At 39.7% G+C, this 144,179-nt stretch overlaps 1 protein-coding gene across 2 annotated transcripts; it reads left to right on the top strand.

Moving 5' to 3' along the window:
* The first annotated feature begins 38,178 nt into the window (after positions 1-38,178).
* LOC126183711 (F-box only protein 30-like) lies at positions 38,179-119,611 on the top strand. Of its 2 annotated transcripts, none has more exons than XM_049925898.1 (8): positions 38,179-38,468; positions 46,354-46,772; positions 55,817-56,005; positions 56,463-56,549; positions 67,601-68,225; positions 77,518-77,653; positions 92,329-92,429; positions 114,712-119,611. In XM_049925898.1, exons 2-8 carry the CDS (start codon positions 46,391-46,393, stop codon positions 114,719-114,721), a joined length of 1,530 nt encoding a protein of 509 aa, XP_049781855.1. In that variant the 5' UTR covers positions 38,179-38,468; positions 46,354-46,390; the 3' UTR covers positions 114,722-119,611. The 2 variants fall into 2 exon arrangements, with proteins under 2 accessions (XP_049781855.1, XP_049781854.1); XM_049925897.1 differs by having other exon boundaries at positions 113,895-119,611.
* Positions 119,612-144,179: the final 24,568 nt, after the last annotated feature.

Raw genomic sequence — 144,179 nt, 5'->3', positions numbered from 1 at the left:
ACGAGGGGTGCAAGTGCTGCACTGAGATGGAGGGACTAGCACAAGAGTGGAATTTGTGGTCGGCCGCATGAAACCAGTCACAAGACTGATGAACCAAACAAAAATATATATGAAATGAAAATATAGGATATGGGCTTGACATGCTTTTGTAGCGGTCACCACAATACTTCTAAGTATAAATGGGGTCTAATTTGTTGAAGTTGGCGACTAGATCAATTTGTGTGTTGTCCCAACCCTATAATAGTTTATCTTCATCTGCACTCAAGAAATATTACATGTAAGCTGTCATTCAGCAACGATCATTAATGCATATTCCTGGAATCGATAGACCACTTTTATTTAATCCGCATGACATGAGATTTTGTATAAGTGTAATTGTTTCCTGGGATCCAGCTATACATTTTATAATACAAACACTAAATCCCATCTGTATGCAGAAATGCCGAAACAGACATGGAATTGATCACAAAAATTATAAGAAAGATGAAGTGAGAAGAAACAATAGAATCTGAAAATTATCCTGAAAACAAAAACCACATATATTTTTGCACCTTAAAGGGACAAAGAAGATAACATACAGCGGGCCAATAAGAGAAACTGTCTATAACATCTACCAACCTTGCGTTGCTAATTTAAGTAACTTAGAGTAGTATGGAGAGCTTCATCAAACCTGTCTCTGGAATGAAGACCACAACAACATTAAGTATAACATTCATAAAAATGTATGTAAGTGAAAAACACAGAGCAAATTGTATACATTTTTAAAGACATGAAAACACCTACGGCTAGTTTCCCATTCTGCAAACCACTGTGAAGTGTGTAGCAAAGGATACTTCCTATTGTATCAGTTATTTGTGCTTCTTCCCCTTCCATTCAAGAATGAAATGCGAGAAGAAAAACTGTTTAAAAGGCACTGTGTGCTCTCTAATTAATCTTGTCTTCGGGATCCCTACAGGAGCCATATGTATAAGGTTGTAGTATATTCGTTGATTTGTAGTTTAAAGCTAGTGGTAGAAACTTTGTAAGTAGGCTTTCTCCGGATAGTTTGTCTGCCAGTTCAGTTCAGTTTTGTTTTGTCAGCATATCTTCCAAAAGTGGTTCAAATGGCTCTGAGCACTATGGGACTTAACTTCTCAGGTCATCAGTCCCCTAGAACTTAGAACTACGTAAACCTAAGTAACCTAAGGACATCACACACATCCATGCCGGAGGCAGGATTCGAAACTGCGACCGTAGCGGTCGCGCGGTTCCAGACTGTAGCGCCTAGAACCGCTCGGCCACTCCGGCCGGCGCATATCTTCCACGGGTTACACAAATATGTGGCAATTCGTGCCGTCTTTATCTGTATATATTCCACATCCCTTGTTAGTCTGTTTGAAACGGGTCCCACACACTTGAACAGTATTCTAGGATGTGTCTCACGACGTTTTATGAGCAGTCTACTTTGTGGACAAATTGCATTCGCTTAGTATTCTGTCTGCCACCCTCTTTACCTACTACTTAGTCGAAGCGATCATTCCAGTTCATATTCCTACAATTTGTTACACGCAGTTATTTGTAGGAGGTAACCGTCTCCAATTGTGAGTTATTGATATTTCAATCTTCATAAATTACATTTTTCGTTTTGTGAAGTGCAAAATTGTACATTTCTGAGCACGTTCCCAATCTTTGCACCACTTTGAAATCTTAAGAAGACTAGATCGAATATTTGTGCAGCTTCTTCCAGACGGTATTTCGTAATAAATAACCGCAGCATCCGCGAAAATTCTGAGGTCACTATTAATACTGGCTGCAATATTATTAATATACAATATGAACAGCAAGCGCCTCACCGCACTGGGGCACACCTGAAGTTACATCTACATTTGTCAATGATTCTCCATCCAAGATAACATGCTGCATCCGCCCTGCCATGTAAGCTTCAATACGCCATTTGATACTCCACACGATTGTACTTTCGATGATAAGTGTGGATATGGTACCGAGTCAAGTGTTTTTCAGAAAGCATGAAATACTGCATCTACTTGACTGAATGATCCATGGCTTTCAGAACGTCATGTGAGAAAAATGCCAGTTGGGTTTCATACGACCGACGTTTTTGGAATCCATGTTTGTTGGCTTTTGGAGGTCATTCTGTTCGAGATAACTCATTATGTTTCAGGTCGGAATATGTACTAAGATCCTACAACAAATGGATGTTAAGGATACTGAACGGTAGATTTGTGGATCACTTCTGCTACTCGTCTTGTAGACATGTGTGACCTGTGATTTCTTATGAGTAAAATACGGGCTAACTCAGCCGAAAAATCGTATAGAATGTGATAGGGACTCCGTCTGGTCCTGGAGCTTTGCTCAACTACAACGATTTCACTTGATTCTCAACACCACGGTTTGAGAAGTAAACTGGGGCAATACCCTTGGATTTTCCTTTGTAAAGGAACATTTGCAAACTGAGTTAAGCGTTACCGCTTTTGCATTGCTACCTTCAATTTCAGTTCCACGAGTGTTTCTTTTGGTGTCGCTAGCAGCGTTTTCATATGACACGAATTTTTTCGATTTTGTCAGAGATCCTTCGATAATATTCTGCTACAGTAGCCACTGAATGCTTCACCAATTGCTCTCTTGACAGCTACACGCGTTTCTTTCAACATCTCCCTATTTATAGCCCTATGCTTTGTTTTACACCTACTATCCAGTAGTCTCCATTTCCTTAGAAGTTCTTTATAGTGACTGTAAACCATGGAGGTCCCTCCCATCATGAACTGTTCTTCTAGATATATATCAAGCAAGTGCGTGGTCAACTATTACTGTAAGGCTGAGCCACAGTTTTTCTATATGTTCCTCTTCAGGACTAAATGTTGCAAGTTTCTTACTGAGATACGAAACTAATGATTCTTTATCAATTTTATTGAACATGTAAATCCTCCTACTTATTTTAGTTGCCCTTTATAATTATGTTTTGGCAATCCGTGTTGTTACAACTGCCTCGTTGTCACTGATTTGGACATCCTCAAAGAGATCAGGTCTGTTTTCTGCTACTCGATTCGATATGTTTCTTCTAGGTATTTCTTAGAGAAGGCATTTCGTAACGTTTCACAGGACGTCTTGTTGTTACTATCACTTACAAGCATTTAATTTTCCCAATCCAGTGTTGGACGCTTTAAGTCTCGTCCGATGACGACAGTATTCTTTTGCGTCAAACCTAGGACATGTTATCATAGTTTTTTTCGGTCTCACCCAGAACAAATTTTTGATTGTACTTAGTTGTTTAACAGTTTACTGAAACATTAAAGCAGGTCGCTGTGGCCGAGCGGTTCTAGGCGCTTCAGTCCGGAACCGCGCGACTGCTACGGTCGCAGGTTCGAATCCTGCCTCGGGCATGGTTATGTGTGATGTCCTTAGGTTAGTTAGGTTTAACTAGTTCTAAGTTCTAGGGGACTGATGGCCTCAGATGTTAAGTCCCATAGTGCTCAGAGCCATTTTTTGAAACATTAAATTTTATTTATTCGCTTATATCCTTCATGAGTTCTTTAACAAGTGGTTTATTTGTTCTACTGACATCATAAAATTTACAACAAGAAAATTCTGAACTAATTTTAACATTTAGTAAGTGTTTAACGGTAGATGTTGAAAGTCTCCCTTTCTACACACGAAATATTCCCCTTAATTACAAAAGAATAAAAATTAAAAATATCTCTCCCAGTTGGAGCAATGTACCAGACAAAGACATCGCAAACTCAACGATTACAGAAATACTGTGACTTGAAATGTGTTTAAAAAGAAAACGTTAAAAATTGCTTTCCACATCTCTTCAACAGTATCTGGTACTTTTCCAGAACATGAACCACAACCTATAAAAAAAATGGTTCAAATGGCTCTGAGCACTATGGGACTTAACTTCTGAGGTCATCAGTCCCCTAGAACTTAGAACTACTTAAACCTAACTAACTTAAGGACTTCACACACACCATGCCCGAGGCAGGATTCGAACCTGCGACCGTAGCGGTCGCGCGGTTCCAGACTGTAGCGCCTAGAACCGCTCGGCCACAACCTATCCTTTGTCAACAATGCACACTCATCAAATAGGCCATTTGTATTTATATGATCTTTTATAATTTCTTCACGATACATACTGGTATTTAGCCAGGAAGATACAAATAAACAGTAGTAGTGCTACATTGTGTCGAACTTAGTACGAGGGTTGGAAGTTAAATAGTGGCAGCTATTTATTCACAACCGATACAAAAGAGTTACATGTTTGCTGCTGTTCCTGTCCTTCAAAGTAGTCACCAGCGTTGTGTAGAACCCGTTGCCTGCGATGTGGAAGGCGTAGTATACCATTAGCAGAGCCTGTTCTGTTGATGGTGCGAATGGAGCGGTCTACTGCCTGTCGAATCTCTGGAACAGTTCTGAAGCGAATGCCACTGAGTGGTTCATTCATCTTCGGAATCAAACCAAAGTCACAAAGATTTAAGTCTGGGAAGTATGGTGGATGGTACAGTACGTCCCAGTGCCATCGACCGAACAGAACAGCCACAGCTTGCGCTGTATGCGCCCGCGCATTGTCGTGCAAAATGATGCGTGGGTTGTGCAGAAAGTCTCGCCGCTTCTTTCGCAAAGCTGGTGGCAGATGATGTTCCAAAAACGAACAGTAATACTGTGCATAGACGGTCTGCCGTGGAGGAACGTAATGCGTTAGGATAACACCATCGCAGTCGTACACGAGAATCACCATTACTTTCACCATATTGGGGTCTGACGCACTTTCGACTTTCGCGGCCACCCATAATGACGCCATTCGTTGGATTTTAGTTTTGGCTCGTACGATGTGGCCCATGTCTCATCCAGTGTTACGATACAGCGTAAGAAAGCGTCTCCTTCGCGCTCATAGCGCTCCAAATGCGTCTGAGCAACGTCGTAACGCATCCATTTCTACATTTCCGTCAATTGATGCGGAACCCATCGTGATGCAATTTTTCTCATGCCCAGGCGTTCCTTCAGGAGGCGAAGCACAGTCGAATGCGTTAATCCGGTTTCGTAGGCGAGCTCACGAGTCGTATGGCGTCGATCACTGTCCACTAACGCGGCAACAGCGTGCACTTCTTCTTCAGAGACGCCAGGACGACCTGCCAGATGCATGTTTGCCTCAGTCTGCCGACCTTCGTTGAAGGCTTTTACCCAACGTGCCGCTGTTCTGTACGGCAATGCCGATTCCCCGCGCGCCTCTTGAAGACATTGATGGCACTGTCGTGCTGTACGACCTCTGGCACATTCAATCTTGTTCCAACTCCATTGTTCGCGTTTCGAATACATAGTGACACCGTTACGTTAGACCGCTCGCTGACAAGTGACTGTGTTTCCCTCGATTGTGCGCACGCCGGTGACGTGGGACGGGAGAGTCCATTTGCTCTGAGGTAAGGCAGGTATGACAACAACGTGTGCTATCAGCGACAATAGTAGATTCCACTGTATAGTGTCTCCACAGCAGTATGGCCACTATTTTAAGTTCCAACCTATGTATAAGAAATGCATTGTTCTGCAAAGGCCAGACTTAACAGCGCTGAACGAAGAAGTAATCAGAAATTGGCAAACAGACTGAATTTCCTGTTGTGAGCGAGAAACGGGGCATAAAACACAACTACTGATGATGCCTTATTTCAATAAAACAAACCACGTTCGGTAACCAAAAACCGCGTTTTTTGTAGATGGAGTGAAAATGACTTGAATAACTATAAAGCAACTACGGATGACTAGATGAAAAACCGTGGCGTAAGCGGTAGCCACGCCTTTCCATCTACATAAGCGCTCGCCCTGAAACGTCCCCTTATTTGAACAATTATACACGACTGTGCTTAAACTGACACACAATATTTTTTAGCGCAACGCAATCTGACTTTCAGAAATTCCTACAAAGGAATGGCCCTAACTAACATTAACCTGTACCTTTCACAAATCACTTACCTCACCAAAAATCTTCGTTACTCGAACTACTGCAATGCAGCGAGCGCCACTACTGCCAGCTAAATAAAAGATTCAAACTACGGAAGTCACTAACTACTGATAGGGATAGTTAGCAAATGAAAGATTTTAATAGAGAACAAACAATGTATTTACCTTAATAGTCATAATATATATAGCAGTTCATAATATCCAGTATAACAAATTTCAAAACTCCGCCATCTCTCTCCCCACATCCACCACTGCTGGCGGCTCACCTCCAACTGCGCAACGCTACGCGCTGTTCACATCCAGCTGCCGCTGCCAAACACTACACTGGCAGACAACAATGCAAACTGGCCACAGACTACACACAGCACAGCCAGTGATTTTCGTACCGAGCGCTACGTAAGGTTGCCGATAAGAAAACATAAACAGCCTACTTACAGCCCCAAGGAAGAATGTGAGACGCACAGCTGTAAGAGAAAATTTAAGAAACGCAATGCCGAACGCATAAATCTCAAATTAAAAATAACCGTACCAGTTATATAATTCTCTGCCTCAGACTTTTTGTAACCCCGGAAAGTGCTAAAAAGCGAGTACTGTCTGGGCAAATGTTGGACTTGTGGTAAGCCAGACCCTACAGCTATTTCCCTAAGGGGTACCAGTATTCACCGTAACTTTTAACTGTGAACGATTAGTAGACCGCTAACTTTTTCCGTTTGCTTCCTCTTGACACGGGGCACTGTAGAAGATTTTCTAACTACAAGCACATGTTGTCCATCAACATCCTCGCTTTCGAGAACCTCTGCATGCTGACAGTCACACTACATATGGTTATACAGCAATTTCCGTAATTTTCAGAAGAATGGGATTTATTAATGAAAAATACAGTGATTTTAAATTAATTTTATTTTTATGAATTGAGTCATAACCTCTTCCAAAGTTTTTCATTACTATAGTTCATTTTGTAACTCACTTTACATGATGTTTTACATCATTTTGTTTTCAGGTCACTTTATTGATAATTTTCATGGTATTTTAGGTCATAAAAATCCGAGCAAGTTGTTTTTTATATTCGTAAACTAAATGAATTCTCAGTAGGAGCAACTGCCCCCCCCCCCTCAAAAATGGTTCAAATGGCTCTGAGCACTATGGGACTTAACTTCTGAGGTCATCAGTCCCCTAGAACTTAAAACTACTTAAACCTAACTAACCTAAGGACATCACACACATCCATGCCCGAGGCAGGATTCGAACCTGTGACCGTAGCGGTCGCGCGGTTCCAGACTGTAGCGCCTAGAACCGCTCGGTCACCCCGACCGGCTGTCCCCCCCCTCCCTTCCCCCCCCCCCCCAAATCCCGCCGTCACCATCCCATGCGGGCGTCTGTGGCTTCTGGCCTCTCTGTAAGGAACTCTATCGCCAGATAGAGATCCACCAAAATCAATACTTATCAGAGCCAGCTCGCTATGTTTGATCAGGGAGATAATGTCAAATACATCGTAAATCACATCGTCTAAGTGAGTGAAATTTCCTTTCAGTATTCATTAGGTAAATTCTCGAGGCACTGACTTTCCTTGTGGAGTGATGACTGCTATTTTATCAATAATATAGAAAGAGAATCTGTCGGATAAGAATATAGCAGCCTTCCAGACAGTAAGAAAATCATGGCAGGAGTTGGTAAACTCAGTAAATCATTTCACACTGTCTGCAAAAGTATGAAAGTTAGCGAGAAGAATTCGTTTAAAGGAAGCCTCAACAGTGGCCGTACTGGATACTGATAGTCTCACAACCGCTTCAGGGACGGATCCAACAAAGGGGGCTGGGGTCATGGGAGTCCCAGGTCATGACCCCCACAAATAATTGTTTTATTAGAAACGTTTATATTTTTACGTACTTATAAATTTGTAGATTTCATCGGTCACTTTCGCAGAATAAAGTAGCATTACAACTAAGAGTCTCTGATATGCCAAAGAATTCTATAAATTACATCTACGTTTAACAGTATATTTTTCACCTGCTTCCACGTTTACAGGTTGACTGTACCTGCCGTCAGCATCAAATCCGTCACAGTTCGTGAGTCCACAGGTAGAGATGACAAACGACAGAAAGTTGAGAGAGGTAAGAACGAAATAGACAGATCGTCCACAAAGACTATATTATTGTTATTATTATTACACTGTTCAGTCACATTAATGTGAGTACATGTCAAAAGCCAGAATAACCGTTTTTTGCAAACATATGTCACTGAAAGACAAGCAGGAAGAGAGTCATTAAGGTTCTGAAAGGTACCGGCAGGAATGTGGAGCTATGCCGACTCCAGTGCTGCTCTAGTTTCTCCGTTGAGAATTCATGGCGCGAACAGTCCGATCGAGGTTGTCCCACAGATTCTCGATTGAGTTTAAATCCGGGGAGTTTAGTGGCCAGGGGAGTACGGTAAACTCATTCTAGTTCTCTTCAAACCACGCACGTATCACTGCGTGGTGTGTGACACGCTGCATTGTCTGCTGGAAGATGCCATCGTGCAGAGGAGACCAGAAATCTACTCTGTAGCAATCAGCATGAGTTTCGAAAAAGACGATCGTCAGAAACCCAGCTCGCACTATTCGTCCACGAGACAGAGGGCCATAGACACGGGTTCCCAGGTAGATGCCGTATTTCTTGACTTCCGCAAGGCGTTTGATACAGTTCCCCTGGTCTAGCGGTTCTAGGCGCTCAGTCCGGAACCGCGCGACTGCTACGGTCGCAGGTTCGAATCCTGCCTCGGGCATGGATGTGTGTGATGTCCTTAGGTTAGTTAGGTTTAAGTAGTTCTAAGTTCTAGGCGACTGATGACCTCAGATGTTAAGTCCCATAGTGCTCAAAGCCACAGTTCCCCACAGTCGTTTAATGAACAAAGTAAGAGCATATGAACTATCAGACCAATTGTGTGATTTGATTGAAGAGTTCCTAGATAACAGAACGCAGCATGTCATTCCCAATGGAGAAAAGTCTTCCGAAGTAAGAGTGATTTCATGTGTGCCGCAGGGGAGTGTCGTAGGACCGTTGCTATTCACAATATATATAAATGACCTTGTGGATAACATCGGAAGTTCACTGAGGCTTTTTGCGGATGATGCTGTAATATATCGAGAGGTTGTAACAATGGAAAATTGTACTGCAATGCAGGAGGATCTGCAACGAATTGACGCATGGTGCAGGGAATGGCAATTGAATCTCAGCGTAGACAAGTGTGATGTGCTGCGAATACGTAAAAAGAAAGATCCTTTATCATTTAGCTACAATATAACACGTCAGCAACTGGAAGCAGTTAATTCCATAAATTATCTGGCAGTAGGCATTAGGAGTGATTTAAAATGGAATGAGAATATAAAATTAATCGACGGTAAAGCAGACTGAGGTTCATTGGAAGAATCCTAAGGAAATGCAGTCCGAAAACAAAGGAAGTACGTTACAGTACACTTGTTCGCCCACTGCTTGAATACTGCTCACCGGTGTGGGATCTGTACCAGATAGGGTTGATAGAAGAGATAGAGAAAATCCAACGGAGAGCAGCGCGCTTCGTTACAGGATCATTTAGTAATCGCGAAAGCGTTCCGAAGATGACAGATAAACTCCAGTGGAATACTCTGCAAGAGAGACGCTCAGTAGCTCGGTACGGGCTTTTGTTGAAGTTTCGAGAACATAAAAAATGGCTCTCAGCACTATGGGACTTAACTTCTGAGGTCATCACTCTCCTAGAACTTAGAACTACTTAAACCTAACTAACCTAAGGACATCACACACATCCATGCCCGAGGCAGGATTCGAACCTGCGATCGTAGCGGTCGTGCGGTTCCAGACTGTAGCGCCTAGAACCGCTCGGCCACTCTGGCCGGCTCGAGAACATACCTTCACCGAGGAGTCAAGCAGTATATTGCTCCCTCCTAAGTATATCTCGCGAAGAGACCATGAGGACAAAATCAGAGAGATTAGAGCCCACACAGAGGCATACCGACAATCTTTCATTCCACGAACAATACGAGACTGGAATAGAAGGGAGAACTGATAGAGGTACTCAAGGTGCCCTCCGCCACACACCGTCAGGTGGAGAATCTGCATGTAAGGGTGGATTTGGTCCCAAGGATAGATGCATCCTTATGTTGATCCACGGTGCTTCCAGAATGACGAAATTAACCAGGGAACGCCACCGAAACATACACCAGACCATAACGCTGCCTCCTGCGGCATGGACCCTTCGGACGATTGTTGCAGTGTGCTTGCTTTTGTAAGTTTAACGCAGTACACGCCAACGGCAGTCCGGTGGAGCATAAACCGTGATTCATCTGAAAATCCCAGCTGTTGCTACTCAGTGGACGCCCACTTGCAGTACTGGTGTGCAAATTCCATCCGCCGTCGCCGGTGAGCAGCAGGCAGCATTCGTGCAGGAATCAGGCGCCTGCTGCAACATTCGCTGAACGGTCGTTGAGGAGACACTGCCGGTAGCCCCGTGGTTCATCTCAACTGCTGCACGTCTATTCAGCCGTACACCTCTACACAGCCCTCGTTCACCCCTGTCACCTGTGACCCGTGGTCCACCACATTTACCTCAGTGCCGGTTTCCGATAGCGCCAGTTTGCCATGCAAACTTATCCGCTTCGAATATGCTTTAATCCTTGGCCCAAAAGCCAGTGACCACGCCCTTCTGAACGCCAGATACATCGCTCCGTTTCGCATTACGACAACGATTACATTTTTTCTTCGCGTCTCATCCCCGTCTCTCCTGACACGATGAATATACCCTCCACTTCTAGTGTTGCCACCTGCCATCTGGGAGCGGTTATTGCATGTTGACGTTGAACATAGGCAGTGGTCACATTAATGTGACTGTATCTTGTACATTGAAACATTTTATGTATTTTATTGCAACTAAACAGTTATATTAAAACAATTTATTGTTATTATTATTAAAATTGAATGTTGCTGTGGCACGATCAAAGTGGTGACGACTGCGAGTTTTATTTGTGTAGGGGAGACAGTAACAAACTGTGACCTTTCCCCGCCCCCCCCTCCCCCCCAGAACGGAACTCTGGATCCACACTTTCTACGTCTACATCTACATACATATCCCGCAAGCCACATTATGGTGCGTGGCGGAGGATACCCTGTACCACTACTACTCATTTCGTTTCCTGTTCCATTTGCAAACAGCGTGAAGGAAAAACGACTATCTATATGCCTCCGTATGTGTCCTAATCTCTCTGATCTTGTCTTCATGGTCCTTACGCGAAATGTACGTTTGTAGCAGTAAAACCGTTCTGCAGTCAGCCTCAAATGACGGTTCTCTAAATTTTCTTAACAATGCTTCGTTGCCTTCTCTCCAGTGATTCTCATTTGAGATCCCGAAGCATCTCCGTAATACGTGTGCGTTGTTCGTACCCACCGATAACAAATCTAGCAGCACGCCTCTGAATTGCTTCGATGTCTTCCTTTAATACGTTTGGTGCGGATCCCAAACACTCGAACAGTACTCGACAATGGGTCGCACTAGTGTCCCGTATGCGGTCTCCTTTATAGATGAACCACACTTTCCTAACATTCCCCCAATGAACCAAAGTCGACCATTCGCCTCCCCTACTACATTTCTATATACCCTTTCCGTTTCATACTGCTTTGCAACTTTACGCTTAGATATTTAATCGAAGTGACTGCGTCAAGCAGCACACTACAAATGCAGTACTCGAACATTATGCATTTCTTTTTCCTACTTATCTGTTACATTTAGAGCTAGCTGCCATTCATCACACCAACTAGAAATACTGTCTAAATCATGTTGTATCCTGCTACAATCACTCAACGATGACACCTTCCCAAATGGCACAGCATCATTAGCAACCAGCCGCAGGCTGCGGCTTACCGTGTCCGTCAGATCATTTAGGTATATAGAAAATAACAGCAGTCCTGTCACATTTCCCTGGGGCACTCCTAACGATATCCTTGTCTCTGATGAACACTCGCCGTCGAGTACAACATAACTGATTCAGTTATTTAAGAAATCTTCGAGCCACTCACATACCTGGGAACATATTCCGTACGCTTGTACCTACGTCAATAGTCAGCACTGTGGCTCCATGACAAGTGCTTTACGGAAATCTAGGAATATGGACTCCGCCAATTGCACTTCATACACGGTTCGCGGGATCTCATGTGAGAAAAGGGCAAGCTGACTCGCAATAAGTGCAAGCCAAATAGGGTAACAATGCTGTAGAGAACTCTTTGTAAAACCAAATTGGGCTTTCATTGGGACCTGGCGGCTAATTTACTTTCAATATTTTCAGTTGTTTCTCTACACCATGGTTGCTTATTACTAGTCATCCACACGGGAGTCTGTGCGATGGTCAAACGCCGGTATGTTTGTACGATTCTCCTGCGTGAACGATTTCTTGAATGCTTCTGCTGCCATACCAGACTGGTCAACGAGTGACTGGATAGAAGCCTTAGACCCACTTAGCAATTTTACTTAGAGCCATAATTTTCTCGGGTTCTCGACAGTAAGGTATGACGGTGATACTTGTTGTAAGCTTCACACATCGATCTTTTTACAGACATATGAAGTTCTATTAACTATTGCCTGTCGTCATTGGCGCGTTCTCTTTTGAAGCGAAAGTGCAACAGCCTTTGCTTCCTCAGAGTTTTGCGGATTTCGTTCTTAAGCCACGGTGGTTCATTTAATCCAGTACTCGGCACATACTTCTCTAGAGTATTATTTATAAGCCGGTTAAACTTTAACTATAATTGCTCTACGTCCATCGTACTGGAACTAAATGATGTCAGTTCATTGTATAAGTGGGATTCTAACAACTGTCTATCTGCTCTTTGTAGCACAAATACTCTCTTAGCCGTCTTGACTGATTTATCAAGTTTAATAACCAAAGTCGCTATGATGGCATCATGATCACTAATCCCCGTCCGTATACTGACGCCGTCGATTAGATCAGATCTGTTTTCGTAGCTGCAAGGTCTAAAATATTTCCACTGATTGTTGACTGTCGAACTAGCTGCTCAAGACAGTTTTCGGAAAACGTCTTCAAAAGAACTTCTCAAGACTGTCTGTCTGTAACCCCTACATATCGAATCCGTAGTCTATATTCGGTAAATTAAAGTCGTCTCCCACGAACGTTTCATGATCTGGGTATTTCCGCAGTACTGAGTGTAGACTTTCTTTGAATGACCCTAGAACTGCAACAGCGGAATCGGATGGCCGGTAAAAACATCCAACAATTAACTTGATTTCACCTAGACCTGTTATACGCGACAAGTTAACTTCACTGTCACATTCAAATTCGACCTCAGTAGAGACAATATTTTCGTCAACTTTAATGAACACCCCCTCCTAAGGCATTTAATCTGTCCTTCCGATATACATTCAATGAATCGCTAAATATGTCAGAGATTTCTATTTTGTGTTTCTGCCAGCTCTCGTTTCCGATAACAGTTTGAGTGTGAGAATTTTCCTGGAGGGCTGTAAATTCGGGCACTTCGTTACGAATACTTCCACAATTTACTGATAAAATTTTGACAGTAAAAGTGCCTTTACTCTAAGCGCAGTCTGATTTCGCTATCTGCGAGTCGTTGGTGAGTGTTCATCAGATAACCTCAACCTATCGCCTAACCCCCCCCCCCCCCCCATTCAAAACAAAAGCAACATCCGAATAGCTGCTTCTTTGTGTATTGCATCCCTGACCTGTTAAGGGGAGTCCTACAATTCCGCATCCGATAACTCAGGTCCTGAAATCTGCTTCTAAGACCGTCACAGAGTCGACGAAGCCATTGGCTGAGACCCTCCACACGGCTCCAAACCATAGGACACCGATCAACTCTGGAAACAATGCTGAAAATTACGAGCTCTGCGTGCACCCCTTGCACGGCGTTAGCCACCTCCGCCAGCCGTCCGTTTGAACTGAGGATGGCCTCAGAACCCAAGCGACAGGCTTCGTTGGTACCACAACTTGCTGACGACTGCACCCTGCAAGCTCGATAATCAAACAGGGCCTCCTCCACATCTGGGATGAGGCCCACCGGCAGATATGCCGAGTGCACACCGGCTTCTTTTCCGGCCTTGAGCGCTATCTGCGTAAGTGGCTCCACAACGCGCCAAATGTTGGAGATCGCGGTAAACAACTTCCCCTATTAAGCTGCACGGACACCGCTGAACACACTTACAGGGTGAATTGGCCAGGTCAGATGGCCAGCCTGCACACTGGCCCTCCGCCTCAAGCGATGCGAACACGTTGCCACCCGCCACTCATCCTCCTATGAGGGCGGATGCACTGCGTCGGGTACAGTACTAGGTGCCTCTGCAGCAGAGGCTGTGTGCGAAACAAGCGATACCTGAGGCGTTTCATGGAACGTGCCAGAAGAATGTTGATTGGTGTAAAACAGTTTAGGTGCAAATATGATCTTGAAAGATTGATCTGATCGGCTGTTCATTTGATCAACCAATTAGAGTGAAGTCTTTCTCGCGCTCTATCAAGTAGTACGTGCGCTGTCAGCAACAGCATTGAGGCAGTCGTAGTCTCGCTGTCGGACGCGCAGGTCATGTTGAATTGTCCGAAAAAGTTACATGTAAAATGAAGAAGGTACTGTTATTTCGAGTTCAGTTTATATCGCCATGAAAGTAGATTATTTACAGACAGATTGTGAACATTTGAGCTTTGTGAAAGAATTAGTTGGAGAGATAAACGCGTGTGAATCTCGGCCTTTGTGAAGAATTCTGCATGGCATATTTCGTTATCGTTTACGGAATAGTTGGTGAGAAACATTTTTTAAAGAAACCCACTGAAAAGGACCGCATGTAAAACTCATTTTGTAGCTGAGTGTAAACTGTAAAAGTCGCGTAACAATCCGGGTTGAACCTTGGTACATATCTGGCTGTCTTGCGTGTATACTATTGTAGATGGTATGAGCTGTGAGATGAGGACAGTGATATTAGCTGTTAGTTCTAAATGCTGGCTGATGGCACCTAAGCAAAATATAGAACTGTTTGCCGGATTTTGACATTTTTCTAAGAGAGAAACTGTAGCTCTCCACCCGAAAATTTTTATAAGATATTTACATGACATTTAGCTACAGAGTTAATGCGGACTGTGCTAACGTAAGTACTGACGATGCTTTTCTGCAACGCTGGTTTTAACATCGTCATAACAGTATTTACGTTACAGAGAAGCGGGTTGATGACCAGACGCCGTACTGAGGTAGGTGGAACTTTTGTGGTTGACAGTACGACGAAAGAAGCAGTAAGCAGTTACGCGAATTTTAACCAAGCAATTCCGCACGTTGTGTTGCGGCACTTCTGCGCGCTAGCGGGGGCCCTACACGATATTAGGTAGGTGCACCAGTTTCTTTGGTTCTGCAATGGATATCTACATCAATACAAAATAGCTTTTGTCTAAATTGTTTTGTGCAAATTATTTCTTAAAAAAGAAAGAGATAATTAAAAATGGATGGTCAACACTAGAACTACCGAAAGGCCAATAAATTTACTAGATATTTTCAAGGTAGCATTTATCTCGAATGTGAATGGTTAGCTGGCAGCGGTGACCTAAATACGGGGTTTTGCTTGTATTGCTTTTTTTTATGCTAGTGGGGAAAACTGGGAACATTAGTTTAGGAAATTTAATGAAGTCAGTTATCGAGCATGGACAGTCTTTTAATCGTCTAAGATCGCCTCTAGCTATAGCTACTTTTAGGGAAAATTGAATAGCAACTGCGTTTGAGGACCAGCTTCAAAACAAAATATCTCTACGCAATCAAAATGGAAACCGCAACAGGGAAATCCTTAAAAGGCATATTAATGCAGTGTGTTTTCTGGGAAAATAAGAGTTGGCCTTTCGATGACACCATTAAACAACAGATTCTATTAATCACAGAAATTATGTGGAATACTTTAAGTAAATTGCAGAGTATCATCCTTGTTTGACAGAGCACATAGAGAGCTCTATTGTGTTTGAAGAAATTTCTGATAGGATTCAACATTATCTAATGCAAGCCATAGGTTCGACCGTTTTATCTGCAATAAAGCAGGAAATTGTAGATGTTCGTTTAGCAGCCATCATAGTTGACGAAATCTCAGATGTGGCAAATAAAGCACAATTTTCTGTTGCCCTGCGTTATGTACATGAAGGAAAGATAAATAATAGGTTCTTGGGGTTATGTGATGTAAATAGTGACACACATGTCCAGGCTGTTGCATAAGTATCCGGCACTTCGTACCAAAATTCGGATGTAACGAGAAACTAATTGCACAAACGTTTGACTGGACAGTGACTATTGCGGGAAATCTGAATGAGGCCCAAGAATCAATCAAAGTCAGTTATCCTGCAGCCATATTTTTCACATGTACTAAACTTCATTTCGTCTCAAAACACCTGCCAAACACTGGAGTCTAAAATACTTACTAATTCGGTTGAAGGACTTGCAGTTTTTTCGGTATCTTCTGAAGGTATTGTTTTTCTCTTGAACAGATTCGACAAAAAATTTACCTTCATTGATAAGCTGTACAACGTCCTCCTGAACCAAGGAAGTGATATTTTGTACTGTGAATATAAAATCCAAGAAACTCGCCGCATATCAACTACACTCTTATACAAGGAAAACGACGCACGACGAAGGATTCATGCAAATTGGCTAAAAAACGATACCCATACAGGTTTTGACACAAAATGTACAACTGTGAACTTTAGAGGCCAATGGATGAATGTGTGAAGCTGCAGCGCAGTTTCTCTGCGCTACTGGCAAGGATGGTAAACGGGAGATATGTCGATATGAAGGCATAACCTCTTTGCGAATTTTATTACTTGTACTCCATAGGACGGTACCTACACCTCGCAGACAGATGCGTGAACAGCACACGCAGAAGTCACCATTTGAGGGAAGTCGTGTAGTTGGGCTCGAATATGCTGGTTGGAGTTATCGGCAAATCGCTCGACATTTGAATAGGAGCGATGCCACTATTCGACTTGTTGGTAGTAACGGATGAACCACGACCGAACACAGCATCAAGAACGAAGCAGTCGACTAGAGACGACTTGACGTGAGGATCAGAGAAGAGCTCAGAGCCCCAGGTTCATCATTATCACTGATCCGACGTGCAAATGGTACTTTAGTGGGCACAAGGACTATTAACAGGCGGCTCACGGAAAGGAGGCTGAGCTCACGGCACCCTTTGCACTGACTACCATTGACCTCTGTACACCTGCAAGCCCGTTTGCAGTGGTGTCGGGCATAGTCGGCCTGTAATCTCATTGAATGGACTAGTATTGTCTTCAATGATGAGTCCCACTTCGAACTGAGCCCTGATGACCAGCGAAGACGTGTATGCAGATGTCCCAGTCAGCAGTGGGATGCCGACCAAAATGCCACAAGATGGCCACCGAGTGAGATCATAGGTATTTTCTTCGTCCGCTAAAATAACTTATTTAAGATGAAATAGTGTCAAGTTTAAATTTTCTTTGTTTTGTATACTTGCTGTAGTGTCCGTTCTTGTCGCACAACTGAATATTAGCGTCCCAGCAAAGCTTGTTCTTGAGAAAACTTGTTCTTTAGCTGAAGTCCCGATAATCTCGACATGACCTCAAACTTTGCATGACATAAACACAAAAGATTCTATTCAAGTTTTCTTGAGAGTGCAAAATTCGTTTAAAAAAGACAGCAACTAGTTTCATCAGTGTCTATCGTCGCAATAAAGGTGTAATTAAACGTCTCTAAGTCGTATTTAACTAACACATTTCATATTGTTTACTAGTTAGATACACGCGATCTAGGCCTAAATTTTCCGAGTTATAAACGTTTAAAAACGTGACCAAACACGCCTGATAACGTAAATTCTCTAAAAGCAAAGTAATTACAAATTCATTCTTCTGTCATTGTGTCTCTAAATAATTACAAAAACAACAACCACCGCACATAAGACCTTTGTGTCGTTTTTTGCTTACACACAGCCAATATCGCGTCCTTGACAAATTTAAAACATTCTTTAAACTTAATTATTGTTTAGAAACTGACCATGAGTGAGAAATGTGGGAGCTGTTATAGGGTAGTGAGTAGAGGGATTTGTTGCCAATCTTGTACGAAATATTTTCACTGGTGAGGAGGGGGGGCGGGAGGGGATGCAGTGGGGAGAATGTTGGGAGAACAGAAGAGGCTCTCTCCTGGAACTGCAGAATATGCAGTAGGAACAGTTTGATTGGGGAACAGGAAAGGATAATCTGTGCCCTTCAGGCACTGTTAGAGGAAGCAAGGAAGGAATTGATAAGGATCAAGGGACATAGGGGGGAGGAGTGTGGCTGGGAACTGGCAGCTGGTAGGAGGATAGGAGGAAAGGGAACGCGATCTGACAGTTTTATCGTCAACACCAAAAACAGGTATCTACCACTGCCAGAGTTAAGTGGAGCAGAGCCTCACGTAGATCAAGGAGCAGGAAATGTACAGCACACTTCAACCAAGGCCAAGAAGCCTAGGAATGTGCAAAGTGTTAGGAAGGAGAAAGTGCTGCTGCTAGGTAGTATTCATGGGCGCGTGTAGGCCCTAAGTTACAGGAAAGTTTAGCGGCAGCGTACTAGGCCACCAGTATCTTCACGACAAATGCAGGGCTAAGTCATGTGAAGGAGGACCTAGAGTCTTTATGTAAGGACTTTACAAAAGAGGACCATGTAGTGATAATGGGGGGGGGGGGACAGTTTGGACAGGGAGGGGGAATATGACATAGGTGGTGACCTGGACAAGATAGCTTCCCTGACTCATGGCACCAATGTACACTTGGTTGAGCTGTTCCAATGTCATGATCGACCACACCTTGATGGAGCTGTGAGACGAATCAGTGTGGGGTTAGGGATGGCTCTATGAACAGCTTACTTTGCTCATGTTTCTCTGGTGCCCGTCAGGACTATCAACAGATGGAGTTTCACAAGGCATGGCCTACACCTAAACAGGACTGGGAAGGGAAGATTGATACAGCTGATTCATGAAAGTATGGGGGGGGTGGATCTCGGTCCACACATGGTCAAATAACTGTTGTCTTAGGTAGGAAAAGTAGGTCTTTTTTAGGATAAATCCAGACAACAGGTTCCCCTGCCTAAAGAGTATCTCAAGCAGTTTAAAAAAATACTGAAACAATCACATCAAATACCACTCATACCAGATGTCACAAAGAAAAACAAACCATTGGAAAGAGTAATGTGGGGCATTTCACACACTTAACAATCGTCCATCAAAACATGCAATCAATGAAAAATAAAATACAACTATTAGAAGTTGAGCTCCAATCTTTGAACTGCACAGTAGTTTGTATTACTGAGCACTGGCGTAGAGACACAGAAACCCAACATCTAGTATTATCACTGTATGATAGGGCAAACTCTTACTGCAGAACGACTTCGAGGGGTGGAGGATCATACATTTATATCAGATAAGGAACACAGTTCAAATTAAGACATGACCTTAGTACAGTAAGTGAAGACAAACACCTTGAAATATCAGCTATTGAATTAACAGGGCTTGATATCACCAAGAAATTAATCATTATGTATATGTATAGATCTCCCAGTGGCAGTGTGGAAACTTTTTTCAATAAATTAACAGAAGTCCTAGATAAAGTCTCAAGTACAAAGGTAAACGTAATTCTGTGTGGGGACATTAACATCAACACTAATATCAGAAATGAATCCAGCAGCACCTTCATAAACATCCTTCAAAGTTTTAGCATGTCCCTGTTGGTCAATAGTGCAACAAGGGTTACTACAATGACTGCGTCAGTAATTGACCATGTGGCCTCAAATATGGACAGGGAAAAATGTGATGTAGCTGTAAAAGATCTCAGGCTATCAGACCATCTCCGTCAAATAACAACAGTAAAATCAGGCATCAAATCATTCCCTAAACTACAAGCCTACAAACGACATATATCAGAAATCAAAATAAAAGATTTTTCAAAAGGACTAGAAAAACAAAGCTGGGATGAAGTGAATAAGGAAACCAATGTGAATATGAAATTCTCTAAGTTCTCCACATTGTTTAAATTGAACTTTGAAAAGGCTTCAAATGGTACAAATGGCTCTGAGCACTATGGAACTTAACATCTGAGGTTATGAGTCCCCTAGAACTTAGAACTACTTAAACCTAACTAACCTAAGGACATCACACACATCCATGCCCGAGGCAGGATTCTAACCTGCGACTGTAGCAGCGCCTGGCGTTTGAAAAGGGATTTCCAAAAGTATGTATGCATGTCTGTATCAACATCTCACAAAAACAGATCGTTAACAGCAGGTATTAAGAAGTCCTCCCAAACACTTAAACATCTCAGTTCCATGAAAAAGAATCGCAGTGATCCAGAACTCTTAAATTTCTATCATAGATACAAAAAGATCGATAGGAAGGTGCTGATTGCTGCAAAAAAGTTATTTAATGACAAAATTATATATAATGCAGAGAATAAAAGCAAAGCAGTCTGGGATGTTATCAAAAAGGAAATGGGGAGAGACAAACAAACGCAGAGTAACATACTACTAAGGATAAGGTAATAAATGATCTACAACACTTAGCAAACCATGTAAATGAGCATTTTTCAACTATTGAAGAGACGTTACATCAAAAATTCCCCTAAACAAATATAATACCTGTAAAAAATGTTGCACTAAATACAATGATGTTACTTCCAACCACAGAGAATGAAGTCAATAAAACTGTTCAAAAACTAAAAAATAAAAAGTCAGTAGGCTTAGATGAAGTACCAATTTGTGTACCGAAACAATGCATTGGGATTTTACAAGGCCCCTTAACAAATGTAATAAATGAATCCTTCACATTAGGGACATTTCCAGAGCAGCTAAAACAGGCAAGAGTTGTACCTTTGCTTAAGAAAGGTAATGCAGAAGACATAGAAAATTACCGCCCCATTTCCCTGCCATCAGCATTCTCAAAAATAATAGAAGCAATTATGAAAGACAGATTAATGAATTATCTGAATAAATACAATCTTTTAAGCGAATCACAGTTTGGTTTTCGAAGTGGCAAAAATACAGAGTCAGCCATAGTGGAATTCACAAAAGTTGTACCTGATGCTCTTGATAAAGATGAGTATGTCACAGGCATATTTTTATTTCTTTCTAAGGCGTTTGATACAGTGAACCACAAGATTCTATTAAATAAATTAGAAGTATTAGGAATGAGAGGGGTAGCTAATGACTGGTTTCGATCATATCTAGCAGAGAGGGTGCAAAAAGTAGAGATTACACATACTTCAAATAGATCTAAATACTTAGTAAAACACTTATCAGAAGCAAAATACATTAATATACGGGTTCTGCAAGGTAGCATATTAGGGCCAATACTATTCCTGATATACATCAATGACTTTCCCAGTAGTGTTACTCATCGGGAAAAAATTCTCTTCTCTGATGTCAGAAATATTATAGCTGCTGAGGAAACAAGAGAACTTCTTGCCAAGAAAGCAAATGAAACACTCAAGGAAGTTTACAATTGGTCAATAAGCAATAAAGTGACATTGAACATAAAGAAAACTAATGCCATTAATTTCAGTTTAAGAGGAAAAATGACAATGTTAAATTAAATGTAGATGTCACCTCTATAGACTGTGTAACAAATACAAAATTTCTAGGAATCTACATCTACATGACTACACTGCAATTCACATTTAAGTGCTTGGCAGAGCGTTCATCGAACCACAATCATACTATCTCTCTACCATTCCACTCCCGAACAGCGCGCGGGAAAAACGAACACCAAAACCTTTCTGTTCGAACTCTGATTTCTCTTATTTTATTTTGATGATCAATCCTACCTATGTAGGTTGGGCTCAACAAAATATTTTCGCATTCGGAAGAGAAAGTTGGTGACTGAAATTTCGTAAGTAGATCTCGCCGCGACGAAAAACGTCTTTGCTTTAATGACTTCCATCCCAACTCGCGTATCATATCTGCCACACTCACTCCCCTATTACGTGATAATACAAAACGAGCTGCCCTTTTCTGCACCCTTTCGATGTCCTCCGTCAATCCCACCTGGTAAGGATCCCACACCGCGCAGAAATATTCTAACAGAGGACGAACGAGTGTAGTGTAAGCTGTCTCTTTAGTGGACTTGTTGCATCTTCTAAGTGTCCTGCCAATGAAACGCAACATTTGGCTCGCCTTCCCCACAATATTATCTATGTGGTCATTCCAAATGAAGTTGTTCGTAATTTTAACACCCAGGTACTTAGCTGAATTGACAGCCTTGAGAATTGTACTATTTATCGAGTAATCGAATTCCAACGGATTTCTTTTGGAACCCATGTGGATCACCTCACACTTTTCGTTATTTAGCGTCAACTGCCACCTGCCACACCATACAGCAATCTTTTCTAAATCGCTTTGCAACTGATACTGGTCTTCGGATGACCTTACTAGGCTGTAAATTACAGCATCATCTGCGAACAACCTAAGAGAACTGCTCAGATTGTCACCCAGGTCATTTATATAGATCAGGAACAGCAGAGGTCCCAGGACGCTTCCCTGGGGAACACCTGATATCACTTCAGTTTTACTCCATGATTTGCCGTCTATTACTACGAACTGCGACCTTCCTGACAGGAAATCACGAATGCAGTCGCACAACTGAGACGATATCCCATAGGCCCTCAGCTTGATTAGAAGTCGCTTGTGAGGAACGGTGTCAAAAGCTTTCCGGAAATCCAGAAACACGGAATCAACCTGAAATCCCCTGTCGATAGCGGCCATTACTTCGTGCGAATAAAGAGCTAGCTGCGTTGCACAAGGACGATGTTTTCTGAAACCATGCTGATTACGTATCAATAGATCGTTCCCTTCGAGGTTTTGTTTGTTTGAATACAGTATATGCTCCAAAACCCTACTGCAAACCGACGTCAATGATATAGGTCTGTAGTTCGATGGATTACTCCTACTACCCTTCCTAAACACTGGTGCGACCTGCGCAATTTTCCAATCTGTAGGTACAGATCTGTCGGTGAGCGAGCGGTTGTATATGATTGCTAAGTAGGGAGCTATTGTATCTGCGTAATCTGAAAGGAACCTAATCGGTATACAATCTGGACCTGAAGACTTGCCCGTATCAAGCGATCTGAGTTGTTTCGCAACCCCTAAGGTATCTACTTCTAAGAAACTCATGCTAGCAGCTGTTCGCGTTTCAAGTTCTGGAATATTCTATTCGTCTTCCCTGGTGAAGGAATTTCGGAAAACTGCGTTCAATAACTCCGCTTTAGCGGCACAGTCGTCGGTAACAGTACCATCGGCACTGCGCAGCCAAGGTATTGACTGCGTCTTGCCGCTTGTGTACTTTACATACGACCAGAATTTCTTGGGATTTTCTACCAAATTTCGAGACAATGTTTCGTTGTGGAAACAGAGGCATCTCGCATTGAAGTCCGTGCCAAATTTCACGCGTCTAAATTTTAGCCAATCTTCGGGATTTCGCGTTCTTCTGAACTTCGCATGCTTTTTCCGTTGCCTCTGCAACAGCGTTCAGACCTGTTTTGTGTACCATGGGGGATCAGTTCCATCTCTTACCAATTTATGAGCTATGAATCTCTCAATTGCTGTTGCTACTATATCTTTGAATTTGAGCCACATCTCATCTACATTTGCATAGTCAGTTCGGAAGGAATGGAGATTGTCTCTTAGGAAGGCTTCTAGTGACACTTTATCCTCTTTTTTAAATAAAATTAGTTTGCGTTTGTTTCTGGTGGATTTGGAAGAAACAGTATTGAGCCTAGCTACAACGACCTTGTGATCACTAATCCCTGTATCAGTCATGATGCTCTCTATTAGCTCTGGATTGTTTGTGGCTAAGAGGTCAAGTGTGTTTTCGCAACCATTTACAATTCGCGTGGGTTCGTGGACTAACTGCTCGAAATAATTTTCGGAGAAAGCATTCAGGACAATCTCGGAAGATGTTTTCTGCCTACCACCGGTTTTGAACAAGTATTTTTGCCAACATTTCGAGAGAAGGTTGAAGTCCATACCAACTATAACCGTATGAGTGGGGTATTTATTTGTTACGAGACTCAGATTTTCTCTGAACTGTTCAGCAACTATATCATCGGAGTCTGGGGGTCGGTAGAAGGAGCCAATTAGTAACTTAGTTCGGCTGTTAAGTATAACGTCCACCCAAACCAATTCGCACGGAGTATCTATTTCAACTTCACTACAAGATAAACCACTACTGACAGACACAAACACTCCACCACCAATTCTGCCTAATCTATCTTTCCTGAACACCGTCTGAGACTTCGTAAAAATTTCTGCAGAACTTATTTCAGGCTTTAGCCAGCTTTCTGTACCTATAACGATTTCAGCTTCTGTGCTTTTTGTTAGCTCTTGAAGCTCAGGGACTTTCCCAGCACAACTACAACAATTTATAACTATAATTCCGACTGTTCCTTGATCCAAGCACGTCCTGTATTTGCCATGCACCCTTTGAGATTGCAGCCCACGCCGTACTTTCCCGAGGCCTTCTAACCTAAAAAACCTCCCAGTCCACGCCACACAGCCTGCGCTACCCGTGTAGCCGCGAATGAATATTGATTCTCAGTTGAAGTGGTGTGAACACACAGAGGTGCTTGGAAACATGTCATCAGCATGTGATGCACTTAGAATCCTATCATCAGTGTGTATTATGCAGTGTCTTTTAGTTACATATTATTCATATGTACACTCAATTCTTAGCTATGGCATTCTTTTTTGGGGAACAAACGAGCAAAATATGAACACAATTTTCAAACTCCAGAAAAGAGCCATAAGAACAATAACCAAAAATACTAGTCAAGCTCATTGTAAAGATCTGTTCAACACACTGGGGATTTTAACTGTTCCATGTGAATACATTTACCAGTCAGTTGTACACATCAAAAATAACATTCGTAATTACTGCACAAACAGTTATGTCCATGACCATACAACAAAAGATAGAGTCAACTTACATTTACCAAGAAAAAATAAACATAAAACTCAAAACGGCACTTTTTTCCAAGGAATAAAACTGTACATTAAATTACCGAAAGAGATTAAAGAAATTGCAGAAATAGACTTATTTAAAAAGGCAGCTAAGAAGTACCTGTTGTGCAATACATTTTATACATTGAAGGATTACTTAGGTAAAACAGAGTAGGGGTTTGATAAAAAATGTTATACAAATAAATAATAAAAATAATGATTATAAAACATTCAACATTCCACACAAAACCTTCACTTTATGGCCGGCCGAAGTGGCCGAGCGGTTCTAGGCGCTACAGTCTGGAACCGCGCGACCGCTACAGTCGCAGGTTCGAATCCTGCCTCGGACATGGATGTGTGTGATGTTCTTAGGTTAGTTAGGTTTACGTAGTTCTAAGTTCTAGGGGACTGATGACCTCAGATGTTAAGTCCCATAGTGCTCAGAGCCATTTTTGAGCCTTCACTTTATGTTTTTTCCCTTCTTTCTTCTCTTCCGGAAACACTCTCCCTTCAAGCTATACATGATAGCACAATACTAACACCTCTTCCTGTATTCTGAGCTCAACATCTCACTCATTATGGAGGGATGCTGACTCAGTTTTTCAGGTTGGCAAATGGGAAGCTGTAGTACAGAAAATGGTCCGGAGATCACCAGTATGTGTGTTTGTGTGTGTAGTGAGTGAAGTGCTATGAAACAATGTGTGTGTAGTGTGTGCACTGACTGGTAGTGAGATATGAGTGAACAGTGTTGCATTACACTATTTAATAATTTATTTGTAAAAAAAGTATTGTATACGAGGAGTAAAACACAATGATTGTCTCTAACTAGAAGTCTGTAAATACATGTGTAAACGAATTAGCTTATTTTAAATTGGTCTAAACTTGTAAATACTTTGACATGTCCTATATCCTTGTAAAAATAGATCTACAGATGAATAAAGCTACTACTACTACTACAACCGGACTGTCGCCTGCCATATAGAGATGGGTAGTTCGCGAACTAACGGGTCCAAAGGAAAGGTTCACCAAGATGAACGAAAGGACCGAGGAACGAATTCCAAGGAACGATCGGTTCATAGTTCACTTCGGTCGCGGCGGTCTACTTATAGTTCCTGGGAACGAGGAACGATCGGTTCATAGTTCACTTCGGTCGTGGCGGTCTACTTATAGTTCCCGGGAACGAGGAACGATCGGGCCATAGTTCACTAGTTCACTTAGGTCGCGGCGGTCAATTCGGCAGTTCTCGTTCCAGCCTCGGTCGCGTGCTCGTCTCAGTCTCGGTGTCCCTCGGCCGCAGTCGTCGTTCTTCGCATGACCACCTGTCTCAGTTCCACTGCCGACTGCTCCTACTTAGTTCAGTATCCAGTTGTTCGTTTCGTTCACTGGGCTCGCCTATTTTACATGTGTTCCAAACTGTTCTTGCGCTTGGTTCTGGCTATTCAGCGTCACGGCCGGTAATCAAAAAGTATTTTATAGTTACGTAAATTACATAAAAATTACGTTGTATGTAATAGGTACGTCTTTTCAGGTAACAAAAGGGCATATCAGCTCACTTTATTATATCGATTAACAGCAGAAGACGTACTTATAACACGGCAAGTTTTTTTTTTTTGTTATTCATATATGTTTTGGTTTCATCGACTTGATTTAGCAACTAACTTTCAATAATTCGCTTAATTTTTAGTGTAAGAAAATTAATGTAAAACGATTTTCGTGTATCTTTCATATACAAAACATTACATTTAGGAAGGTTCTAATTATCTTTAAGTTTGGTTGTTTCCAATTTGCATTACCTGCTAGTTTGGTTTCTTGGAAAAAAAAAAAAAAAGAAAAGTGGGTTATGGGCCATTTTGACTCAGTAGGAAAAGCGGTGCCTCTCCATTTGAAAAGACATAGATTGCCATAAAATCGTATTTACTTATTATCTCAAAAACATTTGTACAGAAGGAGCTTTCAAACCAAAAACTTTGTCACTGTGAACTTATTATTATTATTATTATTGCTGCATTAACTTTAATAATGCAACATAAAAACTTAATTTTTACTAAGCGTGTGAGGCAAGTATGAGAAAACCACATTTTATTTCATGCTTCCATAAAGTCTCTATTTCCCCTACGAACTCAGAGACAACGTGAAGTATATATAGTGTGTAAATGATCATTGTTTACAACGTAGCATAGCTATGTAGTGGAAGTCGAAACGAAGAATTTTATATAAGACAATTGTGGTCTATTAAGTCGGGAAACAGTCACCAACAGCTTTACACGACTACATGAGCTATAGCCCAAGTGCGTCGCGAGAGATTTTCATGTTCTCTTCTCCAGCTCTGTACACATCGTCATCGATTGTTTCGCAATTGCTGCTTGCATTTGCTTGTTATTTCTTCACTGCCTAATTATTACGTGTTTGTCTGTTTGTTGTATCTGCTCGTAACGGGCAACACATCGTCCGTAATTGACGAGCAGTCTGTACTCGGGGCAGGTTTTCCGTGCGCCACCCTGTATTATTTCCCTGCGATCAGCCACACAAGGTTACGCTTGGCTAAACGAGAGATTCTGCAGAATCACAGAAATTACTTCTAAAAGTGTGTAAGAATTCTGTAATGAATAAAAACTCTATACTCCAGAGAGGGGCAAGTGCCCCCTCTTGGTGCCCTTCATCCTTCAGTCACTTACACTACTAGTTTTCAGTTTTTCATAAGAACCATATACCAAGCACAAATGAACGGTGAACGAGTAAAAATGAACGGTTCCCAAAAAAGAACGATCAGCAGTGAACTAGTTTCCAAGGATGAACGAGTTTACCCATCTCTACTGCCATAAGGCCCAACAACCAGGAGTGATGGTCTTGGGTGCCACTTCATTTCACAGCAGGACGCTTTTGGTTGTCATCCATGGTATTCTTGCAGCACATGGGTGTACATCGGCGATATTCTACAGCCTGTTTTGTTACTCTTTATGACAAGCCATCCTGGACTTATATTTCAGAAAGGTAATACCTGTCCGCACATTGCTAGAGTTCCTGCTGCTGGTCTTCATGCTTGCCAAACTCTACCTTGGCCAGCAAGGTCGCCGGATCTCTCCCCAATCGAAAACGTGCGGAGCATTATGGTTGTGGCCCTCCAAACGATTTCGCGATTTTGACAGTCTAATGCACCAGTTGGTCAGAATTTGTCACGATATCCGTCGGGATGACATCCAACAACTCTCTTGATCAATGCCAACGGAATAACTGTTTGCATAAGGGCCAGAGGTGGACCAATGCGTTATTCACTAGCTCAATTTGTGAAGCTCTTTCTCTTGAATAAATCATCCAATTTTTCTAAAACTGTAATCATTTGTTTGACTGTAGATGCACATCACCTGAACTTTTTTTTTTTTTTTAGAGTGAATAGACACATCTGTCACGCAGTGTCTGATAACATTGATACCCACCTGGATTTAAAATTTCAAGATCATTCTAAACTGAAATTTTTAAATTTACTATCACATGAAAACTATGGACAATACTGTAACTAGTTCCCCGAAAGCAGCTTCCAGAGTCCCTTAGATGCCAATGGAAAGTTCTTCGATGCTATTTGATTGAAAAATAAGATGGCTATAGTGTCCATTACTGAAGAATTTAGAAACAAAACCATGAGTGAACTTGCAAAACTGCTGTGCGCTAACACAGGTCCAAACAAAAGTTTTCAGCAGTTTAATATGTTAGTGTCATTGTTATATACGTTTCCTGAGAGTTCATTTTTAGTAAAAGAGTCATTTTCAGCTGCGAAGAGAATCAAAAGCTACTCTCGAAATTCTACTGGAGAAGAGAGAGTCTCATCTTTCAACTGAAACTGGTGTACTAGGAGGACTAAGAAAGAAGGAAAGAACATTTCTTTGAGGAGGTTTGCTTCCCAGAAGAGAAAACAGAATTTCATTCCGTTGATGTTGCAGAGGTGCTCCAGATAGAGATTAAAGCCAGACACTAGTTATTTTCTATAAAAGTATGCTTATCGTAATTTAAATTGACATTAAGTCTAACTACACTGATGAAAAAAATGCAACACCAAGAAGGAGTTGTGCGACAGAAACGAAAGTTGATAGGCGTATTTCTACACGTGAAAGATGATGTCTATTCAAATGTCACTCCAGTCACATAGCAGTGGCATCAGTAGAACCATTATGAGGATGCAAATCACGTTTGCTTTAAATACACTTTGTAACGGTCGTGAGTGTCAGTTACCTATGGGATCAGATGTGGTGAGTTGTTGTTAGTCAGGAATGCCTTTAAGGCGACGAAGACGCCATTATCAACACCTCACTGAGTTTGAACGAGGTCGTGTAATAGGGCTACCAGAAACTGGATGTTTTTACGTGATTGCTGGCACCGGTGGCCACGAGAATATATTGTCACAAGAAGACCTGGCTCCAGACTGCCATGTGGCACTACCGAGAGGGAAGACCACTGTGTTCGGCATATGGCTCTGGCTCATTGTATTGCATCTACAGCAGCAAGTTCAGTAGCGGTTGGCACCACAATGACACAACGAACTGTTACAATATATCTCAACGGAAGGGGGGGGGGGGGGGAGGGTCACAGATGGCAACTGCAGTGGGACATTAAGGGGCTCCGGAAAGGCTCAAAATCATGAAAAGTTCAATTTTTACTTTTTTGCGTTTTCTGAATCTGCAGACTATTACCTTTTAATAGATATATAATTTATTCAATTCCGAAGACTACAACTATTTTTAAATTTTTTTTGAAATGTGTTCTACATGGGCGTGATCCACTGTGGCGCTATTATTAACATCCATGTTCATCAGGTACATTTTAGTGATGTGAGATAAAGTATGTGTTGTGGCTAACCTGTGATGGTTCAATATATATCGCTGGTGTGATTGTCGATTGTTTCATGTTTATTTACTCTGTCGTTATCTCGAAAATATTCGTAATTAATTCTGTTTCTCGAATCTCTGTTTTGTTGAAGTATAATAATGAGTAAAAGTAAAGTTATTAGAAATCCTCTGAAGGATTTTAAGAAAAGGAGAAATGTTGTAAAGCCAAAGGTACGTGTTATTACTGTAAATAATAACATTCTAACATGGTATGAGCGATGCTTGCTTTAGACAAGGAACGCCTTCGGGCTGCAGACAGGGCTGTAAAGAGTCTAGAAATACAAGCAAGAGTAAACAGGAGGAGGAACAAGAGGAAGCTGGAGGAGGAGTTTGCAGAGGATGAAGATAATCCATCCTATGGACCTGGAATGCACTAAAAAGTCAATCCAATCTTTGTCGCTCGATTCCCAAAACTTTTATTTTCTCATACTAATTACATGTTTTCTAAGGATCTTCCAAACATATTTGTTTCAAACTTTCAGTAAATGTTACACAGTACCTTCTGCATAATTTAACACAGCCTTTTTCCAAAAAACTGTATATTTTTGAATATATAAATAAAAAATTGCAAAAAAAGTTGTGAATTTTCATTACAATTGAAAAAAAATCATCTTTAATAACTGAACTAAAATTTTGTAAAATCCCTGTGTTAAGTTGTAGCCCATATTCCAATAAATAATCTGTAAAAAGTTCAACTTCCTACCTCAAATACTTTGTGAGGAAAGATGTAATTTATAAGCGTTATTTTAACATTGCAAGTATAGGGCGTTCCAGAACCCCTTAAGCAGAATCAGTGGCGACGACCGAAAATGTGTACTGGACCGGGATTCGAACCCGGTACACATTTCCGATCGTCGCCGCTGATTCCGCTTAATGTCTCCCTGCATCTGATAGCAGTGACCCCTCCCGCCCCTTCCATTGACATACAGTGTTTCACAGCTGCGGGATCTGTGTGATGTCTCTTCTTTCGAAGGAACAGACACCTCGCCTTCATAGAGCTGTTACAAATCTGTTATGTGAAGGCCAGCCGCAAGTCAGACACCCTGTAGCATACATTCCACTGACCCCAAACTACCGCCATTAGCGACTTTAGTGGTGTCAAGCGACAGTTCATTGGAGGGCTGGGTGTTTTGTGATGGTTCTGCCTTGGTGTCAGTGGTGGCTGTGTGTTGATAGACGAGCCTACAACCAACCTGTCTGCCTACTAGACATTGCACCTACACCTGGAGCAATGGTCTGTGGTGCGATTTCGTATGACAGCAGGAGACTCTCATGGTTATCCCAGGCTCTGACAGCAAATTTGTACGGCAATTTGGTGATTCCATCTATTGTGCTGCCATTCACTAACAGCATTCCAGAGGGTGTTTTCCAATAGGATAACACTCAATCATATACCATTGTTGTAAGCGAACATGTTCGACCGAGTATCGACATGTTGCCTTGACCTGCTCAATTACCAGATCTGTCTCCAATCCAGCAGATATGGGATATCATTGGATGACTACTTCAGTGTCACCAACAAACACCATCAACCACCCCTGTGTTGGCTGACCAAATCAAATGGCGTGGAACTCCATCCCACAAACTGCCGTCTGCTACCTGTGCAACACAATTCATGCACATTTGCTTGCATGCATTCAACATTCTGGCAGTTACACTGGTTATTAATCTTAATCACTTACATATATTACCTAGACAAATGTATTACCGAAATTCCATTCTCAACATTAATTATTTTTTGTTGTCAGCATTATTTCTGTCAGCATATTTCAGTATCTATTCTTTCAGTTTAAACTGTTACCAGATGTAATTTAAATTTTTAATATTCATTCTTTTAAGTTAAAATATTACCTTTAGTGAGTGTTATGGAGATGAGCTTAGCCCTTGATTTACTATTGTTTACTTCAAATTGTAATAGTAGCACAATTAACTAATTAATAATATAACTATGAAACAAATGGGGGTTATAATGTCTATGAAACAGTCTTACTTCTTTAGTGCTATCCGACTTTGACTCTGTTTAACTGCGTGAATAATACCCCCATTACTGTTTGTGTCAATTTTGAATAATAATTTCTGTCAATAAAGCTCTTATCCTCAATAAGTGGTTTGCTACCTGCAGAAATGATAGTAAACTTAATTATGGTATGTAACGAAATCACAAATTAATTATTAAAAACAGGATGAGCAATGTTACTAATCTAAGACATTACAACCCCAATCAAATTAACTTCTTAAACTAACTACCCTATCATTGGCACAATGGAAATTCTATTCCTTACCATGCCCCTTTCTCTAACTTACGTTGGTTGATACTGGCCACACAAGCTGTTGTTCTACTGAAGCTCCATCTAGATGGACACAGAATCAGAGAGCTCAAGCAAAGAGCTAGTGGAACATATACTCATTTACAATTATAGGGCCCTACTTTGCCATCTGTTTGCGTTAATATCACCGTAGTTCAGTGTAAAGATCACGACGGTCGTCCCAGCCACCGGCGTGATGTCTTTATCCTGTGAAATCTGGACTTCATCTAAAAACGTGGACGTGATTTCCGTCCAAAAAACTCCTGACCGTAAGTTGCTCAGCTGCAGAGTCCATCACGAGTCGATACACAATCCCCTTGCACAAATGACAGGAATAATTGGCAGAATCAAGTGCGTGGCAGCATTCGAGTGCTACAAGTGAGCACAAACATGTTTTCTCTTCTCAGAGCAACATATGATACTGCTTTTGTGGATATGTATGCACTAACTCTGAACAATTGGAGAGGGATCACTGGTCGCAATGCCAGCAATATCTCCAAACCTATATCTAGCCCTCCACTCGCCGACCAGCACCACGCCAGACGGCCGAGTCCTCTCTAAGTCTCTACCTCTTGTTGCCGCCAAACTTTCCACTTCCTCTCACATGTATCCCTGCGCGTTTTCGGCCAATCAGAACTTTGAAATTTCGCGCGGTTCTCCCACCTTTCACAGGCGCGCCGTATTTGTGTCCTGTTCCAACGGCTGTATTGGCGCAATGGCGACAAGCAGTCTCTCTCTCTGTCTCGCATGTACGCTTTCTCTCTCTCTCTCTCTCTCTTTCCTTCCACCTATGTGGTCTCAAGCTCCCCCTACGGGTACTGGTGACACTCTGCCGCCAAAGCAGCTGTCGTGTGAAGCTCCAGTCAGCCGCCGGCCACCTCGCCAGCCAGCTCTTTCCTGTGTCTGTCCAAATCACCTTCCTAGTGATAATATGCGTAGTTCTCAAAATCTTACATACCAGTATGAACCTTGGTTTTGCTGTTAGTATTATTCTGCCTAACTGCTATACCTGTCCACATGGTATTTGTCATTTACTTTCTGAATCAATCTCATGTAAGGTGCTGAAATCTGTCACCCTACATAACATACCTCTTAGAAAACAAATTCCAACTTGTATCTTTCCAATAGTATAGACCGATCAAGCTCGAAATTTCCTTTTTTTTACTCACCTCCGTTGTTCCAATCTGCCACATTCATCCAGATTTGCATGGAGACTACCTCAAAAAGATTCTACATTAAAAAATTTAAACTGTTGTCATCAATTACTTGTCTACTGCTCACCTCTTGATAGAACTTCTTGTTCTGTGACTCATCATGGATACACGTATATCCAGATGACCCAGTGAGCAATAAAGTGTTAAAATATTTAAAACAGATCAGACTAACAGTAAACAGTGTAGCTGTCTGTCTGTACTGCAATGGTAGTCCTCCACCTACTTTTTGAGGCCTCATTCATCTCTCACATACTTCAGTTATCCTTCCCACACATTCACTTATCTTAACACAGGAACTTAATTATGCATGACTACTTATTACCTGTGGCCATCCACCATTAAATTTCTTATTTTCATATGAAATGTGACTCAAAATTTAAATGTGCACAATTATTAATCTTAAATAAAATGCAAAGATGAGGCATGACCCATTACTAGTATTACAATTTCGTTATCTACTGTTTCTTTAAAGATTATTTAGATATGAAAATAATGACAAAACGAGAGAAGCAGCAGTATCATGACTTATCTCTATGTTCAATTCTTGTGACCCACACATTTACTGTTAATTTCAAAGACATGAAACCTTACAAGTGAACTAGCAGTATCACTTGAGTTAACTTAAAACAATGATTCTAAGGTGATCTACAAACGTTTCTGCAGTTGTATTAAGTTGTCAAACAAGCAACATCACAAACTTGTCAATTTTAACAACTTTACATGGCATTTTCTTACATGATGTGCATTTACGTTTATTGAACGATTGAAAAGGTATAATTTCGATTGAAACAGCACCAGCAAACATCATAAAAACAGAGCATATACGCACTACAAGTGTTATCCACAAGAATATGTACTCTTTCTGGCCAACATTTAACTCTAACATCTTTATCAAAACATTAAAATAAAAAAAATAGTTCACATGAGCTGAACAGAGCATAAAACAGAAGTATAAGGAAACATCAAAATACAGACAACAGGCTGCACAACATTTGAAATTATGAAAATGGTAACATGTAAAACAAAACAAAAATCTGTGATGAGACATTAAGAAATTATGTGAAAATGTTACCATGTAAAACAAAATATGTTTGACAAGACATTACAAATACTAACTTGTGTGAAAACGTGAATGAAATCGTACAAAAATTAAGGCTTGAATCCATTCTGAAAGAAGTTAAATAGCAATTTGTACCTTAAAAATCTTTGCTAAAATTGGACTTCCCAAATGTAAATGACACTTCTCCAAAACATGTATAAAAACATTATGGTAACACATCTGGAAATAACCTCCCAAAATGTCAAAATTGATAGTGAAATTCTCCAATGGAAACATGTGTCCAAACTTTATAACAGAGTAATGGCAACTAGTGCCCAAAATAAAACAAACTTGTGGAAACATATAATTAGAATTGTAAACTTACATACGGAAATTACCCCGTAACATCAAAATTAATCACGAAATTCTGCACTGGCAACTTGTGTCCAAACTTTGTGAAAGCTTGACTGATAAGTTTGCAGATAATCGTGTACTGGACTGACATTTGGTCCTACAAACTCGAAAGAGAAATGTATAGTTGTGAGAGGAGCTCACTAATGAGGTCTTTTAGTCATTCAGGGGAGTTTACTGGTACTGTCTGTCGTAGGTGTGTGTGGTGACTGAACCGCCGTCTCTATTGCCCATGTAAAATACCGTGAGCCACCACCCTGTGCCAATTGTTGGGCACTGATGAAGATCTGAGCCACCCAGCTGAGCTGTGCGCCATGTGAAAAGCTCTCGCTTTGAATGTGGCTATCTCTACTAAGCTAAGGGGAATCCTCAAAGCACCCACTGTTCTTTCCACTGCGGTTTTACTGTACAAACTACCACAGAAATCTAAGTTTTCAGCTCCAATACATTCAAGTATGTGAAGGGGTTGAATTAAGTATGAATGACAAATAAATTTATAAAAGTGACTTGAGAATCTGTAAGTTAAAAACCAAATTGATTAACTTTGTAAAAAATGTCTTGAAAATAGATTTTTCTACTAACAAATTTTACATCGTCTAAGTATTATATGTTATCTTACCCCTCAAGAAAGTACATTTAGTAAAAGTATGAAACAAAACAAGGTGAGGATCCTCCATTCTGTCACATTCATACGTACATGTTAATGTGTTAGTGTTAAATACCATGCAAGTCATGCACACAAACTACTAGTTAGTCCTGTTCCAAGAAAAATGTTATCTTCCTTTGAGAACACTCTTGCTGTCGAATGTACAGCTACTCCATTGGTCAGAACAGTTCTCTCCACTGCTTTCTCTGCTTACACAAACTGCACTGTTATGTAGTTTTTCCCGTGAAATGAATTTTTTTTAAACATTAGTTGACAAATTGCTGATGGACTACATACATACAGAAATGCCCCGGAATCTACTTCTGTTGAGCTACCTTACACCAGGTCTTGGCAGTGAAGGTACCATTTGTAATAATAAATAAATGTCTGCCAATGACACCATCGCCACGTGTAACATACAGGGGTTATAATGTCTATGAAACATCCTTACTTCTTTAGTGCTATCCGATTTTGGCTCTGTTTAACTGCGTGAATAATACCCCCATTACTGTTTGTATCAATTTTGAATAATAATTTCTGTTAATAAAACTATTATTCTCAATACGTGGTTTGCTACCTACCGAAATGATAATAAATTTAATTATGGTATGTAACGAAATCACAAATTCATTAATTAAAAACAGGATGAGCAATGTTACTAACCTAAGACATTACAACCCCAATCAAATTAACTTCTTAAACTAACTACCCTACCATTGGTACAACTCTATTCCTTATTGCGCCCCTTCCCCTAACTTACATTGTTTGATACTGGTCACACAAGTCGTTTTTCATCTGAAGCTCCACCTAAATGGACACAGAATCAGACAGCTCAAGCAAAGAGTTGGTGGAACATGTACTCATTTACAATTAAAGGGACCTACTTTGCCAGCTGTTTGCGCTAATATCACGATAATTCAGTGTGACTATCACAACGGTCGTCCCAGTCACCGGCGTGACTTTATCTAAAAACGTGGACGTGATTTCCACCCAAAAAACTCCTGACCGTAAGTTGCTCAACTGCAGAGTTCGTCACGAGTCGATACACAATCTACTTGCATAAATGCCAGGTGTAATTGGTAGACTCAAGTGCGCGGCAGCAAGGGAACACTTAATGTTGCATTCTAACGCTACAAGTGAGCACAAATACGTTTTCTCTTCTCAGAGCAACAGATGATACTGCTTTTGTGGATATGTACGCACCACTAACTCTGAACAGTTGGAGAGGGATCACGAGTTGCAATGCCAGCAATATCTCCAAACCTAACTATGTTTTGCCCTCCACTCATCGACCAGACTCTCCTTGTCTGCGCAGCACCGCACCAGACACCAGAGTCCTCAGTACCTCTTGTTGCCGCCAAACTTTCTAGCACCTCTCACATCTATCCCTGCACATTTTCGACCAATCAGGACTCAGAAATTTCGCGCAGTTCTCCCAGCTTTCACAGGCGTTGTATTGCCGTAACGGCGAGAAGCAGTCTCTCTCTCTCTGTCTCGCATGTACGCTCTCTCTCTCTTATTCCACCTGTGTGGTCTCAGGCTCGCTCGGCGCCCCATACAGTCACTGGTGACACTCTGCCGCCAAAGCAGCTACTGTGTGAAGCTCTGGCCAGCCACCGGCCACCTCGCTTGTTCCACAGCTCAAAACAGCTCTTTCCTGTGTCCATCCAAACCACGTTCCCAATGATAATATGCAATGTTCTCAAAATCTTATGTACCAGTATGAACCTCGGGTTTGCTATTAGTATTATTTCTGCCTAATGGCTCTACCTGTCCACGTGGTATTTGTCATTTACTTTCCGAATCAGTCTCATGTAAGGTGCTGAAATCTGCCACCTTACAATTATAATTATATTATAATTAATAATATAACTATAATATTCAGTGCTTCAGTTGTCTGAATTGTCACGGCACACCACTGTGAGTATTTTGATAAATACAGGTTTCATTAATTATCGTTAAGTTTTATTCGCAACATACTTTTTAAAGACCTAAGGATGTGTAAGGAGGATCGTGAACTTGAAAATATGAATACGACATTATTTTATTGCGAAAAGTCACATTTACTACGGACACTTAAAAATTTTGGTTTATGTTTAAGCGAAAAATTCAAATCAGTTACCGAATCTGGTATAAGAAATCAGTAAAAATAAACCTTCTGTTCGAAATTTTAAAATGTAAAGTACGTGACCAGATTACAGTATTTTAAAAGGATAGGTATGATTCACTCAAACTAAGTTGACACTCAGAGGAATGGCTGATGGGAGCGACCGCAAAAAGGCATTTCCCATTGACACGGTCGCTCCCATCTGCCACAGCACCGAGTGTTAACTTAGTTCGTGCGAATGGTTAAGTAGGCTCTCCCTCAACCTGGTATTACGAAGGTTAATTGAGACTTTTCTCATGGATGTATAATATGTTAAAAGACGTTTGAATTACTTTCTTTGATGAAATAATAACGAACTTGTCATGATAAATGTTTAACACAATGAAGTGTACTTGATAATTATTTGGCTGTTGTAGCCATGCATCATCAAGCAGAAATTAGTTTACAGCACTTATTTATATTGATCAGATTGCTGCACTGGCGATACTTAGAGGTCGGGTTTTAGGTGGGTTGGTTCCAGCCACCAACGCTTTTTATCTCCCGCCAAGGCTAAGAAAGAGCAAGGAGGTTAAGCATTTGGCATGTCTTGCAATATCTTTGCCGATAAGCAGTGTTGCATGAGGTGTGTTGTACAATAGAGAGAGCGAATGATTGAGTGTTATGTTTGTGTATTGCGTTATTTAAGCATGAAAATTTTCATATAAACAGATGTTGTGAGGCTAACTTTCAATCATGCTCGCCACGATACTGTTTGATAAGGTTAGGTGGAAGTGTCAAAACGAACTGTCAATGTGTTCTCAAGAGCAGCAGTTGCGGCCGAAGCCGCTCGTGTACAAAAAAAGTCTGAAGTATCACCATTGGTCGAAAGAATAACGTCTTCAGAATATGAAATAAACCAAAGGGCATATATTTTGCAAATACTGTAAGTATTTTTACTTGACCGCTAAACAGTTGATGATTTTTTTATTAAATTCAAAGGTAGTTGTCAGAAGTCATAACGTAAACTGGCAGTTTAGTGACAAAAATGAAAGTTGTGTAAGTCCACCCTCCTCCTCATGTAGGATATGCTTAAATGTATGAGAACGACATTATTGCAAAAATTGGATTATGATGTTTTGTTTTGGACCCGGAGCAATTGGTAATGTGTTTAGACAATTTTTTAAAACATGTCTGTAAACCTTGTTGTACATTAACTCATTTTATGTTCTATGATACCATATGTGCATCTGCATATCAGCCAAAGATCGAAGGAAATCGTGTAATACGATATTTTAATGAAAATCACAATGTGCGTTACTGGTCTCGGGAGCTCACTCAATAGATGCAGTATTATTTGTCATTATTTTGGTTGGAAAGATTTTAATATATTGTATACCATTGATGGTTTTAGATTACTTGATAATATTGAAGCATCTTGTCATTATGTAATGCTGTTTTGACAGCTAAGTGAGTAACACAGAGAATTTATAGAAGGAAGTGTTGAGAATTAACATGTAATAGAAATGTTATGGTTATGAAACCAAGGCATGGAGCATGGCATAGTACTCAACATGGATTTATGCTTTTAGCAGTAGAAAAGTCTACTAAAGCAGTGCAGTAAATAACATATTTTAATGTTTCATGTGGGGCATGGATTCTTATAGTGTTGAATCTGAAGTAAAATATATGCTGTTGTGTGATAGTTTGCTTGGTTCAGTAATTTAAACAGCAGTGATACATACATTGGGTTCAATTATGAGATAATAACATCATAATACTTGTAACAACCAAATGCTGCTGTTATTTTTACTGATAACAATAAAAATGGGATTTCTTGCAATTATGTATAATGATGATATAATTATACTGATTGAGTCAAAGACTTGAGTTTTTGTGGTATTATTTTGTTAGCTGATTTGAGGGTAGCTGAATATTACATTTGTAACTTTTGAACAGGTACATAGATCAAATGAGGACCTCATGATGATCTTTCAGACTTGTTTTATTTTGTAGAGTGCAGGCACCTTATTTACTTCTGCTTAGCATTGAAAGGAGATTTTAAGAAAAAGAGACATCTCATATCTACCAGCAGTAGTTTCCAGACACATTACTGTGTCAGTACTACATATCTTCTTTGATCCATGACACTATCATCGTGGTGGGCATGTCAGTAGTTTGGATGACTGATGAAGTGGAACAGTTGTCAGTCACCAGTCTGCGGGGCATTTACCACATTCAGTTGTATTAATCTCACTTATGTATGCCTGACTATCTGTGTTAACATGTGTTGATACGTGTAGGTATTATGCGAGAACAAATTGTCAACTTGTAACACTTCTAGCTCCTTTTGTTTGCTACAAGACATGAACGGTCAGCCCACCATTTGTGTACTATCAGGGGCATGGACAGTCAACCCACCAAGCCAAACTTATGGAGGGAGTCTTCCTGATCAACCCTTGTATAAAACAAACATATGGTCATTAGAAGGTCAGCATTGTATCAACATTGGCATCTTGTTGTTATGAGAGATTTAAGCTACTTGGAAAATATTTTTCCTCCACAAAATCAGAAATTGTTGGAAATACTATTAGCTTTCTTGAAAACTAAAAAATGTTGCAAAATTTAACCTATAGACTAACACCATTCAAACAGCAAAATTACTGCACAGAACATTCAGCTTCTGTAAGGATGTTGTGTCATGCTGTGACATTATTAACCTAGACATGAGAGTCACAGGAAGATTATGCAGATACTGGTGTCACAGAAATAAAAAATAATAAAAAAATATGATAAAAGTGAAAGGTACATTGGAGAAAAGAGTAGTACTCATTTAAACATTCAGCTCACATGCTTTGCCAGAGTCCAGATGGGCTTACACTCCAACACTTTTCGTGACAAAGCCTGTGATGTGTTTCAGATGTCAGAGATAAAGACAGACTATTGTTGCATGTAAATGTGGTTGGACCTGCAATAGGTGTGGACCAGCAGCACACAAAACAAAGTTATCCTCTAAATTTCTAGTCTCTGTCTTCCTTAGCCTTTATTGCGTTATACAGTACCTTCTGTATTTATGATTTAGCAAAATTATTTTACTTTAACTTTATGGCGAGATGGCCATCTGTCACAACAGTCATTGGTTAACTTAATGGATGGAAGTCGTGTACACCATCTACCTGTGAGTTATGTAAACTTTTGTTGTGTGTGTTATTGTATTTTAACAGTTTGTGTATAGTATTCCCTGAGTTAGAGCTTTGCTACTAGCCCAGCATTTGCCTACATGAGAGGCAATGCTACCTATGAAGAGCACGCTGGCTCCCGGTGTTGAGACTCTCTCTCTCCTGCCTGTCTTGCAAGCTAGTGTGCTGTGTGCTAATCTTTACAGACTGGCCAACAATATTTATTTACACTGACATCCATTAATTGCAAGGTAGATAACCCTATATTGAACAGAGTATGTTTTTGGGAGCAGAAAATTCAGGGATTGAAGTAATCAGGCAGGTTCTTTCTGGCAAAGAATTGTTCAAATAAAATTAACTTAGACTTCTTTCACACAGTACTAAAGAAGCAGAAGGAAAACAAATGCAGCCAATTAAAAGGCTCAATATTACTGAATGTAGCTTGTACTACAGTAAAAGCAACTATTTAAATGTTGATGCGTACAACAGTGAATTGAAATATAGTTGCATCTGTCCGCATGAGCTCAGGGAAGCATATGAGATTGCCACTTATTTAGTGTAACGTTGCTCTGTAGTCAGAGACAGTCAGTTTAAAGCCTGAAGGATCTGTTGTGAACCTAGCAGTCTCTTTGGCTCAGTGGACCTGTGATTAACTGAAGACAGTAGAAAATAGTCAAGGCAATAGTTTAATTTCTATAAATTATTCCACTCTGCCCACCGTAGGTAGCTTGGGCAAAGGCACCCAGGTGTGTGGTGAAAGGGGTTACGCGCTCTGCATCCCCCACTTCCCCTCCCCCCCCCCCCCCCCCACCCCCCGGGCTCTTAGAGGAAAGAAAAAAAATAGTGTAATCATAGGGGAAAGAAAAAATAGTGTAATCACATGTTTTTCGTTCAAGAAAATGGTTTAAAAGTCAGTATTAAGTAGATTTTTAATGGGGTTGGAACTGAAACTTTTTTATGCGTACTTACAAGTCGCCATTCATCTTCCAAAATATTTACAATACTCCATAACCTACCCCCTCCCGCAACCCTACCTCCGTCTAGTCCCCCCACCTCCCCCTACCAACTGTCATATGGGTGCCCTTGGTCTAGGATGACTCAGTTTAACATTGCATGTGGCCTGTAGCACAGATAAATAATTAATGGGACCTATATTATGCAGTATATACTCATATTTTGTTTTAAAAATAATTGAACTGTATAAAATGTCAACCACTCTTTTCTGCTGATAGAATGTCATGTTTTCCGAAATTGTGTTCCTGCTCTTATGCATATAATGTTCTCAAAAACATGTAAAAACAATAGTATTATGGAAATTAACCTGTAGCCATCTAAATGGTGTATCTCTCATTTTATGGTATGATATGGTTTCACTAAGGAGTAGTTTTTAATCTGCCTGGCATCTGACCAAATCTGAGGGGGAAAGACTACAGGTGACAGTGCAGCACTAACATGTGGTGTGCTGCTCTTCATATGCATACTTGATATTTCATTCCATCCATTTTAGTCCCAATTTTTGAATTATTTAATAATAATTCTATAAAAAATTTCTGGTTTGTAAATGGCATTATGTTGTAAAATGATTTACTAAAGTGTCAGGTACTGCTGGAAGTGGCCTTGATCAGGACAGATAATACTACTGGGGCAGTACAACTTGAGCATTAATACACAGTTTTCACTCCTGCCCATATATAACCATAAAAGGAATGTAAATAAATTTTATCATATCATATGATTGATTGTTGGGGATTAAGAGAAACACCTATAAATTGATTTAATAATAGTTTGTTTCTAGTCTGTTTCCTGTAGCTGCATGTGATATAACTATCCCAAGACAACTCCTTGTAAATATCTGCATAATAGCCTGTAAAGATAATAGCCCTAAGTATGCACCCTGTGTGTGTGTGTGTGTGTGTGTGTGAGAGAGAGAGAGAGAGCCGGTAATTGAACCGGGGAACCCTTGCTTAGGAAGCGAGAACGCTACCATGAGACCACAAGCTGCGGACGACTGTTGAATAACATCACCTATTGCATCCCCCCATGAACCATGGACCTTGCCATTGGTGGGGAGGCTTGCGTGCCTCAACGATACAGATAGCCGTACCATAGGTGCAACCACAACGGAGGGGTATCTGTTGAGAGGCCGGACAAACGTGTGGTTCCTGAATAGGGGCAGCAGCCTTTTCAGTAGTTGCAGGGGCAACAGTCTAGATGATTGACTGATCTGGCCTTGTAACGCTAACCAAAACGGCCTTGCTGTGCTGGTACTGCGAACGGCTGAAAGCAAGGGGAAACTACAGCCATAATTTTTCCCGAGGGCATGCAGCTTTACTGTATGGTTAAATGATGATGGTGTCCTCTGGGGTAGAATATTCCGGAGGTAAAATAGTCCCCCATTTGGATCTCCGGGCAGGGACTACTCAGGAGGACATCATTATCAAGAGAAAGAAAAGTGGCGTTCTACGGATCAGAGTGTGGAATGTCAGATCCCTTAATCGGGCAAGTAGGTTAGAAAGTTTAAAAAGGGAAATGGATAGGTTAAAGTTAGATATAGTGGGAATCAGTGAAGTTCGGTGGCAGGAGGAACAAGACTTCTGATCAGGTGAATACAGGGTTATAAATACAAAATCAAATAGGGGTAATGCAGGAGTTGGTTTAATAATGAATAAAAAAAAATAGGAGTGCTGGTAAGCTACTACAAACAGCATAGTGAATGTATTATAGTGGCCAAGATAGTCACGAAGCCCACGCCTACTACAGTAGTACAAGTTTATGTGCCAACTAGCTCAGCAGATGACGAAGAAATTGAAGAAATGTATGATGAGATAAAAGAAATTATTCAGGTAATGAAGGGAGATAAAAATTTAATGCTCATGGGTGACTGGAATTTGAGAGTAGGAAAAGGGAGAGAAGGAAACATAGTAGGTGAATATGGATTGGGGGTAAGAAATGAAAGAGGAAGCTGTCTGGTAGAATTTTGCACAGAGCATAACTTAATCATAGCTAACACTTGGTTCAAGAATCATAAAAGAAGGTTGTATACATGGAAGAACCCTGGAGATACTGAAAGGTATCAGATAGATTATATAATGGTAAGACAGAGATTTAGGAACCAGGTTTTAAATTGTAAGACATTTCCAGGGGCAGATGTGGACTCTGACCACAATCTATTGGTTATGAACTGTAGATTAAAACTGAAGAAATTGCAAAAAGGTGGGAATTTAAGGAGATGGGGCCTGGATAAACTGAACAAACCAAAGGTTGTACAGAGTTTCAGGGAGAGCATAAGGGAACAATTGACAGGAATGGGGGAAAGAATTACAGTAGAAGAAGAATATGTAGCTCTGAGGGATGAAGTAGTGAAGGCAGTAGAGAATCAAGTAGGTAAAAAGACGAGGGCTAGTAGAAATCCTTGGGTAACAGAAGAAATATTGAATTTAATTGATGAAAGGAGAAAATATAAAAATGCAGTAAATGAAGCGGGCAAAAAGGAATACAAAAGTCTCAAAAATGAGATCGACAGGAAGTGCAAAACTGCTAAGCAGGCATGGCTAGAAGACAAATGTAAGGATGTAGAGGCTTATCCCACTAGGGGTAAGATAGATACTGTCTACGGGAAAATTAAAGAGACCTTTGGAGAAAAGAGAACCACTTGTATGAATATCAAGAGCTCAGATGGAAACCCAGTTCTAATCAAAGAAGGGAAACCAGAAAGATGGAAGGAGTATATAGAGGGTCTATACAAGGGCGGTGTACTTGAGGACAATATTATGGAAATGGAAGAGGATGTAGATGAAGATGAAATGGGAGATACAATACTGCGTGAATAGTTTGACAGAGCACTGAAAGACCTGAGTCGAAGCAAGGCCCCGGGACTAGACAACATTCCATTAGAACTACTGACGGCCTTTAGAGAGCCAGTCCTGACAAAACTCTACCATCTGGTGAGCAAGATGTATGAGACAGGCGAAATATCCTCAGACTTCAAGAAGAATATAATAATTCCAATCCCAAAGAAAGCAGGTGTTGACAGATGTGAAAATTACCAAACTATCAGTTTAATAAGTCACAGCTGCAAAATACTAACACGAATTATTTACAGACGAATAGAAAAACTGGTAGAAGCTGACCTCGGGGAAGATCAGTTTGGATTCTGTAGATATGTTGGAACATGTGAGGCAATACTGACCTTATGACTTATCTTAGAAGAAAGATTAAGGAAAGGCAATCCTATGTTTCTAGCATTTGTAGACTTAGAGAAAGCTTTTGACAATGTTGACTGGAACACTCTCTTTCAAATTCTAAAGGTGGCAGGAGTAAAATACAGGGAGCGAAAGGCTATTTACAATTTGTACAGAAACCAGATGGCAGTTATAAGAGTCGATGGGCATGAAAGGGAAGCAGTGGTTGGGAAGGGAGTGTGACAGGGTTGTAGCCTCTCCCCGATGTTATTCAATCTGTATATTGAGCAAGCAGTAAAGGAAACGAAAGAAATTCGGATTAGGCATTAAAATACAGGGAGAAGAAATAAAAACTTTGAGGTTCATCGATGACATTGTAATTCTATCAGAGACAGCAAAGGACTTAGAAGAGCAGTTGAACGGAATGGACAGTGTCTTGAAATGAGGATATAAGATGAACATCAACAAAAGCAAAACGAGGATAATGGAATGTAGTCGAATTAAGTCGGGTGATGCTGAGGGAATTAGATTAGGAAATGAGACACGTAAAGTAGTAAAGGAGTTTTGCTGTTTGGGGAGCAAAATAACTGATGTTGGTCGAAGTAGAGAGGATATAAAATGTAGACTGGCACTGGCAAGGAAAGTGTTTCTGAAGAAGAGAAATTTGTTAACATCGAATATAGATTTAAGTGTCAGGAAGTCGTTTCTGAAAGTATTTGTATGGAGTGTAGCCATGTATGGAAGTGAAACATGGACAGTAAATAGTTTGGACAAGAAGAGAATAGAAGTTTTCGAAATGTGGTGCTACAGAAGAATGTTGAAGGTTAATTGGGTAGATCATGTAACTAATGAGGAGGTATCGAGTAGGATTGGGGAGAAGAGAAGTTCGTGGCACAACTTGACTAGAAGAAGGGATCGGTTGGTAGGACATCTTCTGAAGCATCAAGGGATCACAAATTTAGCATTGGAGGGCAGCGTGGAGGGTAAAAATCGTAGAGGGAGACCAAGAGATGAATACACTAAGCAGATTCAGGAGGATATAGGTTGCAGTAGGTACTGGGAGATGAAGGAGCTTCCACAGGATAGAGTAGCGTGGAGAGCTGCATCAAACCAGTCTCAGGACAGAAGACCACAACAACAACAACAACATTGCACTAGATTAAACAGCATCATATTTTTACGATAAAAGACACATTGTGTTACAGAAAGAGTAGGCAGTCATTTAGAGTAGGCAGTCATTTAGAGTAGGCAGTCATTTAGAGTAGGCAGTCATTTAGAGTAGGCAGTCATTTAGAGTAAAAATCTAATGCTGAATCAGATGTTGTAACATTGGCTGTTGGCTGAGGACAAGTTTTATTAATCTCTTGTTTCATATAATTTATTGTTTGTGTTGATGTGACAGTCTGCCTACAAATAATTACTAAGTAAAATATACTATACTTATATTCGCTTTACTTTTCCATTGTTCCAGGTATTTTAAGAAATATTTTGAACACAAGACACAAAAGATGCATCCAGAGTGTAAAAAGTTAGGTCTTCCACTTGATGAGGATCACAGTCATTGTCAGAACTGCATTAAAGTTAAAGAATGCATAGCAAAAGGACTGAGAACTGAGAAATGTGGTATTATTGACTGCCCAAATGATTGTGGATTTATGTTCCACAAGTGCAAAATGTCAGAACATTTACTATTGTGTCTGAATTTAAGAGTTCCTTGCATTAATTCCGGAAATGGCTGCCCATTTACCATGCCTCGCAAAGAGAGAGGAAAACACTTGGAGACTTGCCCTGCCAGTGTCGTCGTGTGTACAGTGGAATGGAACCGTTGGCCAACATGCAAGATGAAAGGACCACATTTGCCCCGACAATCACATAAATCAGGACAACTAGGTAAAGTAGTTTTCCGTTATTTTTATGTCTTATGTGCTGTGAAAACTACATGTTTTATGTGAAATGGTTATACTTATGAGTGATGATGTTAATTATAACTTCACCCTTATGAAAAATGTTCACATGTTTAGTGCATATCTGACACTATTAACCCAAAAGTCCAGCAGTTAAAATTGATAAATTCACCTTTGTGTCAACTACGGTCTAACAGAGAGGTTTATTTCTTCTTACGTGGAAGAAAGAGATGTATCATTTTTACATGAAAAATGGCTTAGATAACGTCTCTCACATGAATTCCTTTACTTTTTCATTAGGTTATCCTAAGCAAGTGTTCTATTAGTTAAATATAAACTTAAACTAATTTACTGTGAGCTTCTGTTGGGAATTTATCGTTGGTCTTAGCCGGTCAGATGAAAGGATACAGTACCAGTTAGAATTGCTTGATCATATAATATTCATTGTCACAAATATTCGGCTATTTTTTCCAGAGTATGTCATGATTTCAGAGGTGGTCGTTAGATTGGGACCTAATAGTTCTGCTTAGACAAAATACCAGGTAACTTCATTTATATAGCAAAGGAAATTACGAACTACCATTGCCATTGGCTACCCACATACAACTCAATATTCACCGAGTTCACTTTGTCTGATTCATCGTCAGTTACCAACTGCAGCAAACGTTCGAGCACTTTGGCTCACCATAAATGAACTTTTACCTAAATTTGCTGTTGAGTTTAGTATGTACAGTAAGAAGCCATTTTCTGTTGTTATGTTGCATACTAATCTTGAAACTTAAGAAATGATTATTATGTATATAATGTAGGCATCAATGCAACAACTCACCAAATAGGGAAGTGTTGAGTCATAGACAGGCACACAAAAAGGAATGAAAACTTCACTAGCTTCTGGACAAATGCTTTTTTGAGCTAGATTTCACATGCATATGCATGTAGACACCCATACAGTTACATTGTGCCAACTGACTACACAATCTTTGGACAGCATTTAGGCAGATAGAGTAGGATGAGTGATTGTGCTGTGTGGAGTGGGTGAGGGGAGAAAAGAGCCATGAAGAGGGAGGGAGGGCTAGAGTGGTGTGGCTGATTGCTTGGAGAGAGGTGGCAGGTGTGCAAGATAGGACTGTCAGAGGAAGAGGTAGCAGGTGCATGAATGAGGAATGTGACACATGGGCACTGGAGTGAGCGAGTTCATGCAGTGCACAATGATGGTAACAGAGGGGGGTGTTCTGGGACTGGGTGACAGAACAGAAGAAAGGGAGACTTGGTTAGGGTTTGGGTGCAGAAGGTTAGCGGAGATTGAGGCCTTAATATCCGCTGAACCCCTGCACCCACACCCTCTACCCACCAGTAAAAGGAAGCAAGGAAGATTTGGTTTAACATCCCATTGACATTGAGGTCATTAGATATGGAGAACTAGTTTGGATTGTGTCAAGGATGGGGAAGAAAACTGGCCATGCCCTTTCAAAGGAAACACCCCGACATTTGCCTGGAGCAATTTAGGGATATCACAGAAAACCGAAATCTGGATGGCCGGATGCAGGTTTGAACCGTTGTCCTCCTGAAAATGAGTCCAGTGTGCTAACCACTGCGCCACCTCACTTAGTATATCCAACAGCTGCCCTTTCTTTGTCCTTATACCCTCTCCCAATCCAGACCACCATGTCACAGTCATCGTTCATAAACTCATTGGTGGCGGTGCCCGTGTGTCACATTTTGTCCCATGAACTTCCTGCCTCTCCTTCCTGCATTTCTATCTCACACCTCTGCTGCCTCCCTCCAAGCTGTCAACCACCCTGTCCCAAATCTCCTTCCCATTCTCCGCCCCTTTTCTCCCCTCATCCACACCACCTGACACAACCCCTCACCCAGTTCACCTGCCGAACTGCAATAGCAGTGTTGTGTTTTCAGGCGGCACAGTGTTGCTGTACATATATGAGTGTGCTAATGTGTTCATGCAAAAGCTATCAAAGTTGTAATGTTTTTTGTGGTCCTGTCAGCACCTCAATTCTTTCAATATTGGTGAGTTTTTATCTTCACTCCTAAATTATTTATGTTCTGCCAAAGTTTTCCACACCATAGAAATTATTATTAGTACTTTTGATTGCCAGTATCTCTGAGGAATTAGAAACTTGCTTGATAGCAGCTGTTACAACTGTCAAAAATATCCATCTCCTATCACTGTAATGTACCAACAAAAAATAATACACTGAGTAGCAAATTCTAAGTTCTTGGCTTTGTGTGTTGATAATAACTGAAACTGGAAAAAAAAATTGTAGCAGACTTGCTAAAATTTTCAGGTTGAACTGCTTTCACCATAAGAATATTTAACAACTTTGGGAATATTCGAAATGGATAACTTAACATATTTTAATTCTCTGATGTCTGACAGGATAATATTGTCGGGTAACTGTTCATGTAGGCAAAAAATATTTATTGCACGGAACAATGTTATTAAAATTGTGTGGGTTCTTGTAAGCATCTGTTAAACACTTGGGAATATTAAACACAGCCTCACAGTAGATTTATTCATTCATTCATGAACTGTGTTCTCAAAAATCATATGTAATTTGAGAGTAATGCAGATTTTGACAAATACAATTGTAGAGGGAAAATTTATCTGCACTTTCTGCTAGTGAATTTGACTTTGGCACAGAAAGCAGTGAAATTCACAGCTATAAAACTCTTTATTAGTCTAACCATGGAAATAGGATGTCTGACAGACAGAAGAAGTGTTTCTAAATGAACATTAAGGTGGTTTTGCATGACAGCCCCTTCTTTACCATGGAGGAATTTTTGAATAGATGTAAGTAGTCAATTACAAACCAATAAATGGCCAGCATGTAGCCCATATATAGAACAGCATTTACACAAAATTCAGAGATTATTGCACTTGGGAGTAGAAACAGTAGATACATAGGTAACTGCTAAAGAATTTAAATGTAACATTTTTCCCAAGAAGATAATTTGACAGAAAATAGAGGGAATAAAAAATAAGATAAAGAAAACAGTGGAAATGCACACTGTGGCTGGGGGTGGGGAGGAGGGGAGGGAGGATGCAAGGAACAGGAAATAATTGAACAAGAATGTGAGAAAGGTGCACAGATGCATCTGAAAGGTTGTCAATAAAAATATGTTGGCGAGAAAAGGTATAATTTGTACAGCTGCGAAAATTTGGTAGTCAAAAGAAAGAGCAGACTAATCTAGCTGAATCAGATGAAGAAAGAACCATACAGGTTTTTGACCTCATATTGTAGTATGTATGTTATGCAAAAATTGCATGTTGCTAGAAATGATAATTAATGCATCTCAAACAGTGTCTGCATATTACCTGTTGGTGGCACATGAAGATTTGTGCGCACTGCCACTCAAACCTAGTTTTCCCGTTTTTCACAAGTGGTCACCTTAACTATTTCAGCTATCCTTGCATGCTTTCAGGACTGACCCAAACTTCCATATGTCATACTTTTTATGACCCTATCGTTCACAACTTTACTTGGATTCCTATCACAGGGTTTCAAGGAAACAAATGTATTCAACGTTAGTATTGCAATTGTCATTTTGCCTATTGAGCACATCATATGGAAGCTGGTGTTAGTGCTGGAAGTGTGCTTGGATAGACAAAGTGGTTGAGGTGATTGCTTGCAGCAACCAGGAAATCTGGGTTTGAGTCCTGGTCTGCCACAAACTTTAATGTGTCACCAGTAGGTAGTATCTTCATCAGGCCCGGATCTAGGGGGGTTTCAAACCGAGTATCTTTCTCAGGTGGCAATTTCAGGGGGGTGCCAAATTCATATTCTTGAAGAAAAAAAACCTTGTTTCACAAAGCACCTAGCATTTAGTGCCCATTGGTCTATCGATTATTCATATGATTTTGAAACACATCCCTATTGATTTTTGAACACATTCTAAGTTGATTTCTGAATGAATTATGAGTTGATTTTTGAATGTGTGCATAGTGCACGTGAAGTCTTGGGCAGGGGAATCCCCATTGCATCAAGAAATAAACAAAACTTTCCCACAGACAAAATGGGATGGGGCTATACGAGCTGAGCCAGGTGAATGCCAATTGCTGTTTGTTTATGTAGTTGACTGGGTGTGCGAATGATAAACATTGTTGTAATTATTAGCAAAATCCATAGGTTCAGACCACCAGAATGGAAATAAATGATTAACAGGAGTAACAGGTAAGAAAGATTACATGTTATCTTCTTGGCTTATCCAAGAAAATGAAATTTTGGTAGAAAATTCTTGACAGATTGCTACACTACTAAGAGCAAGTTTTACAGTCCCTGGTTAGCAGCCACTTAAGTTCTATTCTCAGAATAGTGTGGAAAATGCATTGTACAAACACATAATAACACCTAACTGGAGAATAGACATGGGATAACTGAACTGATAATTCCGGCAGTGTTAGAGAAGTTAACCAGAGAATAAGTTTTGACAATGGCAGAAATAGTTACAGAATTAGTGATGACAAAATTGTTTGTTAGAATGAGGAATGAGAAGAAATGGGGACATCTCACAAATTATATAGAACAACATGATGGCTCCAGATTCATACAAAAATTTTGTTCCATTAGTACTTTTCAGTTTCATGCTTGAGAAACTGGAGTGTATGAATGAAATGTGAAACTGTTCCTTAAATAAAACCTTTTGCTTGCAATAGGCATAATAGACATTTGATATTGGTATTTCATGTGTTATATTCTGTTGTGTTATTTACATAAAAGAAGTAGATAAAAATGACCATTTGTGCCAAAACAGTCTCACTTATTTGGCATGTGTTACAGTTGCTACAATATTAGAAAGCCTATTTTGTTTTATCTCGCAGACAATGACAAAATAGATGTAATCAAATCGAGAAACCACAACACTCTTGGGTACTATTCGTATTGACAGCGTTTTCAGTGTTAGATGATGACATTTTGGTTTTTCTTGTAGTAAAACGTTTGATGAACTTTGATGAGGTAATTGATTCTTTTGCAGAAAGGAAAGCATGATGTAAAGTTGTAGCAAGATTAGAGAGAAAAAAATGCTGGGACCTAAGGATTGAAGAAATGTGTACTGTCTTGCTTGTCTCTTGTCTTTACAGGTTTTATGTTTCCTATATTTAATTTTACATCACACAAAAGAGAAAATTATTAGGTAATAGGCGATAAAGAGTGCAAATTTTCTGAAGAGTTGTTATTCTCACGGCCACAAACAATCCCACCTTGTATTAATTGTCAATTTTTTTTTTTAGGGAAGGTAGGATGTCAAACCGACCAACTGAAAGTAGGAGAGGCACCACAGTGCATTTCAATTTCCACTGCCCTGAATAGATGTTTAATGGCTTCCGTTACAAAATATAAATGTATGAATTCCACAGAGTGAAATACAGTGATGTGCGATAGAAGAATGCTGTGTGAAGATGTGTGGAACTGCTCTTTGCCACACTTAAGACCTAATAACACATCCTACATTTCCTCGAACATATATGTTTTGTACATCAAACTCTTCAGAAAGATATGCACTAGAAGATAAACATATATTTGAAAAATTGAATTTTGACGTCCTATCTCAAACACTGGTGTGTGTGGGTGTGTGTGTGTGTGTGTGTGTGTGTGTGTGTGTGAGGGAGTATAGAAGGGGGCAACACTATCAAGATTTTGCCCCAGTTCGGATATACTGTAGATCCGGGGCTGATCTTTATACCTGCTGAAGCTAATGTCAAAAAGATTCTGCAATTGTGAAAAAAACTTCATAAATTAACTACTGCTGCAAGACCATCACCAATGTCTGTTTCTTCACACACTATTAAAAATCATACTGTATTTGGGCCAATGAATTGTCACCCAGTTCCTCACTTCCTTTTTCTACTAATACATGTTTTTGACAGTTGGGTTGTGGGTTATGTAGCTGTTATTGAATGTAAATAATTCATTTTCCTCATGAACTTCCTGTCCCACCCATCCTATAAACAGTAGTGCTCAAAATATATGCACCTGTAATTGGGTTTATAATAGCTGCATTCTATTCACACTTCTATTTTCTGGTGCACCACTGCTGTTGCTACTGCAAAATTCTCCACAACCTACCTTCTTACGTGCACACAGCTGTATCAGTGTCATTGCTGCCAATTGCCCTGTCATCTTCTTCTGTGTCAATTTCACCATTAATGCTGTACTATTATCATAATGATTCTGACATGAATCCTCCACAATGACTGCTTTCTCAGCAATGGAGAGTGCATGCTTTTGAAATTTTCTAGTGGATTAAAACTGTGTGCTGGATTGAGACTCGAACCCAGTATCTTGCCTGTTGTGAACAGCGCTTTTCTTAACTGAGCTGTCGGGGCATAGCTCACAACCTCTCCTAGCTACTTCACTTCTGCCAGTGCATCTCTCCTACATTTCAAACTTTGTAGAGGCTCTCCTGCACACTTTGCTGGACTATCACTTATGGAAGAAAGGATATTGATGAGAAATGGCGTAGACACAGTATAGGGTCTTGTTTCCGAAATTAAAATTTCACTCTGCAGTGTAGTGCGCACAGCTCTGGAACTTCTTGACATACTAAAACTCTATACTGGAGTGCCATTTGAACCCATAAGGGTGATTGCCAGAAATACCTCACTATATCAGTCAGTAAGAGCACTCCCATCACAAGGTGGCATTCCGGGTCTCTGTTTGACACAATTTTAATCTGCAATTACTACTGTTGGCTTGTAAGTTGATGATAATTTGTGCTATCATTGTGTAAGTTGTACATTCCACTAAAATATAATCTTTTTCTTATTGATAATTATGACTGCAACATAAAACCCACTTCACTTTACCTACTGTGCAAAACATTGCCTCATCCAGTCTGAATGTTACATTCATATTTTGTAAATAGTCTTTAACTGTAACCAATATCTGCTTCAGTGTATTTAAATTTTAGGATTAAAGAGGTAATTAAATAATTCAGTGCCCATGTGTGGTTATAATAGCATCAATTTTAAATGTTTCAAGTATTTTCATGTTACTTTTAACAAGAATTTACAACTTTCTTTGAAAACCGATATATTTCCTCTTTCCAAAAATTACAATGTAAGTGGAGTAATTGAGATGTTATGGTGTGTAACAGATGGTGGGTACATGAAGAGTTGTGCACAGATGCAAAGAAAGCTGGAATACTTTGCAGTAATATGAGCATGCTCTTTGCCTCACATCCAAACCATAAGATTTAGCTGCTGGCTACTCAGAAAACTGGGAATCCTAGAACCTGTTCCCTGTGCAAACACTGTTTTACGTATGCAGCTTTTGTGAACAATTTATGTATGCTGAGAACTAGCTATATTACTTGTTAATGTAATTAAAATGGAAGTGGTAGCTTTATGTGACTGAAACGTTAAACAGCCTTACTATGTGTAAACTAGTGTGAAAGTCAATACCAACTGTTCTGTATGCAGCCAGAAGTGCACATTCCAGAATGACACAATTTGTTGGTTTGTCACTGTCCTCGCTATTGCAAATTGTGCTAATACCCACCTTCTTATGTGCACACAACTGAATTTGGTGGGTGGTTTAGGGTTAAAAAATCTTTTGAGCCATTCCTCAGTTCTGATAGTTCATTTTGTTGTTGTAATCACAAGTGTTTGTCCCAGGCTGCAATAATAATGCATTTGACACACACCCGTTATTGCCACCAGCAGGCACAATAGTCACTTGCTTTTGCTAGAACTTTGGTGGTGAGGTTCTGTATCATACTTCCAGTTAGACTGAGCATTATGCCTTGGACCATGGTATTATGCCCATAGAACAAATATCAGCAGTAACTCTTGTTATGAAGTTTATAATCTTGCCTACATATAAAAGTTCCTCTTATAGTGAATGGTTCATACAGTATTACACCTTTTCTTTGTGTAATTCTTCAATTTCCTTAAATAATTTCCAAATATCTGCTTTCTTCTTTCATCATAATTCACTGTTCATTTTATGAAAACCGTTATTGTCATTCAGGCTGCTGCCACTTAATGGAATTTTGTGTGTGTGTGTGTGTGTGTGTGTGTGTGTGTTTGTGATTTGAGCTCCTTCTATCACTGTTTCTTATTCAGTTTTTAAATGATGTAGCTTCCTTGTCACTCCAGTGGCATCTAAAATGAGTTCAAGATTTTTACACATACAGCCATAGTGTCTGCCACATATAGTTAAAAGTTTCTAAAATTGGTAGGCTTTTTTTGATCATGAACTTAAATAAATTGTATTTTCATGGCTACGACTATGCATAATTTTCCTAGCACCTGTCATTCTACAAATGAAGTCAATCAGCATATGTGATGAATACAGAGAGATTATAAGTCAGAGCCTGTTTATTACACTGCCATGCTCATGTTGATGTATGACTTTTGTTGAAACTCACTGACTTTGTATGAATTGTAGGGTAGAAAGAGTCTTTTGATGTCACAGGCTGTGACTAAACTTTGAGAAAGACCATAGAAGATTGAGGTAACAATGCAATATCTTGAAGAAAGTGAATTTCTTGTCTGGATGATGAGCATTAGTTGATATGAGAGAAAAGTATTATTGCATCCTGATGGCAATTCATAATGTATGTACTTAACATTTGTGGCCTGAAGTGTAAATTTGTTGCTAAGATGTTAACAGGATATGGAAGGAATAGGCAAAAGGGATAAGACATTTTCTAAGTGGATCTCAATAGTGTTGGATCCATATGCCATGGAGATTCAGGTACAGAATAGAATTTTAATTTGGAAGTACTGTGAACTGATAAGTTGAGATAGTATTTGATGTTGGTGCATTTCATGCATAGCAAAATTTCTGTATGGTCTCTAGTTATCTATCTTGGGGAAGGTTCAGTGACTTTCAGAACTGTTTGGTTTTCATTTGCATAAAGATATGAAACTACTGTTGTGGATTATCTGACAGTTGACATAACTGGAATAACAGTCAGAGTCTGAAGATTTAAAAAAAAAAAAGTTTTAAAATTGCAGAAGTGTTAGTTTCAAGACATTTATTTTATTTATTTTCTGGCATTTTTCAGATGCCGATTTAGCCCAAAGTGATGAGCGAGCCTTAGTAAAGTCATTTGAAAATCCCATGTGGAAAAGACAGTACCGACACTGTTGTAATAATTTCTTCCCAGCCATTCCTGTATCAAAGGAGAAGGATGGTATTGAGCTCGTTTTCAATGACACACAAGATGGACTTTCTTCACAGGAGAGCTCTCCAGGTATAATTTAATTTGATACAGCAGTATTATTGCCTTTGTGTTATTATTATTATTATTATTATTATTATCTATATTTATTATTTGCCGTCATATGTGAAGTTTGCCGGCTGGTGGCTGTGGCAAACTTTGCAAACTACTTCAGAAAAAAAGAAAGGGATATTATGGCCTCAGAGTACAGTCTCTGTTGTTACCTAAGTTGCAGCAAAATGTAACAGTCTTTCATTGTTTGCAGTATATTGTCTTTGAAACATGCACCTTTTCAATGATTCACTGTATGTTACTGGGTACTTTTATGAGGGTTGTGTCCATGAGCCCTCCACAAACTTTAACATTTTTTAAAAAATTTCTAAGCATGCATTGTTTCTTGTCTGGATGAATAAATTATTCTGTGTGGAACAACATTTTAATTATTGGTATAATTATTTAGAAATAGTGTAATCGCTGACTTTTTTTCCAGCTGTTCCTGTATCGAAACAAATTGATTGCAATGAAGGAACTTTTGTTGAGGCTTTAGATGGTTCATCTTCTCCAGAAAAATCTATAGGTAATACTGGGTATTCTAGCTTTTTGTAGCATTTCCAATAAGTGAAACTGTAGGGTCAGAAGTATTCAACCATAAAATTAGATGTTAATTAAACAATTCATTTGGGTAATGAATGATACATTTTGCCAATACTAAATTTTTATTTATCCTTCTAATCTTAATTTATGATTATGAAATTGTTGAATGATGAAACTGTGTTTCTTATTTATTGCTCTGTATTTATGTCTTATCAGAAAAATAAATAATCAGGATCATAGACCAACAAGCCACTTCTGTCAAATTTTATTGCAAGTTGTAAGGTATTCTCTGATTATCAGCACAGGATGAGACTTGATGGGGCATTTTCGTTATTTTTTATTTGCACTGGTGTTTGCAGTCAGAATGAGGTTTTGATCATGTGATTGTATGACATCTACATTTCTTTGATCTTGTTTCACATAATAAAGGGGTCTCATGCCATGGCATTCAGCTTGTTGGAAACCTAAAAATATACAGAGGAACTTTTACACTGAAAAATTGAAACTCTGTGACAGTCCTTTGAATTGAGACCTTTACCTTTCATGAGCAATTCTGCAATGCCCACTTCCTTGTCTCTCTCTCTCTCTCTCTCTCTCTCTGTCCTTTTGTACTTGTAGTTGTGAACTTGTTCCACTGTTCCACATTACAGAAAGTTAGGTGGGATCTACCGAAAAGATGACTAAGAGTGGATGAATTTAAGTGATCAGTAGTCATATTAATTCCTTTTTTTAGATAAAATAGTCATATCAGCAAACAAGTAAAAAAGGAGACCTCTATTAGCAAAAGTAGGAACTTTTCAATCCCATTTTGCATTTGTAGAACACTTGCACTGGTGATAACACAGAGACCAGTGGAACAAAACTGGAGGTTCCTGAGGTTGATGATGGCAGAGTTCATGAAGTGAATGGCTAACAAAACAAGTCCAAACTGTTAGCAAAGTCATCTTAAGCATATAGAAACAGTCCAGGGAGCAATCTGAATCACAAACGTAGTACAGACAAGGTCAAAACTGTACGGATCAAAGATGCACACTGAAAGCTTCAATGATTAGTAAGAGACTAACTGCCAAGTGTGGAACATGGTATTTACCAGTACTCTTTCATTGGAGGATGGGCCCATGTGATATGTCTGTGGCTGCAGCAGTGCCTCTTGTGGGGCCAAGCTGCAACTGCAGTATGAAGTCTCAGTATCTCTGACCTGGCTTCCAGATTGATTCTTGGGGTGAGCAGGGAATCTGGTTCACTGTTGGATACTAAAGGAACTATGCTACATAGAGTTCTTTTTTCATTGTCAGTGGGGTATTTGTGGTAGAGGAAATGGGAGAGTTTATTGGTATAAGTGTTAAGGGATTTGGTGGTGGAACAAATCTGCTTTTGACAGATGCTTTAGCTGTGGGGAAGGGACTGTTTGTTGTAGTTGGCGAGTGGCAGTTATCAGAGTAGGGATATTGTTGTGTGTTTCTTGGTTGATTTATTGTGGCCAGATGTTTGGATACTGGGTTTAATGAGATAGAGTGTTGGAGTTGGAGGTGAACTGGATGAACATATTTTGAGCTGAGATGAGGAGTTGAAAAAACGGACTTTTTTTAAACCATGAATCCAGATCATAAAGGTATTGATGAACCTATACCAAGACAGTGGATGGTGTTTGAGAGTTAAGGAATAACTCTTCCATGCAATCCCTGAGAAATAACTGTCTCGAGGATTCCATTTGTAGATGTGATGCAAAAACCATAGGTGAGAATAAAGTTGGCTAGTGTGACAAGGAGCAAGGTTTTCAGAAGACGTGTGTGTGTGTGTGTGTGTGTGTGTGTGTGTGTGTGTGTGTGTGTGTGTGATGGATTCAGGTAGTATATTTTATATGGTCTGCAAGACTGGGTGATTTGTTGGAGGTACTGCTATCAGATTGGTGATACATTTTGTTGGCACTTTGATACCTGCCAGAATAGTTGTCTTAAGGTATTTTAGGTTTTGTGTGTGTGTGTGTGGGGGGGGGGAGGGGTTGGGGGGGGGGCAAGAGGGGGAGGATGTCTTCTTTCTGCTGCTGCTTCTCATCTCTGGCTCCCTTCCCCTCCCAGCAGCAAAATTACTATTCTAACTTCATCTGTATTTGTATATCTGTATTGAACCGAGTGGCATAGAATCACCTCCCTTGTTACCTAGTGCCACCAATATCTGTTGGATTACTCTGCCAATTCTAAGTTTATCAAGTTGAGTCCTCTAATCAGGTCATCCCTTGCCATTTTTTTTTTTTTTTCTCAATGTCACCCAGAGTAGCATTTTGACTTCACCCCATCTGTCCTTAATGTTTGCTACTTTCATATTGAACCCAATAACATTCAGAGACTACTGTCAGTAACTCTAGATTACTTTTCCTGCAACTGATCCTATTGTAAAACCTGCATCTTTCATTGTGTGCAAGCCTTAGTCCATATAAAACAAACCCTGAAGCAACAGCATCTCCACATTGACAGCTTCCACTCATTCCACATCAAATTCTCCCTTCTCTACAGTCTCTTGTCATGAAAAACATACCAACACTGAATCCCACAACATATGCATCAACAATCTCTTCCAGTCCGTCGCTCGTGGTCTCGCGGTAGCGTTCTCGCTTCCCGAGCACGGGGTCCCGGGTTCGATTCCCGGCGGGGTCAGGGATTTTCACCTGCCTCGAGATGACTGGGTGTTTGTGTTGTCCTCATCATTTCATCATCATCCAGGAAAGTGGCGAAATTGGACTGAGCAAAGATTGGGTAATTGTACGGGCACTGATAATCACGCAGTTGAGCGCCCCACAAACCAAACATCATCATCAACAATCTCTTCCATTATCTCCTCTCCGTCAACTTCACTGCAGACCATATTCACTTGCAGACAGTCTCCTCCTCTCGTCCCTTCACAAATACACCTCCCATTTCTTAAAAACTCTGAAAACCCACTCCCCTCGCTGTTATCATCCAGGCCATTGCTCCAAGTCCATGACTCAAGTCAAGCCTTGGCATGAGATTTTGTGCCACAGATACTTTCCCACAACACCCACTATTGCCTACTCTCAGATTATTTTCTGTACACCAAGATTCCTATACCTGCAGTCATTCCCACTGTAAGATCTCCTTCACGTACACACCTACTGCCATTGTGCTAGCACTGTCACTGCTAAATTTTACATCACCAAACACAGAGAAACATATCAATCCCTGCATACCATTTACTAAGAAACATTTGTTCACTGCATAGCTTTTTGGAACAGGTGACCAGCACTAAACTGGTTGAGCATATGAATGGATACAGAAATAGTGTCTGACTTGGAGACACAGAGTACCTGGTTGCTGAGCTTGCTCCACAGTATGGCTTAAGGGGCTTGAAAGCCTCCTACACAACATGGGCTATTGGGATCCTCCCCAGTACTAGTTTTCCTTAACTCCAGAGATGAGAACTAGTTCTCCATCATATTCTTCTTTGGGTTTTCCCCATTTCCTCCTAGTTTTTAATTTCACTATTAATTCCACTTCTCATTCCTCTTTTTCTTAATCCATGTTCACTTCTGACTCTAACCTGTTCTCCTCTTCAGACTGAAGCTGACACATTATCATTGTACTAATATTTGTCCAGCTGTTTTGCCTCAGATGCCTCCTCATTCTTCTTTCTCCTCACAACACACAATTCCCTATCAACCTGTGTTTTGAATGAGTTCCCTCATTTCCAACGTATCCCTCTTTCTTTTGTGAGGAAGAAACTAGCAATTCTAGGAAATGTAAGTAACAATTTTTATTTCCTAAATATCACTTCACGACAATCAGTTACTAGTTCTTCTTTGATGCGATCTTCAGTCTGAAGACTGGCTTGATGCTGCTCTCTATTGTAGTCTATCCTGTGCAAGCCTTTCATCTCTATATAACTATTTCAACCTATATCCATTTAAACCTGGTTACTATCATCAAGCCAATTTTGACTGCCACACTTCCTTCCATTACCAAATTGATGATTCCTTGATGCCTCTGGGTATGTGCTATCAACTGATCCCTTCTTTTAGTCAAGTGGTGCCATAGATATCTTTTCTCCTCAGTTGTATTCAGTATCTGCTCATTAGTTATCCTTTTCACCCATATGAACTACAGCATTACATCGCAAAAGTGTCTAGTCTACCCTTTTCTTGCTTGAACTGTTTATCATTCATGTTTCACTTCCATTCAAGGCTATACTACAGACAAATACCTTCAGAAATGTCTTTGTAGTATTTAAATTTATATTTCGTATCAACAAATTTATCTTCTTTAAAAGTGCTTTTCTTGTTATCAGCAGTCTGCATTTTATATCCTCTCTAGTTCTCCCATCATCACTTATTTTGCTGGCCAAATAAAAGAACTCGTGTACTACTTTTAGTGTCTCATTTCTCAATCTAATTCCCTCAGACTACATTTCGGTATCCTTCTTTTACTTTTGTTGGTGTTCAATTTATAATATCTTCTCAAGGCATTATCCACACAATTCAGATGTTCTTTCAAGTCATTTGCCATCTCTTGCAGAATTGCAATGTCATTGGCAAATCTCAGGGCTTTAACTTCTTCTCCCTGAACATTAATTCTCTCTGTGAATTGAATAACATCAGAGGTAAGCTAATACCTGCCTCACTCTCCTCTCAGTTATTGCCTGTCTTTCATGTCCCTTGACTTTTATATCTGGAGTCTGGTTTGTATATGAGTTGTAGATAATCTTTTGTTCTGTGCATTTAATCCCTGCTCCCATTAAAATTTCAAATAGTATGTCCTAATCAGCATTGTCAAAAGCTTTCTGTAAATCTACAAATGATGTAAACACATGTTTGCCTTTCTTCAGTCTATCTTCTGTGATAAATTGGAGGATCAGTGCTATCTCACCCGGTTCTACATTTCTCCAGAATCCAAACTTATCTTCCTCGAGGTTCGCTATCAGTGTTTCAATTTTTCTGTAAATGATTCATGTAAATGTTTTGCAATGATTTGTTATTAAACTGATAGTTCAGTAATATTCACTTCTGTCAGTGCCTGCTTTCTTTGGGTTGGAATTAGTACATTCTTCTTGAAGTCTGTCTCACATATCTTGCACACCAGGTGAAATAGTTTTGTCATAGCTGGCTCTCCCAAGAGTTGCAATAAAACTGAAGGAATGTCCTTTACTTAGGGATCTTGTTTTGACCTGGATCTTTCAGTGTTATGTCAGATTCTTCTCACAATGTCATTTCTCCCATGTTGTCTTCATGTACTTCCTCTTCCCCATCTATAAAATTGTCTTCAAGTTCATTTCCTTCATATAGCCCTTCAGTGTGTTCCTACCAACTATCGGCTTTCCGTTCTTTGCTTAGTGCTGGTTTACCATCTGGTCTCTCGATATTTATGCAGCTGCTTCTCTTTACTGCAAAGGTATATCTTAATTCTAATTCTGCTACAGGTGCCATCTATCTTTTCACTAGTCATACATGTTTCTACAGCTTTACATTCCTCCTTTAGCCATTCCTACTTTACCACTTTGCACTTTCTGTCTGTCACATTTTTTGGACATCTGTACTCCAATTAACTTGCTTCATTTGCAGCATTTTTATATTTTCTCCTTTGTCAGTTAAGTTTAATGTCTCATGCATTATCCAAGGATTTCTACTGGGCTGAGTCTTTTTGCCTATTTAGTCTTCTCTTGGAATTGCACATAACTAATGTGCAAATATTTCATATTGTATTACAGTGTTCTCATTGCCTTTTTTTTCTGCCTTCAGTCTCTTATTTACTGAGAAATTGTTACTGCTATGATGGTCACTTCCAGGTGATGATAATTGATTACAAAGATCGTTTTTTGTGGGGAAGGAAAGCTCTGTATTCACATCTTATTCTTAAATCTGTTGATGCCTTTTGATTCACAATATACACTCCTGGAAATTGAAATAAGAACACCGTGAATTCATTGTCCCAGGAAGGGGAAACTTTATTGACACATTCCTGGGGTCAGATACATCACATGATCACACTGACAGAACCACAGGCACATAGACACAGGCAACAGAGCATGCACAATGTCGGCACTAGTACAGTGTATATCCACCTTTCGCAGCAATGCAGGCTGCTATTCTCCCATGGAGACGATCGTAGAGATGCTGGATGTAGTCCTGTGGAACGGCTTGCCATGCCATTTCCACCTGGTGCCTCAGTTGGACCAGCGTTCGTGCTGGACGTGCAGACCGCGTGAGACGATGCTTCATCCAGTCCCAAACATGCTCAATGGGGGACAGATCCGGAGATCTTGCTGGCCAGGGTAGTTGACTTACACCTTCTAGAGCACGTTGGGTGGCACGGGATACATGCGGACGTGCATTGTCCTGTTGGAACAGCAAGTTCCCTTGCCGGTCTAGGAATGGTAGAACGATGGGTTCGATGACGGTTTGGATGTACTGTGCACTATTCAGTGTCCCCTCGACGATCATCAGTGGTGTACGGCCAGTGTAAGAGATCGCTCCCCACACCATGATGCCGGGTGTTGGCCCTGTGTGCCTCGGTCGTATGTAGTCCTGATTGTGGCGCTCACCTGCATGGCGCCAAACACGCATACGACCATCATTGGCACCAAGGCAGAAGCGACACTCATCGCTGAAGACGACACGTCTCCATTCGTCCCTCCATTCACGCCTGTCGCGACACCACTGGAGGCGGGCTGCACGATGTTGGGGCGTGAGTGGAAGACGGCCTAACGGTGTGCGGGACCGTAGCCCAGCTTCATGGAGACGGTTGCGAATGGTCCTCGCCGATACCCCAGGAGCAACAGTGTCCCTAATTTGCTGGGAAGTGGCGGTGCGGTCCCCTACGGCACTGCGTAGGATCCTACGGTCTTGGCGTGCATCCGTGCGTCGCTGCGGTCCGGTCCCAGGTCGACGGGCACGTGCACCTTCCACCGACCACTGGCGACAACATCGATGTACTGTGGAGACCTCACGCCCCACGTGTTGAGCAATTCGGCGGTACGTCCACCCGGCCTCCCGCATGCCCACTATACGCCCTCGCTCAAAGTCTGTCAACTGCACATACGGTTCACGTCCACACTGTCGCGGCATGCTACCAGTGTTAAAGACTGCGATGGAGCTCCGTATGCCACGGCAAACTGGCTGACACTGACGGCGGCGGTGCACAAATGCTGCGCAGCTAGCGCCATTCGACGGCCAACACCGCGGTTCCTGGTGTGTCCGCTGTGCCGTGCGTGTGATCATTGCTTGTACAGCCCTCTCGCAGTGTCCGGAGCAAGTATGGTGGGTCTGACATACCGGTGTCAATGTGTTCTTTTTTCCATTTCCAGGAGTGTACTTATTTACATCAGAATTGTCTATTGTCTTTTCCATTGTGCTGTTGTCAGAATATATTCTGCTATACATCTTATTTGTTGAATATGCATTGTTCCATGCGATTGCTTTAAGGTTCTCAGTTTTTTGTGTGCCTGTCCTCTTTGCTGTGGCCCTGAACATAGCATATTTGTGTTTGGCTGGTGCAATGATTTGGGTATTGTGATGCTGGTGTTCGTTGATTTCTTTTAGATATGAAAGCTATGTTATTACTGTTAATTCAGATTATGAGGTCTAATTAACTTCAATAAATTCATGATATGTGATAAAATATACAGGTTTATTCTTTATTTTATTCAAGTAACACCTTAATTGTTTCAGTATAAACTGCAGTGGCAAAAGATTAGGTAGCTTCCACCAAAAAACATTAGAAAAAGGTACCATAAACCACTGACATTGCCCACTTTAATGAATTTCCTGTTTCTCTCAGAATTTGTGTGTAATGATGTTAATGGGAAAACAATTTTCAATGATGCTTAGTTACACTGATCAGCCAGAACATTACAACCACCAACCTACTATCAATAGAAAGCTGTCCATGTGATAGCAGCTTCACCTGGTGAGGAATGACTGTTAGTCAGAGGCACACATGGTGCATGTAGGACCAGTGTGTGTGCTGTTCATGTGTAGAAAGCGAGAGGTGCATGATCCATTTGAGTTTGACTGAAGGCAGATTATGATGGTCTGTACAACTGATCAACACTCACCTTAATTACAATTTGTTCACTAACAGAATAAGACAGGTGTTAGTTCAGAGCGTTTCAGAAACTGCTTGACTTATCAGGTTTTTGAGGTGAGTGTCTTCAATGCGTGGTGAACCCAAGGTAAAACCATGTCCAGACATTGTGGATTTGGGTGGCCACCCCTCATTACAGATGTCAGATGTTGTAGGTAAAACAGGGCAGATGGTGATCTGTGGTGGAACTAACATCAGACTTTGATGCTGGGCAGAGTACAAGCATGTGAAAGCACAGTGCACCGAACACTCCTAATCATGGGTCTCCGCAACTGACGCCCATGCATGTGCCATTGTTAACACCATGACATCAACAACTATGACTGAATGGACAGGTGACCATTGGCACTAAATGTTGGTGCAAAGGTGGAGCATTGCATGGTCTGATGAATATCCATACCTTCATTGTGTTGATGGGAGGGTGCGAGTGTATTATCTTCCAGGGGAACAGCTCCTTGACTCCTGTACTGTGGGATGGAAACAAGCTGGAAGTGGCTTCATTATGCTCTGGGCAACATTCATGTGGGCACCCAAGTGTCCAGTGGAGCTCGTGCAAGACACCATGATGACCAAGGAGTACCGTGCACTGGTTTCAGACCACGTACACCCCTTCATGACAGTCATGTTTCCCAACGGCAGTGGCATTTTTCAACAAGATAATGTGCCATGTCACAAGGCTAGGAGTGCGATGGAGTGGTTCGAGGAACACAGTAGTGAGTTCCAATTGATGTACTGGCCCCCCAACTCGCCAGACCTGAACCTGATTGAACACATCTGGTATGTGATTGAACATGGTGAAAGAGCTCATCGATGCCCCCCCCCCCCCCCCCTCCCCCAACTCCCTAGAATTTACGAGTATTAGGTGACTTGTGTGTGCAGATGTGGTGCCAACTCCCTCAAGTGACCTATGAAGGCCTTATTGCTTCCTTGCCAAGATGCATCACCACTCTTATCCATGCCAACCAAAGGCAGACATACCAGCTTTTAGGTAGGTGGTATAAGGTACTGTATATGATATGGCTCTCACAAATTAGGTGAAATTTTGATCCTCAGATTTTTTGCAGTCGGGTCTTACTGTCATTTCAAACCTTGAAGGAATTTGTGGCAGATAAGAAAATTATCTGTAGACTAGATGGATTTTGTTGCTTGGAAGTGGTGATGTACTGGATCACTAAAGACCATCATTGCCTCTGTTGTGGAAATGTGTGCTCTGAACTAACGCCAGTTTTATTTTGTTAGTGAATAAATTGTAATTAAGGCGAGTGTTGATCAGTTGTTCAGTGTCATTGTTGTCCTTTTTCTAGTAGAAAATATTATGTGCTGGTTTAAATAAGCATTTTCTAATTGAAGATTTTTGAATGAGGGATGGATGTATTATTTTCTGGTGAAATCAGCTTCTGATATTGCTTACATCATGGGGACCAAGATTTACTTGTTTTGAATTTATCTCAAAAAATTCACTGAGAAATTAGGAACCAACGCTACATGATCAGGAGATTATTAACTATCTGCTGTCCTCAGAGGTAACAGAAACAGTGTTTGGATATGCTTAAGTCTGAAAATTCCATGAACATCCAATGACACTATAAATTCAGTTTGGATATATGATGTTCACAAACAATGCTTATTGTGGACTTTGAGATATGTAGCACACAAAGAAAAACTACACAAGTTTTGAAACTTAGTGGCAGATTACAACTGTGTGCCAGACTGAGACTCGAACTTCGGACCTTTGCCTTTCATGGGCAAGTGCTCTACCATCTGAGCTACCCAAGCATGACTCACGCTCTGTCCTCACAGCTTTTTTGCCTTAATACAGTGATGAAATATTTGAATTAAAATGTGAGAGGTCTTACATCTACAAGATTCATTGTTGGATAATAAATTTTGGATGTTGGTGAACCATGAAGCACATAGTATTGTAAAATTGGAGAAATGTGGGCTTGCATATCTACAGATGGAATAGGACTAATAACTAATGTCTTGCACACTTGCAAATTAATACCACTGTTTTGTACTTGCATAGTGACAAGCTTTAGTCAGAATACAAGTAGCAATGAGGAGGAATAAGCAACACTAATCTCTAAGTTGAAGTGTTGTGTAAGAGTCTAGAAGATAAAAATAGCAATGAAGTAGTGACCTACAGATACATATATCTGTTGATGGGACATTCTCTAGTGGAGTTACAGTGTTATGCAATTCAGTTTAACATTAACACCACATAGCTGTGGAAATATGCCAATAGAGTTATGTTTATACTGTTGGCCCCAAGTTAAAATTTTGGTGTTTTAATCTAATGTGTATTCTCCTTAAAAATTATTGTTTGTATTACAGTTCATTTGATGGCCACAACCACCTTAATAATTTGAATTGATTTGAATGGGTTACGCATAATCTTTAATAGTATGTTACCTAGTCAGGGTTAAAATGCAGTGAATTGTAAGAGAAATGTTGAACATTTGTTGTATCCACAGCCATGCACATGTGCCTCCCCCCTGCCCCCCCCCCCCCCAACACACCCACATATGCTGCTGTTTCACTTCCTGTGCCTTCTTCATTGCTTGTTAGTACCTTGTGCTATTGGCAGCTTGTCATCTTCCTTTCTTTCAGTGGTCTGCAACATAATATCATATATCTTGTACAATCTCTCCAAATTCATACTGTGTAACTTATAGAATTCCTTGAGTAGTTAGTGGAAATAACCAGTTTCATATTTCTCACTTATTATTTTTGCTGGAATTCATTTCAAAGTTAAGGTGAATCACGGTTTCTTCATTATGCCATTCATACCACCATATAGTTACCCCTCTTCTGTATGAGCACAGTTTCAAAAGCTACTATCATACCAATGAGTTACATGTAATTTCTGTCGCAATCTCCCAATTCTATCAGACAATATTTTTATTTCATACAACACTATTTTTGCTATTGTTTATTTTTTTAGGTCAGCTGAACACCAGCAGCAGCGATGATGTTACTGAATTTGAGTCTGATCAAGAGCAATGCAGTTCTTCCACAAACAAAAGAGTCTATAATTTTGTGTCAAATGAGACACCAGTTTCCAGTACATCATTGTCAAATAATATTGAGGCAGAAGCTGTGGAGCAGCACAGTAATGCAAATGAAAATGGTATTGATACTTTTTCAGAGATTTCTTCAGTTGTTCTGCCTTTGTCGTTTTCATTAAGTCTTACCATTGATAGACTCCCAAGAAGTCAGAGCAAACCAATGGACATATACACATTCTTATGTGCTCAGGAGTTCAGACGAGATGATTATGGTTGGCACTATAAGAATGTACACTGTGATATTCAAGGTGGATTGGATGGATGGGTGGAATATCGTTGCCCATTAGCACAGTATGGCTGCACATACAGTATTAAAAGATTGCACCCATGTAAGTTGGGAGCATCTGTGATTCACAGTGAAGAGCTTGAAAGTTTTGGATTCAAGGAGGCTGCTAACAGCATTGAAGAATCACATTCAGAGTCTGACCAACAGCAGCTGCATTTGGCTGAACTGCCATTTGAGTTACTGAGTCAAATATGCTTATACTTGGACTCATTCAGGTAAAACATAGTTTTGTCTTACCAATAATTATAAACAGCACTTACATATATCACACCTGATATGCTATGTATAGAAGGAACTTCCATATAGCACTTCATTGTGCTAGAGGTTTGTCCTAATGTAGTATTTGCATAAAAATACATTTTTTTGTAGTTTATCTGTTTCAGATCCCTATTCAGTTTTATTTTATTGATATTTATATGTTAACAGTAAAGATGTATTGTTAAGTTCTTTAGACTGCATTAGATAGATACATAATTGTGTTTCTAAACCAGTGTTGTTATAGAAAAGAGAGAGAATCACTTCAGAGACTTTAATTTTTGAAGAGTATCTTATTATGTATCTGTGAATAGATCTCTGAATCAAGCTTCAATTTTTTGCTTTGGAATCTGCCACTTTCAAAGCAATGAAAATTTATTTATATAGTGAAGTGTTTACACTTGTTTCAATGTGATTATTCTTTGCAAACTAAAAAAAATTGAAATGTAAGAATTTGGAAGGAAGAGAAAGTAGCTTTAAAATAATGTTATTAAAGGTTAACAGATTTTTAAACAGAATATCAACCAGCACATACCATCCATGATTTTAAAATGCGAAGTATGGTACTATTTGAAGTTCGTTGTAAGAATGTTTAGCTGTTGCAACACAACTGGATGGAAAAATAAATTTGTAATGCATACAGTCATGTGAATAACTTTATTTCACAAAAGTGGAAATAAATATTCTGACTATAAATTGTGGATGGGAAAGCTGTAACTTGTGGGGTGGGGGGAAGAAAGTTAAGTATAGGTGATGGCAACATTATGGTATTCGGGAACTCGAGCTTTCCAAGTAAAGGTAGAATAAAATAAGGAATACAAGTATGATGGTCAGCACTAAAAGAAACTTATATTATTGTAAAATTTGGACTGTAACATCTTGGCCCATACTGTGGTTACCAAAAAGTTGTATCTGCAATACTAATTTAATAAAAATACACATTGTACTTTAATTTTAGAATAGTTAAACTGTTAGGGTTAGATAATGCTGAAGGCTTCAATTAACTCATTGAGTGTGATGCCAGACTTTTTACTATAAGCCAATTAAAACTGGGTACAGTGTGCATATAATTCAGAAAGAGGGCTAATAAGAATGTGATACAAAAATATGGCTTGTCAAGCAATGACATATTAATGTTGGTGACTGCATATACTGGACCATTGCACAAGAGGTAAACAACATGGCAAAACCTTTCCAGTTGAATGACAGGTTGAACACGATAAGTATTTATCAACTTCTGGGCAGTTAGACACTAGATGTATGTGTTGTATGTAATTAAGTTCTTATCTAATGTGGGATGAGGCTTGAGGAAAACAAAGGATTAGTATCTCTCAAAATGGAGAATGACACACTAGCCAGAGTACATAATCCCAGTCTGGTGCAGACAACTCACTCGTGGCAACCATTGTGGCCCATGTGGGACTGTTTCCTCATGTCTCAGGTGGTCAGGATGTGATGGCCACTGTCACTGACATCTGGTGATTATCATCTCATAGTAGCAGTCACCAGTGCTCCAGTCCTCGTCCAAGACTCCAGTGGAACAGAACTGTGTGTGCCAAATGTCGTTCTACCAGGCTCCAACCGAACTGAACTGTCTTCCAAATTGTTCTCCAGCCCCTCTTTTTTCCATGGCTTACATTTATGGGTTCATCAGTTGTACATTTGCCATCTGGTGGAGTGTGGTGCTACACATTTGTGGCTTGCTCTCCTTGCCACTTTGTGCATTCATCAAACAAATAAACACAGAAACATACTGTGATTGGATTTTCCATGTTAGGCTGCTGCATGCTTCTGGCCATAGGAAAGTCTGTTCTTCCACAGCAAGGTTCCAGTCAATTCGTGTTTTTGTGTGGTTTGAAACTTCTACAGTCATTCTCCAGGAAATTCCATTTCCAATGTCTCAAAGGATGGGTGAAGCTTTGGGTATTCTAGGACATCTACCAACAAACATCCAATGAGAATTTTTCAGAAATATCCCTTCTTGTAGCGGCAGTCTGCCATAATTTCCCACGAACTAGTTTCTCATAATAATGTAATTAAAAATCTGCTGCACTTGTAGCTAATGTATCCTTTTATTCCACAACTAATTTTGGAAGCTTTATTGCTCGAGCCATTGTGAGTAAGACGTGGAGGAAGTAGTACAAAATGATGTAAAGCTACGTTTAATGGCACCAATCACATGAATTATTAAGTCATGGGTGTACAGTGGGCAGGTTTTCAGTTGTACACCAATTTATACAAAATGCCTACACCAGTATATAATCATATCACATGCACATAGAATTGCTTGCACACCAAATCACTTCCCTCCTATTTTTGCCACCACATAAGCACATTTCTCTTCTGAGGGCACAGAATTTCTTCATGTGCTAATGTGATCAAAAAAGTGGTCACAATACTAGTCACAATAATCATTCTTCCCTTAGAGAGAGAGAGAGAGAGAGAGAGAGAGAGAGAGAGAGAGAGAGCGAGAGAGCACAAACCCTACTACTTCTTGGGTTGTGTGTGTCATATATCTTTGACACAGTGTAATTTCTTGCATTCATCCAGAAGATCTTCTGACATTAGGAATCACTTGGGTGGACTGCACTTCTGGAGGAATCTCAGTCTGGCATCTGCCTTACTTGTGATTAATTTCATGTCATTGTTGCACTTTACATAACTCTCTATGCATACTGAAATATTTAATAGATGTCACTGCTTCTAGTGAGTGTTCCCAATTGTGTAATTGTACAGTAGTAGACCTTTCTACTTATTTATGCTAATTACATTATGTTTGTTTATTCAGTATCAACTGCCAATCCCTGCACTAAGCATTGACCCCCTGCAGTTCTTCCTGCATTTCACTACAATTTCCTAGCATTAAACTTCTCAGTATCCAACAGTGTTTGCAAAAAGCCTCATCAAACTCCTGGTGTTATCCACAAAAAGCACTCCGTCTTCAGGCCACGAGTGGCCTACCGGGACCATCCGACCGCCATGTCATCCTCAGAGGAGGATGCGGATAGAAGGGGGTGGGATCAGCACACCACTCTCCCGGTCGTTATGGTGGTATTTTTGACTGAAGCCGCTACTATTTGGTCGAGTAGCTCCTCAATTGGCATCATGAGGCTTAGTGCACCCCAAAAAATGGCAACAGTGCATGGCGGCTGGATGGTCACCCATCCAAGTGCCGGCCATGCCCAACAGCGCTTAACTTCGGTAATCTCACGGGAACCAATGTATCCACTGTGGCAAGGCCGTTGCCTGGTGTTATCCACAAGGTCATTCTAATATATTGAGAAAAGTAATGGTCCTGTAACACTCCCATAGGGTATGCTTGAAGTTACTTTTATGTGTGAAAAGATCTCCTAATTAAGAGTAATGTGCTGTGTTCTGTTTGGTAAGAACTCTTCAATTTAATTACACACCTGGTCTGATGTTCCATATACTAGTATTTTGTTCATTAGGCAGCAGTGTGGAACTGTACTGAATATTTTCTGGAAGTCAAGGAACACAGCATCAAACTCAGCATTGAAATCTACTGCCTTTTTGGTCTTGTGGATGAACGGAGTAAGCTGGGTTTCACACGATAATTGTTTTCAGTTCCGTGTTAATTCCTACAGAAGAGATTTTTGATCTCTAGAAATGTCATAGTACATTAGCTTAAAACATGCTCGGAAATTCTACAGCTATAGACATTAGTGATGTAGGCCTATACTTTGGTGTGTCTGTTTAAAGACCTTTCTTGAAAATGGGAATGACTTGTGCTTTTTTCCAATCACTAGAAATGTGTTTCTCTTTGGGTGATTTATGGTACACTGCTGCTAGAAGAGGAGCAAGTTCTTTTGCTTACTCTACATAGTGTTGTGGAGGTATCTCATCAAGTCTAGTCACCTTTCTTCTGTTGAGCAATTTCAGTCAGTTCTCTATCCCTTGGTCACTTGTTTTGACAGATGCTATTTTGACAATGGTGCAATGATTTAAAGAAGGAGCCGCAATACAATCTTCATCAGTGTAACTGATTTGGAGAAAGGAATTTAGTATTTCAACATTCTTTCTGTCAACCTCCATTCCAGTACCATTATGGTCACAGAGTGTCTGGACATATGGCGTTGATCTATTTACTGACATAGCATAAGACCAAAACTTGGTAGGATTTTCTGTCAGATTGGTTGATAGAATTTTGTTTTTGAGTAAGTTATACACTGCATGCACGGCTCTCCATATACTACTTTTGGCTTTGTGCAGTTTCTGTTTGTCCATGAGGCTTTGGCTATGTTTAAATCACCAATGAAGCTCTCTTTGCTTGCAGAGCAGTTTTCCAACATGTTTGTTTAATCACAGTGGGATCTTTTCCATCCCTCATGACTTTGGACTGCAGATATCAGTCCAAGGAATATTGTACAGTATTCTTGAACTTCGTCCATTGATGCTCAAAATTATCAGTGCTGGAACTGACATGTTCATGTTGACTGCTCAGATAATCTGAAATCTGTTTCTTGTCACACTTGCTAAGCCAATATATCTTTCTACCTTTCTTTTCATTTCTATTTAAATCAGTATTCAGTGGTGTTGTAATGATCGTATGGTCACGGATTCCCTTTTCTATGTTAACTGAATTGAAAATTTTGGGAGTGTTGCTAACCAGGAGATCGAAGAGATTAGCTTTTTGAATCACTCCTGTGATTAACTGCTCAAGATAATTTTAGGATAAGGCATTTAGAAAAATTTCATATGATGTATGCCATCAGATAGTCTTTCAGAATATTTCTAAATGTTAAATTTCTTGGGTGTCCACCTGGTTCACACTGTAAGTTCTTTACATTATTTCGGCAGAAAGACTTGCAGCCATCTTCAGATGATTCCTGATGACTGCTGCTCTGTCCATGTCTGTGTCCTGTATATGTTGGCTATTACTCCCTCCATCACTTTGCTCCTATTGTTATATGTGCAGCTGCTGCAATGAGTGCTGATGGTGGGAGTACTGGTGCCCACCTGTGAAATGGTGAATTGTGGTCTCCAGTGTACACAGTATTGTCGTAGGGTGTGGACCTCACTGTGCGGGAATGCTTTGCTTTTTGTAGATACAGTACAGGGTTCCACACCTGACCCTGTTGTAGGCCATTATCTTTGTTAATTAGATTGTCTTGGACCCTAATTTCAGTGGACATTTTGATGATACACTCACAGGAGGAGGAAGATTGCCTATCTTAGTTTTGTTATAGCCTGTAGTATGGCCAGTTTTATATTGCAGTCAGCCATGTCTGATTTGGTAGTCTGGTGTAATTCAGTGTGATGTCTGTGTTCATGGCACCTCCCTACTAATTTGCAAACACTTTCCCCAACGTATGCCTTGCTGCATAGGCAGCAGATTTGGTAGACCCATGTCTTATGGAGGCTTAGATCATCCTTTACCGAACTTGCTATTGTCAAGGATAGGGGGTGGGCGAAATACATATTTGACATTTTGTCATTCGAAGATTCTGTTTGCTTTTGTGTAGGTGTTACCAACAAACTGGATGCATGCTACTGATTTGCGTTCCTCATTTTCATTGCATGGTTGTATACCTATTACTTTCCTGAACACACTCCTTATCTGCTTATTACTGTACACATTCCTTTGGAATATTGTCTTCAGTAGCTTTGGTTCAGTTGGAAGGCTGTCTTTGTGGCTGGTAGATCACACCATGTGAACAAATGTGTGTAAGAGGCCTTCATGCTGGTGGGAGTTGTGGTGACTGCTGGAGAGATGCAGGTACAGATTCATTTGTGTAAACTTTCTTTGCTCACTGTGTCCAATTTGCCATCTTGTTTCTCTTCCACCAGAATGTCAAGAAACAGGAGGGAGCCAACACTGTCCTGTTCCACCTCCATGGTGAACTGAATGTTGATGTGAAACAAGTTGAGGTGGTGGAGAAATTAGCCAAATTTGCCCCATCCAAGCGACCAAACGACAAACATGTCATCCACATAATGGTAGAAATAGGTTGGTTTTAGTTGGGCTTACTCGAGGACCTTCTCCCCGAAATCTATGAAAAAATTCACCACAACCAGCCACAGAGGATACCTCATGGTGATGATCTCCATCTGTTCATAATAATTTCTGTTGAACTGAAAGTAAGTTGAGATGAGCACAAACTCAGAGTCTCATTCATATTGGTGTTGAATTTCCTGCTTACAATTCCATGGAGTCCTTTAGAGGTAGGCTGGTGAAGGGGGACACTATGTCAAAACTCACCAACAGGTCACTGTCATTGAGAAAAATTTCTTGTAGATGTAGTACAAAATGACTGGAATTTCTGATATGATGATGGCATTTTCTGACAAATGGTCTCAGGAGAGCAGTCAGGTGTTCAGCCAATCCATATGTAGTTGCTTCTATATTGTTTCTTATCGGTTGCAGTGGGATTGCCTCATTGTGAATTTTTGACAGCCCGTATAGTGTTGGTGAAGCAGCAGCTTGTGGCCAAAGTTTCTTGACTGTTTTCACATTGAAGGTATTGCAAGGAACTGCAGTAATTTTTCTCTTGAAACTACTTCTCAAATTGCCTTACATTTTCCTTCACAATGCATCACCTAGAAGTTCATAAATTTTGTGTAACACATAAGTTCCCTTTGTTGGCTGTCATGATGACCAATTCTGGGCAGTCATGTAACTCAAAGAAGGCTGCTCTTTCTCCATTGAAATGTTTCTCTTCAGTGGTGTGGCCCTTCAGGTGGTTTGTATCACATTGTTTATAATTTCCACAATTGGTAGCGATGTTGGAGTTGGGGCAAAGTTCAGTCCTTTCTCAGGCATCAGCATTGCTGCTGATCATTGGTTGTCCTCTCTGTAAGGCTGATCATAATTCGCTTAGGTGGTTCTCGAATGGTACTTGTCATCCACAAAGAGGGCATCCCAGTGCAGACTGCAGTTAGCAGTAGCACAGCAACAACATATGTATTGGCCCAAACACCTGATACGTCTCCTGAGTCCATCTGTGGGAAAATGCCAACATCACATCCAAAATTCTATTCATTTTGTACAAAATGTACAAGAATTTTTTCTCAGTAATAGTGACTTGTTGATCAGTTTTGACATAGTGTCCCTCTTCACAAGACTAAAGCACTCCATGGAACTAATAAGCAAGAAATTTGAGACCAATCTGAGGAGACTCTGCTCATCTAAACTTATTTTCTGTTCAATGGAAATTATTATGAACAGAAACACCCCATATGGTGTCCCCTGTCACTGGATGAGGCGAATTTGTTCATAGAAGATTTTGAGAAGAAGGCCATGGAGCAAGTCCAATGAAAACCAACGTGTTTCGACCAGTACATGGATGACACATTTTTCATTTACCTACATGGATGGGACAGCTTTGATAAATCTCTCCATCACCTCAACTTGCTTCACCCCAGCATACAGATAGTTTACCATGGAAGCAGAACAGGATGGTGTTAATGTGCTCCTATTTCTTGACCTTCTGAACCAGAAACCAGGAGGCAAATTAGGACACAGTGTGTACAGAAAGCCCACACACACTGATCTGTATCTGCCTGCTTCCAGCAGTCACCACAACTTCCAGCGTGAAGATTTCTTATACACACTTGTTCACAGGGTGTGATCAATCTGCCACAAAGATAGTGTTTCACTGAGCTGAGACAATATTCTGTAGAAATGTGTACAGCGTTAAGGAGATACAGCATGCATTCAGACAGTTAATACATAGACAACAACAGAAAGATAAAGAGGACTACAAATCACTAGCATGTGTCCTATTTGTTGGAAATACCTCCAGAAAAGTAAGCAGAATCTTGTAGTAACACAGTGTCAAATGTGTATTTCAGTCCACCCCCTAACCTTGACATTGGTAGGTTCAGTAATGGATGACCTAAGCCTCCTCAAGCCAGGGTCTGGCAAATCCACGGCCATTGTGACAAGATATACAATAGGAAAAGCATTTGCTAATTAGAAGAGAGGTGCTATGAATATATACACCACACTGAGTCATGCCAGACTGTCAAATCACTCATGGCTGACTGTAGTATAAAACTGGTCATACTATAGACTATAACAAAACCAAGATACCTGAGCAACGTTCTTCCTTCTGGGACTGCAAGATCAAAGGAGCCATTTGAAGTTAGGGTCTAGGGTGAGATGATCTAATTAAGAAAGACAGCATCCTACAACTGAGTCAGGGGTGTAACCCTGTACTGTGTCAAGGAAGAGCAAAGCATTGACATACAGTGAGGTGCACAACCCACAACAGTACTGTGGACATTGGAAACCACAGTTAGAAGCTGGGGGTCACCGTCACCACCACCACCACCCACTGGGTCAGTTGCACAGGTAGTGATAGGAGCAGAACAGATTTGTGGAGGTGATAATGGTCAACATATATAGGACACTGACATGGGCCGAGTAGCAGTCATTATGAATTAACTGAAGACTGCACTGATTGTATTTGCCAAAATATTGTGGAGAACTTATGTGACCCAGACAGACACACAGGAAGTCTACATATCATACAATTCCCTCTCCTTACTACCTGCCATAATCACTTGAGTCTCCCAATCTATAGCTGGTGGTAAGTTGAAATCTTCTGCTGGTATTATAATTTGAGTTGAATTTCCCATAAAACGTCGATTTGGACTGCTATCATAAATGTATGTAATTTTTGTATTATTATCTTGACCACAAATTGTTTTGAACAGAATTACCGATTTTAGCTAGACAGTAGACATCTTCAGAATCTACAATAGAAGTAAAAGAAAAAGAAAAGCATTTCTATCTACTACAGTATGGGATTAAAAACAAATGGCAGGAAAAACAATATAAACATGATATATTTTTCATTCTGGTGAACAGCAGCGAGTTGTAACCATGTAAGAATAAGTTGAGTAAACTGCCTTGCATGCATCAGCTGGATATAGATAGGGTGCAAAGCTATCCTAGAGGTTGTAGATGCACACATAGCATACAGATAATTACACAGAGTAATTAAGAAAATATTTATTTAAAAGTAAATTTCTTTAAAATATTCTCATTTGTATTTAAATGAGCAAAAAGTATTTTTAACCATCTGAAAAATGTATTTGTCTTCTGACTGTTTAAAGCTGGTCAGAAATTAACAAAACTTAAAAAAAATCAAAATTGGTAACAGAGGTTAGTCTGAAATTGAATACATTTTGATGACACTATGGTAGTATTATAAAGGAAGAAGATAGAATAAGCTTCGAGAACATGTATATTGGTCAGTCTGTCATATGCCAATTTTTGTCCAACAGCCTGTGCAATCTCTCAAAGACCTGTCGTCGCCTGAGAAGTGTATGTTTCTCTCGTCTGAAAGAAAGAGGCATCATTTTGCAGCAGTGGAACAAAATTTTAGTCAATGGAAGAGTTTCTTGGGTGACCAGCAAAGTGGTAATAATTCAGTTATATATAGTTTGAGACCTAATTTAACATATAATATTAAAATGAAGTTTTTGTTGAAAATACCAGTTCTTCTGTATGTGCCACATGATTTATTTCCAGCAGAAGTTCACACTCTTAATATTTACAGTAGTTAAACATTCTTGAGTTTCTGTAGTGTTAGTGCCAGTGGTGATGCACTATTTTAAGACTGTTCTCATTTATTGTTGGAATATTGTATGTGATGTAATTTCATAACCATAGGTAATTATAGAAATGATTGTTGCATATGGATGAAGATAATTAAGCAATAATTATTTGCATTTGGCCACTATGATAGTACAGATAAAATTTATCCTTGCATTTCAAGAGTGAATTCTGTCATCATCAGGTTGCTGACACTCAGTTTGTGGTGTTCAATTAAATAAAATAAAAAAAAAACACTTTGGACTGTGGATATTCATTTTATACAAAATCTTCCACAAACTGTCAACAATCTTATGAAGAAAATATTGTCTCTTGAAATACATAGTTTAATTATATTGAAGAACAACATTTTCCCACCAGACTGTGTATTATTTTTTTTATTTTTCACACTACTGGTTTTGTGCATAGTCCATTCTCAAGCACATCACCAGTAATATATGTGATCACATCATTGTAACTAATTTAGAAATCACATGCCCTACATAATTGTGGAAAGCACAGTCATTAAACATCCTCATCTTGCAATACTTCCTGCGAAGCACGCTGTATACACCCATGCAGAAGAAAATTATAAATGCTATTAAAGTGGTTAAATGTAAATAATTGTTACCCATAAATTACAGGAACCACTACCTCCCATCTGAAAAATGGATAATATGAAAATGAACATAATTAATATGCAGTGGACACCTCTGACTGTTGTACATATGCATGAAATTTCAGTGTCTTGTGTCATTTGTCACACAATGAGCCATTTCACTCCATTACCAGTGAAGAAGCAGAAAGTTTGTCCAATTCTCTGCTCACTATCCACTTGACAATCAGAACTGAGAATGAGTTGCCTGAAAGATAGTGGTCTCATTGAGGGAAATGTATGCACTGCAGGAAGCACTTAATCACTGTGAAATTCTGCAAATAGATGAGCAGGTTATTGCAGTGTGTAATACAATGTACTCATATTAGAAAGAGGTGATATTCACATTCTGGTCTAGCCTTAATGATTAAAGTTTTCTGTGCATTCCTTAAATGATTTCAGACAAATAAAAATAGTAATGAATTCCTGTGCACACACTCCTAGAATGAATTACTATAAAGATTTATGTGCACAAGAAGGGAAGGAAGGACAGTTAGTGTGTTGTTCCAGTGATGCAGCAGTCATTGGAGGGGTACAACCAGCCTACATTGCACAATTATGTGGGAGGGAGATGGAAGGAATCAGCAGTGGACACTTTGAAGAAACCATCATGGCATTCACTACAGTGATATATGAAAATTACGAAAAACTTGGTTTATATAGATTGGGCAGGAATGTGAATATGTCTCCTTGAGGATACGAGTACATCGTGTTGTATGCTGCACCACTACTTTCACTAATTGCGCAGGAATTTTACATGACATCCTTATTCACATAAACACTGTTGCAATTCAGCCATTTAAAGGAACTGTAGGGTGAGTGGAATGTGACTTGTGGGTACAAAAGTAAGGGATGACTTGTCTGCTAAAGTTATTCTCTTCCAGTCATTAATCCATATCACAAGGTTGCAACAAGTTTCTTGATTCGATTACATTACATTAATACTTGTTTCACGGATCATGAATATGACATTTCGTAATGACATGGAAAATGTCAGTTTAACATAAGCCTTCTTTACATGATTTTCTTTTCACTTACTCATTCATATATAAAAATTCATGTATTGAGTGGAAGGAGTTGTAATTCAGAAATTCTTTTAATTAGCTTTTAAATGCAGCTAGGCTATTTGTGAAACATTTAATGCTATTTGGCAAATGACCAAACATTTTTGTTGCAGCATAATTCACCCTTTTCTGTGCCAAAGTCAGGTTTAACCCAGACTATATGTATTGTGCACATACTGTGAATATCTCTAGTTCCTTAAATAAATGTCTGCAAGGTGATCTTGGGTGGTCTCCAGCTATTATTCTGATTACACACTTTTGTGTGATGAATAATTTTTCTCTTAATGATTAATTACCCCAAAATATGATGCCATATGAAAACAGTGAATGAAAATAGGCATAGGAGGCTAATTTACTGATATGTTTATCACCAAAATTTGCCATAATCCTAATATCATAAGTGGGTGAAACTGTTAGTGTTTCTTCCAATTCAATTTCTCATCAGTGCACACACCCAGAAATTTTGAATGTTCTGCCTTAGCGGCAGACTTCTATTCAAAGTCTATTTTTTATCAATGGTGTTATGCCGTGTACTGTACAGAATTGTATATACTGTGTTTTCTCAAAATTTATTGAGAGCCCATTTGCAGTGTACTGCTTAATAATTTTCTGAAAGACATTTTTTACAATTTCCTCAGCTAATTCTTGTTTATTGGGTGTGAGTACTATACTTGGATCATCAGCAAGAAGAACTAGCTTTGCATCTTCATGAATATAGAGTGGCAAGTCATTAATGTATTTTAAAAACAATAAGGGACCCAAGAAAAAATCCTGTGGGACACCATTCTTGATACCTCCCCAGTTTGACTACTCTGCTGATTATTGCAGACTATCTGTATCATTAATTTCAACCTACTGCATTCTTCCAGTTAAATATGAACCATTCATGCACTGCACCACTCATACCCCAATACGTATGCTTATCTAGAATAATTTCATGATTCACAAGCCAAAAGCATTTGAGAGATCACAAAATATCCCAATGGGTGACGTTCGATAATTCAGAGCATTTAACATTTGATCAGTGAAAGCATATATAGCATTTTCTGTTGAAAAGCATTTGTCTTAAAATCTTCAACTGCTAAGATCAGTACCCCATAACCCGATTATTAGTAACCTTTCATAATGGTCTTATCTACTAATGAGATTTCGGCACTACACTGCTACTTACGTATAGTATTGTTGGGAAAATTACTGTGCAAAACAAATCAAGTGAGGACTTGGAGATGTGCTCTTCCCTTCATCTTTGTCAGAGAATACTCAAGTCTACATTAAAGTCCTCAAACATACCCCTCCCCCTTAAAAAAGAAAAGTTAGTGTACTTTCAAAATTTCTGGAGTTAAAACAGCAAATGCTATTACTAAAATTTTTATTTAGCTAACTTCACATTAAAATATCTCTTCACAGCAATAATTTTAAAAAGTTCAGCCTGTTTGAGAGGATTGTTTTCTCCCGAATAAATTAGGGTTCTCTCATACGCAGGGTGTACTGGAAAAAGAGATAAAGAGAATATATCTGTATCTAAAATTACCAAATATGCAGCAACCAGTCGCAAAATCATGTTTTATTTATTCACTTTTGCAAATCGATTTCAACTGATTAACAGCCGTCATCGGTGCTATCAACCAATATGTGCTCTGAGTAGTAATACTGTCTTAAGCAGAGGGTAAACATCAAATGATGGCTGTTAATCAGTTGAAATCGATTTGCAAAAGTGAATAAATAAAACATGATTTTGCGACTGGTTGCTGCATATTTGATCATTTTATGGTTTATGGTCACTGCTCGACTTGGGAACCACATGGAGCCCACCATTCGTATCTGTACCTGTTCCCATGGAATATGATGTTCTCTGAAGTACATGCTATCTGATTCAGAATCAGTTTTCAGTTCATTGACTTCTGCTTGAAGTCCCATTCTGTTTGTATGAAACACATGTAATGTTGTGCAGCATGCTTTCTCTGTATTCACAAAGACCTTTGTCACTAAGGATTAGTTTTTGTGTACTAGTACTTTTTGGTTATGATCTTCCTCATTAGCCTTGTTTTCCACAATCATGTCAGACATTGATGTTTTTGTGACATCCAGCACTCACGTAATCTTGATAAACATGTTGCAAGCATCTACTGGGCTTAATTGCCCTTGTCAAAAAGTTGGAAGTCATTTGTCATTTCAGTTTGCTTCACCAGCTGCCATCCAGTTAAAAGATAGCTTTCTGTACAAGTATGCTAACATCTTCCACTGCTGTAAGAAATGAGCACTGAAATGCACTTGTTAAGACTTCCCAAAAGTTTTTAACAACATAGTTGTATGGAGATAAACAGCGATTAATTTACTTATAATCAGTTATTCAAAATGACAGTCACAATCACATTATTTATTTTGCCGCCAACTGGTTTCAACCCACGATGGGGTCATCTTCAGGGCAATTTACATCGTTTGGTCACTCGCTGGAGTCGTCACCCTGCCTGTGCACAGTTGGTAACTTCCCAAAAGTGTTTTGTTCTGGAAGAGTTTATTATATTGATGACATATCTGTACTTGTTATCTAACGTGTTGACATAAAATTGTGATGATAAAGTTTCTAAGGAGGCTTGGTGGAAAGTTTATTATGGTTGCAATATTTTTCTGCGAAGATACATATTTAGAACACATCAGCTTTACTCACGGCTAGATAAGATTACATTCTGGGCATGCACATCATATGACATATGCATGTACATGGATACACTTTAAAGAAAACATAAGGATACACTTTAAAGAAAACAGAAAACACATATAGGATGCATCCCCCCCCCTTTCTCTCTCTCTCTCTCTCTCTCTCTCTCTCTCTCTCTCTCTCTCTCTCTATATATATATATATATATATATATATATATATATATATATATATATACCGAGCGAGGTGGCGCAGTGGTTAGACACTGGACTCGCATTCGGGAGGACGACGGTTCAATCCCGCGTCCGGCCATCCTGATTTAGGTTTTCCGTGATTTCCCTAAATCGCTCCAGGCAAATGTCGGGATGGTTCCTTTGAAAGGGCACGGCCGATTTCCATCCCCGTCCTTCCCTAATCCGATGAGACTGATGACCTCGCTGTCTGGTCTCCTTCCCCGAAACAACCAATATATATATATATATATATATATATTCGTTTAGCCAATTCCGACCCTCCATGATCTTGCTTCCTCTCGCAGACTTCCCATGTTGAAATCCATTACTTATGTGATGTCGTCTGTCCATCTCATCCTTTGCCCCCCTCCCCCCTTCTCTTTGTGCCTTCAGTATGCCCCAGCGTTAACTTCTTTTCCAGTGAATCATGTCTTTTCATAATGTGCCCAAGCTAAGTGAGTTTTTGTTTCAGAATCAGACCTTCCAAGGAGCACTTTGGTTTTATTTGCTGTAATACTGACCTATTCATTCTCTTTGAAGTCCATGGAATGTTAAGGAGCTTCCTCCAACAGCACAATTCAGAGGTGTCTATTCTACACCATTCAGCCTTCCTTATGGTCCAGGTCTCACATCCATACATCACACAACTGAAAAGACCAAAACAAATATTATATAGATCTTTGTTGTTAAATTTATTTCTCTACTCCTCAAAACATTGACAAGGTTGGACATTGCCTTTCTGCCAAGTAAGAAACGTCTATTGGTTTCGTGGCTGCATCACCATCAGCAGAAATCTGGGAGCAGAGATAATTGAACATAGAAACTACCTCCATTGTTGCTCTTTGTATTTGCCATGAAGTGATATGTGTAGTTGCCATAATTTTCATTTTCATGATATTTGACATTAGACCAGCCTTTTTATTCTCAACTTTCACCTTCAGTAAGAGGGTTTGTAACAGTTCTTCATTTTATGCCATTAGTATGGCATCATCTGCTTATGTAAGGTTCTATTTATCCCAGCTATTTTAATTCTGATTTCTTCTTCATCTAACCTGACATTCCTCATAATGTGCTCCACATACTGCAGTCTTGCTGTACTCCTTTTTGAATCTTGACCCTTTTAGTTGCCCCATATATGGTTCTCACCATGGTTTCTTGGTTAGAGTATAAATGCCACTTGAGGTAAATGAGGTGATCTGGTACTCCCATGTTTTTTTAGTACTTCCCATAATTTGTTGCGGTCAACATAGTCAGAGACTTTAACATAATCAATAAAGCAGAGATACACACCTTTCTGGAATTATCTTGCCTTCTCCATAATCCATTGTATGTTAGCAATTGGATCTCGGAACCCTCCTCCTTTACAAAATCCAGCTTGTTCTTCAGGTAGTTCTCAGTCTATATACTGGTGAAGTCTATTTTGTAAGATTTTAAGCATGACTTTGCTAGCATGAGAGAGGAGTGCAATTGTTCAGTGATTTGAACATTCTTTAGAAATTCCCTTATTTGGAATCAGGATGAATACTGAGATTTTCCAGTATTTTGGCCACTGTTGGGTTCTGCATATTTTCTGACATATTGAATGCAACACTTTCACTGCATTCTTTCCAATGAGTTTGAACACTTCTGCAGGAATTCCAAGTACACTAGCCTTGTTTTTAACAGTACTTCATAGGGCCCATTTGACTTGACCTCAATCTCTAAAACACCTTGCTCTGCTTCTAAAATCACATTGACTCCATCATCATCATCTAATTCTTTCTTATATAGGTCTTCTACGTATTATGCCCTTCTTTCTTTAATGTCCTCTGCTTCTGTTAGATCTTTACTATTTCTGTCTTTTATCATTCCAATTTTTGCCTGGCATTTTCCTTTGATGTCTTTCAAACAGTGGAAAATCCAGGATGGAATGTAACAGCATTATAACAAATTAAGTTGATACTCACCATATAGCGGCGATGCTGAGTCACAGATAGGCCCAACAAAAAGACTGTCACAAATGAGATGGTCTTTTTGTTGTACCTATCTGCAACTCAGCATCTCCACCTTTGATGTCTTTAGTTTTCTTGTAAAGATCCTTTGTCTTCCTCATTCTCCTACCCTCTTCAACCTCATAGCACTATTCATTTAAGAAAATATTCTTGTCTTTTCTGGCTAATTTCTGAAACTTTGTATTTAATTTAAAAGTTACTGATCCATCCATTTTGATTTTTGCTTTTTTTCTTTCATCTGCAATTTGCAATGCCTCATCCAGTAACCATTTGGCATTCTTGATATTCTTTATGTTTGGAATGTATTTTTCTGTTGTGTCTTCTAACTCTAATACATTAAATGTGTTTTTGGCTTCTACTGGATAATCAGAAGGTTGTATCTTTAAGATGGAATAGCTCTGGCTACTTTTGTCAGTTTCAACCAGAATTCTGCAATTAAGAGCTCATGATCTGATCCAAAATTAGCTCCAGGTCCTGTTGTAGTTGACTAGACAGCACTCTTCCACCTCTGATTACGAAGTATGTAATCAACTTTATTCTGTTGTTGCCTGTCTGGCAAAGTGTAGGTGTATAGTGTTGTTTGGGTAACTGGAAGAGGAAGAATGAAATGTCAGTGGACACCACTGATAATGGACACAAATACTCAAACTGACATGGACTCAGAGCTTAGTGGATTGCTGAGACAGTATCTGTGTGAATCAGATTATTCACTGAACATTAGATTGAATATACAGAACACATTATCTGTAACTGAATGACTATAAATTAAAACACTATGTTTTGTATGGTAAATATGGTAAAAAAATATTAATGATAGTCCAAAGATAGAGCAATGCTGAAAGACTAAACTAAAGAGAGGAAGGAAAAGAACCCCTATGTGTGATAACTAATGATCAATATCAGTGAAATGTTATCTAAAATTTTAATTCTGTGTTAAGTGACAAACAGGTGGAGAAAATTTTGTACAATGATGTTGTCGTAAGAAACTTCATTCCCACTGCTGTTAAATGAATGAATAAAGTATTTTCTGCCATCTGAAAAGTGTGAGAAATTCTTCGAAGATTGACCAAGGGGTCTTATCATTCCATTGTTCAGATATGGAAACAGGAATTTCAAAGCCATTTTACTTCTGTCACTCACTTTTAAATTATTAGGAGAAAACTGACAAACCTCATGCTAAGGTCTCTGCCTGTAACTAGAGGCATCTTAGTTCAGGTCATGCTCTGGGTTTCTTGTCTTTTTTTAAAAAAAATCACTCCAGAGTTCAGAGAAAGTGATTTCAGGTAAGTCTTGGCCATCAATAGGTCTTAAACTCTAATGAAAAGTTACTATGAAAATTCTGTCTTTTGTAAAATGTAATTATTTATGTGAATATTAATTCTGTTTTTTCATAATGACACTCATTAGTATAAAGTCAAATAAAACTTAAAATTTTAGTCAGTCTCATTCAGAGTGGATTTGAGCACCGATAAACTTTCAAAAACTTGTCATTATGGAGTTTTTGCATTGATTTGGTACAAATTAGGTACTGTTAACTTTATACTTCCAGCTACTTACAGAAATGGCAGTTGTCAGTGAAACTACATGTTACACTAAATGGTACTAGACATAAATGTTGTTTGTTGTAGTTTTGGCCTTTTATAGCATTTTGTGTGTGTTTTGTAAATTGTGGTGAGTTACAGTTCATATGTGTAAATGGTTCGATGACTGAACCAATATATGTTTTCAAAATGCATGTAAATGTGCATGAAGAGTTGTGTCAAAGCCTCATGTAATGCTGAACACACAAATGTGAAGCAGATTTGTCTGTTGCAGCCAGTAAAATGTAGTAAGGGTGAAGAATTGTCGCAGTGTAATGGAGCAATGCATAAACATACTTTTATTAAAATTGCAGAAATGGCATGCAATGTTGGTGCAAATGCATGAAACAGAAGCCAACATCAGAATTCATGTTTGTCTGGTCTGAATGTTTTCAGGGCAGAAAGGAAATTGTTGGCATGCTCCACATTTTAGTCAGTTGTCAAGAAGAGAAATGACAATATGATTTATGTGTTAAAAGATGCTGGCACAAAATTAGTGACTGTTAATAAGACTGAAATGACAAACTGTGGATTAATGAGGACATTGTTATCAGCATCATTCAGAGATTTGAGTAAGTGGAATAGCTGTTCCAAATTCATGTGACACAAATTCACTCCTGTAGATTTATTGACATGTGTGTCAGAAATCCATTTTCCCCCCAAGCCATGATCACTGGTGTAGTGTAGAGTGCCAGCAAGGTTCACAACTGTCTGCATCACAATTTGACAGATGTTGACAGAGTTTGACACCAATGCTTTGACTGATTCCAAATAATGCCTTTACTGACAATTTTTAACAGCAATGGAGATTACTCTGTAGGCAAAACTGTATATTTTTCATATCTTATATGTTTTTTGTTTTCGATATTTTTCACTGAATGTTTCAAATGCACCTTACAAGTAGTCTGTTGTGGATTGTAAACATTGGGACGTGTAACCTGCTTTTCTATTTACTGAAGTAAGTGAGGTGTTAGTATTCCTTGTTCAAGTTTAATGTTAAAACTATTGCTACTGATGAACGTTGGAAAGTAAAGAAGTAAATTACAAGTAGAGAACAATGTGAATAATATTGAAATGTAAAAATGTTTGAGGGTTTTATCAATAAGACCAAACTTAGAACTTCTATTACTTTCTTCCAAACTTCTATCCCCCTCTCACCCTCCACCCCTGACCCCCTGACCCCTGTCTGAGAGAGAGAGAGAAAGTGTTCACTACACTGCAATAACTGTATTGTGACCAAGTGATAAACCTACATAACAGACAGAAAAGTAACAAAAATAAATAAAAGTTTTTGTTCCACATCTTTATGCCCATATTGTCTTTATGTTGGAAACATGCCACATTAACACTTTGACTGCCATCCACATAAATCTTGCCACTTCTTAGAATGCTGACCATTTTTGTCGTTTCTAATATTTCTTATTAAGAAGACTAGCAAACATTTAACTGTGATGCTAACCTTTTATGAAAGGCTGGAACTACTTCTTCTAACATATGTCCAGTTTCTTTGAACATTTAGTTTTTTTTTGTATTTTCTAATGAATATTAGGTTTTGCAAAATATATAAATGTTTATCAAAGTGAAGATAATTTTTGATTGCCATTCTGGTTATAATATTCTACTATTATACATTAAATAATTGAAAACTTACATCTTAAAATCATAATTATAAGTTGTTAAATTTTTTTCACATAGTATTTTTTCTTTTGTGATACACTGTGAAACAAGGACCTTTGCACATGGTGATTTTGTATCAACTGCTCTGGCATGTAGAGTATGTTCTTGCAGCCTTTGTCTGAACATACTTTGCACATCCTCTGAGTTCTGATTTTATCTGGTGAAGGTGGACTTCCTTTTTCCCTCCAGGAAATGCTTTGCTGTAATGCAATTTTCCTGCACCATTTCGCTATTCTGTGCTCAGAAGCCCCCAAACAATGCCTTGTGATCATACAGATCAACCCCAACTGTTTTTATATTTTGGTTTACCTCTTCTGTTTTCATAACTTACTATTTCCACTCAGTGCCTAGTAGTTAGCATGAATACATATCTTTTGTCTTTCCAGCATACTGCTATAAGATTCCTATTCCGCTGGTACATCTGTTCCTGTCTTTGTACGCCAGATGATTTCAAAGTCTAAAGCAATCTCTTCCTATTCTTATAGTTCCAATAAGACCTGTCTACTCCCCGCTCTCTCACGAGAGTAGGGCTTTGTTGGTAAATAATATATGCCCCTTACCCAATTAGGTGTCAAGTAGTGTTTTCACAGTGTCAGCTGCAACATTACTTTGGCCACAAAAAATGTCAAAACTCCATATATAACCAAAATCTGACTGACACCATGCATAATTTCTTGTGATATTTGCCTGATTTTATGGCAAGTGCTGCTTGAAATAAATTCTGCCCTATATTTACACACACCCTCATTGACTGATATGTTTTGGTGGGCAGATACACATGCTGAAACACTAAATAAATAGTTTCAACTAGAGGATATACCTTTTGTAGTAGGTCATATCCTGGTTCACCTTGCTTGTTTTCCATTGAATTATCATTCAGGTGAAAGTTTGACATGATCTGGAGGAATCTGTTTCTGCTGAATAAATTTGGGCAGTAATTACAAGAGAGACAAGAACCTTGGTTTCACTGATCTTACTTAAGGGGGTTTTGGCTGATGCTGGCCTGGAAAATTATAGCCAAGATTCCCAACCCCAATTGGAGGGTCCCAACCAGATATCATACATGAAGAAGTGAACTGGCTTGCACAGTTAGTTTCCTTATCTCCTGTCTAGAATAAAGATTAGTCTGCTCTTGTCCATTAAACATGGAAAAAAAATTATTAACAGAACTATCTATATCCAGTTCACACATATCTGACACTGTCACCTGCACTAAATATGTCTATATTCATTAAGGAGTCTGTATCAGTCCATCTTTCTTTAGAATCAGTATAATTTTTTGTTGTGCATTCCATTGTCTTATCCTCCTTTCAAGATTGTCAGAACTGATGTTTTGTGGTTCTACGTTCATCGTGGAATTACTTTCTGTATTTTCTGATCCTTCGACAAATTTTTAAAGAAACTGTATCACAGTTCAGAAATGAAGAGACATCAGAAAGTAATACGAACAAGTGTTTCAACAAATGTTTTACGAAATGAAAAGGAGAAATAGTCATTTTAAGTTTGGCGCAGTTCTTTGCTTAACATCAAGATCATTTGAATCATTGGTATTGTCATTCTCTCTGTAATTTTCTATAAAACCTTCCTCCAATTCACACAGAATTTTGTTGTTGGTAAGAAAACATGAAACTTCATCATTCATTTCTTTATATACTGAATGAACAACTACCATTCTCCACCAGCTTGTTTGCATACAACAAACGCAATTTACCAGCTTCTTTAGGCACAGCATTTCTGCCATTTATCATCTGTTTTAGAAACTACAGAGTGAAGACTGATGATTTCATCTGCATAGGTGATTTCATATTTAAAATTTGGAGAAATCATATCTTGCCAAATGGCAGGATTATCAGTTTACCAAAATTTTCACATCCTGTCAGTTGATGGGATTAGCAGCCAAAATGTTAAGCAAGGACAGAGTCAAGAAATTGTTGATAGGATCACCATTTGTATCAGTTGTAAAACAGAGAAAACTTCAAACAGAAATTAAGCAAGCAGGCTGTTCTCAAGACATCTTTAAGTGACTTCTCAAAAAACAGAAAGTGCGTGTACTAATTAAACCCTCCTTGAACCATGGACCATGGGCCTTAACACGGTGGGATGGCTTGCATGACTCAACAATACAGATAGCCACACCATAGGTGCAACCACATTGGAGAGGTATCTGTGGAGAGGTCTAGCTGACATACAGCTCATGAAGAGGGCCAGTAGCATATTCAGTAGTAGCAGGAACAACAGTCTGGATGAGTAACTGACATGGCCTTTTGACATGAAGCAACATTACTCTGCTATGTTGGTACTGCAAGAAGCTGAAAACTAGGGAAAATATAGCTGTTAAATATTTCCTGATGGCATGGAGCTTGCTGTAATGATGATGACATCTTCTCGAGGAAAATATTACAGAGCAGAAAGAGTCCCCCATTTGGATCTTAGGTCGGGAATTATTCAGAAGGATGTTCTCAACAGGGGGGAAAAAACTGATTTTGTATGGCTCAGAATGTTAGGTCCCATAATTGGGTTGGTGGATTATGTAAGTGAAATATGGGTGACAAGCTGTGTAGATCAGAAGAGAACAGACATTTTACAAATGTTGTGTTACAGAAGAATACTGCATGTAGTATGGGTAGATTTAATAACTAATGAAGAGGCACAGATTCAGATTGGGGAGAAAAAGAACTTTAGGACACAACTTGAGTAAAAGACAGAATCAGTTGATAGAATACATCCTGAGACATCAAAGAATAGCAAATTTTATTATGGAGGGAAGTGTGAGGGGTAAAAATTGTAGAGGGAAGCCAAGGTTTATCTAAAGGAAACAGGTTAAGGTGGCTGTTGGTTGCAATATTTATGTAAATATGAAGATAATAGCACAGAATACACAACGTTGGAGAATTGCATCAAACTACTGATGGTGACGACACTGATAACAACAACAACAACAACAACAATTACTACTACTACTACTACTACTACTACTACTACTACTACTACTACTAAGAATAATAATAATAATAATAATAATAATAATACTGTTAATTGAAAGGAAGTATTGAAATCAGCTATATGGAAGTCTGCTGTTTTATTTACCTTTCGCTATATAGATACGCAATTGCATTTTGGCTGCACTAAAGACACAAATAACAGTTTGTGCGAAATATGAACTCATATCCCAACATAGTGTTCACTATAAAGTGGCAACTGAAAAGAAACTGCTGTTTTTTTGTACATGTTGATGGGTTGAAAGTGGTTGACACATTGGGATATGTTTCTACTATAAATCTGTCTGTATAAATTTAGGTTTGCATACAAACAACCACAACTGTTGAGTGCATAGAAATGGTGTCAAAACACTGGTAGGCAGAAGACAGTTTTGGAAGTGAAAACCATACTGCAGCAAATCTGTCACCTTATCAAAGTTGATAAACATAGACTCATTTATAAATAGCCATCATAGTTTTTCTGTCAGCCCTTGATGTGTAGATGTAATTCAGAGCAGAACACTAAATGAAAGACAATAACGAGAACAAGAAAGTCTAAGTACAATGCAGACGAAGTCCAATAAGCAGAGTGGCATGATTGGTAGTAGCTCAAAAGCAGACTGCACTAGATTGAATCATACTGCCTGTCTGGCTTCGTTGCTGCAAATGGCTTGACCCACATGACATGCCACACATGCACCTGTTGATGATGGTTCACTACAATCTGTAGCACCTCTGAGTCGTGGTCAGTATCAGCCATTGGTGGGCATATTGTATTGGTGACTGGGACATATGTCTTTGTGGTGTTCTAGCTTTAATACCCCATCTGTAAAAGACGAGCACCTTTGTGTCTGTCAAACCACATTGGTACAGTGTCCTGTAGTTCCTTATTTGTGTAAGCCAAAGAATGTAATTCCATTGACAACTGTATGAAGTAACTGTATACTGAGTTGTTCCTAAGACTACATGCATCCATTGAAAACAAATAAAAGTACCATAACAGTATTTGAATACGTGCTACAGCATCAACTAAGTAACTAATAATACTTCAGTGAATGGAATGGGATGTGGTGGATTACCTTCTTTACAGTCTGTATTTGATATGTGGCTTCCACCTTTTTACTGAGATAAAGATGTAATTGAGCATATGACATTTCACATCAAATGAGGACATGCCAGGCACTATGATAATATTTCTATCAAAAGTTAGCAGAGTTTTTTGCAAAGAGTGCAGAAAAACTGGTATCTCCGTTTTCTGTTTATATACCCATTCTGATACTCACATGTGATTTAATTTCCGGCACTATCACAGGTTGAAAAGCAAAAAGCCCTCATATTACTATGATGATAGAAAACAACAGAATGAATAAAGGAAAGCAATTTTTGTATAGAGAATGGGCTAGGAAATGGCTAGGAACATGAAAAAGAAGTTAATTACTGTAACTCACCTTTTTTATTAATAATTCTTGTGAACCAAGGGAAAATTATAGACATCAGTTGGAAAAATATTCTACTTCTGTTTGGTTTCTCAAACTTTATGGTATATGCTTTGTTACCTTTCAGTGTATTGTTTCTTTATAGTTAGTAGCATCTGTAATGTGTGCAAAAAACCTATATGTGTAAGTATTTACTGAATAGTGGTATTTTTTCTTTATTAATTTCAGAAATGGGTATTCAGTACTGCATTCAGCCCTATTGAGGGCTGGGTTCACACAAACTCAGGAAATATGTCTGACCATTTACATCACTGTGCTTATAATGTCAGGTAAGACTGTGTTAAATATCTGAGGTTAGAAGAAATTTAACTGAAATTATTTTTATGAACAGTAGTAGCTCCCTCTCCCTCCCCCTCCCCACCCTCCCACACACTCCCCCTCTCCTTCTCTCCTACCTCCCCCCCTTCCCCCCCCCCCTCTCTCTCTCTCTCTCTCTCTCTCTCTCTCTCTCTCTCTCTCTCTCTCTCTCTCTCTCTTGTGTGTGTGTGTGTGTGTGTGTGTGTGTGTGTGTGTGTGTGTGTGTGTGTGTGCGTGCGCGTGCGCGTGCGCGCGCGCGCGCGCGCGTGTGTGTGCGTGCGTGTGTATTTTAAGTCTCCCCCATTCCCTCCTCCCCCGCTCACTTCTTCACAAGATGTCACTGATACATGGTGATCTGGTAAGGCACAATTCAGATGTAGCCCGTTGATGTAAAAAGTTTACCACATGAGTATTTTGCCAGGAAGTGCAGACATACAGTACCAGCAAATGCATATTTGCCAGTCTGTGCCTCAATATACTAGGTTAAGCCCTATCTCTTTGCAGTCTAATGAAGGAAAAGCATGTGCTGATTATAGTGACTTTTATGTAGGATGAAGATTTTAAAGACTGGCCCCATTGGCGCTCTTTGAAAGAAGGTCTCGTTGGCATTGATGTTCACTCTTCTTGTACCCTTTAATTTTCTTAGTGATCCAATAAAATACAACACTAAACAAACACTCCTTACAGCCATCTACATGGCACAGGTACACACTTGACAAGCTACACTGAGCAAAGTAAGAGGAAGGGGAAATCTGCCTCAGTATACTGAATGAAACTACATATACACTATGCTATCAAGAGTATTCAGTCACCTGGCTGAAAACAACTTTAAAGTTTGTGGCACCCTCCATTGGTAATGTTGGAATTCAATATGGTGTTGGCCCACCCTTGGCCTTGATGACAGCTTCCACTCTCACAGGCATACATTCAGTCAGGTGCTGGAAGGTTTCTTGGGGAATGACAGCCCATTCTTCGCAAAGTGCTGCACTGAGGTATTGATGTCGGTCAGTGAGGCCTGACACGAAGTCGGCGTTCCAAAACATCTCAAAGGTGTTCTATAGGATTCAGGTCAGGACTAAGTGCAGGCCAGTCCATTACAGGGATGTTACTGTCGTGTAACCACTCCGCCACAGGCCGTGCATTATGAACAGGTGCTCGATCGTGTTGAAAGATGCAATCACCACCCTGGAATAGCTCTTCAACAGTGGGAAGCAAGAAGGTGCTTAAAATATCAATGTAGGTCTGTGCTGCAAAACAACTAGGGGTGTAAGCCCCCTCCATGAAAAACACGACTACACCATAACACCACCGCCTCGCAATATAATGTTGGCACTACACACGCTGGCAGATGATGTTCACCGGGCATTCACCATACCCACACCCTGCCATCGGATCGCTACATTGTGTACCGTGATTCGTCACTCGACACAAAGTTTTTCTGCTGTTCAATCGTGAAATGTTTACGCTCATTACACCAAGCGAGGCGTCGTTTGGCATTTACCGGCGTGATGCGTGGCTTATGAGCAGCCGCTCGACCATGAAATCCAAGTTTTCTCACCTTGTGCCTAACTGTCATAGCATTTGAAGTGGATCCTGATGCAGTTTGGAATTCCTTTGTGATGGTCTAGATAGATGGCTGCCTATTACACATTACGACTCTCTTCAACTGTCTGTTGTCTCTGTCAGTCAACAGACAAGGTCAGCAAGTACGCTTTTGTGCTGTAAATGTCCCTTCATGTTTCCACTTCCTTATCACATTGGGAACAGTGCTTAGGTGTGTGGAAATCTTGTGTGCAGATGTATGACCCTAGTGACACCCAATCACCTGACCATATTCGAAGTCTATGAGTTCCACGAAGAGCCCCATTCTGCTCTCTCACAATGTTTAATGACTACTGAGGTCGCTGATATGGAGTACCTGGCAATAGGTGGCAGCACAATGCACCTAATATGAAAAATTATGTTTTTGAGGTGTCTGGATACTTTTGATCACATAGTGTAAATGGTCTGTGGTGAAATCCAAATGAATGAGTGGTTAGGCGCACATTATATTTGTTTTCTAGTTGGCACTTAGGCCACAGCTGGTTTCTGCATAATAATAAACATTTGTAATAATTGTATGTGGAAGACATTGTCATTTAGGTACATTGCTGGTATTATGAGGGGTAGCCAAATGAAAATAAGACAGATGGAAAAAAGTAAGTAAACTGTTTATTTCAGACATAATCACCAGAACATAATGTATTTGACTCACTTTGAGTTAGGATGGTCAATGCCTTAATTAAAAATGTTGCAGTTGTGTACAGTACTATGATTGTACCCAGGCATGCACCTCTTTGTTCAAAGCAGATCGATGGCCACAAATGTCTTTCTTCAGGGACCCAAAAATATGGAAATCACACGGGGAGAGCTGGGGGTTGTGTGGGGATATGTAAGGGCTTCTCAGCAAAACTTCTGGAATGTAGTGGAGACAACCTTAGCAACATGTTGGCCCACATGGGTACAGTCACCACAAACATTTTGCCATGAAGGCATTGATCATCTTATCACACAGTAGAATAAATTTTTTAACAGTTATGGAAAAAAATTTTGAAGTAATAAGCAGCTACTTACATTTTTCCGATCTGTTTTATTTTTATTTGACTGCCTCTTATACAGTTAACTTAGTTAATAGGGTCAAAGAGGTAGGGCAAGACATGTGACATCAACATGCAGCAGAAAACTGATGAGAGATGGATGTGGTTTCAATTCTGATACATGAGTAATTCAGTGACCATCTTGACTAGTCTCAGTCAACTGTTAATAAAATGTACAATGCAGTACACATTGGTTTTCTGCTGATGGAAGGAAGAAAAATGCCTCAAGAAATTAATGTCACTCAGCATACACCTTAAGTTGAGGTTTTGGGTCATTCACCCATCTAAAGTTTTTACATCCTTTATTACAGTTTTGAAATTGTATTTTATAAAGTAAACTTACTTACACAGTTTCAAAGCCATCAGTAAATTTTTAGCAAATATAGTTACAAAATGACAGATTTCAACATTAGAGTATATCCCACAATTTACGGATGGTAAATGCAGTAGCACTATATCACAAATTACAGGAGACTAGAACAATCAGACACTGACTAAGCCAATGATACTGTCTCCACCCTCTCTTGTCCTTTTCCGTTATAAGGAGGACAAATGTTTAAGAAAAATGAAGAAAATAGATAAGTGAGAACAAAAGGTGTGAGGTATCGTAGCAGTGGCTACCCTAAAATTGACCTTGAACTTTTACTATGTAACTGTTAATTCCTTATCACCATCTCTCTAGTTCCTCAATTGATTGATCATCAATTACTTCACCAGAAGATTACTATTGTGGAACAACAGAATCTACATCTGACTCCACCAGCTACTTTAAGGTATGTGGCAGTTGCGAATAATACTGTCTGTGGTCCATAGCCTAGGTTGCAAAGGTCTGTCCATACACATGCCAGCTATCTCGCCTCATTTGTTATACTCATCTTAAGCATCCTCAGTTTTAAGGGGGAACAATGTATCCATTGTTGTTTCATCCTCTGACCCATTGATCAGGAAAAATGGTGCAAAACCCATAGTGTCTTTGCTGTGTTGTATCTGAATATTGTGACAGACAGAATTGTATTGGAGTCTCTGTTCAGTGTCTATGTATATTGAGAGCACATTTATGAACATCTTATTAAAACATTGTGTGATGACATTTGTCTGCTGCTGGTAGGTAGATGTCATCCTGTGGATGATGTTGCATTATGAAATTACTCCTGACACCAATCTTGACTAAAAAACTTTTCTATGATTAATGAACTTTAATTCAAAAGTATATCTTCCACAAGAAACCACATGATTTACAGAACTTTTACAGTTCCTATAGCCTTGATGACTGTGTAGTGGATGAAGTAGTCAGTGAACCTGTTATTCATTTATTCCCATTTGTTGACTCGATTAACCTCCCAAAAAAGGAAATTCCAGTGTAATGAAGTGGAGCAACTGTAGGAGGAATTGGTACGAGATGTCCTGGGAATACTAAGGCATGGGCTTCCATTGTTGGCAGTTCCCTACAGTGTCTTACAAAATGTCTTACAGTTCAATTGAGACTTGGCAAATGATATCTGCTTTTGATTATATCAAAGGTCTTTGAAACTACCTGATGACTTGACATTGGAGTGTCATGAAAATACTTCAGTATGTAAATGAACTGGAATGATGAGCAACCATTTGCATCCCGTTGGGTCATAATTATTTTTACACAGTGTTCCATCTTTTAATCTTAATTCTGCTTTGGTGACATCTTTCATTTCTATGGTATCTATGATCTTCACTGATGTTGGATTTTTCCTTTGTTCATTACTGCTGTAATGACTTGGATATAGAATTTCACTCTACCAAAACAGTACATAAATGATGTAGTAAATGATAGGATTATGGGTAGTGTTGGAAGGAAAGAAACATAAGTGAGTGTATGAGAGGGAAACTGGAAGCTGATGACTTCTCTCTGCCTTTTGTGTGTTTTGCACATTATTAGAACAGCATGAACTTCGGTGTTAGTCTATTGTATATTTTATGTTCTTAAAAAATATAAATTGCATTTTATGAGTAATAAAAATTAGTGGACCATGTAACTTTTGCTCTTTTATGTAACCAAAGCAATATTGAGTACTTTCAATGCAAGTACAGTTTACGCGTACAAATCTATATAATCTATCTATTGTTGTTATTCCGTACCCAATAGAACGTTCTTCATCATGATCAAAGGCAACAGTTTCCTGTTATTATTAAGTGTGAAAGTTGTTTATGAATAACAATAAAACGTTTTATATAAGTTCAATGAAGTATTGGAGCGAAGTTTGATATGGTTTTAAGGAAATGTTTTTTTTTCTAGAGCTACATAATATATCTGTATTGCTTTTCTTGATTTTTGCTACAACATCCTTCTGTTTCACGTTACAAACCAACAATAACTTTTGAGTAAAACCTGAATTAAACATTGAAAATTTGAATCTCGCTATAAATACTGCTTATTTTTAAGTACCAGATGGGAGGATAACTATATAGAACAAAAATGTTCCATAGTTTATGTAGCTGTTTATATGAGGGTTGCCCAGAAATTAATGCACTGCATTTTTCCTTCTTCAGCAATTCTTTATGGAACATAATGAGAATTACACACACACAAGAATGGTGTTTTATCTACACACCCTATTTTTCCACGTAATCTCCATCTCATTTTATATCCTTCCTCCAGTGTGAAACAATGGCATGACTGCCCTGTCAGTATGTCCTTGTCCTGATGGCAGATAATGGCATCCACACTTTCTTTGCTAATTGACAGGTGTAGCACCAAGTGCCGAGTCCTAATGTGTCTGTCCTTGCAAATGACTATATCAGCTCGCTGCAACACGTCAGGTGTGACAGCCACGGATGGCCTCCCCAACCGCTGCAAATTGTGGAACTGCACTGAACTGCCTTCTGATGACCTCATCCTCCGTGCCCAGTGACTAACTGTGCTTCTGTCGACAGCAGATGCTCCATGAACTTTGCACAAGTGTTTGTAAATATTTCCCACAGTTTCTTTCTCTGCAGTGAGAAATTCAATGACAGCACATTGCTTGTAAGGTACATCACCAACAGATGACATTTTGAAACTGTCCTGCAGCTACACTATCTGTCGGAAGTGACGGAAACTTGGCACACTCACTCAGGAGACTTCAAATAATACATATGTAATGTTTCACACTTGTAGCAGTGTTTTTGGCTGAGAAAAAGAATGTGGTGTACTACGTCCTGGGCAACCCTTGTATATCCTTATCCAGTTTCTAAGCAGTTCACCACTTCCGGTTTCTGGGGGAACCTAGTAAACACTGAAGACACTGATCTCATACACAAACAGAGCAATGAAAATGAGGTAATGCCCCTTAGATATGCAACACACCTAACATACAGGAAATGCAGTTATGAGCTTAACTGACCAAGGTAACTAGGGAAATTACTGTAGTCATCACTTACTTATGGTAGTTTACAGTAACCTGCAGTAATTCTACAACTCTTCATGGGTACAACCAGCACCTATTATGTTCCTTGAATGGATTTTGTGAAAAGCAGATAGCATCTTTGTTTTTGCGTGTAACAGTGTGCCCTGAAGCTTCAGTGCCCTTTTCGCAAGATGTCTTACTGATTTCTTTAGGATTATCAGTTGGCATACATAATAATCAAATGTCACAACAGTGAATGGACTGCTATATTAATGGGGTTGGAACTTATCGACTGATCAGATGATTGCAATGCACTATTTCTCAGTCATATAGTAATTCTTCTAAAATCATATGAGCCTTTGTTTTCAGATATTTTATTTCTTGTAAGGAAGAGGACCACAACTGATTTTGGGAATGACAATTCAGTCAGCTGGCAACAGAAATCAAAGATTCTCCCTGAATGTAGAAGGCAGGCATCAGTGATGAACAATTTGCAGCTAGCTGCACCCAGTGTGCTCAGTGGCTACTGGCGGGACCTCTTCCATATCTCAGATGAGAGCCTCAGAAAATGCACTTAGCGGACACTGACTTTCTTTCCCAACTTGTGCACTGTTTCTCCGAGGACCTTCCATCATCCACCCAACATTGGAGCTCCCACTGACTACCATACCTAAATTCTGCACTTCTCCAGACCTTTCAGCGAGATTGGCTTTGGTTCTAACAAGAGAGGAGTCTGATGCTGGATTAGATATGTTCTCAGCAATGGGCAAGACCTCAAATATGCTTTCAAGACATAAAGGGGCAGCTTTGTGGACATTACCTTCTTTTGCCTTCCATGTAGAGGTTCACAGGATGACTTCGTTACACACTGTTTTGAATCAGTTGAGCAATCACGATCTGTGTAGAAGTTTCATTTAGTTCAGAGTGCTTGTTTTCATAAAAATGATTTCACATTTTTGGTGATTTTCGTTTCACATTTTTCTTTATCCTGAAAAGGCTTGGACTCTCTTGTAATCTAAATTATAAGATGAAGTCACACAGATCCAGTGAATAGGATGGGTGTGAAACTATCTTAGTTTTAAGACTTAATTATGTTACTCAATGCAGAATATTTACCCACCTCAGCAGCCATGTGTTTTAACGTGCTGCTTACAGGTTGGGGAGGTGCATCGGGCCCGGATCTGCCTGGCACATTAGCTGTGAAGGTCGGTGTGCTGGCCAGCCTGAATTTGGATTGTAGATGGTTTCTCACAGCCGGCCGTTGTGGCCAAGCGGTTCTAGGTGCTTCAGTTTGGAACCGCGCGACCGCCACGGTCGCAGGTTCGAATCTTGCCTCGGGCATGGGCGTGTGTGATGTCCTTAGGTTAGTTAGGTTTAAGTAGTTCTGAGTTCTAGGGGACTGGTGACCTCAGAAGTTAAGTCCCATAGTGCTCAGAGCCATTCCATTCTGGCGGTGAGGGGGGGGGGGGGGGGGGGGGCATAATAGGAGTGTGGTGACGGGAATGCCATCCAGCTAACACTTAAATTAACCATGCCAAATCTGTTAATGACCATGCTGACCCTATGTTGATATGTGGGACAAAGGCACAAGGAAGAAATGGTGACTCCATTTACAATATTAGCTGTGATGATTGTATGAGACAAGTAAAAATAGTATGCTGAACTGGAATTTGAACCCAGATTCGTGCCATTTCTGAGTGGTACAGTACCTGTTATTCCACCCACAGAGGCTCACTTTTAGCAATAACTCATAACAGATACAGATTACAGATCAATACACAACTTTATCTTGTCACATAAAGTCATTATCATTTTGTATTTTGGCCAAAAAAATGGTCGATGCACAACACTTTGCAATTTGGAGTATTGTCATGGTGAAGAACCAGTTATCTCATACCCACATTGCAACCTGTAATTATTGCAGTAGCTCTCATGACTGTAACACCATGCATCACCATCTGTAATGATTTTTACTAGAACTTGATATCAACAGATTGATGTGTCATACTTACTTGACTTGACTTGACTTGACTTGACTTAATTCCTTTGGCCCCTACGGGGGCATAGGGCATCCAGGAGAACTCGCCATCCGTCTCTGTCTTTGGACATTTGCCTCAATTCTGCACAGGTCTTGCTAACTCTTTTTGCTTCCCCTTCCACTGTCCTCTTCCATGTGCCCCTAGGTCTTCCTCTCTCCCTTGTTCCCTGGGGATTCCATTCCAATATTTTTTTCCTGATGGCTCCATCTGGTTTTCTCAAGGTGTGCCTCAACCAACTCCACTTTCTCTCTCGTCTCTGGTCTTCTATAAGTATCTGGTTTGTTATTCACCAGAGCTCCTCATTACATATTTTTTCAGGCCACCAGATATTCATGATGCACCGAAGACACCTATTTCTGAAGCTTTGTAACTGGGATATCTTTTTATCCATTTTCCAGCTTTCACTGGCATACAGAAGGACAGCCTTCACATTTGTATTAAAAATACAGATTTTTGTTTTGTATGTGATATTTCTGTTTTTCCATAATGAATACAATTGTATGAAGGCAGCATTTGCCTTTTTAATGCGGTTTTTCACATCATCTCCAGCTCCACCATCTTCCGTCACTATACTACCCAGATACAGGAATGAGTTGACAAGTCTCCACCTGCTGCTCCCCTATTAACAGTGGCACCTCCGTGTTCCCTGAATTTACTCTTATTTCCTTTGTTTTGCCTGTATTTATCTTGAGGCCAGCAGTCTCTACTTCTTCTTTCAGCAAGTTTAATTTAGCTTGCGTATCAGTCAGCCTTTGAGCTAATAAAACTATGTCATCTGCAAAATCCAAATCCTCCAGACGTTCATGGATCCCCCACTGGATTCCTCGACTCCTCTTCTCACAACTGAGTCTAGAACAAGTAGAAAAAGTGTTGGTGATAAAATGCAACCCTGCCGGACTCCAGTTGTTACTTTTATGGCCTCTGTCATATTTCCCTTGTGGAGTACACAACATTTGTAGCCATCATATAGATTTTTTATGATGTTTAAGATCTGTGGTATGCCCTTCTTCCGCAACACCTGCCAGAGCACTTTGTTTCACAGAATCAAAGGCCTTTTGAAAATCTATGAATGCCAGATACATGGTTGCTTCGAATTCTTTGCTTTGCTCTAAAATGATCCTAAGAGTGTTAATAAGATCAACACAACTGTGTTGTGCCCTCAAACTGGCCTGTTCTTTACGCAGTCGCTTTCCAAGAGACTCTTTAGTTCTGTTCAAAATAATTCTGGTGAGGACCTTACTGGGCACTGACAACAATGTAATACCATGCCAATTGTTACAGTCTGACAAATTTCCCTTTTTCAGGAGCTTTACCACCAAACCATTTTTCCACTCCTGTGGAGATTTCTCTTCAAGCCAAATATGCTTCAGCAAGGGATGGAACATTTTAACAGTACTTTCAGTATCAGCTTTTAAGAGCTCCAGTGCCATGTTGTTTGAAGTGCTCCTCCCATCTCTGTAGCTGTGTCTGTTGAGTTGCAAGCATCACCCCATCCTTTTTCTTAACTGGTCCTCCACGCCTGAAGTTCTTCATTGACAACTGTTTGGTTATATTGTAGAGCTCTTTCATATTTCTTTGTCTTGCTGCCTCTTCTGCTAATTTTTCTTGCTCATCTATCCATTTTCTTTTATCTCAACGTAGTCTTATTTTCACTTTTTTGTTCGTCTCTGTGTATTCCTTACGCACTTCTGCGTTCTTGTCTTACAAAAATTTAACTTAAGTTTTAGTTCTTTCCCGTGGCTGATTTTATTCCATGTAGCATCAGAGATCCATTCCTTTCTTTGATTTGCCTTACATCCTAAGATTTTTTCTCCCACATCTAAATAACTGTCTTTGATTTTTTGCCAACATGTTTCAATTCCCTCTTCCATAAAGTTTTCTTCAGAGAGGACCTGGAATATGTTTTGTAGTTCAAGGGCAAATGTTTCTTTGATCTGTTGGTCTTTTAATCTTGCCACATCTATTTTCTTTCACCTGTGATTGAGCTTGGTTCTATTTGCCACTATATTCAGTCTGAATTCTGCCAAAACTAGGTGGTGGTCACTTCCAACGTATGCTCCTCTTCTATTTTTGACATCTAACAGAGTGTCGGAACTTGCGGCTTATGACTATGTGGTCTATTTTATTTTTGCTAACGTGGTCTGGAGAAACCCACGTTACCTTACGGCAGTTACAATGTGGAAACAATGTGCCTCCAATGACTAGGTCATGTTCAGCGCACGTATCTATCAACAGTTCACCATTTACATTCCTGATCCCCGCACCATGCACACCCATGTTATGTTCAAGCCCTTCATTTTTTGAATCAACTTTTGCATTCAAGTCACCCATTAAAATTTTTATGTCCCTAGAATTTGTTTGTCTAAGGACTCCGTTAAGCTCTGTATAAAATGCATCTTTTAATTCTCCTTTAGCTATTTCAGTAGGTGCATAGCATTGAATTACAATGACATATCACACATTTGTTTTAAAGCGTGCGGTTATTATCCTTTCTGAGACTGGTTTCCACTCCAGTGAGCTCTTCTTGCTGCTTTTAGATAGTAAGAGCCCTTCACCATTCCTATGCATTGTGTCTTCAACTGTCTGACCCACATACAGCAGCTTTCCACCATTCGGTGTTTGGAATTCCCCAGATTCTGGCCACCTTATTTCACTTAGTCCCAATATATCTAACAGTAGTTCTCCGTCTCTTTTTTAACCTGTCTTAGCCTCCTGGCCTCTCTCAACGTCCTTACATTCCAAAAACCAATACAGGTTTTTCTTTTCAGGCCAAAGGTTATATCCTTAAGATCCACCCGGCTGTTTCTCCTTTTAGTTTCTGTGAATGTGTTTTTTGGTTGTGTGGGTTATCAGTCCACAGCCCCTGAGTGTCCTGGTGGATCTGTCACCTAATAGCCTGGACAGCTGCCAAGGTTTTATTTCAGGGCCTTACTCCTTAGATAGCTTGTCTTCACCACGACTACAGAACACTATCCATCCCTTCGCAGTAAGGCCTATGTACATCAACGTTGTCCTGGTTTCCAAGGATCTTCCGCTGTCCACATTACAGGACTGTGTGTGCTGCCACACAATCGCAGGGAGGAAAAGGAAAGGAAGGGAGTGTATAGGGTGGGATAGAATAGAATAGAATAGGACAGGACAGGACACTGGGAGACACACTTCGTCTGGATTCTCTATGGAGACCTGTCCGGCTTGGGAGCCCCTGCTGGTAGCTACGCTACCGCCGGTATAGCCCTCCAATTCATTGGATCACACAAACCCCCTTGCCTACACGGACAGTGTTTTGTTAACGCGGTGTCTCCTGAGGGGGTTGTGTCATACCCACAACTGCAAAATTGTCAAGCATGTCAATCAGTAACTTACAAAAACCAGCATTTGCTGATGTCTCTGCATGGATGATGGTTGGTCAGTTGATTTACAACAATGTGGTACCTAGCAGGATAACTCATGAGTACTGCACTTCCACTCTCAGCAAAGGGATTCTAGTTACTACTGGATCTTCATTCATGCCGTGATTCATCTTCTGATTTATATGATCTTGTTTAATTGACACTTGTTTGTTTTGTGATACAGTTTGTGTATGGATTCTGTGATTGTGTGGAAGAGGCATTTAAAAAAATCTGTACGTTGTTAGTGTTAAATCCTTTACAACAGAACTTGGATAGACATGCACACTTAACTTGTGACAACCAACCAATAGGTACAGCTGTCTGTATGACACAGATAGAGACTCACAATTAAAGGCTATTTCATTTCTATATTTTACACAAAGTCATTATCATTTCGTTTTCTGGTCAAAAGATGTTTTACATACAATGCTTTGTGGTTGGGAATACTGCAGTGGTGAGGAGGCAGTTGGCAGTATTGGGAGCAGGGTGTATACACTTTGGGAGAACCGGGAAATCCGGGAAAAACCAAGGAATTTTTTCATCCGGGAGAAAACCGTGGAAAACCTGGGAATTTTTCAGAATTCCAGGAATTTTTCATTGTTTTAGTTTTCTGTTAAATTTATGTAATTTTGACTGTTAAAAACTGATACTCTAGCAAAGAATATTACTTTATCCCACTACTGCAAAATAATGCTGCAGCAATAAAACATAAATGAGAGAGAAAAAAAGGAAATGCACACTTGACAACATCCCGCCTGCCAACAGCAAAATGTGTCAATGGCCTTCGGATGAAGACAATGCAATACTTCGTAACAACTAATTGCTTCTGATGAGCGTGACATCAAAGCTGTTTACATTAGTTTCGTTTGAGCAGTTGCCAATGGGCTCATGCACATTCGCATTTCAGTCACATGTGAGCAGTACCTTCTCCCGCTTCTGGCTACTTGTAGGCAGATGCCAAGCGGATAAATTTATCTGGAGCGCTCAAACTGCCAGATTCATGTATGCACAGAGCAGTCTTAGTTGTAGTGGGGGGTGAGGTAGTTCCCACGTGACCTGTGTTTATGTTTAGTGATTTTTTGCTGTTTCCTCTTGGTTTACAGCTCCCACGTCAAATGGAAACAAAACAGGTTTCTGTGGCCAGGAGCTATGAAATGAATTAAAATACATTCACACAATTATGGAAGGCTGAAAACAATTATTAGTTTCACTTTTCTGATTTTGTTTCCACGTGTTTTACAGCCAAGCAATAATCGCCTTGCAAGCAATAATCGCCTTGCAAGCAATAATCGCCTTGCAAGCAATAATCGCCTTGCAAGCAATAATCGCCTTGCAAGCAATAATCGCCTTGCAAGCAATAATCGCCTTGCGGAACAATGAAGTTATTTTCATCGGTTTTCTAAAGAAACTTGGTTTTTATTAATATTTTTCACGGAGACAATCAATTTATTTGAAACAAAGCATTTCATTCCACAGTATGGCTAGTTCCAATTGTTCGCAGAATTTCAAGTGCACGTTCTCATCTTCCGGCACGTACGGCATTTTACCATAATAAAGAACCAAATGTGAGATAGTACTGTTCTGGTACTTCAAGAAATTTTCATCCCGAAAACCATAGTGAAAAGCTTAATGTGAGGTTGGGACCTACTTCATTCCAAATATGGACATGCGAATGCACACATCAAGCTGAATTATACACTTTAGTGTGGTTTACAAAATTCCGATGCTCTTGGAGTATCCTCTGATATCTTGTTTCTTTTATGACGTATTGTCAGACCTCTTAATACTTTATACATACGAACATAAGGGCTTCCTACGCCATCGTAGCTGCGTAATGCCTGCTTTCTGGCGCTCTGTGTCAACTACCAAAACGAATCTATTTCTGACCGGTTTCAGGAAAATATTGTGAATGGTGGTTTGAAAAGTATTATTTTCAAAGTAAATTTTCTTTTACACAATATAAAACATATTACGTGTGAGAATGTGCAATGTATTTCTTAAATCACACGTTGAGGACCAGCCACTTAGAAGAATTTCGAGACCAGAAGACAACACATTTATGTCATTATTTTAAATTTTACTTGCTTATTTCTGTGATGTATCTTAAAGTGTAACACTTGCAAAAAAAGGCTAATATTACATGTGAAAGCTCAGCTTCTCTTGTAGCTTATTAATCAAAAAGTCTCAAATGGCTCTAAGCACTATGGGACTTAACATCTGAGGTCATCAGTCCCCTAGATTTAGAACTACTTAAACCTAGCTAACATAAGAACATCACGCACATCCATGCCCGAATCAGGATTCGAAACTGCGACTGCAGCAGCAGCGCAGTTCCGGACTGAAGTGCCTAGAACTTCTCGGCCACAGTGGCCGGCACTTATTAATCTTCGAGATCTATATTATATGTGAAAGCTTAGCTTTGATTGTAGCTACACTACATATGTTAATTTAAACCATTTAAGTGATGTTGCTATTGGCTGACAACATCATGTTCCCTCTGCTCTGAATAACGGCCGTCATCGGCTGGCAAGATCATGTGACAAGAATTATGATTGGCTTACAAAAGGGCATTGCAATCTTGATTTCAATGCTTTGGCAACTAACTTGCTGTGCTTGGTGGAATTTGAATTTATAAGTCCATATTTACGAAAACACGGAAAAAGTGTATTTTCACCCGGGAAAACATGTATTTTGTAACCGGGAAATCTGAGATTTTTTTTTCCTTGTCCACATATACACCCTGTGTGAGGGAGTAACTTGAATGATTTATGATGATGATGATGATGATGATGATGATGATGATGATAGCAGATGATATTTGTATGAGGTGCATCCAGAAAGTAAGTTTCCCTATCTTTTAAAATGAAGACAACATAGTTACATGAAAAACTTTACTGGCAACAGGTACAGCAATGTTTGAGCTATTTTTTGAGATAGTCACCAAAATAATTAAGACACATGTCATATCATGGGATCAACTTTTGTATTCCTGTGTCATAGAAGTCTGTCGCCTCTGAATGAAACCAGTGTGTGACAGTCTTCTTCAACCATGGCGCACAATTTCTTGAACAGCAGGTGCTTAGTGACAATTTCATGTGACAAGGCTCACGATATTCATGGAAAATGGCTGCTGAACTATGTAATCATGAAGAAATGGTTCTCTAGGATGCGCCGCCACACCAGCTCAACCAGGTGATCATTGATGAGGGATAGTTGCCCATTGTGGTCTTCATTATGTGCACTTTGATGACCTTCAGAAAAAATCCTACACCAGCGACACACCATCTGTTTGCTCATGATGTTTTGCCCCTGTAGCTGACAGAACAAATGATGAATTTTGGTGGGCACTGTGTTTTGTGCATTAAGGAACCTTACCACTGACAAAACCTTGCAGATGGTTGGGAAACAAATGAGAGACAACTTTTTGGGGCACTGCTGCCATGATACTGGCATCAGGTGGAACCTGTCCAGCTAGCATTTGATTGACATGTCATAGATCTGTTGTGCATGCACAATCTTCCTGGCTAAATACATTGAGAGAGAGAGAGAGAGAGAGAGTGAGAGTAAACATTTACAGAATTTGTTAACAATCCTGTGTAAACAGTTTTTAATATAGACTATGCATTGTCCATAGTTTGTTTGCTCCATTTTAATATATTACCATTTACTGGGAACAGGACCCCCTGCGGGTCTGGGGGTTAGAATAGGGCCGAGGTATTCCTGCCTGTCATGAGGCGACTAAAAGGAGGCTCATATGTTTCAGCCTTTATGTGATTGTCCCCTGTAGGGTTTGACCTCCATTTTTCAAAATTTTCCTGAAGAGCGAGCCAATTGGGAAAGGGCGCCTTACATGGTGCATCATGTCCATCATGCGCTGAGACCTATTGCATCCTTCATCGACGTGGATCTCCACTTCTGCTCATTCTCCAAAAGTTGGGTAAGGTCACCCTCCTGGCTGCGTATTTTTCCATCAACTGTGCAGTATCGTTTTCTACGCTGATGATGATAGTGGACTTGTTTGTTTGCTTGCTTGCACCTGATATCCAGCACGGTAGCCAGTCCATTGTGGTGGGACCGCCATGTACCCTGTTGGTTGTGTGGCGCTGTGGGGAGGCCCCCTAGTTGGAGTGGGTGGCATCAGGGTGGATGACATGCGATGAACTGTAGTACATCATCTCTTGCTGGTGGTCAAACACCAGCAGTCTCTTAAGTGTTCATGGGCTCAATTCAACGCACAGAAGTACGACCCCAAATTGTTCCCTTCCCTGGCACACCATGGATGGCAGCCACTCTTATTCGCCCCGGTACCTTGTATGTTTGAGAGCTGATGGGGAATCTTTCATGATGATGAAGCTTCAGTTTTTTGTTGACCATTTAGAGGACAAGTTTGTGGAGGTGGAGGGCTTGCCCAAAATGAGATGTGGGTCAGTCTTGATCAAAACAGCATCTTCTGCCCAGTCATTGGTGTTACTCGCGTGTGACAAGCTGGGGGATGTTTCTGTAACCATCACGCCCCATAAGAGCTTAAATATGGTCCAAGGTATCATATTTTATAGGGACCTTCTTTTGCAGTCTGATGATGAGCTGTGCGCCAATTTAGAGCAATGGGGTGTACATTTGGCTTGGCGTGTCCACCGGGGCCTGAGGGATAATCAGGTTGCCACCGGTGCCTCAGTCGTAGCCTTTGAGGGTGATAAATTACCCAAGAAGGTCAAGGTGATATTCTACCACTGTGATGTAAAGCCCTATATCCCTCCCCCAATGCAGTGCTTTAAATGCTGGAAGTTCGGCCATATGTCTTCCCGCTGTACTTCTAGCGTCACATGTCAAGATTGTGGACGCCCATCACATCCCAATACTCCATGTGCCCTGCCTCCCATCTGTGTCAACTGCGGAGAACACGATTCACCTTGCTCGCCTGACTGCAGGATGCTCCAGAAAGAAAGGAAAATCATGGAGTACAAGACCCTGGACCAACTGACCTACACTGAGGCTAAGAGGAAATTTGAACACCTACATCCTGTACGTATGACATCGTCTTAAGCCACCGCTACAACAGTTCTAGCCCCATCATCTCCACCAGCCCCAGTCACCTCCCAGAGCCAGAAGACTACACCTGCCCCCTTGATAATGGGGGCATTTCCTTCCCTGTTGCTCCTGCACCACTTACTTCGGGAATAATACCCCCCCAACCATTGGGGATATGAGTTCCCTCTTCTGTGCCAGAGAAGTGTAAATCATCTTCAGCTCCTCTCACTATGAAGGGGTCCCATGGTCACTCCCATCCCAGGTTTCCGCTAGTGGGAAATATGACACCCGCCAGTGGCTGAAGAGCCCCAAAGCAGCTGGTCATAGGGCTTCATGATCATCCTCAGTCCCAGAGACTGAATCAGTGAAGTCCTCCCAGCCAGGGAAACCCAAGGAGCAGTGAGAGAAATCCTGAAGAAGATCCCCCAAGACCAAGGAAATTGTGGTGGCACCCAGACCACCGCTACCTACAAGCTCCGCGTCTGCGGATGAGGTGGAGATTCTGGCATCCGCTGAGGATGTAGATCTTGCCATACCCCCAGACACAATAAATATAGACTGCTCAGGCAGTAAGTCAGTGGCAGCAGGTGACCCTGAGGCGTAAATTGCCTCATTGAATGTTACATGCCTTCCCAGTCTCATGGTGACTTCATCCTCCAGTGGAATCGCCGAGTTTTTTCCACTGTCTGGCTGAGCTCTGGCAACTGTTAATTTTTACACCTGCTTTTTGCATTGGCCTCCAGGAAACCTGGTTCCCGGCAATGCGGTCCCCTGCCCTCCATGGCTATAAGGGATATTACAGGAACTGTAGTGACTATACTAGTGTCGGGTGGTGTTTGCGTTTATGTCCTAAACTCAGTCTGCAGTGAAACTGTGCCCCTTCAAAACCCTCTTGAAGCTGTGGCTGTCAGACTAAGGATGACACAGGAAATAACTGTCTGCAATGTATATCTTCCTGCAGATGGTGCAGTACCCCTGAATGTATTAGCTGCACTGATTGATCAACTCCCTAAACCTTTCCTACTTTTGGGAGATTTTAATGCCCATAACCCCTTGTGGGGTGGCACCATGCTTACTGGCCGAGGCAGAGATGTTGAAACTTTACTGTCTCAGTTCAACCTCTGCCTCTTAAATACTGGGGCCGCCACACATTTCAGTGTGGCTCATGGTAGTTAGTCGGCCATTGATTTGTCAATTTGCAGCACAGGACTTCTTCCATCTATCCACTGGAGAGCACATGCCAATCTGTGTGGTAGTGACCACTCCCCCACTTCCTGTCACTGCCCCAGTGTCAGGCACATGGATGCCTGCTTAGATGGGCTTTAAACAAGGCGCACTGGGAAACTTTCACCTCTGCTGTCACCACTGAATCTCCCAAACACGAAAACATCGATGTGATGGTTGTGCAGGTGACTACAACAATTGTTTCTGTGGCAAAAAACGTGATCCCTCGTTATTTATTGTGCCCCCGGCGAAAGACAGTCCCTTGGTGGTCGCCTAAAGATGCTGAAGCAATTAAGGAGCATTGGCAAGCTCTACAGCGGCATAAATGGCACCCTTCCCTGGAGCACCTCATAGCCTTTAAATGGCTCTGTGCCCACATTTGCCAACTTATCAAACGATGGAAGCAGGAGTGTTGGGAGAGATACGTCTCCTTAAAGTCTGGGCAAGGATCAAATGTGTTTTTGGGTACCAGACCCCACCAGGTGTTCCGGGTGTTAACATAAATGTCGTGTTATCTACCGACACAATGGCGGTTGCTGAGCACTTTGCTGAGCACTATGCTCAAGCCTCTGCATCGGAGAATTACCCCTCAGCCTTTCGCACTGTCAAATGGTGGCTGGAAGGGACAGTCCTTTCATTCACTACACGCCACAGTGCATCCTATAACGCCCCATTTACAGGGTGGGAGCTCCTCAGTGCCCTTGCACACTGCCTCGACACTGCTCCTGTGCCAGATCAGATCCACAGTCAGATGATTAAACATCTCTCATCTGACTACAAGCAACATCTCCTCATCATCTTCAACCGAATTTGGTGCGATGACATCTTTCCATTGCAATTGCGGGAGAGCACCATTGTTCTGGTGCTCAAACCTGGTAAAAACCCACTTGATGTGGGTAGCTATCGGCCCGTCAGCCTCACCAATGTTCTTTGTAAGCTGCTGGAATGTGTGGTGTGTCAGTGGTTGGGTTGGGTCCTGGAGTCACATGTCCTGCTGGCTCCTTGTCAGGGCAGCTTCCACCAGGTTCACTCTACCACTGATAATTTTGTGTCCCTCAAGAGTGCCATCTGAACAGCCTTTTCCAGACACCAACACCTGGTTGCCGTCTTTTTTGATTTACGAAAAGCGTATGTCATGACCTGGCAACATCATATCATTGCCATATTATATGAGTGGGGTATATTAGGCCTGCTCCTGACTTTTATCCAAAATTTCCAGTCACTTCATGCTTTTCATGTCCAAGTTGGTGCCTCTCTTAGTTCCTCCCCCAGATCCAGGGGAATGGGGTCCCGCAAGGCTCTGTATTGAGTGTATCTCTATTTTTAGTGGCCATTAATGGTCTAGCAGCAGCTGTAGGGCCATCCGTCTCACCTTCTCTGTATGCAGATGACTTTAGCATTTCGTACTGCTCCTCCAGTAGTGGTGTTGCTGAGCGGTACCTACAGGGAGCTATCCACAAGGCGCAATCATGGGCTCTAGCCCACAGTTTCCAGTTTTCGGCCACAAAGTCAGGTGTTATGCACTTTTGTCAATCTTGTACTGCTCTCATCTGGAACCGGAACTTTACCATAATGACGATCCACTCACTGTAGTGGAGATATATCGATTCTTAGGACTGGTTTTCGACACCCAATTGGATTGGCTTCCTCACCTTTGTCAGCTTAAGTGGACTGTGGATCCGAATTACCATCTCCTTTTTACACCCATGGCAGTTCATCTCCCACATTGGCGGCCCAGTTCAGGACTTCCAATTGCAGTTCGTGTCCGATCCCTTCTTTCCGAACTGGAGTCCTTGCCTTTACCACCTATACTTGTGGTCCATTCACGTATACCTCCATGGTGTACACCTAGGCCGCAGCTTTGCCTTGACCTTTCACATGGCCCTAAGGACTCAGCTAACCCCATGGCTCTCCACTGCCACTTCCTCTCGATTCTTGACATGTACGAGGGTCATGAAGTGGTTTACACCAATGGCTCGACGGCTGATGATCACACATCGGCTTCACGTATGTCTATGGAGGACATATTGAACAGCATTCCTTGCCCGATGGCTCCAGTGTTTTCACTGCTGAGCTGATGGCTATTTCTTCTGCTCTTGAGCTCATCCATTCATGCCCTGGGGAGTCGTTTCTTCTATGTGCTGACTCCTTGAGCAGCCTACAAGCTATCGACCAGTGCTACTCTTGCCATCCTTTGGTAGCAACGATCCAAGAGTCCATCTATGCCCTGGAATGGTCCAGTCGTCCAGTGGTGTTTTTCTGGACCCAAGGTCACGTCAGAATCCCAGGCAATGAACTTGCCGACAGGTTGGCCAAACAGGCTACACAGAAACTGCTTATGGAGATCAGCTTCTCTGCAACTGACCTTGTGTTCAGTACTACACTGCAAGGTTTTGTGGCTTTGGGAGATGGAATATCATAACCTCAGTACACACAACAAACTGTGTGCCATCAAAGAGACTATGAATGTGTTGGAGACCTCCACGCTGGCCTCTCGCAGGGACTCTGTGGTTCTCTGTTGGCTCCACATTGGCCACACTTGGGTGACACATGGCTATTTTCTGTGCTATGATGACCCACCTCAGTGTCGGTGTGGTGCCCAGCTGACAGTGGTCCATTTCTTGGTGAGCTGTCCTTCTTTGACTGCCCTGAGATGGACTCTTCAGTTACCGGACTCATTGCCATTAATTTTAGCTGACAACGCCTCATCGGCTAATTTAGTTTTATACGTAACAGTGAGTTTTGTCATTCTATATAAGTTTTCATGTGTGTCCTTTGTCCCTTTGTATTCTCCATTCTAATGCTTTTAGGCTGGATGTTTCAGTGTGTCACAGAATGGCTGGCTTTTCCTTTTTATTCTTGTGGTTAGCCAGCCATGGTCATTTGCTCTCTTGTTTTTATCCCTTCTACCTGTTTCTTGCTTTTCTCTGTGGTTTTCTTTTCCTGTTTTGTCCATAGTAGTGTTGGTTGTCCTTCTGTCATTCTTTTCGTTATTCAATTCTCCTGTTATTGTGCTGTACGCACCTTTCTTTTCTTCTTTCCATTGTGTAATTATTTTACCGGGAACAAGGGACTGATGACCTTGCAGTTTGATCCCTTCCCCCTCCTTTAAACCAACCAACCAATACGTGGCTGGTACCTACATCCCACTTCAGTTACATGATTCACAAACATTACGAAAATGTTCTCACACTTTCACGTGAGATAACACTAGATGCAGATGGATGTCATACACACAAATTCCATCCCTGAGGGGGAGGGGGGGGGGGGATGGCGACAGAAAGGGCATCTAGCGACCTTCTTCTACTAACATTGCCAACTATCCAGATTAACATTTCAACCTCATGAAGATGCAGGATAAGAGCATGATTAAGGTAAGTGGTATAAATATTTACCAAGGGCTTCCTGTGAGTTAACGTATACCATCAAAAGATTACCATTGTAAGGGCAAAACTGGCTATGATTATCATGTTATGTGATTGTGTCTAAAATTAAAAAATCACACTTAAATTTTCCCTATCACTAGATTATAATTATTACCTCTTTTCAGACTTCCAGTGTTTGCCCATGTCTGAAAGCATGCTAACTTTTGCTGCTTTGCCTTATAGTTGAACTGTGCTGTGTATCATTGCAATTTCTATGAATGCTGTATTTTTAGGGGTACAATAAAAAGTTAATTAGTGAAATCATTGTGTAATCTCTAATGCAAGGCTCCCTGAATATATATTTATATATATAAACAATTTTATTCTTATTTTACAGACATTCGTATGATGAGCAGTATTATCGAGTAATACCACATGAGCTAACCCACCGAATAGAACTAAAATGTTCCACCCAAAACGTAAAGTTAACACACATAGAGAACGTGTGGTGATGCAGTAACTCAGTATATCTTGTATGAGAGGAATATGGATATCATCAAACCTCGCAAGTGTGACATCTCCATTTAGAAGTTGGTTCAGAAGCACCAAACTTCTTTTGTGGCTTCATTAAAGTTTTCCATATGTGTCCCTGTCTTTAAGCATCTAATGACATGACAAGATCAAAAGAAAATAGTATGACGTATACTGATGAAGATGGAAATGTGAAGACTTTTTTTCAGTACTAAGATAACTACTGCCTACAGTAAAAGTTTAATTAATGCACTGCCCAGGTTTTACATTTAATATTGGATATTCCTTGTTATTTATTTCTTACTATGGCAACATAGAACTGAATTATAAAGTTCCTTGTACTACCCTTTTTTAACATTTTTTAAAAAATATTTATAATGTGCAATGTTGACATTTTTCTTTGTTATGAAGGAATTGTGATGTGCAACATATAGTGAAACTAACCTTCTCAACATTGAATTATGTGCAACCATGTGAGTCAGATTTGGTTCATAGGTAAAGCACAGTCCTTTTTCTTTACTTTCTGTTGAGCAAGAGCACTGCCTAAATAGTACTTACTGTTGCTAAACAGGTTGTTGTTGCTGATGTATGAACATATATTGCACAGTATGTTGTTCTAATTTTTTATTTCTAAAATATGTTATTAGTATCGATTTATTAAATTGAATTTATTCCTGTTACAGGCACATTTGAAAGTTTCCAGAACTGTCAATTTCAAGACTGTTTCTGCACAGCCGTCCTATTTTGTTTTCAGATTCCTAACACCACCTCAATGTATTTAATAGGTGCAGGACTTTATGTTCCTTACTCAGTGATGCTTCCAGTTAATGTTTGTAGCTTTTGTCAGTTACTTCTCTGTCTCAGTATTTCAGTCAAGCTTTCTTTAAGAGATAATTCATTTTATTCCAGTTTACAATTCCTAAAGCTTTCTTCAAATTTTTGTGTCATAAAAGTCTCTCCATTACAATTAACTGTAAGAGTGTGTTTGCTTCCTAAAAGTCTTTACTTTTTATATGGCCTAAGAAATTGTTCTCCAATATCCGTCTCAGTTTTCTGTGCATTAAACTGACAAAGAGGTGACAGCTCATTTCATAAATTTCACACGTAGGGGGTTCATGTTCTTTTCTAAGCATTGTGATCATTGAAAATTTGATAGTACATTTCTTGTTTAATAGATTATGGACAGAGAAAGAATATTGCAAAATTTCTTAATCAATCTATCTTGGTCTTTAAGGATTCTCTAAACAGCAATATTAGATCTAATCAAAGATAATGTAAAGTGTTTCTCTAATGGGCATGATTTTACGTATGCAGTCAGGCATGAATTTGCCCAAAAAGTGTGGACCCAAATCCCCATCTCGCCATTGTGATTGAAGTAATTACCATTATGATTTCTATAATATTCATGGCCAGTTTTCTTCTTCTTCACCCAACATAGCTTGAGCTAAAATTTAGTGTCCACAGAATATGCATTTAGATTGTTGAGCATAACGTTAAAGGATAACGGATTCCTTCCTACTATCCTGCTGAAGTGGTGGCGCTACCATTTTACAAGTGCTTTAATACAGCCATGGTTCCACAAGGTAACACATGTTACTTGTTTCTGATGTGATAGTTATACACCGATTTTCATGACATGATCAATTAAAATGCAGCAAACATCAATAGATACAAAAAGTAGCATGCCAGAACAACTTAATACCTCTGAGACTAATAAGTACAGAAAACTGACTTGATATTATTAGTACTGGGACAGTGAGTATTGCATTGAAGATAGGGAAAGTAGGGGTGATCAAGAGCTGAAAACTATTAGACTATTGCAAATTATATTGGAAAGTGTATCACAGTTTATTCATTGCTTATTCCGTAAAACAATGGGCAAAGCATATTAATAGAGCTGTCTTATGCTAAAGGAAATTAGAGAAGTGGTATACTGATTGTGTAATTTAAACAATAAAATTGTAGCTGATTATAAAATAGCATTGCCAGTAACAGAAAACATTTGCTAAAATATTAATTCATTGCTTAAAAGAAAAGAAAACAACAACAACACAGGTGCAGATATTTAAAAATAAAGAATAAATATTAAAAATAGATTGTACGGCATTGCTTGTAGTGCTCTGACAGTCTCTACATAATGGCTGACATTGTATTGTAATGTGACTCATTTGCAGTGTTTGTATCATTGTTGTTGGCATAATATCAAAAACAGCATTTGGGTTGGTCCATGTGTACACATTGAAGTCGCACATCTGTTTTACCACACACTAGTTTTTCCATCTTCTTTTAAGATTCAGCAAGATCTTTTATTCAGTAATTTAATCAAAAACATTATTTATTTATTGAAATTTTCAGTGGTCACTCATTTCCAATTCTTCAAGGATGTCCAGTAGTAGTCTGTCACTAGCTCTATGCAAGACGTTGGAAGTTATGCTGTAGGTTTGCAGCAAAATGTTTCTCTTTTTTTTCCCATATAACTATCAACTGTTTTATACTGAAATAAGATCTGAGCACTTACACTACTCAAGAATGTATTGTTTCTCTAATTTGGTTTAGAATTTTTTTTCATTGTTTTAGCCAAGAAAAATGTGTACTGTATGATATGTGCTCACATAGAATGTACTGCAATTTCATAGCTCTATGCCCCTGCTTCTTTTACCCTTCTCCACTCCTTCCCATTTTGATGGGATACTTACTGCCATTCATGACAGTAATGATTTCTGTTTGGTTTGCTGTAGTGATTTGCCTCAAATGTATTGAAATGCTGTTGTATAAGTTGATGTTTTGCACATTTATGACAAATCACAATTTGACAATTGGCGTAATAGCATCACATCAGAAGATGTCTATAACCAGCTGAAATTAATAATGTAGGCCTATGGGTTACTTTGAATAACTGTGATTGAATAAAAACTTTGTAAATTGTACTTAAGAGATTACTGCACTTCATTAGGGAATGCGAATGTTTATTATTGCTGTGTTAGTTTCTAGTGACCATACTATCAAAAAGAACAGAGTTGTTGGTGTATTACCATATGGTATTCCATCACAAAACAAAGAAAAATAAATTTTTATGAGTTGTAGAAGTAACAGGTACATGAGACACCATATTTTATGAAGAATTTATATCAACTGTTCCTCTATTTTCTGTAACTTTATGAAAGATAGTAAATTGAAAATGATGGTTTCACTACAGTCTGTAAGGTACAATTAATTGAGTGCCAAGTATTAATTAATTCTGCTGTTCTTTCCCTTAGCATTTCACAGTCAATTACTTTGCTGTGACAGTTGACTGTAGGATTGCAAGTCTATCACATACTAGTGCAACAATATTGATTATAATTGTTTCTGAAGAAGATGAGTCATTTCATTTCCTTGCTATTGTGATCCATTCTCATGAGTCGGTGGTGTGGGAACATAGTTTAAAATACTATTAAAAATGTCCACTAGAACCAATTGAAACTATTCATGATATTGAATTCATTTCCTCAGTACATGTCTGCTACTCTTTGAACATCTTTTACTTTATATGGGACAAGGCTGAGTTCCCTACAAACTACCTTGTGTACAGTTACAAAGGTGATATTTTTATGCCGTGCAAATATATGTAAGGAGTTGTTAGGTTTGAAAGCAAGTGGTATATCTTGTAGTTTTTCCTTAAATGTCAATGGTCTCAGGACTTATCTTTTTTACTGATCAGGTGTTTTTTTTTTTTTTTTTTCCCCCACTCTTATCCCGTGTGAACTGGGATTAGGTGTGCCTGGAAATACAATGTACAAATGTTTTTAACCATCTGTGTGTACTCATTATATTCATAAGTGATACACCAAATAAGAAATATTTGTTATAACATGAGCACCATTCTGAGTACACACAAAATAATGTTCATTGTGTCCCACAACCAATCATTGAATGTGACCAACAAGAACACAAGTTCCTAGCCCAAGGTCACCATTTTTGACCAGATTGTGGAAACAAATTGTACCAAATGTTGGAACCCTTCCAAAAGATGGTATTTGAAGTTAATGAAATACAGAATACAGTATCCAGTCACTCAATTCGTTATCATTTTTGTAGGCACGTAAACACTGTTTGAATGAGGATTCTTACAAAGCTGTTCATACCTGTGTTTTAAGAAGATACAATATGAGAAAGAGCAACTTTTATACGTATCCTCATTTATACAGTCCATTAAATAGATAAATCCCTCTTTTGTGTAATCCAGTACTGATAAGGTGAGCCTACAGTTTTATAAATTATGACAGATCGATAAAGTTAGTCAGGGAATCATCTTTCTCTGCTTCAAACATTCCATTCATCATAAACTGGTAATAAATCTGCTGATGATGAACTCTCTCTCTCTCTCTCTCTCTCTCTCTCTCTCTCTACCTCTCCCTCTCCCTCCCTCCCCCCCCCCCCCTCTCACACACACACAAAAGTGTAGAAACTGGGATATTTGCTTTGAAATGTGCCTCTAACAGAGTAAGTGCTTAAATTTGTGACAAAGTTTAGTGTTTTCAATACACACAAATATAACAAATTGCTGAGGGTTGTGAATAAGGTGTGCATAATTATATTTTGACAGTGAAGTAATTTAAAATGTATATGCAATAAACTTGCATATTATATGCCCAAGTTGGTGCAATTCACAATATTTATTTGCCATCTCTCTTATACACAGTAAAACACATGATACTTTTGTTAGAATTAATGAATATTGAAGTTTAATAATTCAAATGGTGCATTTGTATGTAAATGAAGGAATGTGTGTTTCTTGCTGAAAAATGTGCCTTATGTTATTAATGTTGCCAGTTTGAGCTAATTGGAGGCATTCAGCTATAATGGTTTCTTTAAAAACCAAAGGACAGCTGTACTTTTCTATACTTGCAGCTCATTGCTGGTGTTGTTTATGAATGATTGGTTTAATGCTGCATTTCTTGTGCACTGCATTTTGCGTGACTGTTATTATATATGTGATACAAAGACCTGAAAGTTACTAGTTATATTTATTAAATTCCAGGTAAAAGTTAAGACTACATTGCTATTTATTGGCAGGAAGTATACTGGCAGTGAAATAATTTTAGGCACTGTAAATTTTGTCATTGGATTTTATAAATTTTGCTCGTGTGGGAGATAAAACCTTTTGCATGTGTGAATTTTTTCAAAGTTTTTGGTGGAACAAAAATTGATGTTCCGTGAAACAAAGATTTTTGTTAAAAAAAGGAAATAGTTTTTGTGAATGATTTACAAGTCCTGTGTAGTGGTCAATAACGTAATATGAATGTAGGAGTTGTAAAAGACTGACTACATTACAAAGTGAATGTAATTTTGCAAGCAGCATTGTATGTTAAAGGAATCTGTCACTGTTACATGCAAAATAATTGTATATTTGAGGTAATGGTGGAGCAATTGATTACAAATTGAAAAGCTATTTTTGTGGAAAAAATATTGTGGGCACTCAACAGTATTATGTATCCATGTATTTGTAAAGTCTGTTTGTTTTTATTATATTGCTGATATGTACTTCAGTTTGAGCGCCTTTCAAGAGTCATTAATACTTTCTGTTATTTTTATTCAAATAAAAACCACTTAATGGTACAACATTCTTTCCTTAATGTTTTCCCTATTACCTGTGTATTTCAGTTACAATTCATCAGGATGATAAATGATAAGGTAAAATTATCCCTCCTTTAAATATATCAAATTTTATGACACAGTTACATTATATAAAAGAAAATTATAATGTGACATGTCATTTTAGTCTGAGTTGAAAGTGTGCTTAAAGAGGTTAACTTAAGTATGAGTTGTTGATAGGGACACACAAAAGAAAGAAAACTTGCCACATTTTGGAGTTATCCTTTCACAAACTTGAGTAAACACACACGCACGCACGCACACACACACACACACACACACACACACACACACACACACCATGGTGTGAGCTAGGCTATTTTGCAGCAGATTGAGTGGTTGCATTGGGGATAGTGTTGGGTGCAGTGGGTAGAGGAAGAGGGATGCAGGGAGAGCGACTGAGGGTGGGTGGCTAGCAGCTCGGAGGGAGTTGGCTGGTTTGCTGGCTAGGAGTTCGGGAGGGCGGGGTGGCAGGCATATGGGCTGGCATGATTATAGTGGCTGGCAGAAAGTAGCACGTGCTGAAACTGATATGATTTGGGAAGGGGTGACAGGACAAAAGAAGGGGAAACTATTGAGTGGAGAATGTGGGGACAGTGGACTGTCAGAAATTGAGGTCAGGACAGTTATGGGAGTGGAAAATGTGTTATAAGGATAACTCCTATCTGCATACTTCAGAGAAGTTTGTCGCAAAGAGAAGGATCCAGATGGCTAGGGTTGTGAAGCAGCCATTGCAATTGAGCGTGTTGTACTCCGCTGCATTTTGTACCACCAGGTAGCCATATCAAATTTTATATATGACATGGCTGCTTTCACATGTGGCCCAGCCTGTCATAGACTTATCTCGTCGCATCAGAGACCAGGCCATTTGTGAAAGCAGCCGTGCCATGCATCAACTCTGCTGCAAACATTGTACAGCCTGATATGTTGGTATGAATGCAAACCAGCTGTTCAACAGGATGAATGGCCACACCAAACTGTTACCAAGAACAGAGTTGAACACCTTGTGGTACAACATGCAGTTAAGCTCAACGTGCTCAGTTTCGACGGATGCTTACAACCCAAGCCAGCTGAATCCTTTTCTCCATCACCAGCTTCTCTGAACTGCACATATGGGATTTATTCTTACAACACATCCTCCATTACTGTAAATGTCCTGACCTCAATCTGAGGTAACTCACTGTCCCCACACCCTCCACCCAACATTTTTCCCTTCTTTTGTCTGGTCATTCCGTCACAATTCACGTCACCTTCAGTGTGTGCTGCTTCTCACCAGCTACTACAATAATACCAGCACATATACCTACCACTCTTCCCTCCCACATTCCTAGCTAGCAAACTGGCCACTTCCCTCCAAGCTGCTAACCACCCACCCCAGTCTCTCTCCATGCCTCCCTCTCCCTCCACCCACCGTACCTGACACTACCCTCATGACTACCAGTCCACCTGCTGCAAAATAGTATTGGTACTCTCGTCTAGCTGGCACCATGTAAGGGCATAGGTGTGTGTGTGTGTGTGTGTGTGTGTGTGTGTGTGTGTGTGTGTGTGTGTGTGTGTGTGTGTGTGTGTGTTTGTTTTTCCTCTAGGTCGTCAAAGGAGAACTCCAAAATCTATCAAGTTTTCTTTCTGCTATGTGTGCCTATCAACATCTCAATGCTTCTGCTTTTTGATGAGTTGTCTCCATCAATCCTGAAGTATTTACATTCTAAAAGAACTTTCCTTCAACATTTAACTTAAGAATGTGTACTGTTTGAAATTTGCCCCAGTTGTATTATAAGACTTACCAATAAAAACCATCACCTTATTGTGTCAGCGGTTACTGAAAAGGAGCCAGATATTGTTAGTCTGAGTTTTTGTCCCTGTCTATTAGAAAAATAGGCATGATTAAAAAGTGGGTTACTGTGATAGTAGCCAGCAGATGTGTATCAAATTGATTTTTTCTTCCCATATTTTAGACACTTATTGCTAATTCATGAAAACTGCAACACTAAGAAGGAATTTTGTAAAAGAATGGAAGTTACATTACACATAGCATGTAGCTGTGCAAAGAAATTATAAAGTGAGCAAAGCACTGAAGTTATACTACTTGCTCAAAACCAAAACTTTTGAGGATATGCCACTTGCTGCAATTGGAGACACAGCACACTGCTAAATAAAATAAAATATGAGGCCTGCTTAAAAAGTATCCGACGTATGGCCAGAAAAAATATTTCGAATACCTGACGGGGTTGGGACCATAATCCCCTTCAAAGTAGGCCCTTTGTGCTTCCACACATTTAGTCCACCGATCCTTCCACAGCTGGAAACACCTCTGGAGTCTTCTTTTGGAATGGTGTTCAGCTCCGTTTTCATGTTCCGCATTATCTCTTCTCTACTCTCAAAATGGGATCCTTTCAGGGGCGGCTTCAATTTTGGAAACAACCTGAAGTCACAAGGGGCAATGTCTGGAGAGTAGGGAGGTTGGCAAACGGGTGTAATTCCATGTTTGGCCAAGAAATTTTGGATCAAGTGGGATGAATGTGTGGGGTCATTATGGTGTTGCAGTTGCCAGTTTTTCGCCATTCACATGTCTGGTCTTTTGCGCCGAACTGCGTCACGGAGTCGCTGGAGAATATCTTGATAGTACTCCTTTGTCACTGTTTGTCCTTCCAGTGCGTATTCATGATGCACAATTCTACGGACATCGAAGAAGACAGTCAGCATCACCGTGATTTTGCTTTGCTCCTGCTGCACTTTCTTCGGCCTTGGAGACTTGATTGCTTCCATTGCAATGTCTGTATTTTTGTTTCTGGATTACACCCATACACCCATGACTCATCTACAGTTATCACAGTATTCAGAAACCCAGGATCAGTCTTGGTGGTGTCCAGAAGGTCCTGTGCAATGTCAAAACGGAGGTCTTTTTGTTCCGACGACAACAGCTTGGGCACGAATTTCTCAGCCACTCGGTGCATGTTCAAATCATCACAAAAAATTGCATGTGCAGAATCCTTACTCACTCCCACCTCTTGGGCAATCTCCCACATGGTCAAACAATGATCTGCCATCACCAAATTTTGCACCCTCTCAACAACAGCTGCACTCCGAGCAGTTTGGGGCCTGCCAGAATGCTAGTCACTCTCCACTGATGTGCGGCCATTTTTGAATCAGTTGAACCTCTCCTTAATTTGTGTTACACCCATCGCATCTTCTCCATACACCTGCTGAATCTTACAGATTGTTTTGCTTTAAGAATCACCAACCTTTTGACAAAATTTGGTGCAGTATGTTTGCTTAACACATTCAGTCATCTTGAGAGAAACAGTAATCCGACGAACCCAGTGTGTAGCATCTCACTCTGTGACCGACAGGCAGTGACTGATGCGCTGGAAGGTGGGGGACATAATTCACGCATGCGCATAAAGGTCTCTTTATTTATTTATTTATTTATTTATTGTTCCGTGGGACCAAATTAAGGAGAAGTCCCCATGGTCATGGAACAAGTCAATACATGAAATTATAACATGATAGTAGAAACAGATAAAATGAAATATAAGAAACATATTCAGGCGACAAGTCGTAAGTTTAAATAAAGAAAATCAACAGTGTGACATTGGAATTTGCTTAATTTTTCAGCTCTTCCAGGAGATCCTTGACAGAATAGAAGGAGTGAGCCATGAGGAAACTCTTCAGTTTGGACTTAAAAGTGTTTGGGCTACTGCTAAGATTTTTGAGTTCTTGTGGTAGCTTATTGAAAATGGATGCAGCAGAATAGTGCACTCCTTTCTGCACAAGAGTCAAGGAAGTGCATTCCACATGCAGATTTGATTTTTGCCTAGTACTAACTGAGTGAAAGCTGCTAACTCTTGGGAATAAACTAATATTGCTAACAACAAACGACATTAAAGAAAATATGTACTGTGAGGTCAATGTCAGAATTCCCAGACTATTGAATAGGGGTCGACAAGAGTTTCTCGAACTTACACCACATATAGCTCAAACAGCCTGTTTTTGAGCCAAAAGGAGAATTACCCCAAAAAATAATACCATACGATATAAGTGTATGAAAATATGCGAAGTAGACTACTTTTCGTGTTGAACTTTCACTTATTTCAGATACTGTTCTAATGGTAAATAAAGCAGCATTTAGTTTCTGAACAAGATCCTGAACATGGGCTTTCCACAATTGCTTACTATCTATCCGAACGCCTAGGAACTTGAACTGTTCTGTCTCGCTTATAATATGCCCATTCTGTCTGATCAAAATATTGGTTCTTGTTGAATTGTGAGTTAGAAACTGTAAAAATTACTGTGATTTAGCATCAAATTATTTTCCACAAGCCACGAACTTATTTCATTAACTAAATTATTTGATACTGTTTCAATATTACACACAAGATCCTTCACTACCAAGCTGGTGTCATCAGCAAACAGAAATATTTTTGAATCACCTGTAATACTAGAAGGCATATCATTTATATAAATAAGAAACAGCAGTGTCCCCAGCACCGACTCTTGGGGGACATCCCACTTAACAGTGCCCCATTGGGACTGAATATCACTACCACTCTCAATATTGCGGAGAATTACTGTGTACAGTGGTGCCGCTCTATCGTCTCTATTTTGCACGGGAAAATCAAAGGTCAGACACTTTTTAGACAGACCTCGTAGACTTTCAAAACATTCTTGAGGAATGACATTCTAGATAACTTCTGTAAAACTCTAATATTTACCTTTGGTGGTTACTAGGTATATGTGAAGACACATACATACCTTCAGAAATTATCTTTCAGTGACATGTTAGAAGAATGGACAGAATAGATATGGATCATCTGCCATGCAGAGAAGTATTCATTTGTCCTCCTCAGTCTTTCATGGTGGCATGCCTGAATAAAAGTTTTTATTCAAAGGAGTATTCTTGTTGTGTACTGTCCAGTTGATACAGCTCAGGGACTGTGTTAACAGCTCAAGTTGTCTCTCTGAGAAGAATCTTTACACTGAAGATTATTTGTGAATTTTGTTTCATTTTCTTTGTATCATTTCAGTTAGCTTTACTTACATCAGATGTAAGTAGTGTAATATGTAAATGTTGTCTTTTCTTCCCCTTTAATACAGAAATTGAAGGCACCAATAGATCATAAGCGAAACATAACTGTTCTCAGTATATCACTCTAAATATGACCTTATACTATCATGCCATAGAACATTTACTCTGAACTGATCTGTCAGACCACAATGGTGAATTTGCAGTAACCATAACAGACAATACATCAGTCCAGAAGTGTAGTTAATCCATTGACTACTGCAGACGAACTAATTGCAACCCATTTGGCCAACAGTAAAGACCTAGCTGTTGTGTGCCACACCACCATACCATTGTCTGTCATCTACTTGCACTGAGTGTGTTGCATTCAGTGTGCTATTAGGTGTTGAGTTACATGTGTGCCCCACCTTGTGCAGAATATTTTTGGAGCATTTGCAGTGTTAATTTTCATTGCCTGAATTTTTTCACTGCCAAGACAACAAAATGGAGGGACTACTGAAAAATTCAGACTCATAATTTCAGAAAATAGCTTCATAGTTGAAATCCCAAGATCTGCCAATAAATTTACCTCTATTCATAACTGGTTTTAGTCTTGAGATGATCTTCAGCTATCTTAAGGTCATTTATAACATCTTACAAGGCAGTATTAAAACTGTGACTTCAAGTAGCATAAAATACATCCTATTTTACTTCTGTGAGGTGGTAAAATGCATTGAATTGTTAATAATGGGACACACTAACCATTGTTAATCTTTGTTCTACGTGTCCAGCTGGATTCCAACATTTTGTGTAGTCACTCTGCATGCATCTCATATGGCCTCACTAGTTATGGATGCTTTGTGAAAATTGCTTTCATAGCAGGGAAAACAGTGGTTTGGTAAGCAGGTGATTGTGTAATAGTGAAGAACCTGTATGCCTGATGTACAGTGAGGAGCTGCGGCCAGTGGCAAGTGGTGGCTCCTTAACTTCGGCACAGAGGCTAGGTATAGGGTTGGTCCTGCAGGCAACTCTAGCCAGACTAATCCCCTCTTGGTGGGTAGCATTTTGATTGTCTTGAGATATGTGCATTCATTATGTATCAGGGATTTCATGAAAGGTTTATAATGCTTTAGTAAATGTTCCCAGTCTGCTACACAAGACCTATGGCTAAGGCACTTCAGGATGTTCAGTGCCTTTGGAGACCTTTCATTCTGGTTCCTTAGGTGTGATAAACATGACAACATTGAATTAAATAAGAAACCAAGAAATTTCTTTGGAATTTAAAACGATGTCCCTTATTTGCAACTCTGGTAAAAATTAAAAATTGGTCAAGTACAGTTAAAAACCACACACACACTTATATATAGAAAATCCAAAATTTGTATGATCAGCCCACTCTTCCATACTTATAATAGTATGTTGCAGTTGGCAGGATGCTATGAATAGGGGCTGGAAGAGGAACAAAATACTACAAATAAGGAACACAGCACTTTCCTTCTTACTGTGGATGTTATACTCTTTATACCAATAGAAAATAGAGCTACATTCAAAATGCTGCCTTGAGGGACATTATTCTCCTTTTAAAATGTGCCAGACAGTAATTCACCACCTCAGTATCTAAAGAATTGTTTGTGTGGGAAGGACTTTAAGATATAGGAAGTCACCAATGGAAGCTCCATTGATGGAGCTGTCCAAGAATATTGTGCCTCCAAGCAGTATCATATAACTTCTCTATATAGAAAAAATATGCCTATAGATTGCTTCTGTGTAAGACAGTCTGTTGTAGAGCTATGTCCAGGAGGTCAGGTTATCAGTGGTGGAACAATACCCACAGAATCCACACTGAGTGAGGCAAATGTGTCATCTCTTGGGTCCACACAGGTGTCAATGTACTATTCACTCCGAGTTGTTTCCTACACAGCAAGTTAAGGTGGCACTTTGATAACTATTGGGGCATGTTTCGTCTTTTCCCACTTTTAGGAGGTGGACTAAAATTGACTCTCTCAATAATTTGAGAAACTATCCTGTCTGCCATTATTTATTAAAAAGTTCTAGAAGTATTTTTGTTGGTTTTCTTCAAGTTGCTACAGCCTGCTGTACTTTATTCAGTTGTGACCAGGTGTTGTATCATGAGGCTCAGGAAGACCCAAATCATGCACCTACATGGAGAAGGGCCAATTAAAGGAGTCTTGTCTCATGGGATCTTAAGTCCAACCACCCCTTTCCCTGTTTGGACAGTGTCGCTGGAATTCCAGATCAAGGTTAACGGTACAGTGAGGGCCATTTTTATTATATACAGGGTGATTATGTGATGATGTTACAAACTTTCAGGAATGATGGAGAAATATACGGAAATAACCAATTCGAAAGTTATAAGTAAAAATTGTTCTGATACCTCTAACAGCGGAATACAAGGACCAGTAGTGTTGTTACTAGGACTGTAGGTTCCTGGAGCATACCCAATTTGCTGTTCATCAATGGGTGTGGTTCCAATATAGTGGAAGCCCACCTCACATTGGACTGAGGGTTTGTGAACACTTGGATCAGACATACCCTGAAAAGTGGACAAGCAGAGGAGGCCCTGTTTCAGGCAAGCATGTTCACCTGATCTTACCCCACTTGATTCCTTCCTATTGGCCCATGAGAAAAGTCTTGTGTACAAGATGTCTGTTGAGATGGATGAGAATCTCGTGGCAAGAATTCTCACTGCCTGCAACACTGTTCAAATAACCCCGGGGATATTAAAATGGGAATGACAGAACTTTGTGCAATAATGATGTGCCTGTGTTGACACTTTGAACAACTGTTGTAAATGTAGCAGCTTGTGAAACTTTTGCAACTAAATGGAATTCATTACTACTGTACCAGTCTCTCAGTCTCTCTGACATCAAGTTATGTGTGCCATTACTAGTCTATCAACAGGTGAAATTATCTGAGTGTGTTGGGGAGTATTTAGTGAGAATTCTGTAGGTTATGATCAGAATTCAAAGGTTGGAGCCCTCAGTTTGATTGCTATGTGAGACTAAGAAAGGACTTCAGTAAATTTTCACTTCTACCTCTCAACTTGGTCATTTCCAGATTAGGTTCCCTTACCTTAAATTGATACATTTACCCTTTTCCATCATCCCTGAAAGTTTGTAACATCATCACAGACTCCTGCTGTATATACTCCTAAGCTGAACTTCTGGTGTGGACCCTTCTGGATGACATTTTTTTTTTATAATTAACCTGCAAAAACAGCACTTCAGAGCAATTTTTCAATTAAAAGCCTATAAGGCACAATTAAGGCTTGTTATTTAATTTTTAAAATTTTGCTGTACAACGAAGTTATTTACTGAGGTGATGAGATTTAAAAAATGAAAAGATTGGGAATCATTAAGGTATTCAAATTGATTTACTAACATTACTTTTAAGAACTATGTTCCTTAAAAAAAATCTGAGGTTCATGCCCATGCACAAACCAATAGTTCAATTTTGAAAATGACATAACCATAAACAGTTTGTAGTAATATAATTATTAAGACAAAGAATATTTTTATAGAAATTCATTTGTATTAAAGAACTGAATTTGTTTATTTGACTATTGAATCTCCTGGTAAAATGCTTATTGTGGCTGCATGACCTTGCTATAATGTCACATTTCAGACACTATGGATCTTAAGACAGCTTGCACATTTCCTGCAGTATCTTGGTAACAAATGAAGTTACCTGAAAATAGTTTTCCCCAGTTTAAAGAACTTGAAGATTTGTATCTGGGCCCAGAAAGTAACAAATTTTAGGGGTCCTGGTTTCGTTGAAATGAGATATGGAAGAACTACCACAATTCCATCATGCATTTTTTAAAAAGTTGTGGCGATTTTGCCAAATGAAATGTCTTGTGTTTGACTAGACATCATAGGGTATTTGCTGTGGGAGCATGTGGTCTGTGAAATGATAGCAGTCCACTGAAAAATTCAACCAAATAAACCAATATAAAATAATTACAGCTATATCTTTTGCATTTGTAAAATGGCCACATCTTATTTTCAAAAGATAGCCATATTATATTTAAAACTTTTGTGATGTGGCCTCCATAGCCTGCAGTTTAGATAGTATGTGTGTAAATGTGACACTGGTACCAGTAGTCTTCATGAAATTTTGTGCTGTCTATGGATAATATTTGCATGCTGCCGGGGAGAAGGAGCATAAGCCAACTAAGCTTCTGCTGCAATACAAGCCACAACACCATCGGGATACCACTATCATCACTTATCAGCTGATATGTTGGTACAGACTTAGAATTACATCATTGAACTTTAACCCATGCCCAGAACCAAAAGGTATAACTTCCCATAATCATGCTCTATTTCAACCGAGGGAAAGGGCCATGAGACAGAGTTCTTGCCTGGACAGCTGAACTCTTCACAAATTTTGATTATACCAAATTGCTGCAAATATCTTATAATCACTTGGTCAAATACAGCTATGCCTATTAAATAATAATAATAATAAAAGTAACTTGTTGCATCTTTGGTTTCTAAATGCATGACTAAACATAATTACTGCACAAAGTGTATGAATGTCTCCACTAATCAATTTTTACAGATAGCTGAAAGACAGGAATCTTAAAAAATGAGCAATGGTAGGATCAAGAGGGTTAAATGGATTTACAGAACAATTAGGTTTTGTGTAGAACAGTGGAGGGAATAAGTTAAGAAAATACTGTGAGAAGAATGGATGTGTTGTGAGGATATCCCAATATACTAACATAACATGGAGTAGTTTGAGGGGTGAGGGGGACAGCGGAAAAATAATAGAGTTCTGTTGAGGAGGAAGCTGTCTGAACTCCTAGTATAACTACACTGTGTGAATGAAAGTATTAGGAAACTCCTATGTAACATGGAATTGACCAGCAGAAGTCATGAGAGGCTGACCCACCAGTATAAAAGGAGGCAGGCACTGTTGTGTTGCCAGTAGAAAAGCAATAATAGCAGAATGCATTGGTCAGGAGAGCTCGGTGACTTCAAACATTGACTAGACATTGGGTGTCACCCATATGACAAATCCATCCCGTACATTTCAATTCTTGTACAACTGTCCAAGTTGAATGTTGTTGATGCGATTGTCAAGTGGAAAAGTGAAGAAACAACGACAGCTAAACTAAGACTAGGCAGCCATCATGTACTGATGGATAGGGATAGTCGAGCATTGTGGAGGGTGGTTGTAAAAACTGCATGAAATCTGCAGAAGGAATCACTCATGAGTTCCAAGGTGCTACCAGCAGTTCAGCTAGTACAGTGAAATAAAAAAGAATGGGGCACAGTGATTGAGAAGCCACATGTTTCTGTAGTGAATGCTACACAACACTTGAGGTGGTGTAAAGAAAAACACCACTGAACAGTAGGTGATTGGAAGTGAGTGATTAGGAGTGATGAATTATGCTATACCCTGTTGTAATTGGATGGCAGGGTTTAGGTTTGGCGAATGCATGGAGAATGTTATGTGAAATCATGTGTAGTGCCAACAGTGAAGTACAAAGATACTGATGTTATGACATGGGGGTGTTATTTGTGACTAGTGTGTGGTCCATTAATGTGCTCAAGGGAATGCTAAATGCAGAAGGATATGAACACATTTTACGGTAAGTGTACTGCATCAATTAGAGGAACACTGTGGATGGTTGACTGAATCAGCATGACAACTCATCTTCTCATAAACAAGCATATGAGGCAATAGTTCGTGGATAACAATGTTCCTGAAATGGACTGGCCTGCCCAGTCTCAACCTGAATCCAATGGAACACCTTGGAAATGAGTTAGAATGTCACTCCAGACCCCAGCATCCACCATCACTACATTCTTTGGTTTCATCTGTTTAGGAAGAATGGCTGCTATTCCTCCACAGAGATTCAGACACCTCTTTCTTATGAGATTTAAAAGTTTCCGAGTGTACATATTGTTCCACAAAATTTTGGGCGAACTGCCGGATGTTTGCAACTTCCTGCCACAATATTTCGGTGCAGAGTCTTCTGGCCATCTTCAGGTGATACTGACAAAAACTCCCTGAACTCTGGTATTTAAGGCCTCTCTGGCACATGTGTGGTAGATTAACTTGGCGTTGCGCGTGCACTACTTGAGCAAATTTGATTCTGCTGTGCCGCGCGCCCTCTGTGGTGAAAACTTGCTGCATCGATATCAATTTGATTGTCTTCCCACAGTTCCATCACAGAACTATGCCAGCTACGGAGGACACAAAATTTTTCGACAATTGGATTCCATGCCGAATTCAATTGGTAACCGCCATCAAGATTAATAAGAGACTCATTGCCAGACAGCCATGTTTCCATGGATTAATTAATAATAGAAGTCCAAAAGGTAAACGTATGGGCCACAATTTTTGTCTCATTGTAATCCATGGCATGACCAGTGGAAACACAGTGTTCGGCGATGGCAGACTTACAAGGCTGAAGAAGACGAGTATGCAGCTGATGTTCTACAATGTGATCCTGCACAGTACGCATCATTTGACCTATATAAGATTTGCACATTCACACAGAATCCTGTAAACACCTGCCCTGCGCAGCTGTAGGTCGTCTTTGACAGATCTTGACAGCGACGAAATTTTTGCAGGAGGGCAAAAGATTGCTTTCACTTTCTATTTTCTTAGTATTGTGACTATCTGTGCTGAAATATTACCAGTATATGGTAAATAGGGAGTCGTTTTAAAAGCCCCTTCCTCTTCTTTGCTCTGTTGTTTACAGGTCTGCAGCACTCTCTCCACTTGCTGGGATGAATACCCATTCTTCAGAAATACAGTCTGCAGGTGCTCCAGTTCCATCTGCAAGCTATCGGTGTCTGAGATGATGTGGGCTCAGTGAATCGATGTCTTCAAAACACCCATCATTTGTAGAAAGCCCACTCACACAGCCTTTTACTTGCAAGCCGCTAGTTGCCACCATCCGGCACAAACGATGGGTGTTTTGAAGACATTTATTCAACGAGCCCATGTCATCTCGGACACTGATAGTTTACAAATTGAGCTTGAGCACCTGCAGACTATATTTCTGAAGAATGAGTATTCATCCCAGCAAGTGGAGAGAGCGCTGCAGACCTGCAAATGACCAAACAAAGAAGAGGAAGAGGCCTTTAAAACCTCTGCCTATTTACCATATATTGGTAATATTTCAGCACAAATAGGCAGAACTCTAAGAAAATATAAACTGAAAGCAATTTTTCGCCCTCCTGCAAACATTTCGTCGCTGTCGGGATCTATCAGAGATGACCTAGAGCTGCACAAGGCAGGTGTTTACAGGGTTCCGTGTGAATGTGCAAATCCTATGTACGTCAAATAATGCATACTGTGCAGGATCGCATTGCAGAACATCAGAGGCATATTCGTCTTCTTCAGCCTTGTAAGTCTGCCATCGCCGAACACTGTATTTCCACTGGTCATGCAATGAACTACAAAGAGACAAAAATTGTGGCCCATATGTCTAACTTTTGGACTTCTATTATTAATGAATCTGTGGAAATATGGCTGTCTGACAATGAGTCTCTTATTAATCATGATGGCGGTTACCAACTGAATTCGGCATGGAATACAATAATCGAAAAACTTTGTGACCTCTGTAGCCGGCGTAGTTCTGTAATGGAACTACAGGAAGACAATCAAATTGATATCGATGTGGCAAGTTTTCACCATACAGGGCGCGCGGCACAGCAGAATCGAACCCGCTCAAGTAGCACGTGCGCGACTCCCAGTGAATCCACCACACATGTACCAGAGGAGCCTTAAATACCAGAGTTCAGGGAGTTTTCACCAGTATCACCTGAAGATGGCCAGAAGACTGCGCTGAAATATTGTGGCAGGAAGTTGCAAACATCTGGCAGTTCACCCGAAATTTTGTGGAACACCTCTTTGTTAGTATCCCCAGAAGAGCTCAAGTGGTCATAAAGGTGAAGGGTGGACACATGCCATAGTAATGTCACTAATACAGTCCCTGGCTAATTTATTAGATGCATTACAGTTTGTAAGCAAATTTTGATTTATGTCTAACGAAATTTTTTTATTTTAATACATAGACTGTGATAAAATGATTATATAATTACAACAGAAATTAAAATATTGTGAAAGTGGAAACATTTTTTTAATATCTTGTTGAGCCACCTTTTGGAGCTATGAGAGCCTTAATACGATGTGGCATGCTTTCAGTGCAGGACTGTACTGTGTCCTGCATTGGTGGATGATGATGCCACACATGGATGTTCTTCCCTAAGAGCTGTGTTTTTGTTGTGATGACTTCTTTTGTCACCTTCCTCTTCATTAGTTCCCATACATTTTCTGTGGGGTTCACGTTGGGACTATTACCTGGCCAGTCTAATAGAGGGATAGTTTGTGCCTTCATAAAGGATTTAACTGACCTGGCTGTGTGACAGGGAGCTCCATCCTGCATAAAAATAAAGGGTTGCCCATTTGGGAACCATTCTCTGATCTGTGGTATTAACTGTTTTTGCAAGACTTCCACGTACTTATCTTGCCCAATTATGCCTTTAACCACGTAAAGACATCCTGTACCCTTGCCACAGATGACAGACCAAATCATCGCCTTAGTTATGTCTTTTATGGCCTGAATAATGCAGTTGGGATGAAATTTTTCTCCCATTCAACAGCACACATACAGAGATTTGTTAGTTAAAATTTCAAACATGCTTTCATTACTGAAGCATACCTGTAAAAATCAAGAAACATAATTAATATACTATGAATACATAGGTTATATCATATCATAAATAATAATTTTGGAGTTAAATTACTGATCTCCAGAAGTCCAAATCCTTATCACACCACTGTTTAGCCCACTTCAGATGCTTTGCTTTCATTGTGGCTGTTAACATTGGTTTTCCAGCGGGTTGACAGGCCTTGAAACCAATATCCTTCAACTCTCTGCAAACAGTGTGTTTGGATGCATTCACATCGGCCTCTTCCAGTTGAGATTTTGTGTGTTTCATTGTTGCAAATCTGTTTTGTAGGCAAATTCTTGTGAGAAATCTTTTTGTTCTTGGAGTGAAAATTAGTTTTCTTCCACTTTTGTTCTTCCTTCTAGGGCTCAAGTCTTTGCCTGAATCAATTTTCTTCTTTATGTGCCTCACGCTAGCTTCTGACATTTCCAAACTTCATGAAATTTCACGATTGGTATACATTTTCGTATTATCGAGGGCGTTGACCTCAGCTTTTTTACATTGTGAAATGTCCCCTCTTTTACCCATTTTTAAAGGTCACAATTAGTAATATCTGGTTGTTAAACAATCAATTGTGATATCAATATTGTGAAATTGATAATCAAAGTGAACAAAGTATTACACCAGTTATACATGAGAACACCACTGAACTGGTCCTTTCCTGTACGCTGTACTGTGCACATTGATACCTAAAATAAGTCAACAATCCAGTGTCACGTACCAACAACAGATACAAAATTCAACAATTTAATAAGTGCCCTGAATAACAGTCATAAATTTTCTGATTAATTGCAGTAAATGTAGTTAGTACTCAATGTGTAATTATTACAAATAACATTAAAAATGTGCAGTGCATCTAATAATTTGGCCAGGGACTGTAGGTGTCTGGATACTGTTGATGAGATATTGTATTTTACTGATTTTCATTAATTCAGAGAAAGTTTCTTTAATAAGCCTTTGGCTAATAACTCAGTGCTCAATGGCAGTCACCTTGCTCTCCACCTCCACTACAACCCTCCTTATCAGATGTCAAGACCTTTAATAATAATAACAATAATAAAACAGTGACCTTGTCACTAGCTCCCAGGGAGAGAAGAAAATGAAATGACAACTAATACATGGAACTGTCCATCCAGATAACTACATTATGCTTACCAGTCTATGAGATTGGTCCCTTACAGACTTTGTCTATTACAATCACCTTGAACAAAATGAGAAAGTACACTGAAAGGCAGTTTGCCTTCTCATATTATCATATTGTCAAAATGCTTGTTAAAAAAGTGTTGAAGCTCTTTCTTAATACATAATGGGAGATTCAGCTTCTGTGTATCTTATGACAATATTTCAGCACTAGGATTGTGCTAATATTAATTGGTTTCACCATTGATAGTGACAATGTGTGTGCTTGTACAAAGTCTGTATCTTCAAAAGTACAATCACTTTCAGACACACAAACAGCTGATGTCAATCTGGAGTTGCAAAATACAAATCAGTTTTGTAATATTAATTGGTTCATATTTATCTTTCTTCATAATGCCCATCAGTTTTGTGGTTAATAATGCCCATTGCAGAAGTAGGTGGTAATTCTTATGTCAGTCATACTTTTTGATAAGTTACATATTGCCTCTGGAGTGTTAAAAATGATGAGTTCTTCAGGGCAACCATAACCCACAGGAAAATATTCCACTTAGTCATAAATTTATCAAACGACTATGAAATGGCACGCTTTTGGTAGAAATCACTGCATCTCACTGAGGAACTATAGTTTTGCAAACTAGGGTAGGGAGAGCATTGTTGTTGTTGTTGTTGTTGCTGTTGCTGCTGCTGCTGCAAGAGAAGGAAGATCAGAGTTTAATGTCCTGCTGACAGTGAGGTCATTGGACACGGTGTTGCTATTGTGATCGTAAGCATGCCTCACGCACACACAACCACCAACTCCATCTCAGGCGAGAGATGCTGTAGTTGTCAGTCATGTGTGCATGAGGTGTGCTTGCTTGTGTGTGTGAATAGTGTGTGCCTCTCTTTTACTGATGAAGGCTGTGGCTGAAAGCTTTAAGTAAGTGTCTTCTCATTTTACTTGTCTGCAACTTGAGTGTCTTTAGCATAACATTAAGATAGTGATGAATTTGAGCCCAGTGTTAGTGTCACCATCAGAGTTATTTACACAGCCAGAACTTAATGACTTGATCAATGAACTGAACTTATCAAAAGAAAGTGCAGAAGCAAATTCAAAAATCTTTTCACATTTGGGACTACTTTTGTGAAGTATGGAATAAGGGAACAGGACATCATATCTTTCTTTTCCAAACACAAGTCTGTGGTTTACTGCAGTGATATATCAGGACTGGTAGAGTGGCTTGGTGTCGACTATCAGGCATCTCAGTGGAGACCTTTTATTGACTTCTTGCAGTCAAGTTTAAAGCATGTGTTGCTCCACAATGCAAATCACCTTGGGTCTATTCCTGTTGTCCGTTCCATTCACATGAAAGAACTTACAAAAGTATTAAGTGTTTGCTGTAGTGCATTAATTACAAAGATCATCAGTGGCTTCTGTGTGGTGACTGAGATGATAAGCATGTTAGTGGGCTTTCAAATGGACTATGCCAAACATTCTTGTCTCTTATATATACTGAGCGACTTTCTGAAGCAGCAAAACACCAGGTTAAAGATACCTCCCAGAGAAGTACTTCCATCTCACTACATATATATATATATGAGGGAGAAAGGGGGGTCACTCTTATCCTTCGGGAAGACAGGGCGAGTTAGTCATGAGGAGCCACTCAAAACACACAGTCGAGTAACCAGGGCGGCTCTAAAAGAACGGTCACGCGTGCATATTTCAGATGTTAAACAAGATATAAAGTGAAGTTATTAATTATAAGAATGCCACGTCTCGTGGGCAGCGTCTATCATTATGTACAGTCAGAAAACGGTGTTAATATGTGTAAAGGGTCGAATATAACAGCGTAGTCCAGAGCTGCCATATTGCAAATACTGATTCTGTGATGTGTGTGACAAAGCAATTTCTGTATTAAAAAAAGTATACTACAAACATTGTTGACAATTAACAACTGGCATCCCTAAACACTCGTCTTTAGCAGGATCACCACCTACATGGAACCTAGCGACTGAGCACTACTACTGAGCGACTTTCTGAAGCAGCAAGACACCAGGTTAAAGATACCTCCCAGAGAAGTACTTCCTTCTCGCTACAATGCCAATGAGAGTGTTGTAGTCTGAATTGAACTTTTGTGCAAGGATTGAGCTTTGGTAATGGAAAGAATGGCCACCCTGAATATCTCTGTCTGCTGGTTACATGAATATCAAACATGAGATGCTTGTGGAATGTAACAAAATATTATTTCTTCCAAAACATATTAAATTGGGATTTATGTCCCAATTTGTGCATACAATGGTTCAGAATGGTAATGCCTTCAAATATACCTGCATGTCATTTACAACTTGCAGCTGATGTATTTACTGGACCTGAGAAAAAAATGTTACAATATTATCCACAATTTGAGAATACTATGACACAAGTTGAGAAACAACCATGGACAAGTTTCAAAAATTTTACTGAAAACTTCCTTGTAACTACATGAGTCCACAGTACAAACAAATGGTTCAAGAACTGTTGGAAAACGTGTAACATGAGTATTACACTGCATTTCTTTACATTCTCACATAGACCATTTCCCTGACAATCTTGGAGTTTACAGTGAGGAACATGGTTAACACTTTCTCCAAGGCTTAAAGGACATTGAAAAATGGTATTATGGGGTTTGGATTTGTTGTTCTCTGAAAAAGAGTCAACATCCTTAGAGAAGGTTAAGGTAAAATGGTTAAATGAAAAAAAATTCTTCCCTACACACTGAAATCTGAATGTGTTACTTATTCGTTTATTTTTCCATTGTTTCTTGTAAATTATTGATAGTAATTTGTAAGAAATAATATGACTGAAAAAATGTGATGTATAATTAAAAATGTATGTGGAAGCACAAATTATTATCCTTATTTGCAAGAAAATGTGATGTGATGCCAAAAAACTTATAACATATTCGCTTTCAACACCCCAAAAGTATGAAAAACCATTATTCAAAACCCAAAAATCATTTATAAGATTTTAAAATGCGGAGCAGTGTTATTAATGACTACCAGTTTCAATCTGGTCTGTAGGTCAACTTGACACCTAAGTTGGAAAAGGAAAGAGAGATGACAAAACAAAAATTAAAAACATGTAATGTTGTAAACAATACCATCAAAGGAATCACAAATAACGTCATGAAACCCACATATACCTTGTGCCAGAAGGTGTAGTTTGTCAAAGTGGTATGAATGACATAAAACCAACAAGATTCAGTGATGGAAAAAAAAAGACCTATGGTCAGTCACATGATATGCACACTTCATTGGCTAGTACAGCAGTATAGCATAAAAGAGATTCTTCCATCATAAAATAAAAATAATTAATAAGATTAAAAGATTAAAAACATGTTAACCTAATACATTTCAGTAAGTTGATAAGTTATAAAGTAAAAGATAAAATACAAATGTAGGAAATAACTCATTTAAAGAAATAAGAGCAAATAAACTATCTGAAAATCATTTCAAAGTGTATGTCTCAAAGAAATGTGTACACAATATAATAAAGTACCAAGCGGACTTTTCCAGTTTATTAACATAATATATTTTTCTCAGGTATGCAGCCAGATCATGCAATCATCTGAACACAATATTTTTATGGTCCACCTGGCCACCCTGTTCAGGTGACAACACTGTATGCTAACCTCACTGGAACTGATTGATAACATGCATGGTGGCCCTTCTGTAAGCCGCAGAAGGCCAACAGTGCAAGCGCCAGAAATGACTGTTGCTGTTCCCTAGTGCAAGTGAACATACAGCACCCCAGTGGTAACAGTTGCCAGGAAACAATAAATCGTAGTCAAGTACCACTGTCAATACATTCTGCCAGCTGAGTCAACAACATTTTCTAATATCAGATGAAACAGCATTCCCAGTCTGGCTTAAAGGGCAACTTTGTTTCTATTGATAATATTGTCTGAAAATCTAATTTTGATAGGATCCTTTAAAACACAGTCCCAATCATGAGATGCAGAGGCAACCATTTTTGTCTTATCAAACATCATTCTGTGCTCTATGTAACATAGTGCTCCACCACCTCAGATTGTTCAGGTTGCATGAAGCGTGTGTGGTGATGGTACTCAGTACACTTGTGTTGAGTGGTACAAATTGATTGGCCAATATACAATTTCCCACAGTGGCAAGGGATTTTATAAACATCAGGCTTATTCAATTCTATGTCATCTTTTACTGAACCAAGGAATGCTCTAACCTTGGCTGGCAGATGAAATACACTTTTGATATATTTTTAAAATTCTTCCTAATTTTGAAGCTATGTCCCCAGCATATGATAGAAAAGTTGCTGATCTACAGGTTTTCTCATGAGGTTCTGGTGCAAGTCCAAACTGGTCTATCTGTGTAGCTATTCTGACTTAACATGAGCTTAAGGTGATCAAGCTCTTGTGTCAAATTCTGAGCATCTGAGATGGCATACACCCTCTTTACCAAAGTCTGCACGATCCCTGTGTGTTTATACAATGAATGGTAACTCACTGCATGCAGATACTCGTCTGTGTGCATCAATTTTTCAACAAACACTGTGTCCTAGTGTCCCATTGTCCTTTCTATAGACTGATATTTCTAAAAACAGAAGCTTTCCATCCTCTTTGACCTCCCTTGTGAACTTGATGCTAGGGTGAAGGCATTTAAAATGATCCAGGAAACAATTAGGAGTGTGAATTCTTTGTGGACATACCATAAACATATTGTCAACATACCTCCAAAGACAGGTGGATTTTAAAAATGCCATCCTCTGCACTCTGTCTTCAAAATCTCCCATAAATAAGTTGGCAACTATGGGGGATAATGGGCTCCCTATAGCCACTCCATCAGTTTGCACAAAATAGTTATCACTGAATAAAGAAATATATCGATGTCAACACATGATGACAAAGCTTTTTCATTTCCATGTCCAGTTTTTCATTAATTAACATCAAGGATTCTTCAAGAGAAACCCAGGTAATTAGCAGCACTACATTGAGGCTCACAAGCAAATCTGATGGACCAAGACTTCAACCACTGGATAAAAATCATAGAATTGGAAATATATTCACATTTTCTTCTTTGAGGGCTAAGAACAGATGCTAAATACTTAGCCAAGTTGTAAGTGTTCATGCCCAAATCACTCATGATGAGACATAGTGCAACTCCTCCTTTGTGAACTTTTGGGTAAACCATATAATCTCATAGGTATGCAGGATGATGTTTTTTAAACACATCACCGGATAATTAACTCTTCTTTAAAAGTGAAAGTGTCTTCTGTTTTATTAATTCAGTTGTGGTATTCTGCAATCCATTGTATACCAAGCCCTTATGTAAAATATACATTTTGCCCACATAATCATCCCGAGAAAGAGGAACCAGTGGATTACCTTTTGTCTGCTAATAGGATTAACAAATAAAAATTGTCTCTCATGGATCAGATAGCTGCCCTTTTGATGGAGGAGATATTACTCAGCAGGGGCAGAGCCTGATGCTGCATATGTGAAACCTCTTGTCTGATGATCTAGGATTGAGGAAGCCCATTTGAGCCGTGGTAAAAATTTGCTGTTTTGAAGAGCGCGCTGCAGTGCGTAGTGTAAAGCAGTCGCCTTCCATTTCTGGCGGTGGCACTGCTGTGGCAATCACAGCTTTGGTGTCTCCCTCTGGTGGGAAAGGGGAAAAGTTGCCTCTTCATGTGCATTTAAGGGGCGCTATCAGCTCGCTGAGCGGGCAGTTGGAGACGGACCAGCAGTGAAGTCGGCGAGTTGGTCAGTCTGTCAGGCTGGGAGAGGCTAGTCAGTTGGTCAGCTGGCTCAGTGTGGGGCCGTCAGAGTCTGTCTGTCATCCAGAGTGCTAGTATGGGTTAGGCTGCCAGTCTGCTCGAGTTAGTCTGGGCAGTGGTCGTTGGCGGTTGCATCGATCGGTTGGTTGGTCGCACGCTGAGACACGGGATGACTTGTCTGTCTTGGGCATGGTGCATGTGAGGTTGCCACGTCAGTCCAGTGGGCCGCACCATGTAGCGGGAGCAGTGACTTTGCGGCCGACGCAGGAGCAGCAGGGAACAGCCCACAACGTCGGACTGGCTGGTGCGAGCTGCGACACCGTGAGACGGGAGATCAGTGCGCCTTCCTATGTCCGTTGAAGCGGCTGGCAGCGGCGGTTGGGGAGAGCGTTTTTGGGGGGTGCTGCGCCAGGTCTTCGCCAGACATTGCAGTTTATTAGAAGTAAAGTGATTCATGATATCTTGTTTCATTTACTTGTTAAATTTTACTTGTTTTCTTGGTCAGTCTCTCATCCCCAGCTTGCTCGTCTGTCCCTCATCCGCATTTGTTAGGCAGTTAGTGTCTGTCTGTCTGTCTGTCTGTTGGTCTGCTGTATGTTAATAGCTGCCTCTGTCATGTTTGTCGGATTTGGTGTTAACAAATTTATTGCTTAAAGTGTAAAGGCTGAATTCATGAAATATGTTTTTATCTGGCCTATCATCTTGAGAGGTGGTATATGTGTAATGTAGAGCATGTTGGTACATTTTATTTAAAACTGCATTGTATGGATTTTATTTAAATGGTCATTTTAGTATATAAAGTTGCCACCCTTCCACCGTAAGAGTTCCTTTAAAAACAAGTTGCACTTTCGGTGGCAAATATTTTTAATGTGAGTGTTTTGTACCATTTCCATCACTCTTATGGGATGCATAGTTTATGTGCTTGTGTGAGTTGTTAAAATGTTTAGTTTAAAGTAATCTGGTGTGTTACAGATTTGCGCCAGTGTAGTCTTTCACTGGTTGTTGTGAGTGGTCATGACTACGGCCATGTTAAAAGGGAGCGGCAAGGTTCTCAGCCCGAAAGCTCATGTTATTTCTGGCTCTGAATAACTTGTAACTTGATATTTACAGGGCGCTTTCTGATTATAATTTTTAAATCTGTTAAAAAAAAGGATTTTAGGAATAAAATTTCCATTTATTAAAAAAAATTTAATTTGTGTCATCAGTTACCCATTGGCAACTACGTCCATGCTCACAGAGTATGATTAAATCTGTTAATGTTCTTGATGAATCGCTAGTAAATAAAGTAAATTCTTAAGAAAAGGTTTCGAAAGTAAATTCACGGTTCACCACTGTTTATTAAATTCCTTGCCACTGTGGGGAATTTATGTTGGCAGGACAATTCACACCATTCTGCACACATGTACTGAGCAGCATCTCCACACACAATTGATGAAGCATGAGAAATCTGTGGAGGTGGAGCAGACACAAACACTTTGCCCTTCATCTTACCATTCAGGCAGCATTTTAAATAGAGACAATGGTTATGCTTTAAGCAAAATTTGGAACCTTTTTTACCTGACATTAAAAATGGTGATCATTCATTCAGCAGGCAGAATATGTTGACAGTCGTAGTCGATAGCGATTCACTGGTTTTTGCCAACTTTCACCACTGGGGTGCTATCGGTTCACTCGCACTAGGGGGCAACAGTGACAATTCATAGCACACATCCTTCCATGTATATAAAAGAGCCACAATTTATGGTATCAAATGGTCACTTGAGAAGAATATTTAAAGACCTTTTATGTTCCTGTAAAATGTGATTTTTTTTACATAGATATAACATAAAATGGTACATGGAGTCACAGTACAAATATTACATCCATTTTGGTGTGTCTGCTTGTAAAGTTCTATAATCCAATGAATGGATGAATAAATAACATAAATTCAGGGTGGCAATTCTTCTGGAAAACCTGGAATTCTCAGGCAATTACATTTTACCTGGAAAAAATCAGGGAAATCTCATGGAATTTGTGAAGACCACAACAACAACAACAACAACCAAGCACTGATACTGGATTTTATTGAGTTTTCTAAATCAAAAATTTTAAAATACTTAATATTTAAAAGTGTGTTAATTATAATTATGCATATTATTCCAGATAAATTACCGATGTTTAAAAACTGTGGTTAAACTACTGCTTATGGCTGGTATATAGCTCAGCTGAGAGGAAAGAAAGGTCATTATTGTTGTATGCTGCCCCGTCCCCCTTCCCCCTGTTCACTATTAATTTATCAGGAGCTTCTAGACACCATCTTCCTCCTCACCCTGGAATTCCGAGGAAATTTTGTTCCAAGTTTGAGTAGCCACCCTGTAATTTATTTGAGTGGCGACATTGTTCGATAAGAACTAAGTGGACTGCCCCATGAGACGCAGTCATTGTTGAGGTGGGGCGGCTTGTGTATCTCAATGATAAAGATAGCCATGCCATACTCACAACCAAACTGGAGGGGTATCTGTGGAGAGGCTAGACAAATATGATGTTTTTGTGGAGGGGCAGCAGCCTTTACAGTAGTTGCAGAGGCAACAATTTGGATGATTGACTGATCTGACCTTGTGACACCAGCCAACATGGCCTTGCTATGTTGATACTGTGAATGGCTGAAAGCAAGAGGACACTACAGCCATTACCTTTCCTAAGGACACACAGCTTTACTGTATGGTTAAATGAAGATGGCATCCTCACGGGTAAAATGTGCCGGAGGTAAAATGTGCCGGAGGTAAAATAGTACCCATTTGGATTTTTGGGTGGCTTCTACTCAGGAGGATGATGTCATAAGGAAAAACAAAACTGCCATTCTGTGGACTGAAGCATATAATGTTAATTACTTAATCAGGTAGGTAGATTAGAAAATTTAAAAAGAGAAATGGATAGTTTGAAGTTAGATATGGTGGAAAGCAGTGAAGTTTGATGACATGATGAGTAGGGCTTCTGGTCAGGTGTACAGAGTTATAAATACAAAATTAAAATGAATAAGAAATTGAGAATGCAGGTAAGGTGCTATGAGCAACATAGTGAACATGTTTTTGTAGTCGAGACAGACACAACACCAACACGCAGTAGCACAAATTCATATGCCAACTAACTACGCAGATGATGAAGAGGTTGAAGAAATGTATGATGAAATTATTCAGGTAGTCAAGGGGGAGGAAAATTTAATTGTGATGGGTGACTTGAATTTGGTAGTAGGAAGAGTAACACAAGGAAGAATAGCAGGAGAATAGGAGAATGTGGACTGGGAAGGCAGGGGGGGGGGGGGGGGGGGAAGAAGCGTGGTAGAATTTTGTGCTGAGCACAATTTAATCATCACTGACAATTAGTTTAGGAGCCATGAAAGAAGGTTCTGCAGATGGAGGAGATCTGTAGCTGCTGGAAGTTTTCATACTGATAATATGGTAACAAAGAGATTTATTATCTAGATCTCAAACAGTAGTACATTTCCAGGGGCAGATGTGGACTCTAACCATAATTTATTGGTTATTAACTGTAGATTAAAACTGAAGAATTTGCAAAAAGGGGAGCATTAAGGAACGGTTGACTGAAGTGGTGAAGGAATACAGTACAAGAAGAATTGGTAGCTTTGTAAGATGAAATAGTGATGGCAGCAGATTATCGAAAAGGGAAAAAAGACAAGGCCTAGTAGAAACCCTTGGATATCACAGAAGATACTTGATGAAAGGAGAAAATATAAAAATGCAACAAATGAAGCAGATGAAAGGGAATACAGACATCTCAAAATAAGGTGGCAGAAAGTGCAAATTGACTTAGTTGAAATGGCTGGAGGGTAAATACAAGTCTCTAAAAGCATGTATAAATAGGGAATTACAGATACCACCTACAGTAAATGGGAGT

Source organism: Schistocerca cancellata, chromosome 4 (genome assembly GCF_023864275.1).
Source record: "Schistocerca cancellata isolate TAMUIC-IGC-003103 chromosome 4, iqSchCanc2.1, whole genome shotgun sequence".
NCBI classification, from domain to species: Eukaryota; Metazoa; Arthropoda; class Insecta; order Orthoptera; family Acrididae; genus Schistocerca; species Schistocerca cancellata.
Note: the sequence above shows the minus strand (reverse complement) of the source record. Positions and strands in the feature narration are given on the sequence as shown.

Excerpts from the sequence above, each read along its gene's own strand:
- LOC126183711 (XM_049925897.1), top strand. The coding sequence starts at position 46,391 with ATGCATCCAGAGTGTAAAAAGTTAGGTCTTCCACTTGATGAGGATCAC. Across the intron at positions 46,773-55,816 it reads ACATAAATCAGGACAACTAG|ATGCCGATTTAGCCCAAAGT; the intron begins GTAAAGTAGTTT and ends GGCATTTTTCAG. Across the intron at positions 56,550-67,600 it reads TTCTCCAGAAAAATCTATAG|GTCAGCTGAACACCAGCAGC; the intron begins GTAATACTGGGT and ends TTATTTTTTTAG.